At 48.0% G+C, this 142,111-nt stretch overlaps 3 protein-coding genes across 4 annotated transcripts in view; all 3 read left to right on the top strand.

Annotated features, from left to right (window-relative positions):
• The window catches only part of FA2H (fatty acid 2-hydroxylase), a 69,500-nt gene extending 62,240 nt beyond the window's left edge, over window positions 1-7,260 (top strand). The window contains exon 7 of the mRNA XM_034788748.1: window positions 3,723-7,260. Coding sequence (XP_034644639.1) covers window positions 3,723-3,802 — 80 coding nt within the window. The 3' untranslated portion in view covers window positions 3,803-7,260. The remainder of the gene's footprint in view (window positions 1-3,722) is intronic.
• A 34,322-nt stretch (window positions 7,261-41,582) lies between these two features.
• MLKL (mixed lineage kinase domain like pseudokinase) lies at window positions 41,583-68,020 on the top strand. The gene is made up of 11 exons (XM_034788666.1): window positions 41,583-41,686; window positions 44,088-44,546; window positions 46,648-46,764; window positions 49,908-50,100; window positions 51,810-51,907; window positions 57,022-57,157; window positions 58,566-58,650; window positions 62,265-62,413; window positions 63,115-63,164; window positions 63,719-63,859; window positions 66,836-68,020. Exons 2-11 carry the CDS (start codon window positions 44,090-44,092, stop codon window positions 66,886-66,888), a joined length of 1,479 nt encoding a protein of 492 aa, XP_034644557.1. The 5' UTR covers window positions 41,583-41,686; window positions 44,088-44,089; the 3' UTR covers window positions 66,889-68,020.
• A 10,130-nt stretch (window positions 68,021-78,150) lies between these two features.
• RFWD3 (ring finger and WD repeat domain 3) lies at window positions 78,151-141,765 on the top strand. Of its 2 annotated transcripts, none has more exons than XM_034788455.1 (13): window positions 78,151-78,287; window positions 83,722-84,112; window positions 85,599-85,819; window positions 88,062-88,108; window positions 88,188-88,385; window positions 91,576-91,667; window positions 96,969-97,083; window positions 107,636-107,864; window positions 117,143-117,293; window positions 119,568-119,744; window positions 135,290-135,504; window positions 136,024-136,241; window positions 140,100-141,765. In XM_034788455.1, the coding sequence occupies exons 2-13, from the start codon at window positions 83,724-83,726 to the stop codon at window positions 140,241-140,243; spliced, it is 2,196 nt and encodes a 731-aa protein (XP_034644346.1). In that variant the 5' UTR covers window positions 78,151-78,287; window positions 83,722-83,723; the 3' UTR covers window positions 140,244-141,765. The 2 variants fall into 2 exon arrangements, with proteins under 2 accessions (XP_034644346.1, XP_034644345.1); XM_034788454.1 differs by having other exon boundaries at window positions 88,011-88,108.
• Window positions 141,766-142,111: the final 346 nt, after the last annotated feature.

The following is a 142,111-nucleotide window of genomic DNA, read 5'->3' as shown; positions in this document are numbered from 1 at the left end:
CCGGCTCCCCGCCCGGCGCTCGGCTCCCCGGCTCCCGGCTCCCCGCCCGGCTCCCGGCTCCCCGCCCGGCTCCCCGGCTCCCCGCCCGGCTCCCGGCTCCCCGCGGGCTCAGCTCCCCGGCTCCCCGCGGGCTCGGCTCCCCGGCTCCCCGGCCGGCTCCCGGCTCCCCGCGGGCTCGGCTCCCTGGTTCCTGGCTCCCCGCGGGCTCGGCTCCCCGGCTTCCCGCCCCGCGGGCTCGGCTCCCCGGCTGACCGGCTCCCCGGACCCGCGCCCGACCCGGCACTGTGACCCTGGCCCGGCACTGCCCCACTGGTTCCCGGCCCGGCACCATGCTCCCGGCCCCCCACCGGCCCCGGCCGAGCACCACCGAGCCCTCCTGATTTTCCCGGACATGCCCGGCTTTTGGGGATTTCCCCCCGGATGGGGATTTGAACCCCCAAAAGCCGGACATGTCCGGGAAAATCCGGACGTATGGTAACCCTACGCTAGTGGCACCACCACCTTTGCAGGGCTCCTGCCCCCCAGCACCGCACCAACTCCTCCATGGCTGGGGCTCACCGCCCCCGCAATCTGACGCTCTGGCTCTCCAGTGCCTCCGGAAGGCGGCTTCTCCCTGCGAAGCCACGGTACCGCTTTTTGGCACCCCCAAGGTCGCCCTTAGGATTTATTTCAGAGTAGCAGCCGTGTTAGTCTGTATCGGCTAAAAGAACAGGAGTACTTGTGGCACCTTAGAGACTAACAAATTTATTAGCGCATAAGCTTTCGTGGGCTACAACATCCGAAGAAGTGGGCTTCTTAGGATTTATGGGGCCCTATGCAGTATTATTAAACTGGTGCCCTATGCCAGATGGCAGCCTGAGCTTGCAGCCTGGCGGGGGTGGGGGCGGAGGGACAAGACAGAAGGAATAACAAGATGCCCGGCCCGCCTCATGGTGGCTGAGAGTCACAGTTCCCCAAGGAGAGACCCCTGTATCCTCTCCCTCGTGCAGAATGGACATGCAGAAGGTACCTAATTAAAAGCACTAAACTTGGGAATAAAAAATGTCAGTCACAGGTTTTTTGATATGCCCTGAAGTTTGTCAGACATTTATTTGCAAAAACTTTGTAGTAAGGGCGAGTCAGCTGTCTTGCTGAATAAACATTAAATATTATGGAATCCATGATGCAGCTCTTCTCTGTTTTACATTTTCTTAATCAGTATTTCTAAGCTGATTTTATATTTTAAATTTACTCTTAAACCTTCATAAAGTTATCATTCCAGATTACTACATCTCACTGAAACAGACATTATTTTAAATTAATCAGTCAGAGGTTCAGTGTGTTCATAACAATGTTCATTGCTTTTAAAAAAAGGGAACAGTCATTTACTGTGTGTGATCTCCAGAACAATACACATGTTTATGAAATTTCACCAACTTTAAAAAATATGTTTCCAAAGATTTTAGGCATAACAAAGGATTTTATATCTTACTAAGGTACTGATTTGGCTTAAAACTAGTTAATCAGATAGTCCGAAGTAAAGAAAGGGAAACTTTGTCCAGCTATCTGGAAGCAAAGGGCTGTTGCTTCCTTCAATGGGCGGTGGGGGGGGGGGGGGGGGGGGGGGGGGAGAAATGGTGGACAGAAAGACTTTGGAAGTAAGGTTTTTGTTTGTTTGTTTTGGTTTGGTTTGGTTTTTTTTCTATAGTAATTAAAATGTGCATTTTTAGATAAGGCTGGTCTTTTGAAGAATTTATTTAAAAAACCATATGTCTGAAGCATTTAAGCTAAAGATGATTGTGCATCTAAAAATCTATGCAAGGTTTTTTTAGAGATGTCATTTTATAATCTTCACCAACTCTCTAATGAAATATTTTTAAAGCAAATTTTAAACTAAGACTGATGTGTTCTGAGTAAAAATTTTATTGAAGTGAATGTTTAAAATGAAATATACACGAGTTAAGAGGCAAGGTACTGTACATCTGGGGTCAGGCTTGGGTTATGGGGGGTTACAGGTTTTGTTTGCAAGGATGTAAAGATACATACATATCGCATAACCTGCATAGACCCAGAATGGGGTGCAAGGGTTTTTAAAGTGTCAGTGGATAAGTGGGCTCGGGTACGCCACCCACGGACTGAATAAGGAGTCTGTCAGTATCGGTGTAGCGGATAAGTACATGGGTGGGGTACCCTTGGTCTGTCAGGGAAGGAAGTGGGTTATTTCCCTGGTCGGCAGTCTCGGTTACTCAGTGTGGTATTGACGGTGTCCTGTGATGTGTTCCGTATAAATGTCTCCGGACCATCTGATGGTGTCAGACACCATGAGCTGTCTCATGAGCCGGGCGTAGCGTCGACCAACTCCGCACACTCTCAGACCCGGCTCGTTGTGGGGGTCCCAGGAGCCCAGGGCTCCCACGATCAGGGCGTGTATCTGGACCTCGTAGCCCTAGGCTCTCAGGGTCTCAGCCAGCGGGGTGTACTTCACAACTGTTTTTGTGTCAGTACATTCAGAAACTGACAGGAGATACCTGGGGGTTGGCAAATGCCTGTTAAATGTCTTCATTACGCCTTGAATGGCTCTTTAACAGTTTCAGGGTTGTGCTAATGGGTCTGGCAGGCTGGAGACTTTCTCTTTTAACTACTAGATCCCCTTCCCAGGAAGACTCAGAGCCTGCAGGAAGGGTCAGAACAGGGATAGGAAAACCAGTAGGATGGACACTAAGACCCAGTGCCCTACGCAGCTGCCTATGCCTGAGGATGGCCCTCGGCGCCCCCAACCACTTGCCACCCTAGGCAGCTGCCTAGTTCGCCTAGCGGTTGCACCAGCCCTGGCCCAGGGACCTGGCACCAGCTCTCCCCTTGCTCTTGGGACTTGGCAGTGTGAGGGAAATTTCCCAAATCCGCTGTGCAGGGGCGGCTCGATGTTTTTTGCCGTCCCAAGCACGGCAGTCAGGCGGCCTTTGGCAGCACGCCTGTGGGAGGTCCGCTGGTCATGCGGATTCGGCGGCATGTTTGCAGGTGATGTGCCGGTCCCTGCCACCGAATTGCCGCCGAAGCCATGGGACCGTCAGACCTCCCGCAGGCATGCCGCTGAAGGCTGCCTGACTGCCGCCCTCACGGCGACCGGCAGGCTGCCCCCTGCGGCTTGCCGCCCCAGGCACGCGCTTGCTGCACTGGTGCCTGGAGCCGCCCCTGGCACTGTGTCAGAGAAGTCTCAGGCTGACAGCTGCTCCTGGGCGGCTCCCACTCGGGGGCTGAGGCGTGTAGGCCCGAATCTCCTCCCATCGCCTTGGCAGCCCAGCGCTTCAGTTGTTACTTGCCTCAGAATCCGCTGGTGGCTGAAGTTAGTCTAAATTCACCTCTGGGGAGCAGCAGTGTTCCACCCAGAATGCAGCTGGTGTGGAGTCACAGTATACTGACCTGGCTGTCTGTGCCCCCTGGGCGTCTCCGCTCTCACTGACTGAGGCGGGAGGAAAGGGGTGGGGGTCTAATGGGCAGGACGCCGGACTGGGCCAATTCCCAGTTCAGCCCCAGTGGGACCTTGGGCAAGTTCCTAACTCTATCCTGTGGCTCCCCGGCTGTAGAATGGGGACCCTTCCCCATTCGGGCTCCATTAATGACGGTGAGGTGCTCAGACAGGAAATGATGAGGGCCATATAAGACAGATCAGGTGACCATTTTTTTTAATGCCAATTCACACAGTCTTTCTCTCTTCTCTCCCCTCTCCCCCCCACCTTCCCAAGGCTTTGGCATCACCAGCCGATTTTGGGACCGTCCATTTAAAACACTAATCCCAGAGGAAACCTTTGAGAAAGAGGATTAACATCCGTGGCTCCCCTGCTTGGCATCTGGCTCCCGTGTCCCTGGTGCGTCATGCTGCCACCTCCCTTTCCACCAGCTGCAGGACGTTGAGGGGGGCGTCCACCTTTGCAGAACTGAATGACTGGGGTTTAAAGCCCCTTGACCACAGAGGGAGAACTCTGCTTTGTGTTGCTGGCTTTTGTCACTCTGATCTCACGGCGCTCTGCCTGGCTCCTGGGAGGCGGCGTCGCCTATGAGTTAAAGGCAGGTATTTCTCCCGAGAGGGATCTGCACAGCATTCTCTAATGATGCTTTAAAGGTTGTCATGCCACTCAGTGTGGAGCAGTAACTTTGCGCATTTGCAGCGAGTCCGCCAGGAGAAGAGGTGGCTGCTATGTAAATGCTCTGGGTTTCTTTGCTCTGAGCTCATCAGCAAGAAGGGAGGGAGGAGTGGGGACAAGAACTAATGGCGAAGCCATGAGCTGCATCTAAACCATCTTTGCAACCTGCGTTGTAAACACCAGAGCAGACTGCAGCCAGCTCCATAGGGGAGCTGCAGCTCAGGGAGACTTCAGATCCCATGATGCACTAAATTCTGCATCAGACTGTCCTGGCCCAGTGCTGAACTAGTTGCTCTGGTCAAGAGGAAGCATTGCATGCTGGGACCTGTATTCTCTATGGGCGGCATCTCCTCATTAAAGGTGGGAAAGGGCTGTCTGGGCCTTAGGGGAAGACTTGGCAGGCAGCTACACGCAGCCCAGCTGTTGGCGCTGGCGTGAGGGGATGGATGCTTCAGCTCTCCAAATGCCAGGGGCTGGCCCCACCCCCAAGTGCTTGTTAATTCCATGGCAGTACACTGAGGAGGAGGGGCTGCTGCTCTGTTGGACACTGGCTTCACGTCCTGCTCGGCAATCAGGACCCTGTGGGAGGTGAGGACCCTGGGCTGCTATTTGTCCCCCAGTGCATTAGCCGTGCAGTCAGAATCCTGCCCACCCAGCACGCACACACCGTTGGGTACAAAGCTTTTGGCTTTGGTGCCACATGGCAAAATCGTGCCTGCGACACCGTCCCCCCTTGGAACCAGCCTGTCCATCATGGCCCCTGCTCTGTGTGCTGGAGAAGGTGCATGGGCGGCAGCACCAAAACCCAGCAGATCGCAACCCCTTCGGAGGGCAGAGTATCCCGGCTCGCTGCATTCAGTCTGATGCATCTCCTGCTTTGGTGTCTGAGCGGACAGGAGGCTGTGGCTGAAGGGAGTTCTCTGGGCTCGGCGGGCAGAGGGAGAGGAATTGCAGCAATGATACTCCGGCTTCTGCCCCTACTCAGGCCCCTTCCCTCTGTCTAATGGGTTTGTTAGGGGTGGGGGTAGGATGTCTGTTCTCCCTGTCCCAACTCAAATTCTTGTAACAGCCAAAGCGAAGGACACTGCCTGTCCAGGCCAGACCCACTGGAAGCTAGGAGTCCCTGAGCCCAGGGGAGGAGGAGGGTGCTGCAGTGAATGGCCGCCTTAGGGCCTGCTGGGAGCAGAACCCCCTCCTTTCCCGTCTGATCTCCCCAGTTGTGGGGCCATGGGCTTTCCTCTGGGGCTCCAGAATGGCCGTGTCCTTCCTGGCTAGGTGGGGTATTTTGAATATGGATGCTGGTGACTCCAGGAGCCACTGAGGGCCCCTCTGAGCCAGGTTGAGCTCTTGGGCCACGGCACGGCCTGCGGAGCCGGAACTGCCCTTCCAGCTCTGTCGGGGATGGGCAACATCCACTGTCTCCTGCCTCCATTGGCCCTGCCCATTCTGCCCGGCATGTGGCACTGGTGGCTGAGTGCAGACACAGAGAGCGCAACCCATGGGTGGGGCACTGGGACTCCCGGATGGGCGCTCTGTGCTGTGGCACACCTCTGGGCCTGTTGGCTCCCTCATAGAAGAGGAAAACGGTGCTGCTGTCTTTAATTTTCCTCTCCTCTTTCCCCTTGGCTCTCAGTTCCATGCCTTTACCTGCCCCCTCAGGTAAGGTGGGAGGAGAGGGATGAGGGAAATGAGAAGGGGCTTGTTTGGCTCAGTCATCTGGCCACAAAGCAAGTGATGGAGCAGCAGCCTTTGCCAGGGCTCTCCTGGGTCCTCCTACCCTTGCTTTGCGACTGCTGCTCAGAATAGTTCCCTGTGCTGCCGACAGGTTCAGAAGCACCTGGCTCACACCCTGCTCCTTGTGGGACCCAGGTGTTACAGTAGCAGAGGTGCCATCTGCTTTCTCTGTGCGTGCCACTCCTGCCCAGTCCCATCTTGGAGAGAGACGCCAGCTGGGCAAGTGCTCAGAGTTCCAGGAGAAGTCTCGCTCCCCTTAGAACTAGCTTAACATCTGGTGCTGCTATGCCCTAGGTTTGGGGCCAGTGGGGTAGGGGGCTCTGAGAACTCTGCCCTTCTCAGGGTGGGCCAGATTGTCCACAGATGACTTGCCAAGGTAGGGAATTCTTGGATCCCCAGTCTTTCCTTCCCCTCCCGAGTGGTGGGCCACTGATAGACGGGTGGAATCTGCTGCACAGCAGGCCCTGATAGATGAAGTCGCAAACGTGCCCCCACCCCACGCTTCCTGCCCTCCCCTTCCTGGGGCTGCTGCAGGCATTCCCACTCTTTCTGCTCCTCCTCGGCTGGCCGTGTTCTCTAGCTCTCTCTCTCTGCCTTGCCAGCCCAGCAGTCTCCTGCGGTCCCCTTGCCATGTGTCTCCTTCCCAAATTCAGCACCTTGCTCCACAGCTCGGGGAAAGAGCATCCAAAGTGTAGCTAGCTGCCTCCAAAGTGTCCCCACCCCCACGAGACGGCACTGACTGCTCCCTTGAGGAGACAGTGTTCATATGGGGTCCAGTCCCCCCCTCCCCTCCCAAACAATGGGAGGAATGTGGGCCGTTCTTGTTAAGCATCGTGCAGTGTTCATGACATTGATGTTAAATAAGCTCCTAGAGTCTGGAAGCTGCTGCTAACATGCTTGCCACAAACCTTCAGCTGACTAACCCCTGGATATATGACAGCTCCTGTATTGCAAACTAGGCCGTGCCCTGGTACTACCTTCCCCACCCCAAGATCTGAGGCATGTAGCACTTGTAACATTGACCAGATCACTTCAGAGGGAGCTTTTTTCAAGTCACCCCCCCTAAGCTGGGAGCTGGGGGGGGAGGGGGAGATGTTGCTTGGGGAGCCCAGCTGAGCCAGGGGTAAGGGTCTTGCAGTTTTGTGTCTTGCCTTCTTCTAACCCAGTGTACAATATCTTTTTTGCCAGATTTTTCCTGTTAATGTATTTTGTAGAAATTGGCTACTTGAAACTTAAACTCCAATAAACATAATTGCTAAGAGGCCTCTTATTTTTGATGATCCTATGATTTGTTTTTCCCTAATGTCTACTGCTGACATTTAAAGGTTTGAAATAAAGTTATCCATAAAACTGTAGACGTGACATAATTGTAAATAAACTGTATATTTTGAAAAAATTGTTTAAACAGTGTGTGGATGTTACTTCTTGGGATGCTCTCGGCCCGGAGGGGGGGCAACTAGACTGGTTTACCTTAACAAGAGACCACACCCAAGCCTGAAGCCCCATGATGTCCCATCTACCTGTGGTTCCTAGGTCCCAGTGCTGGCGCATGGTTTCAGATGCCTCCAGTCAGGCAGTTCTAGAAGGAATTTCCCTGGAATCCTTCCCTGCTTCACCATCTTCCATCTCCGCCCCTGAGACAAGGCCGAGTGCTCAGCCATGGCTTTGCCAGAGCAGCAGCTCTTAGCAAAGCTGGGGGAACTGACTGTCCTGCAGACTTCTGGGCATCTCCATTGGCCATGAATTGGTGGGAGGATGTAGCTTTTCCCTGGCCTTGTGCCAGTCACTGGGGGAGGGGGACAGCTGCACTGGAGCTGAACTTTCAGACTGCGTAGACAGACCCATGCTAGCGCTAAGAATGAAGGGTTGCGGTGCAGCGTGAGCACCAGGAGGGTGAACCGCCCCGAGTACGATCCTGTCTGAAACCCTGGCTCCATCTGTGGGGAATCTCACCCATGGAATTGCTGACCACAGGCCAGCAAACGGGCTGGCAGGTGCTACCTGCATTGCAGCGTGGTGGTGGATTTGGGGTTGGGGTTGGAGTGGGAGCTTGAAGGGGGAATTACTGGTTCAGCCTCTAGCGTTCAGCACAGCTGGTGGTGGCTATAATGTCTCATAATAGCCACCAGAGGCAGCCCACAGTGGTTAACAGGATGGCCCAAGGGCAAGGGAGTGCTGCTGTCTAACTAGGGCAGAGGGATGAAATGGAAGCAAACCCATCCCCATGGTGAGGCGTGTGGGGCAACAGCCCATGGCCCCTCGCTCGTGCAATGAGTTCAGCAGCTCACCTGCTCAGAGCTCAGCCCTCTCCTTCCTGCACACCCTGTGCAGTGTGTCTGTGCCAGGGCTGGCTCCAGGCACCAGCTTAACAAGCAGGTGGTTGGGGCAGTGTGACGAACTGGGACTGTTGTTGCTGTGGTCTGTGAATGCTGACAGGGGATTGTGGCTAGGATAGTCTGCATTGGGGGATGGGAGACTGACCGGAGAATACCTGAGCATGTAACATGAGAACCCAGGAAGGGGTTAGAGGCCAGGTGACACCTTTGCCCGGGAAACTGAACAAAGGCTGTGGGAGGGGTCGCTGAAGGGAGAGTTTCAGGAGCTGGCTGGTGGAATGGCTGGGAGGCAGACAGGGCTCTGACCTCCCAAGGGGGCTGGGGTGCCCGAGGACCCCAAGATGGACCTAACTGAGGGGGTCCTGTTTTCTGTGCCTGCGGGACCTGTCTTGAACTGTGTCCCTGTCGTCTAAATAAACCACCTGCTCTACTGGCTGGCTGAGAGTCATGGTGAATTGCAGGAAGCCGGGGGTGCAGGGCCTGAGTCCCCCACACTCCGTGACAGGCGGCCAAGGGAGAGGGGCGGCACCTGCGGCAATTCGGGGGCGGCAGGTCCCTCATTCCCTCTAGGAGCGAAGGACCTGCCGCTGAGCCGCCGCCAATGGCGATTGCGGCTTTTTGTTGCTTGGGGCGGCAGCTTTTTTCTCACCTTGGACCCAGGGCTCTTGTGTGCTGGAGATAGGGGTAGCTGTGGATTCTCCATCCCGTGGGGCCTTCGCAGCAAGGCCTTGCTAAAGGGTACACTCTGCTTTGATCCCAGGAGACGGGGCTGGATGCAGTAATTACTGCGTGAGTGAGGGAGAGATGCTGCAGGATGGACCTGCCCTTCTGACCTGGAAATCTACCAACCCAAGCAGCAGAAGGTGGGGATAGTGGCACAACAGTGGGGGGTGTGGTGGGGGCAGCTCCTATTATTTAAAGAGTCTGGAAAACTAGTGAGAGGGGAAGAGCGAGAAGGGGCAGGAAAAGCCACGGCAAGGTTCTGTTTTGTTTTATTCACACTTGGTACCATCCAGGGGCCAGACATGCGCTGAGCAGTAGGAATCTAACAGAAAGGGGAGTTGGTAGCTCTGGAGTGCAGCAACTGTGCCATGGCTCAGCGCCGGCGTGGAGTCAATAGGTCAGTGCCAGAGCCAGCACTAGAACCCAGAGGTCCTGATGGCCCATCTCTCCTTCTCTAGCCATTAGACAGCATTGCACTCACAGGTCCCAGTCTCAACCACTAGCTCATTCTCCTGGGTCGGTGCTGAGTGTTAACTTAGACACGAGTGTGCCTCTAAACCCTCGCAGGAGAGGTATTTACATCACACGCTAAAGGGATAAATCCTAGAACCAGGGCAAGCCGCATTGATTCTGTAACGGGGCCACAGGGCTGACCTGTTTTGACATGGAAAGCCAGAGGGTGCTGGGAGAGTGGGGAAAAACCATCATCAAGCTCACCCATTAATGGCAATACACACTGACAGACCTGCTGCCACATAGGGCAGAGGGACCCAAAGGCTGGTCCCTCTCGGAGTCCCCATGCAGTTCAGGGGTTAGCAGTGGCACTTGGTCCCTGCTCAGTCTCTCACCACGGCAGGCTGCAGTGACTGAGCAGAACTTCCCCGGGGTTTAGCCCTGCAAGTTTCTGCTCCGCCCCACCCACCCCTGGGCCGGGTGCTGTTGTACTTAAAGTACTGCACAGGATCTTTTCAGGGGGAATAAGACAAAACGCCACATTTATTAGTAATACACTTATTCATTAACACTGTATTATATGCATATAATATATATTACACTTACACTCACACACACACACAAATCCACTCCATCTTCTTGTTACCAATTAGTTGCTCCCCTTAACTTCACTGGCCAGGTGAGTTAGATGGGGGAGGGGGTGGAGCCGGGCTTCTGCCGATCCGGATCGATGCTCCCATGTTGACAAGACGAGACCCGGGGTCCTCTGCAAGACACCTCACTTTTATAGCAGCTTTTCTCTTATGCAAATCTAGACCAGATTCAAACTCTGTGTCTGTGTCCATTGGTCCTTTGTGCTGCTTTCTTTTGAGTGTTGTCCCAATGCTGCAAAGAGGGTGTTTCCAAAAGAAGGTGCTTGCTTCTAACCCCCGAGGCCATCGGTATGTCTGCTTGTCTTTAATGAGCCCACTTGACACGTTTTATTGTCCTTGGGTCTGGCTCCCAGCCCCTCTCCAACAGTTGAGGCTGTCTGGAGGTGCTGCCTTCCATGCCTTGCTCATCCACACCTCATTCATTCAACAGGGCAATTGATTAAGAGTGGGGGGGGTGGGGGAGAGCTCTTGTTCTACTGCTAGCAAAAAGAAAATTTTCTTCTATCTTATTCTATCCTTAGGGGCTATAATATTATACCAAGGGCAATGCAAAGTTTCTAAATGAGGCTTTGATACAAAGTTCCATGAAAACCGAGGTCACACATGGGTAGACCCACCACAAGGTTATATGAAGAGGCACAATGTAAAGTCATATGAAAATTATCAGAGATTGATCTACAGTGCTCCCTGGTGCCCACGCTTTGCCCCATCCCAGGCCCAGCTCCCCTTGCCTCCCATGTGCTGCCCCACCCAGGGTCGAAGCCCCTCACCTCCCATGCGCCACCCCTGCATTAGACCCCGTGACTCCTACCTGCCTCGTTCTGCCCCCCCCCCCTTGGGCCTAGGCACCTCTCTGATGGCCTACCTTGGTCCCAGCACCCACATTCTACCCTTCCCTTGAGCTCTGGACCCTCTCGGCACAAGCCCAGCATCCCCAGCTTGCCCCACCCCATTTCCTTCAATATGTTTAATGCTGTTTGGTTTTTAGTAAGGGTTTCCTTTCACTTCCTGCCCAAGAGGGAACCTCCTCCCCAGCGCTGGCTGGTGGGTGGGTGACCCCAATTCCCACAGTGCCCCCAGCAGCAGGTGCCTCAGATAAGGTGACCAAGTATCCAGTTTTGGACCAGAACACCCAGTCAAAAAGGGATCCTGGTGGTTCCGGTCAGCACCGCTGCTTGGCTGGGTCCCGAGGCCAATGGGAGCTGTGGGGGTGGCGCTTGCAGACAGGGCAGCATGCAGAGCTGCCTGGCCGCACCTCCACCTAGGAGCCGGCGGGGAGGACAAACCACTGCTTCCAGGAGCTACCTGAGATAAGCGCAGCCCGGAGCCTGCACCCCGACCCCTTCCCGGGCCCCAACCCTTGCCCCAGCCTTGATCCCCCTCCCACCCTCTGAACCTCTTGATCCCAGTCCAAAGCACCCTCTTGCACCCCAAACCCCTCATTCCCAGTGCCCACATCCTCAGATGGAGCCTTCACACTCCCCCCCCCGCCACAGCTCTAATCCCCCTCCTGCCCGCTGAACCCCGCAATCTCAGCCCAGAGCAGCCTCCTGCACCTCAAACTCCTCATCGCCTGCCCCAGCCCTGATCCTGATCCCTCAGCCCCAGCTCAGAGCTCCCCTCCTGCACCCCAAATCCCTCATCTCTTACCCCACATCAGAGCCCATGCCCCCAGCCAGACCCCTCACACGCACCCCTGCCCCAACCCAGAGCCCTCTCCCATATTCCGAACGTCTCAGCCCAAGCCTGGAGACCCCTCCTACACCCCAAATCACCAATCCCCAGCCCCCTGAACTCCCCATTTCTTGCCCCACTCCAGATCCCTCACCCACTCCAACACCCCAGCCCCCTGAGCCAGCCGGGTGAAAATGAGCGAGTGAGAGAGGGAGGGGAGTATGGAGTGAGCAGGGGCAGGGCCTCTGAGAAGGGGCATGGCATGGCAGTCTCGGAGGAGGGCAGGGCAAGGGTGTTTGGTTTTTTGCGAGTAGAAAGTTGGCAGCCCTAGCCTCAGAACAGGGCAGCTGTGCGCACTCAACCTCCCCCCTACCCCCGCCCCCCGGGGCTTCCACTGGCCTGTTTGGAGCCTCAGCTACTCCTGGGGGGGACTCCCACTCTCATAGCCCCACCAGTGCCACCCCCATGTGCAGGGCTGCCTGGGGCTGGGGGCAAGTGGGGCAATTTACCCTGGGCCCCGCAGGGGCCCCCATGAGAGTTTTCGGCAGGTCTTCAGCAGCAGGTCCTTCAGTGCCGCCAAACACACCCGGAGCGAGTGAAGGACCCGCTGCCAAAGACCCGGAGCTTCTTCCGCTCTGGGTATTCAGCGTCAGGGGGTCCTTCCGCTCCGGGTCTTTGCCGGCAGCATTTCGGCGGTGGGTCCTTCACTCGCTCTGGGACCCGCCGTTGAAGTGCCCCAAAGACACAGAGCGGAAGGACTCCTGCCGCCGAAGACCCCAGCCCCCCTGAATCCTCTGGGTGGCCCGGCCCACGCGGCTGGGATCATGTTCTCCATGGGTAGCCCCATGCCCTGGAACACTCACCAGCAGAGTAACGACTGCAGTGGTTAGCCCAAGTGAAGATGCCCCAGGCCTGGTGCCTCAGGGAGCCAGAGCCCAGGGCAGGCAGCACCATCTGGGCAGGGCATAGAGGATGGCAGGGGGATCAGGGTTGGGGACTGGCAGTGGAGCAGGCCCCTGCAGCATAGCCCCGCCAAGCAGCAAACCAGAGGCTTATGGGAGGCGAGTAGCAGCTGACAGGATGGTGTGGTTGGAGACGCATGCTCGGCCCCCCGGCCCCACTCATACTGGGGAGCTCCCTCTGCGAAGTACGCTGCTCCCTGTGGGCTGGCCCTGGCTCTTTGCTCCATTCACAACTCGGGTATCTTGGTCACCAGCTAACAGCTGGCCTTGCTGCGGGGATGCAGGGTCACCCTGCTACATACGCGCCCCTCAGCCTACCCCTCCTGCCCTGTGCGGCTGTGGACAAGGATGAGGGAGCTGTAGGGACAGTAAAAACCATCTGCCTCCCGATGGCAAAGGCTGGATGAGCTAAGCCAGGGGCCCCACCCCCAGCTATACCATCAGGTTTGGGCAGCACAGCTGGGAGCTCTGGACTAGCCATGTGGTGCTGGGGCCTGCGCTGTATCCTGCCCAGTGCAGCTGTGCACCTTGGCCCTCCCCTCAGAGCCGCCTGAATGTCTCTAGGACCGAACACAGATAACAATGGCCCAGCAGCTGCTGACCAGCAACTGAAAGATGGGCCAATCCCATTACTCTGCCATGGCCCCAGGAGACCGTGGCCCACCAGCATGTGGCCAAGGATGGCCCAGAGCCAGGCCACGGCCACGTTAGTCTGCAGCAGTGGGAAGGTGTTTTGAGTGACTGGGTGATTTGCAGCTCATCCATTCCTGTCAACCAGGCTCTCTGCCCCGCAAAGCCCAGCCTCTCACCGACACAGCCCCAACCCTGTTGGTGCCTCACAGCCTCCCTCCCGTCACGGCTCCATGGGCACCTCCCACGGACAACAGCCACCATAGCCGCATGAGCCTCCCATCACTGCGGGGCATAGGGACCAGCATGGAGACTCGGGTCAAGAGCCCAATGCCCTGGCTCAGAGGTGCATGCTGGCTCTCACCATCCCCTAGGTGCTGACTGGCTCTTGGTCTGTAGTCACCGTATTTATTTATGGGTGTTAACGAGGGTGTTCACCCCCTCCCAGTGTAGCATAGCCCCTCACAAAGAGCCACCAGTTCACCTCACAACAGCCCTGGCAGCGTGTAATGATGCTGGTTCTGGTGGTACCCAATTGAGAGTGCCAATTCAGGACAAATTGCTTAGAGCAGGGCAGTTACAGGCCGAGGCTGGGGTTTCTTTGCACACCAAGGCAAACCAAACCAGCCAAACAGAGAAAACTTTGGTTTTACCACATGTCACACAAGCAATTCCCTTAGACATTCCAGTTTCCCAGGATCACCACCAGTGCCACTTGTTATGGGGACAAATGGTTATGAAAACCCCAGTAAAAGAAAAAAAAGGTTCTCTCGAGCCCAAAGGACCAAGCCCCAGACCCAGGTCAATATACAAATCAGATCTTGCCCACAAATCATGCTGTTGCCAATCCTTTAGAATTTAGATTCTAAAGGTTTATTCATAAAAGGAAAAAGATATACATGAGAACTAGAACTGGTTAAATGGAATCAATGACATCCAGTAATGGCAAAGTTCTAAGCTGCAGGTTCAAGTCTCTGGAGCACATCCCCAGCTGGGATGGGTCCTCAGTCCTTTGTGTAGAGCTTCCGTTTGTAGCACAGTCCCTCCAGGGGTCAGAAGCAGGATTGAAGACAAGATGGAGGAGCTGCAGCAGCTTTTTATAGTCTCTTGCCATGCAGCCCGTGCTTTCTTGTCCCAAAGACGAGCTGTCCATCACATGGGATGGAAAAACTTCAGAGTTCTGTCCAGAGGCAGGTCCCTGCCTTGCTGAGTCACAAGGTGTGTCTGCCTTCTCTCAATGGGGCAGGTGTATAGCTGATGGTCCTTAACAGGCCATCAAGCAGGCTAGGCAGAGCTGACACCAACTTGTCTGGGGTGTCACCCAGCAGCATAGCATAAGTTTCAAATACAAACAGCATAGAGCCAATATTCATAATTTCAACTACAAAAATGATACACATAGCATAATTATAACCAGCCAATCATAACCTGGCCATAGATACCTCACACGACAACCTTTGTACAATATTTGCTGCAAATATATCACAGTGGTTGCAACAGTGATCTATACGGTTACAGCTTCTGTCAATAACATCACATGGGGGTAAATATTAGCCCTGTTTTGCAGCTGGGGAAACTGAGGCATGGAGTGGCTAAGAGTTTGCAGCTGTGCTGAGCACACAGAACTGCACCTGAAGTCAGCAGGGAGTGGAGCTGCTCAGTGTAACGACACCCCTGCAGGGACTAAACCTGGCTCTAAAAGCACAAGGCTCTAAAGTCAGATCTATCAACTTTGCTTCAGTAACGGACTCACAAACGTCATTACATGGGTCAATTGGAGGGGGACAAAGAACCACAGTGGGGGCTGATGTGGGTTAGACCATACTCAGCGTCTCTTGTTATTTATAGGTAGGTGGGCTCAGGTCTGTAGTGGGCGGAACTCTAGCTCCACCCCACTACTTCCTGGTATAAATTGGATTTGCAACATGTCCCTACCCACAGCCACCACCAGCCACAGACTGAGCTGCCTCCAGGCCTTGCTGGACCAATGGGTTTGCCCCATCTGAGGAGAGCAACGCAAGTGACTTTAGAATTAAGCTTTGTCCTAGTCCAACCATCTGATGTGCTAGGATGGTGAGGCTTTGGGCCCCTCTAGCAGCAGGGGGTAAATGAGGCAGGGGATTTCAGGAAGAGAAAGGCGCATCTCATGGTTAAAGCAGGTGAATGCTGACCTGGAGAGCTAGATTATATTCCTCTCTCTGCCACAGAGTTCCTATGGGATGCTGGGTAGGTCACTTAAACCCAACTTTTCACAGGTGTCCATGGATTTAATCGTGTGTTCCTCATTTTCTGGGTGCCCGACTTGAGACTGTGACAGAGTGCATGAACTGTCACATGGGTGGGAAAGAAAGGAAAAAAAACAGAGCAGCTGTAGGCAGTGGAACCCCAGCAGATGAGAACTAGGGTGTGGTCCAGCTGGTGCTCATCAACCACCACACCCCACAGAGGTGAGTGAGAGGAGTATATAACACGGTAAAGCAGTGCTCCGGGCGGGGGACTGTGCACTCCGGTGGATCAAAGCAAGTTCAATATAACAGTTTCACCTATAATGCGGTAAGATTTTTTGGCTCTTGAGGACAGCGTTATATCGAGGTAGAGATGTAGTTTTAATTAAGATACATTATATCTCATCGTGGAATAAGGATTATAAATTCTAATTCTATAGTATGAGACAATATATTCATGTAATGTTTAAAAAAAGTTTTGTAAATGAGTTCTAATAGTTCATGGATTAGGGACCCAATTTTATGGGGTTCCACAGGCTTTGGTATAGATTATTTAGCTTAATCTTTCTATCTACCCAATAGGACTCAGTGCTCAGTCTAGAAGAAACCTTCAGAGATGATTAGTTTTGCAGTTCTCAAACAGTGGATTTGTGTCTCCAGAGGTAACATGCTTGTTAACAGCAAAAATGTTTTAAATAAATAAATAAATAATATATTGAGGTGAGAAATAACAGACCTCAACTCTATTGTCCCTCTGCACATTTGTGTACACAGAGTCCCTCTCTTTAAAAGTGAAAAGTTTCAAAAAGTTCAATGAATAGAAGATTGTTGGGGCGGAATAGATCTGAACAAGGACAAGAAGTCTGGAGATAAATGTGAGAAGCGAGGGACATATGCTTTTTTGTTAAAAGATTATGTTTGCTGTTGAAGGAAAAAATCCAGAATACTTAATGTTGTTGTTTTAGTTAAATAAAACAATTAAATGTCTGTGTGGTGATGTTCTCCTCCTAATACAGCCCAGCAAGAAAATCCCCCCAAATATTAATGATTAACCTGTTGAACTGGAGAATGTTGAACATTCACCTCCCAATGACTTCATAAATATCTGCTTCAATTATCTTTGGTAAATGAAATAACCAAACAATCATTCATTTTCTGATATAACTGTAAAACTCATCTGAAAAGTTTTCAAAATAAATCACAGTTTAAAAATGTATAGTGTGTACTTTCTAAAAATGAAACCTACATCTATCTCCGAGTTGTGAAGAATGTGTATTAAGATTATAACAACCAACAAGAATGCACTTTTATATAGAAAACCATGATTAAATCGAGTTTTCCTGACTAGTGATTTAAATCAAATCCATCCTGCCCACTGTGCTCTTGCCCCTGGCCCCTTCATTCCCCATGGTGGCCCACAAATATGTTAGGCACCGGGCCCACAAAAAGTTAATCCGGCCCTGCCTCAGACTGCAGCTTGCTAGCAACAAGGACTCACAAACTGGAGGCTTCAACCTTCCACCACTGCTGAGCATCCACTTCTTGTTCTTGTGTTACTGCTGCTCCTGGAGTACTTCAGGAGAGCGGTTGCTGTCCTGCCCCTGTCACCTTGGGCATCTCCAAAAGATGCCTCTTGCACTGATCTGCTCTGGCAACATGTTTTTGACATGTGTGTGCTTTACCAGACTGTGGAATTTATCAGTGTCCTCTTTGGCACCTCAAGTATAAATGCTTTCAGAGATTTCCTTAGCAAAATCACACAGGCCGAATCATGACCTCCGACCCACCCAGGCTTCTCTGCAGGGACTGGGGAGATGGACTCCTCGCTCAGGCTGAGGAGCTGCTCCACAGATGTGCCTGCCGCCCACAGAGAGGGGAGCGTCTCCAGCTCTCTGTTCTTCCCGTGGACCCCTTCCTGTTCTTGGCGTATTCTCTCAGTGGACATGACTTTTAGGAAATATCATCACTCCTTTCCTGCAGCCCCTGCTTGTGGAGGAGTCTCTTTCTCCCTGAAGGGGTGGTACAGCAGCTTTCAGGGGCTATATGGAACATAGATGCTCAGGCAGGGTATAATAGAAGTGGCTCAGGGCAGTGTAGCAAACAGATGCTTCCCCTGATGCTTTCTGTCATGTTCCAGAATCTGTTTTCATGTCAAAAAAAGTTCTAAGTGTCTCTAGCTGTGAAAGATATGGTCTTTTGCAGTGGTTTTCAAACTTTTTTTTTCTGGGGACCCAGTTGAAGAAAATTGTTGATGCCCGTGACCCAATAGAGCTGAGGATGAGGGGTTTGGGGTGTGGGATGGGTTCTGGGCTGGGGGTGCAGACTCTGGGGTGGGGATAAGGGGTTTGGGGTATAGGAGGGAACTCTGGGTTTGGGGGGGCTCAGGGCTGGGGCAGGGCATTGGGGCACGGGCTTACCTCGGGCAGCTCCCTCTCTGGGGCTGCACTGGCCAAGGACAGCAACTTTGAGTTGGGTGCAGAGAAGGGACGAGCATGTTAAAGGGACTTTTGGGTTGCTGGACTTAAGACCCTGAAGGGAAAAGGACACTGCCCAACTTACTTGGGGGTGGGTCTTTTGCTCATGGTTTATGTTTATGAACCCTAGTTGAAGTGTTTTCCCAAATTAATGCTGTTATTTTCCTCCTTTTATTAAAAACTTTTGCTACATTCAGACTCTGCTTGCGAGAAGGGAAGTATGGTGTCTTAGAGGTGTCCTGGGAGTGGTGTGTAATTGTCCCAGGTCACTGGGTGGGGCGCTCGAGCAGGTTTTGTGCTATATTGTTGAAAAGGAACCCCTAGATACTGAACCCGGCCCTCGTTGCTACTGGCTTCACCTGGCAGAAGGGTTAAATAAGAAAATAATATTACGCTGAAATCTTCCAGCAAAAGCATTTTATTTTGATGTAATTTCTGTGTTCTGTGAAATATAACCATTAGGTTGGGGAAAAAACATTCAAAATGTTGAACCAAGCATAAACCAATGTAGAGATCCGCCTGAGTCAGCAGACCTGACACAATAGCTCTGAGAGAGGTCAACTGCCCCCATCTCCATGAGATGTTGACTCTGAAGTTTAATGAAGACCATATAATCATTAATTATTTCCTTGTTGGTCAGACACAAAGACATTAATCATTAACTATCTACTAGGAGTGACGTCATAGCAACTGAAGTGGGTAGGACCTGGCAACGTCAGTACTTCCCTCCCCTCCCCATCATCACACTAGGATAAAGCAGCACATTTTCACAGCACAAGTAAATGTTGTTGGTCTGCCGCACAATAGTGAAAATTAAAAATGTCAGCTGTAAAGCAGCAGCAGCAAGTGGCTCAAAGCCAATCGTCCCAGTGGGAGGGCACAGCTCTGGCTAGGGCTTGAGGGGAAAAGGAAGTAAGCCGAGTTTAGTAACCAGTGCCAGTGAAGCTGAGTTCACCATGTGACTTACAAATAACTTAGGCCAGTATTCTTCTTAGTAGCATTACAGCAGCACCTAGAGGCCTGAACTGAGATTGTTAGGCACAAATACGTAGTCAGAGGACTGCCCTCAATTGACTCCCCATCTAGAACAGGGGTTCTCAAACTGGGGGTCATGACCCCTCAGGGGGTTGCGAGGTTATTACACAGGAGGGTTGTGAGTCACGGGCAGCACCAGACTCTTCCTAGTGAGGGAGCTGAAGTGGAACCAGTGGTGTGCAAACTGGAAGGTGTGCCAGAGGTTCTCGGGGGGGGGGGAGGGGAAGGGCAGGATATGAAGAAACTTTGTCAATATCACTTTTCACAGCAGACTTAGCATCCCATTGCTACTCTTACTTCTGCGCTGCTGCTGGCGGCGGCACTGCTGTCAGAGCTGTGAGGCTGTGAATGCAATTCTGCGCTGGCTACTGGCAGGGTGGAAAGGGGTGGCCAATACAAAAGTTTGAGAACCACTGATCTAGACAGACAAGACATGCATAAAAAAAAGGGCAGGAACAGAGGGGAGGAAGGGACGTGCTCAGGGTCACACAGCTAGCCTGAAATAAAACATAGGTTGCCTGTCTCCCAATCCAGTGCCGTATCCACTGTGACTGGGCCATAACGTCTCACTGAGATGCAAGACGTTATCTTAAATATGTATAGACCCAGTTAATTCCATCAAATGCTGCCTTATCATGGATTTCTGCTAGCACTGGACAGTCAGCTAGGCTGTCATTGTGAAAGCAGAGAGAGATCTTTAGCCTCCTTTTCATAGCACCAGAGCCTTGTCGGCCCACAATAAATCCTGCTGATTCCAGGAGATCAAAATTGCTACAAGCAATTCTGATGAATGATCCTTTATATCACAAAAAGAGCAACACAAGCCACATGGGGGAAAGGCTTTAGTGAGCTAATAAGCCAAGATTCAGGTAGTTCAGTTTTTTTTCCAGTACATGCTCAGCAGAGGTGTAAATCTTACTCCTGGGGGAATTCTGCAACAAAAAATCAAAAATTCTGCACACAATATTTTAAAATTCTGTATATTTTATTTGTCAAAATAATGCAAAATAATCACTCTGTTTTAAATTATTTTAGTAATTTTATTTAAACTATAATACAGTGGATGTAGAATAGGAGTGGGGGGCATTGGAGGAAATCCCCCACCCCCCTTGCCTAATAGTAATGTAGCTAGGTTTGACCCTTTATTTCTAGTTATTAGTCAACAAATATATGCAGCCATATGCTCAGTGTTACATCATAGGCGACCAAAGAGCAAATGAGGGCTGGAGACTCTAACTAACAATTTATATTGGCTACTGACCATCTCCAGAAAGGTCAGTAGCAAACAATTCATGGAGTACATTTTGATAGGAAATTTTTTCAGTACAAAAATTTAGACCAGTTCTAATCACGAAAACACTGTAAGCATTTATAAGGCTATACTGTCCTTAATACCCCTCTGGCAATTTGAAGGAGCCTTAAAACTTTCACAAAGACAATGGGAACAATTCACTAAGCAGTCAGACTGCTACATTCTGTCATCTTTGAGACTAACAGAAGTATTGGGAGCATAAGCTTTCGTGGGTAAGAACCTCACTTCTTCAGATGCAAGAAGTGAGGTTCTTATCCACGAAAGCTTATGCTCCCAATACTTCTGTTAGTCTCAAAGGTGCCACAGGACCCTCTGTTGCTTTTTACAGATTCAGACTAACACGGCTACCCCTCTGATACTTGCTACATTCTGCTCTGCCTGAGGGGACAGAGCCTGCCCCATGCCTCCCTCCTCAGAAACACCCTGAAGTCTCTCTCTCTCTCTCTCGCTCTCACTCGCAGGACTGCCCCCCAACGGTGATTTACGTCTCTACTGGCTGCTCCAGGCACCTGAGCCAACCTGCCTGTGCTGCTGGGGAGGGGCGCATAACTGCTCTTGCAGCTTCCCTTTGCTTTCCCATCAGAAGTCATTTTTTTGCAGGGAAGCAAAGAAATCTGCAGGGGACATGAATTCTGCACATGTGCAGTGATGCAGAATTCCCCCAGGAGTAAAATTTGCCAAACAATCTCGAGACCTTTGCTCCAAGCTCATCTGGGCCTGGTACTCTGTCATCCTCCTCCTGGGAATGAATTACTTCACCAAATTCCTCCACTGTAACAAAGCCAAGGCTTGAACCTTTGAGATCACTGGGAGATCTAAGGCTCTTCAGAAGCTCCATTATTAAAAGTCTTCTGCTGCAGCATTTTGTTTGCTGTATAACTTGTAAATAGTAGCAAATTCCCCAGCCATTCCAAGTAGATTGGGTTCATTAAAGGTTCTCTTTTGTAACCTGGCTGTGTGTGCTAGTCCTCTTGTAACATCCATCATCCCTACGGAGCTGTTCCTTTTATGACTAACTGCATGCCAGACTTGGCGGGGATTCCATTAGCACCCCATGTATGACAGGTTTTAGAATGGGGGTGGGGGGGCAGGGAGGCATGTGGCAGGAGATTCAAACCATGATGCAAGCCGGGAGCTGTTTGAAATTCCTCTGGAGTTAAGCCTGCTCCACCAGGTGAAAGCAGATGAGCCGGCTGATGAAGGGAAAGGGAGCTGGGTAAGCTTGTGCCTGAATTAATCCTTATAGTAACTTCCCCTCATTTTTGTTTGCCTGAAATCTCACTTCCCTCCTCCTCCCCACTCCCCGCACTGCCCTTCACCATCCTATCTGCAGCTTTAGAGAACAAAGGCACTCACTTTTTAACTGACTCACTTACTTGTGTGTGTGACGCTATGAGTATAATATAATACCTCACTGAAAAGTGACAGGGCCAGAAAGAGTTAATTAACTCACAGACTGACCTGTCCCATGGCTGAATTGTAGAGACTGGTTAGGAAGATAGGTAAATGAATAGAGCTTTGAAATGTAAGTCTGTATTGTTAGAGGTAAAAGGGTAGATGTTTGCTCAGGGCTTGTGATGTAAGCAAACAAGTCTTGTCTATTGCAATAGCTTTAATTCAAAGATCAAAGAAGGAATATTAACATTTATGATGATACTTGAGTGAAATAGTATTACTATCTAAATGTCTCTTTGAAGGTTGTGGTAACCTGTATCTGAACTGTTTAATGGATAAATGATCCTGTGCTAATTGCCATGATATTTAGAAGAAGGAGAGTTAGGCCTATTTTCTCAGGCCAAAAGGCTTCTGGAAATGTATAAAAACCTTGGGACACGATCCTGCTGCATCTCAGATCTGCTTTGGGTTTCAAGAGGGGGAAACCTTAAGCCATAAGGATTGAGATCCCCAGTCTTTGACTGGAGTCACTCTGAATATGGATATTGGACTATAACCTATGGACTTTAAGTCTGAAAGGACTTTTTGTCAACTACAAGCTCACCTGTGCTATGTATCTGAACCTCAAGAATTGAATTCAAGTCTGTCTGTATATTGCTCTTTTAACCAACTCTCTCTCTCTTTTCTTTTCTTTTTTTTAAATAAAATTTAGCTTAGTTAATAAGAATTGGCTATAAGCGTGAATTTTGGGTAAGATCTAAGTTATAATTTAACCTGGGTATGTGGCTGATCCTTTCGGATTGGAAGAACCTTTTCTTTTATATGATGAGATAAGATTTTCAGTAATCATCATCATATCTGACGTGTGTGTCTGGACGGAGGCCTGAGGCTGGGTACTTTAAGGGAACTGCATTGTTTGGACTTTTGAGTAACCAGTGAGGTATTATAAAAGCTGTTCTGTGCTGGTTTGGTAAACTAAGTATTGGAATATCCACCAGCTTCTGGGGTTTGTCTGCCCCGTTTTGTTTGCAGTTCACCCTGATTGGGTGACCTCAGCTGGCTCCCACGGGCAGCACCGTCACAGTGTTTTAGAAATTAAAATTTTTAAAGAACCATAGAATTGTAGGACTGGAAGGGATCTTGAGAGATCTCTAGTCTAGTCACCTGCACTCCTGGCAGGACTAAGTATTATCTAGACCATCCCTGACAGGTGTTTGTCTAACCTGCTCTTAAAAATCTCCAGGGATGTCAGGATTCCTTCCCCACTCTGAACTCTAGGGTACAGATGTGAGGACCTGCATGAAGACCCCCTAAGCTTATTTTTTTCCAGCTGTCATAACTATAAAGGGAAGGGTAACAGCTGTCCTGTGTACAGTACTATAAAATCCTTCCTGGCCAGAGACTCCAAAATCCTTTTCCCTGTAAAGGGTTAAGAAGCTCAGGTAACCTGGCTGGCATCTGACCCAAAGGACCAATAAGGGGACAAGATACTTTCAAATCTTGCGGGGGGGAAGGCTTGTGTTTGTGCTCTTTGTTTGGGAGTTCGTTCGCTCTTGGGACTGAGAGGGACCAGACATCAATCCAGGTTCTCCACATCTTTCTAAACAAGTCTCTCATATTTCAAACTTGTAAGTAAACAGCCAGGCAAGGCGTGTTAGTTTTACTTTGTTTTCTCAACTTGTAAATGTACCTTTTACTAGAGTGTTTATCTCTGTTTGCTGTACTTTGAACCTGAGGCTAGAGGGGGGTCCTCTGAGCTCTTTAAGTTTGATTACCCTGTAAAGTTATTTTCCATACTGATTTTACAGAGATGATTTTTACCTTTTTTCTTTAATTAAAAGTCTTCTTTTTAAGAACCTGATTGATTTTTTCCTTGTTTTAAGATCCAAGGGGTTTGGATCTGTATTCACCAGGGAATTGGTGAAGAGTTTCTCAAGGCTTCCCAGGGAAGGGAATCCACTTGGGAATGGTGGCCGCGGACCAGATCTAAGCTGGTAGTTAAGCTTAGAAGTTTTCATGCAGGCCCCCACATTTGTACCCTAAAGTTCAGAGTGGGGAAGCAGCCTTGACACCAGCTTAGGTTAAAAACTTCCCAAGGCACAATTTCCCTCTTATGTCTTAGATTAAGTAACACTGCTACCACCAAGTGATTTAAACAAACATTTAGGGAGAGCCACTTGGAGCTCTACCTTCCCCAAATAATCCCCCAAACCCCTACACCCCTCTTCCTGGGAAGGCTTGAGAATATATCCTCACCAATTAGTCCTGGTGAATACAGACCCAAACCCTTGGATCTTAAAACAATGAAAAATTAATCAGGTTCTTAAAGAAGAATTTTAATTAAAGAAAAAGAGTGAAAGAATTTAGAACATAAAAGATCTCTCCTCTAGGCAAACTTTAACGTTACGACTCAGGAACAGCCTCCCTCTTCTTGCAAAGGAAATCACAAACAAAAATAAAAGTAACCTAACGCATTTCTTCTGTTATTACTTACTAATTCAAGGGAGTTAGATGGCTACCTCCTGGATCTTCTCCGGCAAAAGCACACACACACAACAACAACAAAGACTTTCCCCCCCCTCCCAGATTTGAAAGTATCTTGTCCCCTTATTGGTCCCTCTGGTCAGGTGTCAGCTAGGTTATGTGAGCTTCTTAACCCTTTACAGGTAAAAGAGGAATTAACCCTTAACTGTATATTTATGACAGATGGAGATTCCAGAACCTCCCTAGGCAACCTAGAATCCATTCCAAAAGATAGCAGGCAATCCAGTTATACACCCACATTGGTTAGTATCTTGTGCTTGGACAGATAGAAGAAACAGATGGTTGGTGTCCGCTTCTCAATTCTTTGGCTTGTTGGGCTGGGCAGTGACAAGCCATGTAGAGTCCACTGATCACGTGAAGAGGGACATCTCTTTTGTCTTTTTGAGGGAGACAGCTGGAACTTTTATGGAAATACTCTGAAATTCTCTCCCTCTGAAATGTCTTCCCCCCGATAGACTTTCCCATGCCATTCTGCAATGCATTCAGCTGGCACCCCTGCAATGGGGGGCTAGCAAGCATAGGGGCTAGGGCAGCTTCAGGACCCCAGTGGCAGCTGGGTTCTCTGTGCCTTTGTCACCCTCGGCCAAGATCACCACTATATGTGACAATTCAGTATTCACTGCAGTTGCCCTATACTCAGCTTCTGAAGGTTCCATGCAAGAGAACCCCTCCCGCCCCCCCCCGGTAGACGAGGCCATATTGCTATGGCTTGAGCTGGGAGCGGTGCTGTATCAAAGCACTCCAAACTAAAGTGACCGTGAGCCTAGCCTAGTAAAAGCTGTCTATAGGATTCATGCAAGGGCCTTTGAGACCTGACTTCCCTCTCTTGGTCTGTAAAACTAATGCTGTGTCTGTCTCAATCAGTAGCCTTTGGTGTGGTGGCCTTGATAGGCGTCCCTCCCTACCCGCAGAATGGAGAAAGAAGACCAGAAAGGATATGGTCAGCCAACTCCTCCAATCCTCTACAGCTTCAGACTGGGAACACAGGGCTTGGAGAGGCCACAGGACTGAGACCATGGGGAAGGACTGAGAATGGAGGAATCGACTGTTGCAGGAGAAGGAAAAGGACTGAAAGGCTCATTGGGAAATGCATCAAGCCATCAAACATGAATGTTGCAGAGCATTGACCGACATGCCCAAAGAGCACTGCCACAACAGTCTTTCCAGGTCTTAGAGACTCCATTGTCACCCCTCCATAAACCCCCAACACGTCAGGTGCTATCACAGGCACAGTCACTCCACGACGGAGGGAAAATAAGAACCACAGCTACACGGACATGTGAAAACCACAGGATCAGACAACACTTGTTTCATTCCATTTTGTAGATGGGGATGTAGGGGGGGCATGTGTGTCAAGTGTTCCCCTCCCCCCCAAGATTTCTGCTTGGCTGGTAGCGGGAAGGGAGAGGGGCACTGTCCTTCTCCCACTTCACCTGTCCTCCGGCACATTTGGCCCCTGTTCCTGGCACCCAGGCCTGGGCGGGGAGCTGAAAAGGTGGGGCCAGCTGCTTCTCACGCCAGCTGCTCCGGATCGCTGCTCTGTGCAGTGCAGTGGCTCCCTGCAAGAGCCTGGCTGGGGAGGTGGCGACGACAGCCCACCCCCGGCCTGGCCTGGCTGCTGGGGACAGGGGCCAAGTGAGCCCCCTACATGTTTCTGACTCACTCGGCCCCTGTCCTCAGCAGCCAGGCCTGGGCGCTGGGTGGCCCATCACTACCACCTCCCCAGCCAGGCTCTCCCAGGCAGCTGCTGTGCTGCACAGAGCATCGACCCGGAGTGGCCAGCTTCAGTCCGTGAGAAGCCAGTCCACCTTGTTCCTCCACAGTGGTGGCACCTTACCCACCCCCCCCCCGCCCCACTCCTTGCCTCACAACTACTGTGCAGGACATGACATACAGTGATAACAATGGCCTTTCTGAGATCCTATTAACTGAGCAAACATCACCAGTGACCCTTCAAGCTACTACAAGCATATTCAGCCTGAACCTGAGGAGACCACAGGTGAATCTTTCCTTGGCACTGTTGAGTGGGCCAGTGCAGGGCTTCATGAACAAGGGCTAGTCTGGGTCCCCACCAATGCCATTTCATCATTGCCAGTATGAATGTGCCAGCTGGGGAAGAATGTTGCTGCTTGCAGCTTTCTGAACAATCTCACACCCTTAAAGGTGCAAGGATCATGTACCTTCCACAAGCCATATCCATGAAGCATCCCTGGTGAGCACCAGCGCTTGGACTACCATGGAAAAGTCTCCCTTTCTGTTGATGTACTCTGGGGCAAGGTGGCATGGTGCCAGAATAAGGAGATATATGCCATCTATTATCCCACTGCAATTCAACAATCATAGATTCATAGAATATCAGGGTTGGAAGGGACCTCAGGAGATCATCTAGTCCAACCCCCTGCTCAAAGCAGGACCAGTTCCCAACTAAATCATCCCAGCCAGGGCTTTGTCAAGCCAGGCCATAAAAACCTCCAAGGAAGGAGATTCCACCACCACCCTAGGTAACGCATTCCAGTGCTTCACCAACCACCTAGTCAAATAGTGTTTCCTAATAGCCAACCTAGACCTCCCCCACTGCAACTTGAGACCATTGCTCCTTGTTCTGTCATCTGTCACCACTGAGAACAGCCGAGCTCCATCCTCTTTAGAACCCCCCTTCAGGTAGTTGAAAGCAGCTATCAAATCCCCCCGATTCTTCTCTTCTGGAGACTAAACAATCCCAGTTCCCTCAGCCTCTCCTCATAAGTCATGTGCTCCAGACCCCTAATCATTTTTGTTGCCCTCCGCTGGACTCTTTCCAATTTTTCCACATCCTTCTTGTAGTGTGAGGACCAAAACTGGACACAGTATTCCAGATGAGGCCTCACCAATGTCGAATAAAGGGGAACGATCACGTTCCTCAATCTGCTGGCAATGCCCCTACTTATACAGCCCCAAATGCCGTTAGCCTTCTTGGCAAGAAGAGCACACTGTTGACTCATATCCAGCTTCTCGTCCACTGTGACCCCTAGGTCCTTTTCTGCAGAACTGCTACCTAGCCATTCGGTCCCTAGTCTGTAGCAGTGCATGGGATTCTTCCGTCCTAAGTGCAGGACTCTGCACTTGTCCTTGTTGAACCTCATCAGGTTTTTTTCTGCCCAATCCTCTAATTTGTCTAGGTCCCTCTGTATCCGATCCCTACCCTCTAGTGTATCTACCACGCCTCCTAGTTTAGTGTCATCTGCAAACTTGCTGAGAGTGCAGTCCACACCATCCTCCAGATCATTAATAAAGATATTAAACAAAACCGGCCCCAGGATCGACCCTTGGGGCACTCCGCTTGAAACCGGCTGCCAACTAGACATGGAACCATTGATCACTACCCGTTGAGCCCGACGATCTAGCCAGCTTTCTATCCACCTTACAGTCCATTCATCCAGCCCATACTTCTTTAACTTGGTGGCAAGAATACTGTGGGAGACCGTATCAAAAGCTTTGCTAAAGTCAAGAAATAACACATCCACTGCTTTCCCCTCATCCACAGAGCCAGTTATCTCATCATAGAAGGCAATTAGGTTAGTCAGGCACGACTTCCCCTTCGTGAATCCATGCTGACTGTTCTTGATCACTTTCCTCTCCTCTAAATGTTTCATAATTGATTCCTTGAGGACCTGCTCCATGATTTTTCCAGGGACTGAGGTGAGGCTGACTGGCCTGTAGTTCCCCGGATCCTCCTTCTTCCCTTTTTTAAAGATGGGCACTACATTAGCCTTTTTCCAGTCATCTGGGACCTCCCCCGATCGCCATGAGTTTTCAAAAATAATGGCTAATGGCTCTGCAATCTCACCCGCCAACTCCTTTAGCACCCTCGGATGCAGCGCATCCGGCCCCATGGACACCCATGTGCACGTCCAGTTTTTCTAAATAGTCCCGAACCACTTCTTTCTCCACAGAGGGTTGGTCACCTTCTCCCCATGCTGTACTGCCCAGTGCAGCAATCTGGGAGCTGACCTTGTGCGTGAAGACAGAGGCAAAAAAATCATTGAGTACATTAGCTTTTTCCACATCCTCTGTCACTAGGTTGCCTCCCTCATTCAGTAAGGGGCCCACACTTTCCTTGATTTTCTTCTTGTTGCTAACATACCTGAAGAAACCCTTCTTGTTACTCTTAACATCTCTTGCTAACTGCAACTCCAAGTGTGATTTGGCCTTCCTGATTTCACTCCTGCACGCCTGAGCAATATTTTTATACTCCTCCCTGGTCATTTGTCCAATCTTCCACTTCTTATAAGCCTCTTTTTTGCATTTAAGATCAGCAAGGATTTCACTGTTTAGCCAAGCTGGTCGCCTGCCATATTTACTATTCTTTCTACACATTGGGATGGTTTGTTCCTGCAACCTTAATAAGGATTCTTTAAAATACAGCCAGCTCTCCTGGACCCCTTTGCCCTTCATGTTATTCTCCCAGGGGATCCTGCCCATCTGTTCCCTGAGGGAGTCAAAGTCTGCTTTTCTGAAGTCCAGGGTCCGTATTCTGCTGCTCTCCTTTCTTCCTTGTGTCAGGATCCTGAACTCGACCATCTCATGGTCACTGCCCCCCAGGTTCCCATCCACTTTTGCTTCCCCTACTAGTTCTTCCCTGTTTGTGAGTAGCAGGTCAAGAAAAGCTCTGCCCCTAGTTGGTTCCTCCAGCACTTGCACCAGGAAATTGTCCCCTACACTTTCCAAAAATTTCCTGGATTGCCTGTGCACCGCTGTATTGCTCTCCCAGCAGATATCAGGGTGATTAAAGTCTCCCATGAGAACCAGGGCCTGCGATCTAGCAACTTCTGCTAGTTGCCAGAAGAAAGCCTCGTCCACCTCATCCCCCTGGTCTGCTGGTCTATAGCAGACTCCAACCACGACATCACCCTTGTTGCTCACACTTCTCAACTTTATCCAGAGACTCTCAGGTTTTTCTGCAGTTTCATACCGGAGCTCTGAGCAGTCATACTCCTCTCTTACATACAACGCAGCTCCCCCACCTGTTCTGCCCTGCCTGTCCTTCCTGAACAGTTTATATCCATCCATGACAGTACTCCAGTCATGTGAGTTATCCCACCAAGTTTCTGTTATTCCAATCACATCATAGTTCCCTGACTGTGCCAGGACTTCCAGTTCTCCCTGCTTGTTTCCCAGGCTTCTTGCATTTGTGTATAGGCACTTAAGATAACTCAATGATCGTCCCTCTTTCTCAGCATGAGACAGGAGTCCTCCCCTCTTGCGCGCTCCTGCTTGTGCTTCCTCCCAGGATCCCATTTCCCCACTTACCTCAGGGCTTTGGTCTCCTTCCCCCGGTGAACCTAGTTTAAAGCCCTCCTCACTAGGTTAGCCAGCCTGCTGGCGAAGATGCTCTTCCCTCTCTTCGTTAGGTGGAGCCCGTCTCTGCCTAGCACTCCTTCTTCTTGGAACACCATCCCATGGTCGAAGAATCCAAAGCCTTCTCTCCGACACCACCTGCGTAGCCATTCGTTGACTTCCACGATTGGACGGTCTCTACCCCGGCCTTTTCCTTGCACAGGGAGGATGGACGAGAACACCACTTGCGCCTCAAACTCCTTTATCCTTCTTCCCAGAGCCACGTAGTCTGCAGTGATCCGCTCAAGGTCATTCTTGGCAGTATCATTGGTGCCCACGTGGAGAAGCAGGAAGGGGTAGCGATCCGAGGGCTTGATGAGTCTCGGCAGTCTCTCCGTCACATCGTGTATCCTAGCTCCTGGCAAGCAGCAGACCTCTCGGTTTTCCCGGTTGGGGCGGCAGATAGATGACTCAATCCCCCTGAGGAGGGAGTCCCCGACCACCACCACCCTCCTCCTCCTCTTGGGAGTGGTGGTCGTGGAACCCCCATCCCTAGGACAGTGCATCTTTTGCCTTCCAATCGCTGGAGTCTCCGTCTGCTCCCTTCCCTCAGATGGGTCATCTAGTCCACTCTCCGCATTAGTACCTGTAGAAAGAACATGGAAACGATTGCTCACCTGTATCTCCATTGCTGGTGCATGGACGCTCCTCTTTCTCCTTCTGGAAGTCACATGCACCAGCAATGGAGATACAGGTGAGCAATCGTTTCCATGTTCTTTCTACAGGTACTAATGCGGAGAGTGGACTAGATGACCCATCTGAGGGAAGGGAGCAGACGGAGACTCCAGCGATTGGAAGGCAAAAGATGCACTGTCCTAGGGATGGGGGTTCCACGACCACCACTCCCAAGAGGAGGAGGAGGGTGGTGGTGGTCGGGGACTCCCTCCTCAGGGGGATTGAGTCATCTATCTGCCGCCCCAACCGGGAAAACCGAGAGGTCTGCTGCTTGCCAGGAGCTAGGATACACGATGTGACGGAGAGACTGCCGAGACTCATCAAGCCCTCGGATCGCTACCCCTTCCTGCTTCTCCACGTGGGCACCAATGATACTGCCAAGAATGACCTTGAGCGGATCACTGCAGACTACGTGGCTCTGGGAAGAAGGATAAAGGAGTTTGAGGCGCAAGTGGTGTTCTCGTCCATCCTCCCTGTGCAAGGAAAAGGCCGGGGTAGAGACCGTCCAATCGTGGAAGTCAACGAATGGCTACGCAGGTGGTGTCGGAGAGAAGGCTTTGGATTCTTCGACCATGGGATGGTGTTCCAAGAAGAAGGAGTGCTAGGCAGAGACGGGCTCCACCTAACGAAGAGAGGGAAGAGCATCTTCGCCAGCAGGCTGGCTAACCTAGTGAGGAGGGCTTTAAACTAGGTTCACCGGGGGAAGGAGACCAAAGCCCTGAGGTAAGTGGGGAAATGGGATCCTGGGAGGAAGCACAAGCAGGAGAGCGCAAGAGGGGAGGACTCCTGTCTCATGCTGAGAAAGAGGGACGATCATTGAGTTATCTTAAGTGCCTATACACAAATGCAAGAAGCCTGGGAAACAAGCAGGGAGAACTGGAAGTCCTGGCACAGTCAGGGAACTATGATGTGATTGGAATAACAGAAACTTGGTGGGATAACTCACATGACTGGAGTACTGTCATGGATGGATATAAACTGTTCAGGAAGGACAGGCAGGGCAGAACAGGTGGGGGAGCTGCGTTGTATGTAAGAGAGGAGTATGACTGCTCAGAGCTCCGGTATGAAACTGCAGAAAAACCTGAGAGTCTCTGGATAAAGTTGAGAAGTGTGAGCAACAAGGGTGATGTCGTGGTTGGAGTCTGCTATAGACCAGCAGACCAGGGGGATGAGGTGGACGAGGCTTTCTTCTGGCAACTAGCAGAAGTTGCTAGATCGCAGGCCCTGGTTCTCATGGGAGACTTTAATCACCCTGATATCTGCTGGGAGAGCAATACAGCGGTGCACAGGCAATCCAGGAAATTTTTGGAAAGTGTAGGGGACAATTTCCTGGTGCAAGTGCTGGAGGAACCAACTAGGGGCAGAGCTTTTCTTGACCTGCTACTCACAAACAGGGAAGAACTAGTAGGGGAAGCAAAAGTGGATGGGAACCTGGGGGGCAGTGACCATGAGATGGTCGAGTTCAGGATCCTGACACAAGGAAGAAAGGAGAGCAGCAGAATACGGACCCTGGACTTCAGAAAAGCAGACTTTGACTCCCTCAGGGAACAGATGGGCAGGATCCCCTGGGAGAATAACATGAAGGGCAAAGGGGTCCAGGAGAGCTGGCTGTATTTTAAAGAATCCTTATTAAGGTTGCAGGAACAAACCATCCCAATGTGTAGAAAGAATAGTAAATATGGCAGGCGACCAGCTTGGCTAAACAGTGAAATCCTTGCTGATCTTAAATGCAAAAAAGAGGCTTATAAGAAGTGGAAGATTGGACAAATGACCAGGGAGGAGTATAAAAATATTGCTCAGGCGTGCAGGAGTGAAATCAGGAAGGCCAAATCACACTTGGAGTTGCAGTTAGCAAGAGATGTTAAGAGTAACAAGAAGGGTTTCTTCAGGTATGTTAGCAACAAGAAGAAAATCAAGGAAAGTGTGGGCCCCTTACTGAATGAGGGAGGCAACCTAGTGACAGAGGATGTGGAAAAAGCTAATGTACTCAATGATTTTTTTGCCTCTGTCTTCACGCACAAGGTCAGCTCCCAGATTGCTGCACTGGGCAGTACAGCATGGGGAGAAGGTGACCAACCCTCTGTGGAGAAAGAAGTGGTTCGGGACTATTTAGAAAAACTGGACGTGCACATGGGTGTCCATGGGGCCGGATGCGCTGCATCCGAGGGTGCTAAAGGAGTTGGCGGGTGAGATTGCAGAGCCATTAGCCATTATTTTTGAAAACTCATGGCGATCGGGGGAGGTCCCAGATGACTGGAAAAAGGCTAATGTAGTGCCCATCTTTAAAAAAGGGAAGAAGGAGGATCCGGGGAACTACAGGCCAGTCAGCCTCACCTCAGTCCCTGGAAAAATCATGGAGCAGGTCCTCAAGGAATCAATTATGAAACATTTAGAGGAGAGGAAAGTGATCAAGAACAGTCAGCATGGATTCACGAAGGGGAAGTCGTGCCTGACTAACCTAATTGCCTTCTATGATGAGATAACTGGCTCTGTGGATGAGGGGAAAGCAGTGGATGTGTTATTTCTTGACTTTAGCAAAGCTTTTGATACGGTCTCCCACAGTATTCTTGCCACCAAGTTAAAGAAGTATGGGCTGGATGAATGGACTGTAAGGTGGATAGAAAGCTGGCTAGATCGTCGGGCTCAACGGGTAGTGATCAATGGTTCCATGTCTAGTTGGCAGCCGGTTTCAAGCGGAGTGCCCCAAGGGTCAGTCCTGGGGCCGGTTTTGTTTAATATCTTTATTAATGATCTGGAGGATGGTGTGGACTGCACTCTCAGCAAGTTTGCAGATGACACTAAACTAGGAGGTGTGGTAGATACACTAGAGGGTAGGGATCGGATACAGAGGGACCTAGACAAATTAGAGGATTGGGCCGAAAAAAACCTGATGAGGTTCAACAAGGACAAGTGCAGAGTCCTGCACTTAGGACGGAAGAATCCCATGCACTGCTACAGACTAGGGACCGAATGGCTAGGTAGCAGTTCTGCAGAAAAGGACCTAGGGGTCACAGTGGACGAGAAGCTGGATATGAGTCAACAGTGTGCTCTTGTTGCCAAGAAGGCTAACGGCATTTGGGGCTGTATAAGTAGGGGCATTGCCAGCAGATCGAGGAACGTGATCGTTCCCCTTTATTCGACATTGGTGAGGCCTCATCTGGAATACTGTGTCCAGTTTTGGTCCTCACACTACAAGAAGGATGTGGAAAAATTGGAAAGAGTCCAGCGGAGGGCAACAAAAATGATTAGGGGTCTGGAGCACATGACTTATGAGGAGAGGCTGAGGGAACTGGGATTGTTTAGTCTCCAGAAGAGAAGAATGAGGGGGGATTTGATAGCAGCCTTCAACTACCTGAGGGGGGGTTCCAAAGAGGATGGCGCTCGGCTGTTCTCAGTGGTAGCAGATGACAGAACAAGGAGCAATAGTCTCAAGTTGCAGTGGGGGAGGTCCAGGTTGGATATCAGGAAAAACTATTTCACTAGGAGGGTGGTGAAACACTGGAATGCGTTACCTAGGGCGATGGTGGAGTCTCCTTCCTTGGAGGTTTTTAAGGCCCGGCTTGACAAAGCCCTGGCTGGGATGATTTAGCTGGGAATTGGTCCTGCTTTGAGCAGGGGGTTGGACTAGATGACCTCTTGAGGTCCCTTCCAACTCTGATATTCTATGATTCTATGACATGACATGAATTGACTGAATGTTGTAGTGCAGCCATTGCCTTTAACACAAGAAACAACTTCGCTGGTGAAAGCTGGGCTTGGAGAGGATTAACCAGACTTATTGATACTATATCTGGGTACATACATCAGCATTTTAAATAATAATCAGCCGGTCCCATGGAGCAATGGAGCTCCAGGAGTATACATCAGTAATGAGGTCGGACCTCTTCGATCCACCCCAGAAGGCTAGTGGAGTCTTTTTCCTAATGATGCTTATCCGCATGGCCTTCCAACAGGTGCCACCCCTCCCCACTGCACAGAACCTGGCCAGTTAGCCCACAGGCTGTTCTCCAATACACTCCAATAGCCATACTGTTTATAACCTAGCAGAGCCTCAGAATCCAACATCTGGCCTCCTACCAGGGAATGATTAACTACCTATCTCAGACTCGCCTTGGGCTCTGCCAGCCTTATATAGGCCTGCTCCTGGAAAGCCCTGAAACATGTGCTCAAGTCCACCCCTTTTCAGGACAGCAACTAAGCACAAGCTCATAGCCCTTAAGGTTCCCTCAGTTGGGAACCACAGTTCCCCAGGCAGGTTAATGGACAGGATCTCCACAGACAGCAGCAGTGTGTGTGTTGCACAGAGAATGACTAGGTTTTGTTTCTTTGTTTTTAATAATTTGCTCATTACATCTTTAACCACTGCATCATACAGCACATGCAGACGAGGACCAGACAGCTCAGGGTATGTCTACACTACGAAATTAGGTCAAATATATAGACGCCGGTTTTATAGAAATCTGTTGTATACAGCCGATTGTGTGTCCCCCCACATAAAATGCTCTAAGTGCATGAAGTCGGCGGACCGCGTCCACAGTACCGAGGCTAATGTCGACTTCCGGAGCGTTGCACTATGGGTAGCTATCCCACAGTTCCCGCAGTCTCCGCCGCCCATTGGAATTCTGGGTTGAGATCCCAATGCCTGAGTGATGCAAAACAGTGTCGCGGGGGGTTCTGGGTATGTCGTCAGGCACCTCCCCCTCCATCAGAGCAACGGCAGACAATCGATTCGCGCCTTTTTACCTGGGTTACCTGGGCAGACAACATACCACGCCAAGCATGGAGCCCGCTCAGCTCAGCTCACCGTCACCATATGTCATCTGGGTGCTGGCAGACGTGGTACTGCATTGCTACACAGCAGCAGCTAATTGCCTTTTGGCAGTAGACAGTGCAGTATGACTGGTAGCCTTCATCAGCGATCTGGTGCTGGCAGATGTGGGGCTGGCAGACGTGGGGCTGCATTGCACACAACAGCAGCCCCTTGCCTTTTAGTAGAAGATGGTATATTACAACTGGTATCGGTCATCATTGTACTGCAGTGACTGTCAATCATGGGCACCTGGGCAGTCTCGACGATGATGGCTATCAGTCGTAGTATGCTATTTTCTGCCAAGCGCCCAGTATTTTCTGCCAAGCACCCAGAAGATGCCGAGGACTATCAGTCATGCTGCACCGTCGTCTGCCAGCTTAAGATGTAAAAAATAGATTTGTTCTGTATTCATTTGCTTCCCCCTCCCTCTGTGAAATCAACGGCCTGCTAAACCCAGGGTTTTGAGTTTAATCTTTGGTGGGGGGGGCATTCTGTGTGACAGTTGTTTGTGTTTCTCCCTGATGCACAGCCACCTTTGTTGATTTTAATTCCCTGTACCTGTACGCCATGTCGTCACTCGCCCCTCCCTCCCTCCATCCGTCAGATACTAGTTTCGCGCCTTTTTTCAGACCAGACGCCATAGCACTGGGATCATGGAGCCCGCTCAGATCACCGCGGCAATTATGAGCACTATGAACACCACGCGTATTGTCCTGGAATATATGCAGAGCCAGGACATGCCAAAGCAAAACCAGGACCAGCCGAGGAGGTGATTGCAGCGTGGCGACGAGAGTGATGAGGAAATTGATATGGACACAAAGTATAGGCCCCAGCAATGTGCAAATCATGGTGTTACTGGGGCAGGTTCATGCCATGGAACGCCGATTCTGGGCCCGGGAAACAAGCACAGACTGGTGGGACCGCATCGTGCTGCAGGTGTGGGACGATTCCCAGTGGCTGTGAAACTTTCTCATGCGTAAGGGCACTTTCATGGAACTTTGTGACTTGCTTTCTCCTGCCCTGAAGCACCAGAATACCAGGATGAGAGCAGCCCTCACAGTTGAGAAGCGAGTGGCGATAGCACTGTGGAAGCTTGCAATGCCAGACAGCTACCGGTCAGTCGGGAATCAATTTGGAGTGGGCAAATCTACTGTGGGGGCTGCTGTGATCCAAGTTGCCAGGGCAATGAAAGACCTGGTGATATCAAGGGTAGTGACTCTGGGAAACGTGCAGGCCATAGTGGATGGTTTTGCTGAAATGGGATTCCCAAACTGTGGTGGGGCGATAGACGGAACCCATATCCCTATCTTGGCACCAGAGCACCAAGCCGCAAGGGGTACATTTCAATGCTGCTGCAAGCCCTTGTGGATCACAAGGGACGTTTCACCAACATCAACGTGGGATGGCCGGGAAAGGTACATGATGCTCACGTCTTCAGGAACTCTGGTCTGTTTCGAAAGCTGGAGGAAGGGACTTTCTTCCCGGACCAGAAAATAACCTTTGGGGATGTTGAAATGCCTATCGTTATCCTTGGGGACCCAGCCTACCCCTTAATGCCATGGCTCATGAAGCCATACACAGGCAGCCTGGACAGTAGTCAGGACCTGTTCAACTACAGGCTGAGCAAGTGCCGAATGGTGATGGAATGTGCATTTGGACGTTTAAAAGCGCGCTGGCGCAGCTTACTGACTCGCTCAGACCTCAGCGAAAAGAATATCCCCATTGTTATTGCTGCTTGCTGTGCGCTCCACAATATCTGTGAGAGTAAGGGGGAGACATTTATGGCGAGGTGGAAGGTTGAGGCACATCGCCTGGCCGCTGATTATGAGCCAGACACCAGGGCGGTTAGAAAAGCACAGCAGGGCATGGTGCGCATCAGAGAAGCTTTGAAAACGAGTTTTGTGATTGGCCAGGCTACGGTGTGAGACTTCTGTTTGTTTCTCCTTGATGAACCCTCCGCCCCCCCCCCGGTTCACTCTACTTCCCTGTAAACTAAACTCCCTCCCTTCCCCCCTCCTTTCGAGCAGCACTTGCAGAGGCAATAAAGTCATTGTTACTTCACATTCATGCATTCTTTATTAATTCATCACACAACTAGGGGGATAATTGCCAAGGTAGCCCGGGATGAGTGGGGGAGGAGGGAAGGAAAAGGACACACTGCAGTTTAAAACTTTAACTCTTATTGAAGGTCAGCCTTCTGATGCTCAGGCAATCATCTGGGGTTGAGTGACTGGGTGGCCGGAGGCCCCCCCACCGTGTTCTTGGGCATCTGGGTGAGGAGGCTATGGAACTTGGGGAGGAGGGCTGTTGGTTACACAGGGGCAGTAGCGGCGGTCTCTGCTCCTGCTGCCTTTCCTGCAGCTCAACCATACGCTGGAGCATATCAGTTTGATGTTTCAGCAGCCGGAGCATCGACTCTTGCCTTCCGTCTGCAAGCTGATGCCACCTATCATCTTCAGCCCACCACTTGCTCTGTTCATCCCGCGATTCAGCTCACCCCCCCTCCCCTTGTTCATACTGTGCTTTTCTGTAGTCTGACATTGACTGCCTCCACTCATTCTGCTGTGCTCTTTCAGCCTGGGAGGACATCTGGAGCTCCGTGAACATGTCATCCCGAGTCCGCCGTTTTCTCCTTCTAATCTTCACTAGCCTCTGTGAAGGAGAAACATTTGCAGCTGGTGGAGGAGAAGGGAGAGGTGGTTAAAAAAAAGACACATTTTAGAGAACAATGGGTACACTCTTTCATGTTAAATTTTGCTGTTCACATTACACAGCACATGTGCTTTTGTTACAAGGTCGCATTTTTCCTCTTATAGTGAGGGCCTGCCTGTTTGGTGTGCGAGATCACTCACGCAGTACCAGGCAACAGATTTCGGCTTGCAGGCAGCCATGGTAAGCCACAGTCTTTTGGCTTTTTTCACCTTCTTAACATGTGGGAATGGTTTCAAACAGTAGCGCCCTCATTTCCCATACCAAGCACCCGTTGGGTTGGCCATTTAAAATGGGTTTGCAATGTAAAAGGAGGGGCTGCAGTTCCCGGGTTAACATGCAGCACAAACCCAACTAAACCCCCTCCCCCCCGCCAACACCCAATTCTCTGGGATGATCACTTCACCCCTCCCGCCACCGCGTGGCTAACAGCGGGGAACATTTCTGGTCAGCCGAGCAGGAACGGGCACCTCTGAATGTCCCCTTAATAAAATCACTCCATTTCAACCAGGTGACTGTGAATGATATCACTCTCCTGAGGATAACAAAGAGCGATAAGGAATGGATGTTGTCTGCATGTCAGCAAACACCGGAACCATACGCTACAATGCTTTGTTATGCAATGATTCCAGACTACGTGCTACTGGCCTGGCGTGGTAAAGTGTCCTACCATGGCGGACGGGATAAGGCAGCCCTCCCCAGAAACCTTTTGCAAAGGCTTTGGGAGTACGTGAAGGAGAGCGTTCTGGAGATGTCCCTGGAGGATTTCCGCTCCATCCCCATACACGTTAACAGACTTTTCCAGTAGCTGTACTGGCCGCAATTGCCAGGGCAAATTAATCATTAAACACTCTTGCTTTTAAACCATGTGTAATGTTTACAAAGGTACACTCACCAGAGGTCTCCTGTGTGCCCTCAGGGTCTTGGGTGAGTTCGGGGGTTACTGGTTCAAGGTCCAGGGTGATAAACATATCCTGGCTGTTGGGGAAACCGGTTTCTCCGCTTCCTTGCTGCTGTGAGCTATCCACATTATCTTCATCCTCCTCTTCCTCGTACCCCGAACCCTCTTCCCTGTGTGTTTCTCCAGTGAAGGAGTCATAGCACACGGTTGGAGTAGTGGTGGCTGCACCCCCTAGCATGGCATGCAGCTCCGCTTAGAAGCGGCATGTTTGCGGCTGTGCCCCGGACCTTCCGTTTGCCTCTCTGGCTTTGTGGTAGGCTTGCCTTAGCTCCTTAATTTTCACGCAGCACTGCTGTGCATCCCTGTTATGGCCTCTGTCCTTCATGGCCTTGGAGACCTTTTCTAATATTTTGCCATTTCTTTTACTGCTGCGGAGTTCAGCTAGCACTGATTCATCTCCCCATATGGCGAGCAGATCCCGTACCTCCCGTTCGGTCCATGCTGGAGCTCTTTTGCGATCCTGGGACTCCATCACGGTTACCTGTGCTGATGAGCTCTGCGTGGTCACCTGTGCTCTCCACGCTGGGCAAACAGGAAATGAAATTCAAACATTCGCGGGGCTTTTCCTGTCTACCTGGTCAGTGCGTCTGAGTTGAGAGTGCTGTCCAGAACGGTCACAATGAAGCACTGTGGGATAGCTCCCGGAGGCCAATAACGTTGAATTCCGTCCACACTACCCCAATTCCGACCCACTAATGCCGATTTTATTGCTAATCCCCTTGTTGGAGGTGGAGTAAAGAAACTGGTTTAAAGGACCCCTTAAGTTGAAAGAAAGGGCTTCGTCGTGTGAACGTGTCCAGGCTTAATTCGATTTAACGCTGCTAAAGTTGACCTAAACTCATAGTGTAGACCAAGCCTCAGTGATCACCGATGGAGGCTGCTACTGTAGCTGGGATTCACTTTTGCACTCAACTGTAGCATTTCACAACTCGGGGCCTAGAATCAGGGCCTGCAGCAGAGTCAGTCTCTGAACAACCTAATGAGTGCAGCTGGCCTGTAGGCATCTGCCTGATTGGTTGGATGAGTCAGCAGACTGGCTCTTATGCACAGCAGCAGCAGCAATTCAGTGGCTGCTCAAAGCATTTACTCATGTCTGTGAGAGTGCCTGAGCTTGCTTGTTCCCGGCCTTGCTTCTGCCTCAACCTTAGCCCTGCCTCGCCTCACTCCAGGTAACCCAGGCCTGAGCCTCAGCTTTGATTCCTGACTTCCAACTTTGGCTCTGACCCTTGGCTCCGACTCCTGCTATGTGCTTTGACCACTGAACATGAAATTCTGCACTGTCACCCATGATCCCTTTCAAAGGGATGAGCTCGGGTCACATGTGTCAGGAAGGCAGCAATTGCTCCCTGCTGGGAACTGGGTTCCTGGTTCAACCAGTAAAGGCATGTTTATTGGTTCTGTAGGAGCAATCTCTTTCTTATGCACTAGCTACAACAAGCACAAGAGTTGGGTCTAGCAAGTTTCCTGACTGGAGGGTTGCCCGGTATTCAGCCTACTTCTTGGCAGGGCTAAGCAACAGAGTTGTGGGCAACTCGGCACTTCTGAAAGTTACGCTGTGTAGCTGGGTGCCCAAATATGGACGAAGTTGCATGAACAATAAGGCTTCCAAGTTCGACCTCTTGGGCCTGGGATTACCGGCTGAGACACTAGGGGATGGGGGAAGACAGAGGCGGGGGGAGCCTCTAACATACTTGTGGGGGCCTCTGTAGGGCCGAGGGCCTGGGGCAAATTGCCCCACTTGCCCACCCCCCCCCGGGCGGCCCTGGCTCTGGGAGGGAGTTTGGGGATGGGAAGGGGTGTGGAGGGAGGGGTGCAGGCTCTGGGAGGGAGTTTGGGGGCAGTGTGTGTGGGAAAGGGGTGGGGGTGCAGGCTCTGGGAAGAGGTGGGCGGGTGCAGCGCTTACCTAGGGCTCCTAGGCAGGGCGGGCTGGTGGGCCTCCATCAGTTGCTACCCCCAGGCACTGCCCCCGCAGCTTCCTACTGGCTGCAGGGGCACTTGCAGCGGGACACAGACACCCCCCCCCCCCCCGCCCCCAGGCTGCAGGGAGGGGCCGGCAGCCACCTGGAGCGAGCAGGAAGCTGCATTGCCAGTGGTGGGTGGGGGTCTTGGGCTGTTTTAAATCGCCCAGGGGATGCGCGGGGGAAGTGCCCGGGAGCAGAAGGTGGGGCCGAGGGAGAGACCCGGCCTCAAACAGTGCTGGAGCGGGGCCCCAGACCAGTAATATTCCTGGTGCCCAGGCACCACGGGCCCATAGAACTCGCCGCCCATGAACAGGCATACAACAGAGCAGCCCAAAGTCTGCTCTAATTAATACTAGAAACTGACCCAGTGTCTAGAAGCTCTGAAACTGGAGAGGCACTGAGGTGACTTAAAAATCAATCTTTGCCCAACCGCCCAGGACTTGCATCTGCTGCTCCTTGACTGATCTGGTGAATCCTGCCCCCTAGTGTTTAAAGAAGTTTAAAATGACATGCTATAGCTCATAGAGAGGGGCTGATCTCTCCAGAGAGTTCTGGTCTCTAACTAGGTCCTTGTTAAATTAGCTTTTCCTCCTGCATTATTTCTTACCACACACTTTTATTTAAAAACAGCAACAACAAATGAGTGATGCGATCTGCCCTGTCCCTTTTTTCTTGAGGGCCAGAGCGAGAAGAGCCACAGACAACTTCCTGCATGAAAAGAAAAGCCACTAGATTCCGCCCATTGATGGCTGTAAAAGAGGAAACAGATTTGCAGAATTGCATAATCCTAAGCTTTCGTCAGGGAGGAGGGGCCAAACTGGGAGAGAGACAAGCAGAGGGACTTTCTCGAAAGTTTACTATGATACTCGGTAGGTCTCTCAAGAGACGGGATCAAGGACAGAAATAGCTTGGCAGGGGATCAGGTAAGTTTGGCTGTTTGATTGCTACGTTAAAGAGAGGAAGGAGCTTTGAACTGGGAAGTGCCAGACTAATCTCTGAGGGAAAGAGAAACTGGTTACAATTTTCACTGTTAAGCCAAGCTGGTTGCCTGACATATTTACTAATCTTTCTACACGTCCGGATGGTTTGTTCCTGCAACCGCAATAAGGATTCTTTAAAATACAGCCAATTTTACAGTTACAATTTTAAAATGCTTCTGTTCAACCTCTGCCCTGACCGCGGCACAAAGTACGGAGTTATTAGAGCCAGGCAGGCTCCTGGGATGGGCTACGGCTGCTTCCAGCCAGCTCTCTCTTTCCTGTGCCACTTTGGAGGAGTCTCTTCTGGCTGTAACCCCTTTGGTTAGCATCAAAAGTGAAAGAGAAGGCAGATGGTCAACAGAAGGGAAAGCAGCCAGAAAGGCTGCCTGGGATTCTGGTGAGCCGGTCCCTGGGGGTGGGCTCCTAACATGCAAATAATGGCTGAGAAAAGGGGTGGCTAAGCAGGGGCATACTGTGCCCTCAGAGGGCCAGCGTGGAGCAAAGCATTACTCAGTTGTGACTGTATGGCCTGCTAGCGACAGGCTTCACAGGGAATACCCCTCACCCAGTGCACATTTGTCTGGGAGGAAGGGTGGGCGGATGGCAGCAAAGCAGGCCCCCTGATAAAAGGGCACATGTGGTCTATTCGTTTTGATGATGGGCCAGTCCCTGAGGTCCTTATTCTGTACTGACTTGGGCTAAACACCCACTGACTCTGCGGTGAGTTTCACCTGATTACAAAAATGAGTGGGGAGTGCTTAGAGGGGCAAATCAGACCAGCTAGTGTAAATCAGTGTAATTTCATTGAAAACAATAATGATTTACACCAGCTGAGGATCTGGCCCCTGGAGGCTATTACTGCTTTGAACAATGAAAGATAAAGTCATCCTATAGCAAGTCACACAGCAAGCAGGGTGTGCAGCCTCCTGGAGGGAATGTCTAAGGCACAGCAAACGTGTTTGTTTTGAGAATCAAGTATCAGAGGGGTAGCCGTGTTAGTCTGAATCTGTAAAAAGCAACAGAGGGTCCTAGGGCACCTTTAAGACTAACAGAAGTATTGGGAGCATAAACTTTTGTGGGTAAGAACCTCACTTCTTCAGATGCAAGACTTGCATCTGAAGAAGTGAGGTTCTTACCCACGAAAGCTTATGCTCCAATACTTCTGTTAGTCTTAAAGGTGCCCTAGGACCCTCTTTTGTCTTGAGAATGTAACTCAGTAACCTTGACACTGCATTGGTGTAGCATAGTGTCAGCTATAGAGTACAGTGCATTCATGTGTCAATTAACAGCCTTCCTACGCAGAGCATATTTCCTAGCAGCAGTGCAAAACATGGTGAGACATGATAGAATATAGTACATGATATCTAAAACGCAACTGTGAAGACGTATGGTAAATAAAGTAAAGTGCTCTGTTATAAGAATAAGGGAGGGAGGGAGAGATATAAAACACATGCTAGGCAAAGGTATTTTCAGAGTCTGTCTGGAAAAGTCTATGAGGAATGGGCAGATTGGTCTGGGAAAACATAAATATCAGAAACCCTTTCACCCCCTCTAATCTCTGAGGCCTGATTTTTAGAATTGTGCTTGCAAAAAGTGTGTGTGTTTAAAATGTAGACATGCCAATGTGGTAAGTGAACAGGATGCCCAATCCTGGCCCTTGTCCAGTTCTACAGCTAAGGTTTTGAAATATTTGGACACATCTTTGGCCCTTGCAGTTCCTGCCTTGGTTGGTGCATAGGGCTTCCACTACCAGCCTCAAAAGGGTTGGGTGGCTCAGACTAAATCGGCAGAAGAAGCTGGCTGCTAACAGGCTCATCCAAAATGAACCCCAACTGCAAACCTGGGGTGAAAGCCTGCACAAGCCCATGGCACCCTGAGGACTTAGGTTGGGCTTAAGCAGAACACTGGGGCTCATGCTAGCCCTCTGCATAGGCCTGAATTTCAGCTCCCTGGGAGGTTCAGGTGTCACTAGTCAGTGAGGCACAGGTACAGGGAGGCTGTTCCACACGGCAGGGATTGCAGAGGAGAAGGCACTTGCACCTAAAGGTAAGAAGGAACTGAGAGGGGATTTATCTAATATAAATCCTATCACTTCAAACAAAAGCATTAAAGGAAAATAACATCCTCTTTCCATGTCAAAGGGGTGGGGGATTTGCCATCACTGGCCATTTTTAAGTCAAGGTTGGATGGATGCTCTATCTCAAACAGCAGTTATTAGGAGGTAGGCCTGTGTGATACAGCAGGTTATAGTAGATGTCATAATGGTCCCTTCTGGTCTTGGGAGCTAGGAATCCCCAGCACAGGGAATGGCAAGTTATTGATGGATGAATCCCATTCCTTTCAGATATGGAGGTAGTAGAGAAGGTCCTGAATGTGGCCCACATCATCTACGCCCAGTGCGAACAAGTGAAGTGCTGTAAACACCAGTGCCGCCGTCTTGTGTACCGCGTTCGCATCCTGCTGAGGCCTGTGGAGGTCCTCAGGGCACAGCCTCCAAAACAAATCTCCTCCCAGGTAGAAGAGACGCTGCAGCAGCTGCTGGAGACTTTGGAGAAGGCCCAGGAGCTGGTGAAGAAGTACAGCCAGACGAACTGGCTGCAGAAGTTCCTGAAAGCCAGCGATGTCATGGAAGAGTTTGCACGGGTGAACGAGCGCCTTGGGGATGCTGCTCAAGGGCTCTCACTCCTGCTTCAGGCTGAGCATAAACAGTCCTTCCTCGAGACCTTTCAGCGAGACACCCGCAGCAGGGAGGACAGCCAGGACACCAAGGATGACAAAGCCCTCTGGGAGGAGCTGCTCACAAGTGAATAGGCATTTTTAAGACTCTCACGTACCTTACAGTTGGGAATTAGCTGGGATGGCTGGAGCCAGCGTGTCCAGCTCCACTTCCCCTGGCTGCTGCAAGTTTCAGCTTTGGCCTGAGGGTTGCACATTCAAACAGGAACAGGTTAAGACTACAAGGGACCCAGATCAATGATGTGCCATTTGTGTCACATTATTGTGATGTTGGTGATGCGGTTCTACCACTTCTGTGAGCCCTTCAAGAGCACAGGACCCAGAGCTATTCCTCTACCCTTGGTCCAACTGTACCAGCAGATCTATTGACAGGCTAGAGGGCACTGGCACCTACTACACATGGCACTGGTGTGACCACTGCTGGAATCTTGTGTCCAGTTCTAGTGCCAAACAACTGAAGAAGGATGTTGATAAATTGCAGAGGGGTCAGAGAAGAGCCACAAGAATGATTAAAGGATTAGAAAACCTGCCTGATAGTGATAGACTCAGGGAGCTCAATCTGTGTATTTTATCAAAGAGAAAGTTAATGACTTGATTACCATCTATAAGGACCTAGATGGGGAACAAATATTTAATAACAGGCTCTTCAGTCTAGCAGAGAAAGCTCTAACACGATCCAATGGTTGGGAGTTGAAGCCAGACAAATTCAAATGGAAATAAGGAGTTAATTAAGCAAGATTAATTAACCATTGGAACAATTTACCTGGGGTCATGGTGGATTCTCCATCAGACAATTTTAAAACCAAGATGGCATATTTCCCTAAAAGATCTGCCCTAGGGAGTATTGTGGGGCAGGTCTCTGGCCTGTGCTCTACAGAGAATCAGACTAGATGATCACAATGGTCCCTTCTGGCCTTGGAATCTCTGAATCTAAGAGAAACCTCAGGACTCTGGCTTCTCTGAAGTGATACACTCCAGGTCCAGAAGGGGCTGGGGTTGGACTGGGGTGGTGGGAAGCACAGCGCTAAGCTGTGACCTTGCAGCTGCAGATTCAGGTTTTAAAGTAGCAAAATAATGGCCCACAAGGAGGAGATGTTTGTCAGATGTGAACCAGGAAGTGACTGGTGCTGGAGGGTGGGATTTTCACAAAAGTCTATGTAACCTAGGAGATCCAAGTCCCATTGACTTTCAGTGGTCTCCTAAGTTACAAAAGTGCTATTAAAAATGCCACCCTCAAACATTCCAAAAGATATTGGGGGCTGGCAGCTTTCTAAGACCTGGCACAGTGATGGAGGGGGCAATAGCTGCCTTGTATAGCACAGTTCTACTCTGAAAAGCCATGATGAAAAAATGGCCCCTTCACATTCAGCAGATCTGCTGCCTCTGTGTATCGGAGCCAGATTATTATGCTGACAATGATACGTTCTTTTGCTTTTTACTTCTGCGTTGGCCCTGCTGAATCAACACAGCTATGGGAGAAGGAGCTGGAGTTGATTCCTTCTTCTGCATCAGTGCTTAGGTACCATGGTGAGAGGTGTCTGAGAAAATGGATAGATTGGCTGCATTATTTACTATGTTCCAGTCAGTTACACTGAAGACAATTGGGCTGGGACAGGTGTTGCTGAGATCCTAATTTGGCTGGCAGGACTTTGAGTCTCAGTGTTGACATGTTTCAGAGTAGCGGCTGTGTTAGTCTGTATCCGCAAAAAGAACAGGAGTACTTGTGGCACCTTAGAGACTAACAAATTTATTTGAGCATAAGCTTTCGTGGGCTACAGCCCACTTCTCATGGAAGTGTTGACATGGAAGAAGGGAAGAGCCTAGCGTGATTCTCAGATCCAAGTTTGCAAGGCAGATATTTTCCCCTTCTACACTAAGCACACTGGCTCTGGAGTTGCTAAGAGAAAATAAACAAGGAGCCCAGCAGGGCCATTCTCATGGAGTCACTTTTCAGAGCAGAACTGCACTTTAAGCTGGGTGAAAATTTAACAGCGCGAAAGGCCAGTCCCACTAAACCTCTCTGGTAGCCCACACAGCCCAGTCTGAGGGCACACCCAGTCAGTCCCCTGGTGCCCAGACCATGTGGAAGGGTCATATGCCATGCAACAAGCATCCGTCCCACAAGTTCCTTTAACGACCTTGACTTTCTGCTTCTTCCTTTCCCCTAGGAAGTACAGTGACCAAAGATGCAGTGGATAACGTCCACAATGATGTCAGACATGTGGGAACAAAGGTGGAGGATGTGGGAAGCAGGGTGGAAGAAGTTCGCCAAATGATGCAAAAGTGTAAGTTACCAGCAGGCCTCTCTCCCCTTGGGCACACCCCTCCCAGGGAAAGGGTGGGTTGTGAACTGTTGACAATGAACTGCAGATTCATCCTCCAGGCTCAGGGGCAGCACATTCACTGGAGGGATTTGCAGTCCTGATAGATCAGTTTAAGAATAGGTGGAGTACTTGATGCCTCCGTGGGCACCTTCCAAACTCAGCTCTGCTCCCCATGCTGGATGGCTCCTTATTTACCTTGTCAAGCCTGCAAAACCCCACACAACATCCATCCAAGGTCATCATCCTCCCCACAGCAGAAGCCTTCCCCAGTGTGGGTACCATGATGGGGAATGTGATGGGACGAATCATTAAAGGCTAGATCTCTCCACTGTGACAAAGCATCTGTGCTGCCTTTGCATCCCTCCCCCCACCCCTTCCAGGAGGGCAGGGCTGAACCACCTTCAAGGAGTTTCAGTACTGCTCCCTGCTGGCCACCCTGAGTCGTCAATGATGTGACTTCAGTTTGCTCCTTTATGTCTTGTCAGTGCTAAGAGCCAGACACAAGCAGACTCAGCAGTTCCCACCTGGCAGGGCACAGCATCACCCCCAGCCTACTAAGCTAGCTCCTGAGACCCAGCTCCTGCAATATAGTTCTGGTACCTTCTTGATATTGGGCATTAGTGACTTATGATAGGAGAGAAAGCAGGAATAGATGTGCTTTTAATGATAGCAGGAGTAATAGAAATGGGAGGAAATTTGATAGTCCAAAGTGCAAGCTCATGCACTTACGGACTAACTACTTGAATTATTGCTATAAGCTGGGGACATATCAGATGGAAGTGACAGAGGTGGAGAAAGACCTGGGTGTATGGATTGATCACAGGGTGACTATAAGCTGCCAATGTGATGTGCTGTGAAAAAGGCTAAATCAATCCTAGGATGCAGCAGGCGAGATATTGCCAGTAGAGACAGGGAAGTGTTATTGCCATTATACAAAGCACTGGTGAGACCTCACCTGGAATACTGTGTGCAGTTCTGGTCTCCCATGCTTAAGAAAGATGAATTCAAACTGAAAAAGGAGCAGAGAAGGGTACTAGGATGATCTGAGGAATGGAAAACCTAACTTAAGAGAGGAGACTCAAGGAGCTTGGCTTCTTCAGCCTAACAAAACAAAGGCAGAGAGGAGATATAATTGCTGTCTATAAATACATCAGCTAGATAAATACTAGGGAGGGAGAGAAGTTGTTTAACTTAAGGGTCAGAGTTGGCACAAGAACAAATGGCTATAAACTGGCCATCAACAAGTTTAGGCTTGAAATTAGACAAAGGTTTGTTACCATCAGAAGAGTGAGGTTCTGGAACAGCCTCCCAAGGGAACACTGGGGGCCAAGAACTTAGCTTGTTTCAAGGCTGAGCGTGTTAAGTTTATAGAGATGATAGTATGATGAGATTGCCTACAATGTGGCATATGGCCCATTCACTACTGCTGTTAGCAAATCTCCAATAGTAGGAGATGGGACACTAGATGGGGCAGGCTCTGAGTTACTACAGCGAATTTTTTCCACAGGTGTCTGGCTGGTGAGTCTCGCCAACATGCTCAGGGTCTAACTGATTGCTATAAGTGAGGTTGAGAAGGTATTTTCCCCATAGTCAGATTGGCAGGGACCCTGGAGTGTTTTCACTTTCCTCTGCAGCATGGGGCATGGGTCACTTGCTGGTTCGAACTAGAGTAAATGGTGGATTCTCTGTAACATGAAGTCTTTAAATCAAGATTTGTGGACTTCAGTCACTCAGCCAGAGGTTATGGGCCTGCGATGTGCAGGAGGTCAGACTAGATCACAGAATCATAGAAGATTAGGGTTGGAAGAGATCTCAGGAGGTCATCTAGTCCAACCCCCTGCTCAAAGCAGGACCAACACCAACTAAATCATCCCAGCCAGGGCTCTGTCAAGCAGGGCCTTAAAAACCTCTAAGGATGGAGATTCCACCACCCCCTAGGCAACCCATTCCAGTGCTTCACCACCCTCCTAGTGAAACAGTGTTTCCTAATAGCCAACCTAGACCTCCCCCACTGCAACTTGAGACCATTGCTCCTTGTTCTGTCGTCTGCCACCGCTGAGAACTGCCAAGCTTGATCCTTTTTGGAACCCTCCCTTTAGGTAGTTGAAGGCTGCTATCAAATCCCCCCCTCACTCTTCTCTTCTGCAGACTAAACAAGCCCAGTTCCCTCAGCCTATCCTCATAAGTCATGTGCCCCAGCCCCCTGATCATTTTTGTTGCCCTCCGCTGGACTCTTTCCAATTTCTTCACATCCTTTCTGTAGTGAGGGGCCCAAAACTGGACGCAATACTCCAGATGTGGCCTCACCCGTGCCGAATAGAGGGGAATAATCACTTCCCTTGATCTGCTGGCAATGCTCCTACTAATGCAGCCTAATATGCCGTTAGCCTTCTTGGCAACAAGGGCACACTGCTGACTCATAATGGTCCCTTCTGGCCTTAAAGTCTCAGTCTAGGAGAAAAAGCCCTGAAATTTCACTGCGTAGGTCTTGGTCTCCATTATGGCACAGTTGCAACTGCATATAGCAGCTTTATAGGACATGTGGAGCTCTCTCCACCCCACGTTCGTTTATCCAGAGACAAATCATGACAGGCCATTGTGTCTCCAAACTAGGGACATATGTGGGAAGATGCCATTGAATTATTACATCTGGATGCTGTGATGAGCACAGTATAAAAACTCATTGGCTAGATTAGATCAAGAGTCTTCATCCATACAACAAATTATGAACTAAGCAAGTTGTTTCTCCTACAGGCTGGGAAGGCAGAGAGAGGCTTGGTCTGCACTTGAAAGTTATATCAGCATAGCTACATCAGTCAGGGATGTGAGGGGGAAAACCTCACCCTGACCGACACAGCTATGCTGACAAAAACCCCAGTATAGACACAGCTATGCTGATGAAAGCTGTTGACATAGTTAATGTCATTTGGGGAGATGGTATTTCTACACCAGCAGAAAAACTCCTTCTGTCATTGTACACTGCATCAGCAAAAGGGCTCTGTGCTGGCATGGACCCCATAGTGTAGCTGTAGACAGACAGAGGAAGAGATTTCTTATCAAAAACATCATCTAACACTCCCTCTCTTTGTTTCCCTTTGTCCCAGTGCAGGATGCAGTCATGAAAAAGGACAATGCTATTCCAAGAGAGGAAATCACTGAGATTAGGATGGAGGATCTCACTAAAACCTCATGGACCTTCCTGATGGACTCCAAAAGCCACACGCTCTACAAAGGAGAATTCTACAAGTACCCTGTTGCCATCAAAGTCTTCAAAAACCCTGTGATCACCTCCACCGAGTGAGTTATTCAGCGAAGGTCCCAACAAGAATGTAACTACTGAGGAGGGGATTGCTGTCATCCTCTCCCTCAATCATTGAGAAATGCCTTGATACTGAAGAAAGGGAGCTCTTCAGCTGGGAGACAACCTGGCCACTGACAAAGTAGCTTTGCTTCCTCCCTGCTAAAGTTGATAGCAAAACACTGCTACTCTCTGTGTGAGCCTGTCTGGCGTTATGCAACACTGCACGTATCCCAGAGCCCTTTATATAGCAGGGAGGGTGGAGTAAGAACCACAAAGATGAAGAAAGCCAAAAGCAGCAATCTAACTATAATAACTCAAACCAGGGGAGAGCAAACTACAGCCCAGGGGCTACATCTGGCCCTTCGGACGTTTTAATCTAGCCCTCCAGCTCCAGCCAGGGAGCAGGGTCGGGGGCTTGCCCCGCTTCGTGCATGCTGTGGCTCTGCACGGCTCCTGGAAACAGCAGCTTGTCCTGTCTCCAGCTCCTATGCATAGGGGCAGCCAGGGGGTTCCGCTCAACATGCTGCCCCTGCCCCAAGTACCACCCCCACAGTTCCCATTGGCTGGGAACTGTGGCCAATGGGAGCTGCAGGGGTGGTGCCTGCGGACATGCAGCGCTGCCTGGCCGTGCCTCTGTGTAGGAGCCAGAGGGGGGGACATGCCGCTGCTTCTGGGAGCTGCTTGAGGTAAGCGCTGCCCAGACCCTGCACCCCTGACCCCTTCCCGTGCCCCAACACCCTGCCCAAGCCCTGATTCCCCCTAGCTGGAGTTCTCACCCTCTCCTGCACCCCAACCCCCAATTTTGTGAGCATTCATGGCCCGCCATACAATTTCCATATCCAGACGTGGCCCTTTGCCAAAAGGTTTGCCCACCCCTGACTCAAACACTAGAACTTGTCCTGTGGGGAGAGAGCATGTCAGGCAGGATCCTGAGGTTGTCACCTAGTCTGCCTGGAAAATGCAATGGGATCTGATTTCCAAAAACTGCAGCTCCAGGAAATGGATCCAAGGGACTTCATTGGAATTTACACACAAACAGAACATCCTTGTTGGATGCAGAAGGCCCACGTTGATAGGCTGTGGGAGAATTTAAGCCCATTACTCCTTTTAACTTAGTTTTCCTTCCCCAAAGATCAGGCCCCAAGTACTCACCAGCTGACACATCCCAGCATTCCTTCTGCTGGTGCCATCACATCTGCCATTCATCTTCGGACATGGCGTCTGCTATGGAGGGGGATGTGGGAGAGAGTTGTTTGCTTTCTTCCTCCCAATATTCAGAGGTTCTCTGCAGTTTTCAAGGAACCCTGGTGGGTGAAGGGTATTGAAAAGAAAATGCCAGGGGAATGGATGTGCATTACTCCTCACAAGCATGGACACTGGGCTCCAGTGCCAATGAGTGATGGCTGCCACATCACTAGCAAGGTGCATGCTGGGAAGTCTCACAGAGCAGGAAACCAGTGATCTCCTTAGGTGGCTACTGTTTAGAGAACTAGAAAGATAGCAAAATGCAGTTAAAGGGGGATATGTGTGTTTGCTCTCTGCTATACTTCAGCCTTGGGGAGGAAGCCTGGAGTGGGGTTGGAGGCCATGTCACCGGGATTAGCCCCACCTTTGGACTGTATTGGAGGAGGGGGTTGTCCCTGCCTCACCAGCTCCCACAGACCTGCTCTGCCCAGAGGCCTGATTGCTCTACTGCCTGTTGCAGGAAGGTGAGGGAGATTTTCAGGAAGGAGATTGAAACCATGAAGAAGTTTGAGTCTCCGAACATCCTTCGTATGTACGGTATCTGCATCGACGAGAGAGGTAAGGAACCCCGGGGTGGTGGGATCTCAGTCACTGACTCTCCACCGCATGCTCCCATTTCACCTCTTTGCACCCATCTCCTAGCACAGCATTTGTCACCCCTGCTGCTGCACAAGTGGAGGGGCCTGTGTGACAAAGCGGGAATGTTCTTAATGTTTTCTCCGAATACTGTGTGGGTGCCTCAGTTTCCCCTATGCATGTCTTAAGTATCAAGTATCTAGGTGGTGGGATAAGGGTGTGTGATTGTTGCAGAGCCCTAGAGGGCCAGTATGATGCTGTCTGCACAGAGAATGGCCAACACCCTGTCTCCTGGCAACTGATGTCCTGGGCCCCTCCCCTGCAAAGGTACCAACTGAATGTGTTGGAGAACAAAGATCAGGTGGCCTCCTGGCCCGGGAAAGAGACAAAGGCCAGAGGAGGGGCTGGAGAGTTTCAGTTTGGAGTTGGCTGGGGAAAGAGAGGGAGGCCCAGACCCCCAGGGTCTGGCTTCCCTGCCCCCAAGATGGACCTGACTTAGGGGTCTGGTTTCTGTACCTACAAGCTCGGTTTTGAACTGTGTTCCTGTCGTCTAATAAACCTTCTGTTTTACTGGCTAGCTGAGAGTCATGTCTGACTGCGGAATTGGGGTGTGGGGCCCTCTGGCTTCCCCAGGAGGCCCGCCCGGGCAGACTCACTGTGGGAATCACACGGTGTTGAAGGGGATGCTGAATGCTCCGAGGTCAGACCCAGGAAGGTAGAAGCTGCATAAGCTTCTTGCCCTGGAGACAGTCTGCTCAAAGAGAGGAGGCTCCCCCAGAGTCCTGACTGGCTTCGTATGGAGTAGTTCCAGAGCACCGCCCGGTGACTCCGTGACAGCCTGAATTTATGAGTCCAGACATCAGGCCACACTGGTCACATCAAACGTGATACAGCCACGGTCCAGATGGGTGTGATGAGATATGGCCAAAGCCAGCCAACAGGGATGGAAGGCCCATGATGTAATACCACAGCTGGCATGGCCAAGAAAATACCTGAAGGAATAGGGCCCTGCTCTGGCCACCCCTCTCCACAGGAATTCATGACTCCAATAGTACATATCCAGCAAAGTGGGTCACCTTGGAGCTGAGCTGTGTCTGCTTTTCATTCCCCAAAGTGACATGGGGCCAGCCTGTGGCTGAACCTTGCTCAGACTCCACAAGAAGGAAGGTACTGGGAGCTGTCTCCTACAGGAACAATGCAATGTTATTTTAAGTAATGTGACAAAGTTCCTCCTCTACCTTGGTGGGTCCTGCACTTATTGGCAGATTTGCTAGCGTCACAGATTCACCCTGTGGGTCAGGAAACAGTCCAGAGACCCTCCCCTCTGGTAGAAGCTATAGTCTATATAGCTCTATATAGCTATAGAGTTAATTAGAGAGGCTTAATTGCCTCACCTGACTCTTAGCAGGTTAATTGGAATCAGGTGATCTATTAGCCTGGAGCAGCCTCTGCTCTGGTCACTTAGGGAACAGAAAACTACTTATCCAGTGGCCAGTATATCTCCCTTCTGCTACTCTGCTGTTACCAACTGGGCTGGGTCTATCAGTAACTAAACTATAGAATGGGCTAATGAATTATCTTTAATGATTTTACCTTTTTCCCCTATGTAGATTACTTTGTCTGCACTGAAGTTTTGAGACACAAACCAGTTCAGTGTATCTCTTATGAATGCACTAAAAGATTAAGCAAGTAGTTGGTGAACAAATATCAGTTTAAGCAACATATGTCACTGCTTAATTTAACTTCTAATTGAACTAACCTAATTTACAATGGTCAAATTAAGGTTGTAATTGAAATAACGCACTGGTTCAATTTATTTGGTTCGCCAATTACTACAATTAGTAATGAATTCATATTGAACAAGTTTAGAAAACAATTCTTAAGGTTTTAGAGGAAAGTTACGGGGAGAAGCCATTCCCTTTTATTTAAGCCAGTTAGCTCAGAGCCTGTTACTTGCCTTTTAAGGAAGTGCGGCTCTTAAACGGATTTGCTGGTAACTTCCTTCTCGAGCTGCTGTCTTCCAGTAACTTCACTCTTCACAGAAATTACATCAAACTTTGGTTTATCTAGTCCAGCAGTGCTCAAACTGTGGGTCAGGACCCCAAAGTGGGCCTACATTAGACTTGCTGGGACCCAGGCAGAAGCTGAAGCCCGAACTCCACCCTGACCTGTCGCGTGAGGCTCGGGCTATGGGCCCCTCTCCCCCACACCCAGGGAGGCAGGGCTCGGGCTCCACTCCCTTCCGCTCCCCAGGGTCATGTAGTAACTTTGTTGTCAGAATGAAGTTTGAGAACCCCTGATCTAGTCTATTTCCCCTCCCCATTTTAACACAATTGCCTGCATCTTTCTGACAGCCTGGCACAGACACAGGATGATTGATAGAGTCCCACGCGGCTTTAGAACAACCCTGGTTTGGAGATCTCTTACTGTTTAAAGAACAGCCTTAGGAATTTAGTGTTTACTTTGGGGGACAGCTAAGTGATCTGCAAAGAGATACACACATACTCTAAGTGTTGAAGTGATTCAAGCCTCCCTGAATTGCTCTACAATGGTTTTCGCAACTTCTACTTCTCAAACTCTTTAGCTCACGTGATTGGTCTTAGTTTGGAACAAAGCTGATTTTTACCAGTGGCTTTATCGATGATAAGATGTAACTTGGAGCTCTTTCACATGCAGTGGGGCAAGTTTGGTCTTTTCTCTCTCTGAGTTGTACTTCAGGCTTGGAATCTTTCACTTCCCCTTTTCTAGATGGCCAGTACTAGGAAGAGAGCAGGATACAACTCCAAATGTCATTAGTGGTACAAGAGACATCCTCCCCCACTTCTCTCTGCATAGTTAGCATTAGGTTTTGTGGGGATCACTGAATCGCCTACTCTGCTGCATGGGACACTCGTGTCCAATCAGAGATTCCAGCATGTCAGCTGTAGCTCATCATGGACCAATAATTCAGTATCTTGATCTGAGATCATAGTAGAAGATTCCAGTCTGAGGTGGACATTTTCTGGCAAAACCTGTTGGTGTTCACAAGCAGATGTCCTCTTTGTAAGCAGGACATGTGAGAGCCCAAAGTGAGAAGGAGTTGGAAACAGACCTCCATTTAATGGAATAAGGCTAAGTAAAATTATATATAATATAATACTTTGCTAAATATAATTAAAGGTTCATCATCAATTACTCTTTCATGCATTTCCACTCATTCCTTGTGACCATAAGCATGCCAAGGGAAAAGGGACACTGGGGGACCAAGCCTAGAGTGAGTGCATGGACCATAGCAGTGCCCTGTCACCTAAAATAAAAGCTGCTTTAGCATTCTTTATACTAAACATCATTTAGCATTTGACCCAATAAAGTTGTATGAATATAGATGGAATATATGCGCCAATCATTGTCCAGCATTAAACAGGGTTAGACAAGATTTGAGATACAGAGACCTCAGCCTGCTTAATACCATGGCACACACACCATTAAAAATCCCTTGAACCTTTTTCTTACTGATACAGAAAAGAAGGAAAAACAGTTAAAGCCTTTGAAAAGCATTAAATAAGGGTTGTGTTGTAACAACATCCCTTGTTCCCTTTCCCTTTAGCTGGAGAGAGAAGGAAAAGCCCCGTGTTTGACAAGCTCTTAGAAGGTATCAAAGGTGGTAATAACTGTCCTGTTGGGGAGAAGAGAAGCAGTTAGCTGCATTGGTCTGGAGCTGTTGTTGTTACGGTCTGATCCTGTCATCCCGGGAGGTGGTTGGGATTCAGCTGGAGCCGGTAGGGTGGCGATTTCCTCTGGGCCCGTCCGGGCAGGACATGGCTCAGGATCAGGATGCCAAAGGCTCCAGGGCCCAGCGGGAGTGGCAGCCATGGCAGTGAAGCTCACTCCAATAGCCAAGTAGTGAACTCAGTTCTGGCCCGTGGTCACTACGCTCCTTCACCTCAGTGCTCCTTCCTGGTGGGCCAGTCACAGCTGCAGTCTCCGAGCTCTACTGAGCAGAGAGGCTGCTCCCTGACAGCTCCCTGTGGGGCTCAAGCCACCCCACAAGGGCCAGGGAAGAGGCAGCGCAATAGTTTCGCTCTTATCCCCCTGCACCAGCCCATGAAGCTGGCTAGCCGTGGAAGGGATCATGCGCTGTACCTGCCTGGTGGAAAGTTCAGGAGGCACTGCTTCCCTGAGCACACCGCCTCCTTGTGCTCCCACTGGGGCGGGGCAGCTCCGTACCACCCCTACTCACAGCTATAAGGCACAGTCGAGCCCCAGGTAAATATGGATAATAGGTAAATTAAGGGGACAGCTCAGCCCGTGTGGACTGTGCAGTGTGAATGGAGGTGGCAGAATCAGGCCCTTGATAAGTTGGGGACGGGGAATTAAATGGCAGCAGAAGAGATTAAAAAGGTGTGTTTTCTGGTTTTTACACCTGTGCTCAGTCCCAAGGCCCTGGCACATCATGTTTACTGGGGTCCCACCCTCTCCCATTTCACTTTATTTTTACACAGATGTTACAGATGTTTTGGGAGCCCCCCGAGCTCGGGTTTCCGATACCATTGTGCCCCCTTTCCTCCCTCCTCTCAGCCTGGCCTGAGCAATCAATAATTTGTGGAGGCTTTTTAGTGATAGCAATATTAACCTCCTTCATTAGCTGCCTGGGGCATTTCTGACTGCTTGTCAGGTGGCCATGTGTAAACCTTATGAAAAATTCTTCCCAGTTACATCTGAGCAACTCCAGGGAAGTCACTGGGGTTGCATGGGTACAGGAGTCAGGTCTGGTCTCTTGGGAGTGGACAACAGGGGATGGATCACTTGGTGATTGCTTGTTCTGCTCATTCCCTCTGAAGCACCTGGTGTTGGCGACTGTTGGAAGACAGCATGCTGAGCAAGATGAACCATTAATCTGACCAGTATGGCCATTCTTATGTTTCTTATTTCCCACAATATGGGCATGTCAAAGGGCCATGAGAACTATCACTCTTGAATTTCCTGACAATGCTTGATTTGAACTGTGCAGAGTTAAAGTTGTGTTAATCCAGGATTCTGCATTTCTAATGGAGAATGAAGTAAACACGAGTTGTCTCAGCTCAGGTCACCATTCACTGGGCTTCTGTTCTGATCAGATTCGAGCCCTTGTTTCTCCATTGTCATGGAGTACTGTGAAAAGGGGACCCTGCGGGATGTGCTGACAAGAAAACCCCACCTCCCCTGGGAGACTCGCATTCGGATGGCACTAGATGCGGCCAGAGGCCTATACAGGTATGTCATGGGGCCAGTGGCCCTTCAGGAGAATTAGAGCCCAACTGGCCCAAGATCAGGGCCGGCACCAGGCACCAGCGTACCGAGCAGGTGCTTGGAGTGGCCACTTCGGAGAGGGGCAGCACGTCCAGCTGTTCGGCAGCAATTCGGCGGACAGTCCCTCACTCCTGCTCGAAGCGAAGGACCTCCTGCCGAATTGCTGCCGCAGATCGCGATCGCGGCTTTTTTTTGTTTGTTTGTTTGGCTGCTCGGGGCGGCCAAAACCCTGGAGCCGGCCCTGCCCATGATGACCCTGTGGGCTGCACCTGGGAGCAATCAGGTGCTCCTGGGAGTGCCCTTTAGTTAATTAGAATTGAAACAGCTGAATTAGCAGGGGGCTATGACAGTATAAAAAGGAAGTTGCCTGAGGGAAAGGAAGCCATCCCTGGCAGTCTGCACCTGGCTCTGGGAAGGGAGTGGGAAGGCTGAAGGATATGCTGTAAAATGAAAGAGACCCCCTAGAGTGAAGCTAGTCACTGAGAAGTTAGTGCTCTGAGGAACAGTAGCTAAACCCCAGCATGGGCAGGACCAGAGCAATGGAATCTGAGAGACAAGAGGGGCTTTTTGGCAACTGACTGGTCAGAAGAAGCAAGAGACTCTGATAAGGAAGAAACAAAGCTTTGGACAATTCTCTGATGTTGGCTCAGTGGTTGTGGGTAAATGAAGATTCCCCTGAATAAGGGAGAGGCAAAGACTGAGTCAAGATATATTTAATATGATAAAAAGGGGAAACTGAGGCATAGCATGGCATCTGGGTCTGTGACAAGGTACCAAGCATGACTGAAGACAAGTGAATTCATTTTCTGATGTCCCGCTATATGCCTGAATTGGTTTCATCTATAGGAGAGCAAAGGTGGATGGGGTGTGGATACTGTGGGTAAAGTCACCCTCACCATCCACAAAGCCCATGACAGGCAGTTGGAGAAGTGATGGGAGGATGGGTTTAAATAAGAAAGTGCCCAGATTCTCAGATGCCTTTGGCTTGCGAATCTGGCCTGAAGCCTGGTAGGAAAAGCCTTTCTCCTGAGATACCTGGTGCTGCTGCTTCCAGAAGTACCTTATAGAGCATCATTAGGACTACTGCCCAGTAACAGACTGGTTACTGCCCACTGGTCCTAGGCTGCTCTGACAATGGCATTCGCTGGTTTGCCACTTTACAGGCAAAAAATTATTGTCTTGTAGTCATTGGAAAGGTCTGATTTGTGGTTGTTGTCCCAGAATAACTAGGCACACCAGGAATGTGGCTTCTGAATTCTCAGTAGTGTCCAAAGGTCCATCCTTGTGGGTGTTATGGGTGGGAGCAGAGGAAGGGAAGGTAGCAATGGATCCATTGCTAATATTTTCTGCTCTTGGTTCTGACTGACCGTAGGTTGCACCAGACGGGGGAGAAGTCTAAATTGCATGGATGCATCAATAGTACCAAGTTCCTAGTTGCTAAAGGTTACTGTGTGAAGGTAAGAGCAGTCTTTTGAGAAGACTTTTTGAGAGGTTTGAAAGCTTTTGTGGCTATCTATTCCATCTCTCCTTTCCTCCCTCCCGTAACACCTCAAGCATCTATTGTTTCAGTGCTAATTTACTATGCAGATGGGACACCTGAATTATATGGCCAACCCCCCTACTACGCAGTCTTCTCCCATCCCCCCAAACCCTCTTCCCCTTTCCAGCCCTCCTCCCAGGACAGTATGAGCAGCACAGGAGTCTTTTTGTTTATTTAGATGTTAACTTCAGGCTGTTCTACACAGTCCCCAAATTTTTAACATGCAGCTGTTTTTTTTATATTGAAAATGCACTGCTGCATTGCAGACTCTGATGGGGAATTCCCTCTTGACTTTAATGGGAATACTGGATGAACATCATCTCTGAAAAGCAGGCTATGTTGTTGTTTATTATTTGGTATTACTGTAGTGCACAGGAGCCCTCCTTGTGGATCAGGACCCCTTGTGCCAAGTGATGTACAAACACAGAACAAAAGGATGGCCCCATCTCCATGCGTATTTAGCTACCTAAATATGGATGTGTGTCAGTGTGTGCCTAGCTTTAATTCCCCAGGTTTGCAAATATGGGCCTCAGTGAAAACGTTTCCATCAGCTCTTCATGCAGGGATAGCAGCTGATTATTGAGATTGCAGGAACAAACCATCCCGATGTGTAGAAAGAATAGTAAATATGGCAGGCGACCAGCTTGGCTAAACAGTGAAATCCTTGCTGATCTTAAACGCAAAAAAGAAGCTTACAAGAAGTGGAAGATTGNAGTGTGCTCTTGTTGCCAAGAAGGCTAACGGCATTTGGGGCTGTATAAGTAGGGGCATTGCCAGCAGATCGAGGAACGTGATCGTTCCCCTTTATTCGACATTGGTGAGGCCTCATCTGGAATACTGTGTCCAGTTTTGGGCCCCACACTACAAGAAGGATGTGGAAAAATTGGAAAGAGTCCAGCGGAGGGCAACAAAAATGATTAGGGGTCTGGAGCACATGACTTATGAGGAGAGGCTGAGGGAACTGGGATTGTTTAGTCTCCAGAAGAGAAGAATGAGGGGGGATTTGATAGCAGCCTTCAACTACCTGAAGGGGGGTTCCAAAGAGGATGGAGCTCAGCTGTTCTCAGTGGTGGCAGATGACAGAACAAGGAGCAATGGTCTCAAGTTGCAGTGGGGGAGGTCCAGGTTGGATATCAGTAAAAACTATTTCACTAGGAGGGTGGTGAAACACTGGAATGCGTTACCTAGGGAGGTGGTGGAGTCTCCTTCCTTGGAGGTTTTTAAGGCCCGGCTTGACAAAGCCCTGGCTGGGATGATTTAGCTGGGAATTGGTCCTGCTTTGAGCAGGGGGTTGGACTAGATGACCTCTTGAGGTCCCTTCCAACTCTAATAGTCTATGATTCTATAAGACAAGCTGCCACAAGCCAGGTGAGGAGGCATGGCATGAGGAAGAGGAGAAGCAGAACTGAGGAATGACTGAGTATTGTAATAACAAAATTGGATCTTCACTTCAAACAAACACCACAGCAGCGCGTTTCTGAGCCCAGGTCTGCAGACTCGGGCTCGCACTACGGCACAACACGTGGCTGGATCGTCATTCTGGATCCAGCTGGAGCTCAGGCTCTGAAGCTTCGGGAGGGAGATGAGCTTCAGAGTCCAAGTTCCAGCCTGAGCCTGAGCGTTTACATGGCTATCTTTAGCGCTGCAGCATGAGCCCGAAACCGTAGGCCTTACTCTGGGACTCGCTGCAGTGGGATGTTTTTATTTTTTCAGTGCAGACGTACCCTAAAAGCCCCATCCCTGGTACCAAGCATATACCCTCTTCATGGTTCGGGAAGGACATATCAAGTGGGGTGTTGTGGGGATCTGTCCTGGGTCTGGTTCTATTCAGTATCTTAGAAACAATTTGGACAGTGGCATAGAAAGTGAAAAGTTTGTGGCCGATACCAAGCTGGGCGGGGTTGCAAGTGCTTTGAAGGACAGGATTAGAATTCAAAATGATCTCGACAAATGAGAGAAATAGTCTGAAATAAATAGGATGAAATAAAATAAGGACAAATGCAAAGTACTACAATAAGGAAGGAATAATCAGTCCCACTAATACAAAGTGGGAAATCACTGCCTAGGAAGGAGTGCTACAGAAAAGGATCTGGGGGTTATAGTGGATCACAAACTAAATGAGTCAATGTGATACTGTTGCAAAAAAAGAAAACCTCATTCTGGAATATATTAGTAGGACATGTAAGCATGACACAAGGAGTAATTCTTCCACTGTACTCAGCACTGATAAGGCTTCAACTGGAGTATTGTGTCTAGTTTTGGGTATCACACTTTGGGAAAGATGTGGCAATGGTCCAGAGGAGAGCAACAAAAATGATTAAAGGTCTAGAAAGGGGGATAGCTCAGTGGTTTGAGCATTGGCCTGCTAAACCCAGGGTTGTGAGCTCAATCCTTGAGGGGGCCATTTAGGGATCTGGGACAAAAACCAGTCTGGGGACTGGTCCTGCTTTGTGCAGGGGGTTGGACTAGATGACCTCCTGAGGTCCTTTCCAACCCTGATATTCTATGAAAACATGATCTATGAGGAAAGATGGGGGGGAATGGGTATGTTTAGTCTGGAGAAGAGAGGACTGAGGTGGGAACACAACAGTCTTCAAGTACATAAAAGGCTGTCCTAAAGAGGAGGGTGATAAATTGTTCACCTCAACCACTGAGGACAGGAGAAGTTAAATTGCAACAAGGGAGATAAACGTTAGTAAAAATGTCCTATCAGGGTAGCTAAGCATGGGAATAAATTACCTAAGGAGGTCACAGAATCTCCTTTATAAGAGGTTGGACAGAGACCTGTCAGGGATGGCCTAGACAGTGCAGGGGATTGGATGAGATCAGTGGTTTTCAAACTTTTTAAGCTGCGAATCACTTTACAAATAATGTAATCTGCTGCATGCCCCCATCTGAGATAGGGTCATAATATACCTATGATTAGATAGCTCACTTTATTTAGAAAATTGGCAGTCTGCCATTACAGGAGTTTTCTCGTGAAGCCCCTGACGAGAGTATGAGGACCCCACTTTGAAAACCACTAGACTAGATGATCTGTCAAGGTCTCTTCCAGTCTTACATTTCTATGTTTTATCTGCATCCTTGAGGATCTCTGCTTCTAGCCCCTTTTTAATCTTATCCATATTGTGTCCATTATATCTCCATACAAGGCTTAGATGAGACCGCTTCTTTCCATCACTTGGCCAGAGGGGATCATGGTGGTGCACCAGGAAACACTGCCTCTCCCTTGTTTCTTCCTTCTCAATATGGAGCCAAGCACATCATCCTTACATTTATAAGACCCAGGAGTGGGAATCAAACCCATGACCTCCTGCATGGCAAAGCAAGAGCACTCTGCAGAACAGGCAGATGCTGCAACATGTTCTTGCAGTGGTCTGCTTGGTCTCATGGCAATGAAAAGGCCACCATATAACCCAAAGGAAATCAGCTCGTTAACCTTGACCAGTTATGCAATCATTGCTGCATGTCCCTGATTGCATGAAGCTCATGCTGCTCCTCCCTTTGTCTTTCTCTCCTTCCCTCAATCAGCTGTCAGGATTTGAACTGAGTAAAACTGAGTCATCCATTAAGAGGAGCTGCAAGAAGAAAGTGACAGATGTCCCTGCTTCGGCTTACATCTCTCCCCTGGGCCTAGCTTCCCTGTGCCACAAGTATGACATGCCCAGTGAAATATACAGGTACATCTCCATGGGGATGCTGGACTATAATACATAAGGGATGGATGCTCTGCTGTAGACAGAGTTTCCTACAGAAGCCAGATTATTAGACAGGTTCTGTAGGTGACTTGCTTGGCATGAGATGATGGGAGCCAAGAGTCTTGAGTTCTATTCCTGACTCTACTGCTATCTTAACCTCTCTCTCCATTAGCTTTCCCTTCTGTTAAAAGGGAACAGTGTTACTTAGACACCCTACACGGAGGGGGCAGAGCTTGATTAACGTTTGTATAGGGCTTCGTGGATGAAGGCTGCTACTAAAGTACAAATTAATACCACATAGGAAATGGAAGAGCTTTTTACATTTCACTTGCCAAGTTCTCCTCACGAAGGGATTGGGCACATGGGTAGGGAGAAGTCAATATTAACTTAGATGGACTCTACAGAATAATCACAGGAGCCAGCCCGCTGGGGCTGGAGTGGAAGAGGAATCTGCTGTGTGGGAGAGCAGCTCATGAATCAGCCTGGCATGCTGATTCCTAAACCAGGAAGGAGGGAGTGCTCAGATGACGTGCTTGTTAGGTGGCTGAGGGTGTGGTTCACCCTCCTTCTCTCCTCAACAGTTTATCCAGCAAGCAGCACAGCTGATGAGCATAGGAGGAGGGATCAGAGGGAGGCTGAGGAGGCTTTGTTGATGCTCAGCAGGCCTATTTGTGTCCTTTCAGCTTCGGGATCGTCCTGTGGGAGATTGCGACCAGCAAAATTCCATTTGAAGGTGGGCAACCAGAGCTTGTTTTCTGTCATACTGCAAGCACCAGGGTAAAGGCAGGGTGATATTTGGGATCAAATGCACCACTTGGCAAATGTTCCCTATTGCTACCTAGTGCTCAGGAGCTTCAGACCCCAGAGGGGCTATGAAAAGACTGACTGTCCTTGGACCTGCTTGGATCAGGGAGCAAAGTAGCTTTAACTCTAGAATCTTTCCTGGAATTTAGGCTTCAACTCAGCAAAGCACTTAGACACATTTAATTGTAAGCACATAAGTAATCCCATCTGTATTCAACAAAGCTCTTAAACATGTGCTTCGCTACTACTGAAGTTAAGAGCTCTGCTGAATTGGGGCCTTAAGGCAGGGCTCATAGCAGATAAGGTTTTTCAAGGACTCAGCATAATGAAGATTTCAATCCTGGCTCTTCCCTGCTGTGGGCTTGGCAGGCTGCATAAGGCTCTATTTAAATGCTTGCATCAGGTTCCCTCTCCAGCACCTTCTTGTGGAATCTGAAACAAGTCAGTGCCTCCTGATGTCCCAATTTGTGTGTGTTGTGTTAGGCTGCAGCTCCCAAGAGATCTATCAGAAAGTTTATGAGCAACGTTACCAGGCTCCTGTTGGGGAAGATTGCCCCTCCCACCTGCGGGATGTCATCAACCAGTGCCGGGCCTTTGAGCCTTCGCAACGTCCTTCTGCAGAAGGTAGGATGGAATACCAGGTTTGCTTCCCTTTACTCTACAGAAATACTAGCTACCAGGTGGTGGCTGCTGGACCCCGGTCATACCTGCTGAGGAAATCCCAAGGAGGAGCGGAGGGACTGCAAGCCTAAACCCCCAGTCTGGAGGGAGAGGGATGGGGGTCTCTACCTGAGAGAGGAGATGGCTAGGAAAACTGAAACCTTTAAGTGGGTGCCCTTGAGGAAAACCGAGGGGTAGGTGAGGGGTCAAGTGCAGTTTAATTCTGAAACTGCCAGTGATGATCCAATCTGACCTCCTGCATAACAAAGGCCAGAGAACTTCACCAGTAATTCCTGCATCAGGCATAACTACTAGTGGTTGATCTTTTCGCAAGACGGTCTTGCTTGATGGATTTCAAGTAATGGCAAATCCCCCACACCCCTGGTAAATTGTTCCAGTGGGAAATGACTAAGGCTACATTTTAGTCATGGGTATTTTTAGTAAAAGTCACAGGCAGTAAACAAAAATTCACTGCCCATGACCTGTCCGTGACTTTTACTTTATACCCCTGACTAAAACTTGGGGGGACCTGGGGGAGGGCAGCCCAGGTATTGGGGGGACAGGAGGTGGTACGCAGACCAGGACCCCCACTGGGGCACTGGGTGTTGGTGGGGCCAGCAGGCTCCCTACCTGGCTCTGTGCTGCCCCTCCCCCAGCAGCAGCAGGCATGGGACGGGGTGAGATGGGCTCTGGGCGGTGCTTTCCTGCGGGACTCTCCGAAAGCAGTGACATCCCCCTCGCTCAGACGCTAGGCAGAAGCACAGCCAGGCAGCTCTGCATGCCGCTTCTGCCTGCAGGCACCGCCCCCACAGCTCCCATTGACTGTGTGAAGCCAGCGCTCTGGATGGAGGCAGTATGCAGAGCTGCCTGGCCATGCCTCTGAAGCAGCAGCCTGTGCAACTGGTGCAGGGGCTGCCCGAGTTGCCTCTGAGCCAGGCGCACCAGCCACTGCAGATGTCACGGAATCCATGACCTCAGTGACAAACTCACAGCCTTAGTAATGACCCCCCCACTGTTACAAATGTGCACTGTTTCCAGTTTGAATTTGTCAAGCTTCATCTTCTGGGAGAGTGAAGGTATAGGGAGAGAAAAGGAGCTAGAACAGGGGTCCTTCTGACAACAAAATTGTTACATGACCCTGGGAGGGAGGCGCAGCCCGAGCCCCGCTTCCCCAGGTGAGGTGGAGAGGGGGCCACAGCCTTAGCCTGCCCCTTCCCCCCCAGGTGGGGCTGGAGCTAGTGCTTCAGCCCTGGGTCCCAGCAAGTCTAATTCTGGCCCTGGCAACACCATTAAAATTAGGTCATGGCCCACTTTGGGATCCCGACCCACAGTTTGAGAACAGCTGAGCTAGAAGAAATGGAGAATTAAAGGAAGTAGAGAGCAATGAAAGAGCAAGGGATGAAGTGAGAGAATGAGGAAGGACTAGACAAGAGGAAAACTGCAGGAGAAGGGAAAGGAAGGTGTAATGTTTAATAATCAGCCAGAAAGCAAGCAGGCTTTTCAGGAGAGAGGACACAGCACTTCTGTTAACTACGCAAACCTCCAGCTCACATCAAGGTGACACTGGGCTTAACATGAGTGTTAGCACAGTCACACCTATCCTCCCATTAAATCCATTCATTTGCATAGTCAATGCCATACTCAGAGCTGGGGGAAAACCTTAGCTTAACACACTGGTTTTCTGAGATTAACAGCATCAAAAATACTGTGCTCTGATGAGAGTAGCTCTTTGGTGCTGTGGAATCTGGGGCTCAGCCTTTCACTCTGAGCAATCAACTGCAGTATATGAGAACATCAGAACAGCCATACGGGCCAAACCAAAGGTCCATCTAGCCCAGTATCCTGTCTTCTGACAGTGGCCAATGCCAGGTGCCCCAGAAAGAATGAACAGAACAGGGAATCATCAAGTGATCCATCCCATCACCCATTCCCAGCTTCTGGCAAACAGAGGCTAGGGACACTATCCCTGCCCATCCTGGCTAATAGCCTCCATGAACTTATCTAGTTCTTGTTTGAACCCTGTTATAGTCTTGGTCTTCACAACATCCTCTGGCAAAGAGGTCCAGGGGTTGACTGCGTTGTGTGAAGAAATACTTTCTTTTGTTTGTTTTAAACTTGCTGCTTATTAATTTCATGTGGTGGTCCCTACTAACAGGAGCTGTTCTGTCTTTGGGAATGTCTTACTGCTGTTGCTTTTAGCACATACAAAAATAAATGACTGATCCTTCTTATATTTGACAGCAGCAGCACAAAAGGGAGTGGGGACCTGCTGTTGTCCATGAAGGCTGGTGTGATGGAGAGGTTGTCCCCTCTTGCCACTTGGTATATCAGGCAGGAGGCAACTTTCTTTAAATCACTCACATCCCACCATATGGGGCATACACGCTAGAATTTCAATAGTCCTTTTTTGTAAGGAAAGAGTGAGACCTTGAGGTTTGCCATTAGGAATCCATCATGCTCTCCAAAGGCGCACAGATTTTTGGTAGCATAATCGACCAGGGAATGTCCTGTGCTGAGAACTATAATGAGAGCTGCCACTAGAGGGCACTCAAAGATCAAATTTGTCAGCCCCTTCTGGCATTTTGCCCAAGGTACTTCGTATTCTACATTACCCATCCCTGTCTTCTCGATAGCTCCATCATGCTGCCTTTATTTAATTAATTTATTTATTTATTTTTAAATAATGGGTCTGCAGCCTCTCCCAATCACTTCTTCGTGTGGGGCTGTCTCTGCTGTACATGCTTGTTCCTCTTTTGCTGCTCCTGCACAGTATTAAAGCAGTCAGTTTTCATTTTTTCCGATAACCTTCTGTTCTGTTGAGCCTGTCATGAAATGATTCAGTGTCCTATATACTATTACTGAGTACGTATCAATCATCTTGCCAGGAAAAAAAAATCTGAGTATTCTAATCTGAAAACAAATTCTGTTTGCCTTCTGCAGAGATTGTGGACTCGCTGATAGCCATCTATGGCCAGATAAATACAGCAAGCTAGCTGCAAGACACAAACACAAGGAGCCCCGTGAAGAAAGCAGCCAAGTGCGGTTAGGAGCAAAGCATGGGCTGCTCCATCCCTGTCTACCATGACTCTCTAGCATGAAGGTTGTCACACTTCTCCAGCTCTGTAGACTCTGCTTTTTTTAAACAGCATTTTGACCTGCCCTCCAACTTCGAGGGTGCAACTCTGAGCCTTTAAAGTCGTGCCTGCAATTTTGCATCTGCAATTTACTGTGGACACGGTTTATAGCACTTAGATGTCTCCCTTCCTGAGCATGCTGCCACGATTAGAAAGCCATTTCTATTTCATGTAGGGGGACCAGCCTATCATCCTGAAGGGAAGCTCCCTTAGCACTGTCAACAGGGTGGGGGGAGTCAAGGTGAGGCTGTGATAGCTTGGGTGCTGGCTTTAGGTGGGGAACTAATACTTATGAGCAGGGGGTTGGACTAGATGACCTCTTGAGGTCCCTTCCAACTCTGATATTCTATGATTCTATGTGGAAAATTGAGAGAGTTTGGCAAATGGTGGTAGGTATCAAGGTGCAGGTGCTTGTCCCTAGCACTGCAGGGGGTTTTGTAGCTGGGGTAAGGAGCAGGCTAGGTAGGGGGGTCAGTTTAAAGCAGGGGTCTCAAACACATGGCCCACAGGCCTATTTCCTGCGGCCTACATCCAGGCCAGGGGTGGGCAAACGACACCCACAGGATTGTCCCCTCAAGCCCCACGCTGGCTGGCATCACGTCCCTGCATCCGGGGGGGGGGGGAAGGGAGAAGCAGAGGGCTCCGTCCCTGTGTTGCCCTGGCTTCCAGGCATGCCACCCCCCATCCCCTCCCCCGCAGCTCCCATTGGCCAGGAACGGGGAACCACGGCCAATGGGAGTTTGGGGGGAGGTACCTGGAGGAGCGGCAAGCAGCGTGCGCAGCCCTGCGTCCTCCCTCCCCCAGGGGCCGCAGGGACATGGTTCCAGCTACTTCCCAGAGCCGAGCATAGCGGGGCTGGAGCTGGCAGCCTGCCCTTGGCCCGGCGTGTGCTGATGCCACCCCAGAGCCCTCCTGGACCCTGCCCCCCAACCCCCTGCCCTGGGCCCCCTGCCGCATCACACACCTCTCCTGCACCCCAACCCCCTACCCTGAGCCCCCTGATACACCTTGCACCCCCTGCCCTGAGCCTCCTGCTTCATCCCACACCCCTTCTGCACTCTGAGCCCTCTGCTGCACCTCAACTTCCTGCCCTGAGCCCCCGCCTCATCCCTCTGGGGGCAAGGAGTGGGTGGAGTTGGGGTGGGGACTTCAGGGAAGGGGTTGGAATGGGGACAGAGAAGGGGTGGGAAAAGGCGGGGCCTCATGGAAGAGGTGGAGTGGGGGCGGGGTCAGGGGCAGCGAGGGCTGTGTTTCTCAGTGATGCGGCCCTCGGGCCAATGAACTAGCCCTCATGTGGCCCTCGTGGTCATTTGAGTTTGAGACCCCTGGTTTAAAGGCATTTGTTACTGGAGGGAGTTATCACGTGATCTTCTCCTACCCTTCCCCTGACACCCAAATTACTTTCTAGCCTCTTTCCCTCAAAGGATTCCTGACCTCTATCCCTTCCCCTGCACTGCCCCCTCCCTTCATTAACCTTTAGTATACTCCTCCTCAGTGTCCTGCAGTACCTCTCCTCCCCCAAACAAAGTGAGGCACAGTATCCCAGCAACTTTCCCCAAAGCTTAGGCAGTTGTCAGCCCCAGCTAGTTTCCTAAGCGGTAGAAATTAATGTGGGGCCCAGCTACTTCTGTGTTAAACTCCAGCACAATGCCTCCTCCTTGTGAGCCCTGACACGCCATAGAGCCTGTAATATTCCAAATTGTAGACTTGTAAGATGAACCCAGCATCAGATCTTGGCATGCCCCATATTCCGCTGTCACTCAAAGCATGCACAGTTCAATGGGGAAGTGGGTATCTGGGACCCAAGTCCACCTCTGAGCCAAAGAGGGGCAGCACTACAACAGAAAGAGGACTGCAGCAGAAACCTGCATGACCAGAGACACAGTGGCTCACACGTCAGACTAGGCATCCTTCATACTAGTGAAGATCAGGGGGAGGATTCTATAATGATCCCTTCCCTAGTAGTCCCCCACCCCACACTCAACTGTCTATCTCCCTAGTGCAGGCAGGCAATCATCTTCCTCTCCCCCTACAGAGGGATGAGACCCTCATTGCCCCATGTTAAAAGTTGGCCTTTGCTAGATCCGCTGCAACAGACACCTCTGCTCCGAAGGGATGGAGGAGTGTTTAGCTAATTATCTCTATCTTTGCCTGGTTGGACGCAACTAAATATTTGAGCCCAGGCAAGAAAACAAAACATTTAATAGCTATACTGTCAGCACCCCAGGTAGCCTAGGTCAATCTGCCTTTGGGAATTATAACCCCTGGGTGGTAGGAAGGTTAGTGGCAGTAGAGTTTGGACAAAACACCCATGTGAATATGAGCTCAGAAATCAGGTCATTCTTGAAAAATCAAGACACAGGCTGTCCAGTTCTCTATTCCAAATGCAGGAGGTGATTTAGGAATTTGCAAACCGCTGTGTATGTTAACACTGCTATTGAAGTGTGTGTTTTAAATAATAAATGTTCTTTATTTGAGAAACTTGTAGCTACTTGTCAGACACCACCAACTGTCAGTGCTAGCCAAGACTGTCTGTAGAATTTGAAACAGAACAGTGTATAAAACAGAGGTTTTAACACATTGGTGGCACTCCTGGGACTCTTTTGTTGTCACTTTACTGCTAATCATGATCACTCAGAACTTCATGGTGGCAACAGGGTTAAAACTCTGATGGACTTGATCCAAAAACACCATCTCATAACACCTGAGCTGTAGGAGAATCTCTGTTAACATTATAGGGCCTAGGACACAGAGAAGTTCTAACTTCACACAGCCAGCCAGCTCTTTACAGTATTATTTCCTTCTCTGGCCATCCCCAAAACAGTGCCAATAGTTTTAGGGTAACTCAGAGTAGTGCAGCATGGACACACAGGCCAGGGCAGCAGCCACTTGATGGTGGCAGCATGTCGGTAACACTACAGGCATTTAAGGAATATGTAAATTTAATTTCCTGTGCAGGGTTATCCACAGTACAGAAGCCTTGAGGAGGTTGAGTAATTAGCAAATTAATCTATTTTAAATTACTTTTGCTCTCCGCTCTGTTCTTCCTCAGTTAGGCCTGGTCTACACTATGACTTTAATTCAGATTTAGCAGCGTTAAATCGAATTAACCCTGCACCCGTCCACACAACGAAGCCGTTTATTTCGAAATAAAGGGCTCTTAAAATCAATTTCTGTACTCCAACCCGACGAACGGAGTAGCGCCAAAATCGATATTGTCATTTCGAATTAGGGTTAGTGTGGCCGCAATTCGATGGTATTGGCCTCCGGGAGCTATCCCACAGTGCACCATTGTGACTGCTCTGGACAGCAATCTGAACTTGGATGCACTGGCCAGGTAGACAGGAAAAGCCCCACGAACATTTGAATTTTATTTCCTGTTTGCCCAGCGTGGAGAGCACAGGTGACCACAGATAGCTCATCAGTACAGGTAACCATGCAGGTCGATAATCGAAAAAGAGCACCAGCATGGACTGTACGGGAGGTACTGGATCTGATCGCTATATGGGAAGAGGATTCAGTGCTAGTAGAACTTCGTTCGAAAAGACGAAATGCCAAAACTTTTGAAAAAATCTCCAAGGGCATGATGGAGAGAGGCCACAATAGGGACTCAGATCAGTGCCGCGTGAAAGTCAACGAGCTCAGACAAGCCTATCAAAAAACAAAGGAGGCAAACGGTCACTCCCGGTCAGAGCTGCAGACATGCCGCTTCTACGCCAAGCTGCATGCAGTTCTGGGGGGGCCGCCACCACTACCCCACCTCTGACCGTGGATTCCGAGGCGGGGGTAATCTCATCAGATACACCTGAGGATTCTGCGGACGGGGAAAGAGGAGGAGGAGGAGGACGAGCTTGCGGAGAACACACAGCACTCCGTTCTCCCCAACAGCCACGATTTTTTTCTCAGCCTGACTGAAGTACCCTCCCAAGCCAGTATCCAAGACCATGATCCCATGGAAGGGACCGCAGGTGAGTTTACCTTTTAAAATATAAAACTTGTTTTAAAAACAAGCATTTTTTAATGATTACTTTGCCCTGAGGACTTGGGATGCATTCGCGGCCAGTACAGCTACTGGAAAAGTCTGTTAACGTGTCTGGGGATGGTGCAGAAATCCTCCAGGGACATCTCCATGAAGCTCTCCTGGAGGTACTCCAAAAGCCTTCCCACAAGGTTTCTGGCAGTGCAGCCTTATTCCGTCCTCCATGGTAGGACACTTGACCACGCCATGCTAGTAGCAAGTAATCTGGTATCATTGCATGACAAAGCCTGGCAGTGTATGGTCCCGATGTTTGCTGGCATTCAAGCAACATCCGTTCTTTATCTCGCTGTGTAATCCTCAAGAGAGTGATATCGCTCATGGTAACCTGGTTGAAATACGGGAATTTAATTAAGGGGACAGAGGTGGCCGTTCCTACTGAGCTGTTTGCCGGTGGCTGAAAAGAAATCCTTCCCTGCAGTTAGCCAAGCACAGGGGTGGGGGGCGGAAATTGGCCCTGAGCTTTTCACATTTGTCTAGGAGGGATCTTCCCTGATACCAGCCACGCGGTGGGGGGAGGGATAAAGCAATCATCCAGAGAATTGCATGGGGGGGGTTAGTTTGTTTTCTGCTGCTGAAGGTAAACAGGAAAACTGCAGCACTCAACTGTCTTTGCTTGGTATGTGGGAAAGGAGGGCGCAGAAGCCGAAAGACAATGGCTTACCATGGCCGCATGCAAGACGAATTCTGTTGCCCGGACCCGCGTCTGTGATTTCTAGCAGCAAAGCCACAGGCACTTAATATTAAGAGGCAAAATGTGACCTTGCACAGAAATCACATGTGCTATGTAATGTGAATAGTGTTGGTCACTGTGAAAGAGTATAAGCATTGTTCTGTAAAATGTATCTTTTTAAAAAATTCTCTCCTTTTTTTCCTCCCTCCAGCAGCTGCAAATTTTTCAAGCCTCTCTCCTCCGTCCTGAAGGCTATCTCAGATAAGGTGTCGGAAAAAGAAGACACGAGACGAGATGTTCGCGGAAATCATGGAATCCACCCGCAGTGAAAGAGCTCATCTGAATGAGGGGAAGGACATGGTTTCAAAGTATAGGAAAGATGCCAGTGAACATGAGGACATGAGGGACCAACGTGAGGACAGGAGAGACGCTCGAGATGAGAGGTGGCGGCAGGAAGATCAGAGGAGGCAGGATGCAACGCTGGGGCTGCTGCGTGAGCAAACAGACATGCTCCGGCGTCTGGTGGAGCTTCAGGAACGGCAGCAGGATAACAGAGTGCCGCTACAGCCCCTGTATAACCCCCCTCCCCATGTTCCATAGCCTCCTCACCCAGACGTGTAAGAACGCGGGGCGGGGGGGGAGGGAGGGAGGCTCCGTACACCCTCCCATTCCACCTCAGTAGACAACCCAAGCAAAAGGCTGTCATTTTTTAAACCTTTTTTTAGTGGCCTTTTCCTTCCCACCGATCCTCCTCCCAAACCCCACCCGAGTTCTCTCCCTCTTTTTATAATCAATTAATAAAGAATAAATGATTTTTAAATGATAGTGACTTTATTTCCTTTGAAAGCAAGCTGGGAGAAGGGGGAGGGTGGGTTCCTTACAGAGAATGAGTCAATAAAGGGGGTGGGTTTTCATGAAGGAGAAACAAACAGAAATTTCACACTGTAGCCTGGCCAGTCATGAAACTGGTTTTCAAAGCTTCTCTGATGCACAGCGCTTCCTGGTGTGCTCTTCTAACCGCCCTGGTGTCTGTCTGCGCGTAATCAGCAGGCAGGCGATTTGCCTCAGCCTCCCACCCCGCCATAAAGGTCTCCCCCTTACTTTCACAGAGATTGTGGAGTGCACAGCAAGCAACAATAACAATGGGGATATTAGTTTGGCTGAGTGAGTCAGTAATGATCGCCAGTGACCTTTTAAATGGCCAAATGGACATTCTACCACCCTTCTGCACTTGCTCAGTTGAACAGCTCCTGACTCCTGTCCAGGCTGCCTGTGTATGGCTTCATGAGCCATGGCATTAAGGGGTAGGCTGGGTCTCCAAGAATAACTATTGGCATTTCAACATCCCCAACGGTTATTTTCTGGTCTGGGAAGTAAGTCCCTTGCTGCAACCGTTTAAACAGATTAGTGTTCCTGAAGATGCGAGCATCATGAACCCTTCCCGGCCAGCCCACATTGATGTTGGTGAAACGTCCCTTGTGATCCACAAGTGCTTGCAGCACCATTGAAAAGTACCCCTTGCGGTTTATGTACTAGGTACCCTGGTGCTCCGGTACCAAAATAGGGATATGGGTTCCATCTATCGCCCCACCACAGTTAGGGAATCTGTCATAACTATAGAGGGAAGGGTAACAGCCCTCCTGGCTACAATACTATAAAATCCCTCCTGGCCAGAGACTCCAAAATCCTTTTACCTGTAAAAGGTTAAGAAGCTCAGGTAACTTGGCTGACACCTGACCCAAAGGACCAATAAGGGGACAAGATATTTTCAAATCTTGGTGGTGGAAAGGCTTTTGTTTGTGATCTTTGTTTTGGGGGTTGTTCACTCTTGGGACTAAGAGGGACCAGACATCAATCCATGCTCTCCAAATCTTTCTGAACAAGTCTCTCATATTTCAAACTTGTAAGTAAACAGCCCAGCAAGGCGTGTTAGTTTTATCTTTGTTTTCTCAACTTGTAAATGTACCTTACTCTGTTTGCTGTAACTTTGAACCTAAGGCTAGAGGGGGGTCCTCTGGGCTCTTTAAGTTTGATTACCCTGTAAAGTTATTTCCCATCCTGATTTTACAGAGATGATTTTTACCTTTTTCTTTAATTAAAAGCCTTCTTTTTAAGAACCTGATTGATTTTTCCTTGTTTTTAGATCCAAGGGGGTTGGATATTGATCCACCAGGAGTTGATGGGAGAAAGGACAGGGGATGGTTAATTTCTCCTTGTTTTAAGATCCAAGGGGTTTGGATCTGTATTCACCAGGGAATTTGTGAAGAGTCTGTCAAGGCTACCCTATAATTAGCACATTGGGAGTGGTGGCAGCGGACCAGATCTAAGCTGGTAGTTAAGCTTAGAAGTTTTCATGCAGGCCCCCACATCTGTACCCTAAAGTTCAGAGTGGGGAAGTAGCCTTGACAGAATCCCATTGCAGCAAAGCCATCCACTATGACCTGCACATTTCCCAGAGTCACTACCTTTCGTAGCAGCAGCTCAGTGATTGCTTTGGCTACTTGGATCACAGCAGCCCCCACAGTAGATTTGCCCACTCCAAATTGATTCCTGACTGACCGGTAGCTGTCTGGCATTGCAAGCTTCCACAGGGCTATCGCCACTCACTTCTCAACTGTGAGGGCTGCTCTCATCTTGGTATTCTGGCGTGTCATGGCAGGGGAAAGCAAGTCACAAAATTCCATGAAAGTGCCCTTACGCATGTGAAAGTTTCGCAGCCACTGGGAATCGTCCCACACCTGCAACACTATGCGGTCCCACCAGTCTGTGCTTGTTTCCCAGGCCCAGAATTGGCGTTCCACGGATAGAACCTGCCCCATTAACAACATGATCTCCAAAGCACTGGGGCCCGTGGTTTGAGAGAATTCTGTGTCCATGTCCATGTCCTCATCACTCTTGTTGCTGCGCTGCCGTCGCCGCCGCCTCCTCTCCTCGTTTTTCTGGTCCTGGTTCAGCATAAACTGCACGAGAACGCGCGAGGTGTTTACAATGTTCATGACTGCTGTCTTGAGCTGAGCGGGCTCCATGCTTGCCGTGGTGTGGAGTCTGCAGTGTTCACCTAGGAAAAAAGGCGCGAAATGGTTGTCTGCCGTTGCTTTCATGGAAGGAGGGGTGAGGCTGTACCCAGAACCACCTGCGACAATGTTTTTTGCCCCATCAGGCACTGGGAGTGACGTTGTGCAGTCTATATGGTTTTATAAAAACGTGATAATAAGTGAATATAATATAACTGGGATAGTTTTCTAAAGATTTGATAATAAGTGAATATAATGCAACTGGGATATGCTTCGTGCAAAAGGTCTCTTGTAAGGTATCATTACAAAGCTCATAATCTACTGAGTGTGATCATCCTGTTTGTAGAAATGTACCACTCTTGTATCTAAAATTAGAAATATAAAACATAACTCTGAGGGCCTTTTGTAATTATGTGAAGTGTGGGCCATTAATGATGGTTTGGAATCTTGATGACTCCCATTAACCAGGACCATTGTCTGCAGATGGCTGTGTTTACCTGTTAATCTTCCTGTATATGTGTGTGCTGGCAAGTGGGCAATGAAGTCTTGCAGTAACATGTGATCATGTCACCTGAACTGGAATCCATCTTTAACCTGGTGCTTTTCCAGTGAGGGGGGGTGGAAACCCAGAGGGACAAGGGGTTCCCACTTTATGCAAAAGATATATAAAGGGGTGGAAGAGAACAAAGGGGGAGAGGAGCCATCATGAAGAATCCCCTAGCTATCACCTGAGCTGGAACAATAACTGTACCAGGGGAAAGAATTGTGCCCAGGCCTGGAAGGTGTCCAGTCTGAGAAAAACTTACTGAAGCATCTCTGAGGGTGAGATTATCTGTATGTAGTTTGATTAGACATAGATTTGCACATTTTATTTTATTGCTTGGTGACTTACTTTGTTCTGTCTGTTACTACTTGGAACCACTTAAATCCCACTTTCTGTATTTAATAAAATCACTTTTTATTTAGTAATTTACTGAGAGTATGTATTAATACCTGGGGGAGCAAACAACTGTGCAAATCTCTCTATCAGTGTTATAGAGGGCGAACAATTTATGAGTTTACTCTGCATAAGCTTTATGCAGGGTAAAATGGATTTATCTGGGTTTAGACCCCATTGGGAGTTGGGCATCTGAGTGCTAAAGACAAGCACACTTCTGTGAGCTGGTTTCAGGTAAACTTCCAGCTCTGGGACAAGTGATTCAGATCCTGGGTCTGTGTTGGAGCAGATGGGAGTGTCTGGCTCAGCAAGACAGGGTGCTGGAATCCTGAGCTGGCAGAGAAAACAGGAGCAGAGGTAGTCTTTGCACATCAGGTGGCAGCTCCCAAGGGGGTTTCTGTGATCCAACCCGTCACACTGGGATCTCAACCCAGAATTCCAGTGGGTGGGGGAGACTGCGGGAACATGGGATAACTACCCACAGTGCAACGCTCCGGAAATCGACGCTAGCCCCGGTACATGGACGCACACCACCGAATTAATGTGCTTAGTGTGGCATACATTCAACTTTATACAATCTGTTTCCAAAATTCGAATTCTGTAAATTCGGATTAATCCCGTAGTGTAGACATACCCTTACTGTTGTTTCAGTCCAACTAAACATAGTTCCAAGCTAAAACCAATGATGGCTCCTGCTGTGACCCATGGAAAAAAAAAAAGATTCTGCCTCTGGCTCACTGTGCAAAGGAGTTGATGTCACAAGCACTTGGTGGGAATACTGGACTGGTGGGGACTGACAGTATTTATTTATAAGGTGCCAATCATTAGGGAATCTAAATTCAGGTCCTGTAAAGTCCTGAAAATGTTTTCCTCAAAGCTTATCATCAAACACATCTGTGGGCCCTCCTAAACAAATTATTTTAACTTGTCAAATAGCCGTGTTAGTCTGTATCCACAAAAACTACAAGGAGTCTGGTAGCACCTTAAAGACTAACATGCATCTGAAGAAGTGAGGTTTTTTTACCCACAAAAGCTTATGCCCAAATAAGTCTGTTAGTCTTTAAGGTGCCACCAAACTCCTTGTTGTTTCTCTCAATTTGGGAGTCCCTTGACAGATACCACCTTACAGACTCTCCCTGATGGGGCTGACCTTGCAATAGGATGACTCCAACAAAGAAAGAGTAGAGTTGTGCCTCAATTTTAAGTAAAAACAACAAGGAGTCTGGTGGCACCTTAAAGACTTGTTGTTTTTGTAGATACAGACTAACACGGCTACCCCCTGAGAAAAGTTGGAACTTTTTTATATTTGGAAAGTCCACTATTGTGTGTTACAGGCTTCTCAATAAATAATAAAAGTAATTAGCTTCTACATACTGCTTTACATCCATAGGTCTCAAACCACTTTAAAACGTAAGGTGGTAGCCCCAAGCTGTAACAATTTAGCTGAGAGTTTAGAACGAGTGATATTTCAAACGTTTCACTGAAGGAAAAAAAAAAAACACACAGCAAAACCCCTTCATCATCATAACAGCAAGCTACCAAGGCACAGAGGCCCACGTTTTCCTCAAGGCAGGCCACGGTGGGTACGGGCTGGGAATCTGATAGCTGCATCTACCTGGCACGAAATAGAGAAGATCAACTTATGAACCAGCAAAACCAGAAACTAGAAAGTTACTCGGCTCCCACTTATAAGGCCTGGCAGTTCAGCCGCACGCGAGCAGCTCCATCTCACTGAACCACTTGGACAAAGGAATTTAACCTTTTCTCTACCCACATTGCCCCCAAAGGGAGACCGGAAGGGGCGGCGCGGGCTGTGGCCGGATTCACGGGCACGTAGGCGCTGCCCCACTGGATGAACCAGCGGGGTGCGGAAGGGTTAGTACCGCTCCAAGCCAGGGGGTGCAGCGACGGGCCCAGCACCTGCCTGTCTCCCGGGCCGCGTTGCTAGAAGGTGGCAACTCGGTCCTCGGGCGCTTGTTGCGCTAAGCGACCAGCCGCGGGCTGCGCTGGGGCTGGGGTGGAGCAGTGCATGCCGGGAGAGGCTCTCTCAGGGCGGCGTGACGTCATATGTTGGTGGCTAGCAGCAAATCGCTACCTCCTTTCCCCTCGGCCCTGGGGGCGGGACTAGGTTGGGGTTTTAGCCCCTCCTCCCCGGTGCCTTTTCTACCTGCAACAACATTCGAACTTGCTCCGTTCCCCGCCCTTTTTGATTGACAGGCAGCTCGTTCCTCCAGTCAAAAGGTGCTTTCTGGGGGCTTTTCCTCTGATCGACAGGCCGATCATCTAGTCACAAAGGGACACAGGCGGAGTTCTCCCACTCCAGGTGATTGACAGACATCCGGCCAATAAAAATGGAGCGCCTGCGTCTTCTCGTCCTCCTCTGGCTAAACTGGCAGCCAACGTGTCCAGTAAGAGCCGGCAACGTAAAATCACACCGCCCAATAGAAGTAGGGTTTTCGTCAGTGAGGAAGGCGGCCACCCAATGAGGCCGCGGGGCTGGGTATCAAGCGCCGGCGGGGAGCTTGAGCTGAGCGGGAGGCTATGGCGCCTCTGTAGGAGCGGTTGGTAACTCAACCCCTCTCCCTCCCGCGGCCGGAGGTGAGTGCGGCCCCCCGGGCCCGGCCCCGGCCCCGAGCCGAAGCAGTGTGCCCCGTGCGGGCGGAGCCTGCGCTAGAGCGGGGGGGACCCCGGACTCCTGAGTTCTTTCCTGGACTCCGGGCCGGCCCCCGCCCTCGCAGCGCCCCGGCCAGTAACGCTCGCGGGGCCGTCGCCGAGCAGTGGGCTGTGTGAGGCACCTATCAGCGGTGCCATCGGGCGCGGCTCTGCGGCCCCCGGATCCCGGGCGCTGGGGACCTGGGTGTCAACCGGCGGCGCCGCGGCTGCTCGCCCTCTGCTGGCCGGTGGGGTTTTAGCAGGAGCCTGGCTGCCTCCGGGGCTGCGAGCGCTGTCGGTGTCTGACCGGGGCTCCGAGGCGCTGCTGCAGCACAAATAACCAGAGTCGGCAATCCTGCTCTGTGGGCTGGAGTAAAGCCCTCCAGTCTGGCACCACCCTTCCTGCTGACCCTGAGGCGATATCCAGCTGTCCCTCGCCTCCTGCTCTGCCACGCAGGCCAGCCTTCACTGCCTGGTGCTTTCCCCTCTGCTACCCTTTGGGGGAGCTCCCTCGCAAGCAAAGGGTGGCGGTTTGACTGTAGTGTTGGACTGGGACTCAGGTGATTCAAATCCTGGCTTCTGCAGGCTCCCTTCATGAGCTTGGGCAAGTCATGTGATCATGCTGTCTTAGTTCGCTTCTGTAGAAAGGTTATAATGATGATGAGGGTGGGAGTATTTTTCTTATCATCATCATCATTTGTCTCTCTTGCCTGTTTAGACATCAGGCTCTTGGGGCTAGCCTGTCTTAACAATGTGTCTACAGTTCCATTGTGCAAGACACCATATAATCTCAGCAGCGGCCTCTAAGCCCTACTGCAATATAAATAACCATAACATTATCTTCCTTCAGATCCCTCCTTAAAATTCATCTCTGCTGTGATGCCTGCAAAATGGTTAACAATGGCTGATACTGCTGCTTATTATACCTTATCCATTCCCATATCTTAGAATTATAGAATATCAGGGTTGGAAGGGACCTCAGGAGGTCATCTAGTCCAACCCCCTGCTCAAAGCAGGACCAAGCGCCAGACAGATTTTTGCCCCAGATCCCTAAATAGCCTCCTCAAGGATTGAACTCACAACCTTTTTTCTCTACTTGTCCCTTGTAATATGTTTAGATTATAAGCTCTTTGGGGCAGGGACTACCTTTTAATGATGTGTGTACAGTGTTTAATAGAATGGGTGACTGGGCCTCTAGGTACTCTCACAATATGAATAAATAATAAAAACCCAACTTGTAAGAAAGCACTCAGATTATCTATCCCCCTTAGAATCCATCGGTTATTCATGTAAGTAACCACTGTTGGCTAATTTCCCACTTTGAGGGAACAGCCAAGACTCTGTTGCAACTATTGGTGTGCATATATGATGGGAATTTAGGGCTTGTCTTCAGACAGTTTTTGTACTGCTTTAATTTTTGCCATTTAAAGAAGGGTATAGGTAAAGCTGTACAGAATAGTGTAAATAAGACTGTATTCTCTCTAGAGCTGAAAGTGATTGTAGAAACTAGTTTTGCTATTGCATCAAATCAGATTTTTAAGGTAATTGTTGAGGTGCCTGTGATGGGGTCGGTCACAGAGACTCCCTTGGGACTGTCACCTGATGTGCTGAAACTACCTTTGAGCCTGTTTTCCCTGTCTCGTTGAGCCAGACACGCTAGCCCGCTACAACACAGACCCAGGGTCGGAACCACATCCCCAAAGCTGCAGTCTTTAACTGAAAACCACTCAGCAAGTATTGGTGTCTCTAGCACCCGGACACCCAGCTCCCAATGGGATCCAAATAAATCCATTTTACTCTGTGTAAAGCTTATACAGGGTAAACTCATAAATTGTCCGCCCTCTATGACACTGATAGAGATGCACAGCTGTTTGCTTGTCCAGGTATTAATCACTTACTCTGAGTTCAATAATAAACAAAAGTGATTTTATTAAGAATAAAAAGTAGGATTTAAGTGGTTTCAAGTAATAACAGACAGAATAAAGTAAGTCACCAAGTAAAATAAAGCAAAAACACACAAGTCTAAGCCTAATACATTAAGAAACTGAATACAGGTAAATCTCACCCTCAGAGATGTTCCAATACGCTTCTTTCACAGACTAGACCCCTCCTTAGTCTGGGCCCATCCTTTCCCCCGGTACAGTTCTTGTTCGTTCCAGCTCAAGTGGTAACTAGGGGATTTCTCGTGACTGCAGCCCCCTTTGTTCTGTTCCACCCCCTTTTATAGCTTCGGCACAAGGTGGGAATCCTTTGTGTCTCTCTCTGGGTTCCCACCCTTCCTTCTAAATGGAAAAGCACCAGGTTTAAGATAGATTTCAGTACTAAGTGACATGGTCACGTGTCCCTGTAAGACCTCATTCTCCATTCTTTCAGGGTTAGCCTGCCAGGAAGGTTTGAGGGTAAACAGAGCCATTTACAACCAATTGTCCTGGTTAATGGGAGCCATCAAGATTCCAAGCCATTATTAATGGTTTACACTTTGCATAGTTACAATAGGACTTTAGAGTAATACTTCATATTTCTAGCTTTAGATATAAGAATGATACGTACATACAAATAGGATGAACACACTCAGTAGATACCTTACAAGAGACCTTTTGCATGAAGCATATTCCAGTTACATTGTATTCATGATCATTAGCATATTTCTGTAAAACATGGAGTGCAGCGTCACAGTGCCAAAGTAACTTTGTTGAAGTATTTCAGTGCTAGCTGGTTGTGCTGAAATATCTATTAGACAGATGATAAACAACTGATGTGTGGTGCTCCATTATCCCTTTCTAAAGGTAGCTAAAATTACATATCATGGTCAGTGGAAAATATAGGGAATTTTCCCTATTGTTTGTATTCTATCTGCCTGTTCTTACATGCAGTTACTTAGCTACAATCAGCTTCTGTGATAGTAATGACTTTTAAAGTGACATGGAGTTAGCTCTGCCAGGCCTTCTGTGTTTTCATTGTACAGGCTCTTCACAACAGGTTGGTAGGCTTAACTTTAAGATGAAATTAATTTCTAGGTTGGTGGTCTAATCTAGTCATGTTTTGTAGGATACAGCAAAGGCCATGGAATTTGTATTTTAACATAGTATCTCTTCTCCACTGGTCAAGCTGGTAACTTCCTCTTACTGAAGAGGACTTTAAAATATTTACAACACTGAGTGTTTCAAAGTCCTATTGAGGCAGTGTTTGGATAGCATTAAAGAAAATAACAAGCATCATAAAAGATATGCCTCATCTAACAAGTTTTATATTTTCCCTCTATTTAAGACAACTTGTTTAAAATATTGTTTGAATTTCACTATAGAATCCTTTATTCTAAAATGGAATCATCAGTATTATATAGCTGAAATTATATCCTATAGAAGAGGATTCCAGCCTATTCCTCTACATACACTTTTATGAATTGAGACTGTTTAATTCAGTTGAATTAACTGTAAAGGTAAAGTTTTTTTGTTGAATAAGTTAAGGTTGCAGGCATGTATATGTAGAGTTAATGCATATTACCTTTCAAGAACCTTAGTATTAAAACAAACAAGCCATAAGAAACACAGGACATGCAATGTTGCACTTCTCAAACAAAGACCCAAACTGCCATATCTTTCTATCCTTTTGTAGAAATACGAGCCTCCCATCTTCTCTTCTTTGCATGGAGAGTATCTCAAATGTGAAACATAGAGCATTGATCTTCTAGTTCGTATGAGAGATGTTTGTGTAAAACAAAGCGTGCTATGCTGTCGCGGTGCTAATCTTTGCTTTCTCCCTGTAAGTCCTTTAATTTCATGATCCTGGGTAGCATGTATGTAGTGTGTAAAGAGCTGTCTAATGATATTTGGGTAATTGGCTGACATCTGGGATCACTGAGCTTGATCAGAGAGGTTCTGAGTACCTCCAGAAAGGTGCAGAGTGCCCTCAGTATCCTACAGAATTGGGGCCCTTAATAAATTGTCTTAAGTATGTTATTTGTCTAACCAGGAATTTGTAAAATTCTTTTGTTTGTGCTCTCTATGACCATGAAGAAATCCATAATTAACATTACCATATTGTGACTAAGGCATTCTAGTTTTTGTGGGCACTAATATAATGAAACTGAAGAATCATAGAAGATTAGGGTTGGAAGGGACCTCAGGAGATCATCTAGTCCAACCCCCTGCTCAAAGCAGGAGCAACTCCAACTAAATCAAAACCCTAACCCTCTGTGTAAGCTCAAAAACTTGTCTCTCTCACCATCGGAAGTTGGTCTAATGAAAGATATTCCCTTACCTACCTTTTCTCTATAAATAAAATAGAATGAGTTCCTTTATTTATTTATTTGTTTTTTTAAACCATAGCTATGGGAACATAGTTAAAGTAGTCTGAATGCTTGTTCTTAGAGGCAATCAGAAATCTGCATTTCTTGAGTTTCTAATATGATTGTTTTTAACTAACATTCCTGTCTTCAAAAAACCCTACGTTGATTTATATGAAATTTTGCAATGAAATTACATATGACATATAAATGGGCTGATAATATCAACAGTGTCATGACTGGGGGTATTGCTAGAGTATACTACGTAGGCTTATACAATACTAGTAAACATAAGGCGGTGTATGCACAATAGATGGCGCAGCCAGGTAAGATTCATGGTGAACTTGTTGTCTTAACCGAATTTCATTCATTTACTAGGAAACTCCATTTTTGGGATAGGTTTGTTTTGTTTTTAAATAAACATTGAGTCCTCTGCCGTGTGTATGTGTGGTGCTCTATTAATATTTATTTACAGGCATTTCTGTGATGATGTTCACATTGAGATGCTCAGATACAAGATCCTTTGAGATCATAGATTAAAGGTACTAAGTGCCATATACTATTGTTTGTTTGTTAAGCACTGTAGACTGATGTAGCTCTCTCTTTTTGGGGGGTGGAGGAGGAATTTAAGTACATAACATCTGCCAAAATCTCTACCCCAAAATACAAAAATAATCTATAAATACATATTAGCTAGCAAAGACAACAGGAAGAACTCCCCAACTCACCTACTCCAATGAAAAGGCTAACTTGAATAGACAGGCCTTGCAATGTGTCCACGAGGCTAGAAAACGCAGGCTCTGTTGGGTTAGAGACTTCCAGAGTCGAGGACTCTGAAAATGCTTTGTCAAGCCCTCAGCCAACTGATATATAAATCCAAGGACTGTTAAACTGGAATTCTCAAATCATCTCAGCTGCCAGAGAAATAGTCTCTAAGAAGCACTGGATCTCAATCCTAAAGGATATTGCAGTCAGCAGGTGTCTTTATGCTGGCATGAGTCAAATATATTTGTACCTTACTTGAGGTGTGGACTTGTGTACAAGTGTTTGCACTAACCCCACATCTTTGTTTGCTCCATCCCATGCCTTTCTCAGAAATGGCACAGGAAGAAATGGAAGTGGATCTTCAGCCAGCAGTTACTTATTCTGTGGAGCACCATGAGGCATTTCCCTCAGAGACCTCTGGTCATGCTCTACTGTCACTTCCATCCAACTCTCCAGTGCCCAGTGAAGAGGCAGAAGGCATTGTGGTTCCTCCTGCTGACGAAGAAGTCATTGTGGTCTCCGGTGCTGATGAAGCAGTGACAGTTGCTGAGTCTGACCCCCAGTTGCATGCTGCCCCTAGCCTGGATGGACTGCAAAGGCTGCATGGGGTATTGGAGCTGTTTCGACTACAGGCTGCACAACAGATCACACGACAGCCACCAACAAGGAGAACTCGCCGGCGACAAAGAGGTGGTGGATCCCAGAGGACAATCAGTACCAGGTAAAACTGAAATGGAGTCAAGTCTGAGCTTTCCCCCAGCCTAATGATTTCACTTTATAATCTGTCATGCTTCCTATGTTATGCTGAACTCTAGAAAGCCCAGTCCAGCCCACCTGAATGAAGTAGGCCAATTTCTATGCATCCCAAGTTTTCAATAACCCTAGTAGGTAGTAGTATGATCTTCTCCTCTGCTCTTTAGACTCTCTTCTTGGAATCATGCTTTTTGGCAAGACTCTTCACTCATTGCTTAGATACTGTGGTGATAAGTGTTCCAGAAATGCTTACAGACATAGCTTCATGCTTGTAAAGCACAGTTTTCCACAGTATTCAGTGTCCCCTTCAGCGAACAGGAAGTTTTGTGAGCAAAAAAACAAATTTGAAAAAGTTTAAAGCTTAATTCTATGCTGAGTGCCACCTGTGCCTTAGGTTCAGGGGGGACCCATCAGCAGAGACTTTTATGTTTAACTGTCTTTACATTTTGGCTGTGCAGATCCACTCTAAATACTGTGGGTTAAATCCTGGCTCTATTCAAGTCAGTGGAAGTTTGGCCATTGATTTCACTAGGGACAGGATCTCACCCCAAGTGACTAAACACAGCTGTACAGTCTGCCCTGGGCTCTCCTGTAGATGTAATTCACTTCCACATACACAGGCCATTGGGCCAGTAAGCAGTCTTGCAAAATTCTACTTGCAACTGAAGAACAATTTGTTGTTGTTGTTGGATTGGCAAGTAAAATAGCATAAGCTTTCTTCAGTCTAATCATTATTGTAAAGTAGTTTGGTACATATTTTTGCCATGGCATAATCTTGCAAAGCTGATTAAAGAAAAAACGGGTTTTTGTGAGGGGCATAAACTAATTTAAGGGATGGGAGTCTGATAAAAGCAACCAGTTTGTTTCTAAAGTGACTGCATCTGGGGACCAGGTGATGAGTTCATTTGATAAATCAAAAAAAGCAAAGTCTAGTGGTGAGAAATCAGATGAGGTGGCTCTGCTGGGTAATAACTCATGTACCATACTTCCCGCCTTTAAAGTCACTTCATCTCTCGGTGCCTTGTTTTCCCCATTTGTAAAATGGGGGTAATGATACTGACCTCCTTTGTAAAGCGCTCTAAGATCTGCTAATAAGAGCTAAATGATGACACAAACAGGGTCAAGTGCACCACATCTTGTTTTCCTCTTTCCATCCCTGGAAAAACAATATTCCTTCTAAGTAGAGGCAGATCAGGCATCTGCATTTTCTAGACCTAAGCAGTGAAGCACTATCACAGCTGCATGTTGTGTATGCTTCTTAGAGGAGTTAATTCACTGCCTTGCCTGGGGATTGGTGCTGTTCCGGGTGAGACATTTCTTGGTCAGTTTGTTTATATCCCTGCAAACAGGCTCGGGGTTGTGGCAAACAAATGAGGATCTAATTTTCTCCTGTACATTTTACCTGCAATAATTAATATGAAGAAACACTGTAGCTTTTACTCCTTGCTTTTCAGGCCCAGGGCACCACTAGATAGTTATTTCATGGTCAACAGGACCCAAGGGTCAACAACAGCAGCATTTCCACCACTGGAGACTTTGCATCTTCCAGTTGGCAACAGCGGTCACAGCTCAGATGAGACCTTGGAGCTGAGCGACTCTGACAGCAGCAGCTCCACTGAGGAGGAGGATGTGGCAGTACCCCAAGAGGAGGCACCCATAGCTGCCAGTTTGGGAGGTTTGTGCTGGTTTCACATCACTGGGAGTTCTGAAATGCCAGAAATTCCTTACTTCATTTCCACTGTCAGACAGGACAACACTTCATAGAGAATCTTTTCAAGCTTTACAGCAGAGCTTCAAAGGTCTAAGATCAGTATGCTCATAGCTGACATGGATGGGTTGCTGCCATAATGTAGCAATGGATGAATATTAAAATAGTTCTGAGCAATATATTTTTTTTTTAGCTGTTTACATATCCACTGATGCCTCCTGGAAATCTTCAAAATAACTAATGTAGAGATTATTCTATTTTCTACTTTCTGCAGTTCTCCTTCCTCCCCTGATCATTATTATCAAGGATCGTCTCCAAAACAGAGGGCCTCAATTAATTATTGTAAATCAATGTAAACTAGCTAGGCCAATTTACAGTGGAGGATCTGGCCCAGGATTTTTTATTGCTGAGGAATTCATCTGCTTCAAGAGTTATTCCTTGCTTAATGTAACTTCCCTCCCCTGAGCTGCTTAGGGGATAGTGGCTCACTTAGTGGATCACTCAGTATTTTTGAACCTTTTCAGGTTGGTGTTCCTTATTCAAAGTCAAAAATGTTCATGAACCCCTTAGCTTTCTTTTCTTATTTTTTATTATAAAAATACTTGATCTTGAAAAGTAAGCGGATGTGGGCAGTAGGGGAATGAGATTCTTAAATTTCATTACATTATAAAGCAAACACCTTGCAATTAGTTGTCTCCTGGGAGATTTTACAAGGTATCAAGGGATAGCTGCATCATTTTGCCCCTCCCCCCTTCTTTTGCTCTCTATTGTTCTCCCTTCCTGAGCCTTTTTTGTTTTGTTTGTTTGTTGTTGCTATCCTCTTATTTAATCTTCAGGTACCCACATAATGTCCCTACTCTACCGCCAAATTCCAGAATGAACACTTAGGATCAGTAAAAATAAGAACAGTGGTTGGCTATCAAACTCTGTGTGTGTGGAGGGGGGTGTGTGTATGTTGTGAGGTCCTGCAGGAGTCAATCTTGAGTCTAGTACTAGTCAACATTTTCACTAATGACTTGGATAGTGGAGTGGAGAGTGTGCTTATAAGACTTTTGGGTGACTCTACACTGGGGTAGTAAGCCCTTTGGAGCACAGGATTAGAATTCAAAATGACCTCAACAAATTAAAGAAGTCTGAAATCAGCAAGATTCAATTAAATAAATAGAAGTGCAAAGTACTACTCTTAAAAGTAAAAATAAAATCCACAACTACAAAATGGGGAGTAACTGAGGTGATAGTACTGCTGAAAAGGATCCGGGGGCTTTAGTGGATCACAAATTGAACGAGTTAACAGTGTGTTGTGATTGTGAAAAAGATTAATATCGTTCTGGAGGGTAGGTAAGACACCGGAATGTAATTGTTCCAATCTACACAGGTCTGATGAGGCCTCAGCTGGAGTGCTGTTTCCAGTTCTGAGTGCCACACTTTAGGAAATATGTGGATAAATTGGAGAGAGTCCAGAAGAGGGCAGGAAAAATGATGCCAGGTTTAGAAAACCTGGCCAGTGGGAAAAGATTTAAAAACCTGGGCACATTTAGATTTGAGAAAAGACTCGGGGGGGGGGGAAACCTGGTACTTTTCCTCAGATATGTTAAGAACTGTTATAAAGAGGCTGGTGATCAATTGCTCTCCATGTCCACTGAAGGTAGGACAAGAAGTAATGGGCTTAATCTGTAGCAAAGGAGAGGTAGGTTAGATATTAAGAAAAACTTTCTAATTCTAAGGGTAGTTAAATTCTGGAATAGGCTTCCAGTGTTTAGTTATGGAATCCCCATCATTGGAGGTTTAAAAACAGGTTGGACAAATACCTTTCAGGGATGTTCTAGGTTTACTTGGTCTTGCCTCAGTACAGAGGGCTGGACTAGATGACCTCTCAATGTCCTTTCTAACCTTACATTTCAATGATTTATGAAGGTGTTACAAAATTACTTTAATTGTGCTAATTAGTTATCTTTTTGCTTCATTACATTATATCATTAATTAATCTAGTATGTTGAGTAAAGTTTTTGTTTGCAATCCGCATTGGTTACTGCACCAATGCTTGTTCTGATGTTCTAGAATACTAAAGTTACAAAAGACAATTCAGACTAGAACCCAAGGAAGAGAGTCCTTGCACCAATTCAAATAAATTATTCTTTTTTTCCTGTCTGCTCTGAAGTTTCTGATCAGGTCCAACCAGAACCCCCTCAGCCTGTGCTTTCCTCTGCAGAGCATGAAGGTCGTGATGCTGAAGAAGCTGAAGTCCAGCACAAACAGGTAAAGTGAACAAACAGTCCTTGGACAGAGAATAAAGATGGCAAATGTTGTGTTTGTCTGATCTTTGTTGTTGTTTCAGAGAACTCCACTAAAGAAACCTGATGTGACAGTTCCCACTGTACCGTTGGATGAGGAAGAAGGAGACACCTGTGCCATCTGCTTTGAGCAATGGACTAATGCTGGGGAGCACCGGCTCTCAGCGTTGCGGTGTGGACACCTGTTTGGATACACTTGCATTGTAAGGTGGCTCAAGGGACAGGCAGGGAAATGCCCTCAGGTAAAGTGCACCCTTTTGTGTTGGAACAGATTTGTTCTCAGGCAGCCTCTGGTCCAAATGTGACCATCATTAAGAGGGTTATTATTCAGAAGGGAATGAAGTCAGGGTTTTAAATACTGTACAAAAAGTCCACCATTTCAGCCTGTCAAAAGTAACAAAATCCCCACTGCTTTGAAGTGATTTTCACCAGGATGAGCTCGCACTGTTCATCTGAAGGAGAACTTAAATTCTTCACCTAATTCAGCACAGTTTTGCTGAAATTAATTAGAGTATTAGTGTTCCTCAGTGGGTAGCAACATCACATGTGGGACAAAAGGAAGAGTTCAAGTCCTGTTCCACAACTTGGTGTCATGACACTACAGTGCAGTACTGGAGGGGACTGCACAGATTGGTGCCATTTGTCAGATAAGATGATTAATGACACTTAATGGAAGTGTCTGGCAGTATTTTAAATTAATGGCTGAGCGCTCTGGTTTCCTGGTCAGGCATCTAAAAGAGGTTCTAAGGTTCAAGCTGTGTGAGAACCACTGCTAAATTCAGGATTGCTGCTGCATTTGTCTACTGTTGCTGCACTCCAATATCTCACTGCTTCAAAGGGTAAAAAGTACTTTAGTCAACCTAATTTTAAGTAAAAAAACAAATCACCTCAGCTTTTGTTCCCTTAGAAATGGGGTGTGTCAAATGTTATCAAATATATGTGGCTATCAGATACCATCTCTGGTTAAAACATAATAATCAACTTCTTAAACTATTAATGTCTTGTGATTGGATGCTTGTATATTAACAATTAAGGGATTCAACCTGTTCCCTACTAGTCACATAGCCTTTCACTCATTCATTCCTTATAATGTCTCCCCACCTGTTTGAGAGATCATTTCCAATATATGCTAATTTATTTTGATCTTAGCGTATATTTTTCCAGATTTTAATAGGGCAGTATTAAGTTTGGGCAGGATTAAGTGAGGTGCGATTTAGACCTGGTCTACACTAGAAATTTACATCGGTATAGCTATATCTCAGGGGTGTGAAAAATGCACACCCCATGAGATGTAGCTATACTGACCTAATCCCTGGTGTAGACATTGGTAGACAGATTCTTCCATCAACCTACCTACCGCCTGTTTGGGAGGTGGATTACCTACACCACCCCTCCCATCAGCGTAGGTCGTGTCTATGCTGAAGCACTGCAGCTGCACTGCTATAGTGTTTTAAGTGTAGGCATAACCTAAGGGTATTTCTGTGCTGCAATAAAAAAAAAAACCCTGTGGCTGGCCCATGCCAGCTGATTTGGGCTCGTAGGATTCAGGCTGAGGGGCTGTCTAATTGTGGTGTAAAAATTCAGGGTTGTATTGCAGTCTGAGCTCTGGAACCCTCCCACCTTGCATGGTCCTAGAGCCCAGGCTGCAGCCCAAGCACAAACATCTACACCACAATTAAACAGCCCCTTAGCCTGAGTCAGCTAGCGTGGTTCAGCGGCAGGTTTTTAGTTGTACTGTAGACATACCCTAAGTGAGTGAAGTTATGTGGCATTGGGAAACGGGCTTGGCCAATTTAACTGTTTATTTCTGGTCCTCCTAATGTTTTGAGGTTTTAAAAAGCTGTAAAATTGGCTGGGTTTTTCTTGTTATGTTTTTGCAGAGTGTAATGTTGCCTCAGTGTTAGCTGCACTCCTCTGAAACATAGTTTCATGCCTAACTCTTTGTTAAAACTATTTTTTTAGATCAAGAATAGTGTTCAATTTACAACACAAAGAGACAATTGTCATTTCCCAGCCTTCTTACCTGAGGGCCCAAGGTTTCAGTAGCTCTCAAATGAAAAAGCCATTGTATAGTTTTTCTTGCTTTTGAGTGGGATTCCTGCTGAAATAGTCTGGTGTTTTACGCTGTAGTTAAACAAAAGGATTCATTTTTCAGATCTGCCTCTGGCTTCTCATCCTTGTCATATCTGTGTAACTTTTTTCAGAACAAAATCCTCAGCGGGCATTCTTCAGACTTGGAGTTCTGTTCTTAAACTTCTGTGATTTCTCATTCTTGCTATCACTTACTTCTCTTTCAAAGGGTGGAGGGGAGATGCTCCAGGAAACACAGTAGTTGATATCCTGAGTGATCAGACTTTTAGTGTCTATTACATCTTCCTGCTAAACATTCTAATAGTACATTATGTATTTTTGTGTGGTGATCTTAAGGATGCCTAAGGCTGGTTGGTGTGTGTCTTCTAGTGACATAGCAACCTGAGAAGTGTCTGAGATGGGCTTGTAAAAAGCGACAAGGAGTCCTGTGGCACCTTATAGACTAACAGACGTATGGGCTTGTCGCTCTAAAGAAAAGACGAGCTAGCCCTAGGTTTTTTTTCTCTTCATTTCCAGTTGCTTATTCTTGAACTGATTTGCACATTGTTGCTGTGCATGTGGCTTTGTAGAAAAGGTGGTTTGAGTGCAAGTTACTGTTATAGTTTCACATTCTAGATTCTACTAGTGACCGCTGTTGGGTGCTAAGGAAGCAATCGTAAGCATTTACTACTCTACACACACACAATCTTTTGCCAGACATGGAAACAGTGACAATGATGTATGTCTTTATACTACTAAACAGTAGATATACCTGCATTTAAGACATGAACTAATGTGGGATTCCCCAAAGGCTGCTTGATATGGTCTGTCTGTAGTCCCTTTCATCAGATGCCTACAAAGCATTTTCTAAACACTAAGTCTTGCAGTCCCCCCATCAGGGCGGTATTAATTCAGTTTTACAGATGGGGAAACTGAAGTACAGAGAGGTTAAGTGACTTTGCCAACACCACATAGCACGTACATGGTAGAGTTGTGAATAGATTCAAGTAGTACCTGATTCTTGCTGCTCTCAGAGTAGAGGTGGGGACTGTATGTTTGCATGAGCATTTGAATTGCTCACAGGATTTATCTGGCTGTCCTGGTTACTTGGTGATTTTGAAACACAAGACCAGAGGCGGCAGAGGGATGTTTTCTGAAAGGTGAATGCAGCACTAGAAAATCTGATCTAAAATTTCAAAATAGCAGTCCTGATTAAGGCTGTAATGACCACATGGATAGCAACGTTTGAAGGGGAATTTCAAAATATTTAACATCTGGATTTAACAGAGTAGGAATATTTAATTTGGGTTCAAATTGAATGTTAATTTCCTAGGGATAAACTGAACCTACTTTTTATTTTAGTGCAATAAGAAGGCAAAGCGTTCTGACGTAGTGGTCCTGTATGCCCGTACTTTGAAAGCACTGGACACCAGTGAACAGGAGCGCATGAAAAGGTATGGAGCATGCACCTCAGATGTATCGTCTCTGTCCCACATGTACATGCATAATCAAGAAAACTGATTTAATGCAGCCTGACTCTTACCTAGACCTTTTTTCAGCTATGCTCCCTGAAACTGGGTATGCACTGTCTTAACTGCAAGTGCCAGTATTATGGATTGCCTTAAATATGGAGATCATGCTGTATTCAGCATGTGTTATCTGGAATGAAGGGTTTTGTGTCCTTGCACATTGCACTGAGAGCTGACTAAAGCAAGCTTAGGTGGTATACGTTAAAACTCCACAGCTGAAGAATGAGCCAAGAAAGTGCCAAGTCCTTCCAAAAAAATCCCAAACAAACAAACTAATTCATCTTTACATGAGAAATGAAACACCTTGTCCAGAAATGCAGTGAGGGTGAACAGTAGACTTTAACTTTGCTATCTCTTTACGTATGCATTAAAAAGTGGTCTCATCTCATTGTCAAAAATGTAATATGATATGGAAATTATTTTGTAGTCAGTCTGAATACATCTAAGCTGAACATTTAGAATTCATTATAAACCAAAAACCAGGATAATAATAATATATGGAGATATACCTATCTCATGAAACTGGAAGGGACCCTGAAAGGTCATTGAGTCCAGCCCCCTGCCTTCACTAGCAGGACCAAGTACTGATTTTTGTCCCAGATCCCTAGGTGGCTCCCTCAAGGATTGAACTCTCAACCCTGGGTTTAGCAAGCTAATGCTCAAACCACTGAGCTATCCCCTCCCCCTTTATACTTGAAATTTCTATGGTATAACTTCATGTACAGTGTAAAATTTTCTGTTATACGCAACTACAAATAGTATAATAAAATCCAATAAAGGTTAAAGGTTGCAGAATCCCAGGTCCTTCCTAAATCTTAGTATTGCTGAGCAAAACATCATTTCAGCTTCCTTAGATTGTTTCTCCTTTCAGGAAACTGTTTCAAACTTTTTTCAACTCAGTACTTACTTAAAATACCACTACCATGGTGAAACTTCCAAGTGACCTCATTATCTCCTAATATAGCTGTCCTATGTTATCCTAAGTGCTAATCAGAAATGGGTGAGGAAGAAATTTTCAGCAGCGAAAATAAATATTTTAACTGGCATTCTGTGATCGGGGTCCTGGGAGGGCCACACTGAGGTTACTCAATTAGAGCAAATTGCAAAGAATGGGGCAGCCAATCTCCAAAGCTGGTGGATAGTCCAATACTTAGGTTTACCAAGCCAACACAAAACAGCTTCTATAATACCTGACTTGTTTCACAGAAGCCAAAACACAGTTCCCTTATAGCAACGCAGCCTTGGGCTTCTACCCAGACACCGAAATCGGTGAGGATGAGGATTACTGAAAATCTTATTCATCATATAAAAAAGTTCTACCAATCCCAAAGGATTGGACATATTACTTCCCAAGTTAATGAATACACCTCTATCCCAATATAATGCGACCCGATATAACACGAATTCGGATATAACGCAGTAAAGCAGCGGTCCGGGGGAGCGGGGCTGCGCACTCTGGTGGATCAAAGCAAGTTCGATATAACGCGGTAAGATTTTTTGGCTCCCGAGGACAGCATTATATTGGGATAGAGGTGTTTTTCAATCTTATCCAAATGCATGCTACAGCCAATTCTTATTAACTAAACTAAAATTTATTAAAAAAGAAATGAGTGAGTATTGGTTACAAGATCAGTATACAGACAGACATGAGTACAGTTCTGAGATTAGTTTCATAGTGGAAATGGTGAATTTTGTAGTTGCAACGAGTTCTTTCAGAATTAGTCAATAGGTTATAGTCCAGTGTTTATATCAGGGTGATCCAGGTGGGACTGGAGATCTTAGTCTTATAACTCAAGCTTCCCCTGCATAAAGCATCAAGCAAATCTGACATAAAAAAGATCAGGACCCAAGAGACCTTTATACAATTCCAGACCTTCTCTTGACAGCACAGAGTCCTTAGGCGAACAATAAGCAATCATTGAGATTTTGAAGTAGACCGATTTCCTAAGCATCACTGGTAATTAGCTACATGAATTAACATAAAGCAATTGCCTTTTTTCCACCATTCGCAGGTGATTTGCTATACGTTTCAAAGAGAGATCAATACAGGATATCGCATAGACAGGAACTGTTACATTGTTAACCTCTAACAATATATTATGTAAAAACACAAACATTATTTACCAATATGTCCCTAAAAGTTGAATTTAGGTAATTTATCCTGCAGGATGCTTATCCCTTTCTGGCCATGTGTCACACATGCCATTGCATGATGCTGTGTCTTTGATCCTTGTAATGTTATAATTCATTGTGAACAGTGGATGTGATGTTGCAAAACATGGTAGGGGGGAGATTTTAAATAAAACAAATAACTATCAGGCTTCTAACTCCCACTGAAAGACTAACTGTGTCTTCGAAAATCTTCCCTATAGGCTGTACCTTTCCTGCTTCTGCCACCCTCTTCCACTGACCATTCACGTCTCCTCTTCCCCCCTACTTCACTGGTGCCTTCCTTTCAGTGTAATTGCAATCCATCCAAGATATCTGAATTCCTCTTTCGTTAGGCTCAGAGTGCCAGGGTAGGAACATAGAAGTTAAGATAGAATACACATCCTTAACTCTGCCCCCTTGCACATATGTGCTGTTGGTCTTATGTTTATGTTCATATTTGATTTCTCAAATTGAGTAAAGCTGTTCTTCGACCTCTAGATACATATCCATGTATCTAAAAGCCATTATCTTTGAAAACTCGTGGGGATCGGGGAAGGTTCCAGACGATTGGAAAAGGCAAACATAGTGCCTATCTTTAAAAAAGGGAAGAAGGAGCATCTGGGGAACTACAGACTGGTCAGCCTCACCTCAGTCCCTGGAAAAATCATGGAGCAGGTCCTCAAGGAATCCATTTTGAAGCACTTGGAGGAGAGGAAGGTGATCAGGAACGGTCAACATGGATTCACCAAGGGCAAGTCACGCCTGACCAACCTGATTGCCTTCTATGATGAGATAACTGGCTCTGTGGATATGGGGAAAGCGGTGGATGTGATATACCTTGACTTTAGCAAAGCTTTTGGTACTGTCTCCCACAGTATTCTTGCCAGCAAGTTAAAAAAAAAATTGGATTGGATGAATGGTCTATAAGGTGGCTAGAAAGCTAGCTAGATCGTCAGGTGCAACGGGTAGCGATCAACAGCTCGATGTCTAGTTGGCAGCCGGTATCAAGCAGAGTGCCCCAGAGGTCGGTCCTGGGGACAGTTTTGTTCAACATCTTTATTAATGATCTGGAGGATGGAATGGATTGCACCCTCAGCAAGTTTGCAGATTACACTAAGCTGGGGAGAGAGGTAGATAAAATGGAGGGTAGGGATAGGGTCCAGAGGGACGTAGACAAATTGGCGGATTGGGCCAAAAGAAATCTAATGAGGTTCAACAAAGACAAGTGCAGAGTCCTGCACTTAGGACGGAAGAATCCCATGCACTGCTACAGGCTGGGGACTGACTGGCTAAGCAGCAGTTCTGCAGAAAAGGACCTGGGGATTACAGTGGACGAGAAGCTGGATATGAGTCAACAGTGTGCCCTTGTTGCCAAGAAACCTATACCAGCATATTGGGCTGCATTATTAGGAGTGTTGCCAGCAGATTGAGGGAAGTGATTATTCCCCTCTATTTGGCACTGGTGAGGCCACATCTGAAGTATTGCGTCCAGTTTTGGGCCCCCCATTACAGAAAGGATGTGGACAACTTGGAGAGAGTCCAGCAGAGGGCAAAGAAAATGATTAGAGGGCTGGGGCACATGACTTGTAAGGAGAGGCTGAGGGAACTGGGATTATTTAGTTTGCAGAAGAGAAGAGTGAGGGGGAATTTGATGGCAGTCTTCAACTACCTGAAGGGGGGTTCCAAAGAGGATGGAGTTCGGCTCTTCTCAGGGGTGGCAGATGACAACAAGAAGCAATTGTCTCAAGTTGCAGTGGGGGAGGTCTAGGCTGGCTATTAGGAAACACTATTTCACTAGGAGGGTGGTGAAGCGCTGGAATGGGTTACCTAGGGAGGTGGTGGAATCTTCATCCTTAGAGGTTGTTAAGGCCCCGCTTGACAGAGCCCTCGCTGGGATGATTTAGTTGGGGTTGGTCCTGCTTTGAGCAGGGGGTGGGACTAGATGACCTCCTGAGGTCTCTTCCATCTCTAATCTTCTGTGATTCTATGATATGTAACTCATATCATCAATATAGATATTCGCTACAGATGTTTGTAATGGAAACTTCCTTAATATCAGCCCCGATACTAAAACAAACGCAGTTGTATTTTGCTTTTTACACAACAAAAATCATATGACACAACCACGGGGTGCAGTTAGGTCCCACATAATTGTGTTTACTAAACAGATGCAAACATGCAAGCCTATGTTTGCATATACTGCTGCTCTGACTAGTTTGTAGCAGCTTCTGAAACCGAACACAGCAGCACTAAAAACTCCCAAATTATTTAAAGGGATACTACTCTATTCCTATATGCTACATACTTGCTCCCCCTTTATGTAAAGGACACTTAAAAGAAAAGTTACAAATGTGTTACTGTCAAAACTTCTATCACTAAATATACAACATGGCATAGATTAGTCTGAGAGGTGGTTTATGACTTCTCTGGAGAAGGTCTTAGGCATCACAACAGTATCTGTATTTTCTGATGTAGCTGTATTAGTAACATCTTCCTGCTGTGTAGTATTAGAGTCACTTGTAATTAAAAAACAGGACCTGAGGCTCATGGTATTATTACAAGTCAGTGTCTGGCTGTATTGTAGCCTTGTTAATATTCAGTACCTGTTGAATTCTTACATAAGGAATGTACAGAATGGTTTTTTCCTCCATATTAGCTTTTTTATTTTGTGGTTGATGGAAAGGGCTCATCTGTCTTTAAAAAAGTAATAGAACAGTCCTTGTGAACCACTAGATAAAAGGTCACAGTTGCTGTTATGCATAACTGAGAGCATAACTAAGGCCCCTCTGCTATTCACCTCCAATAAATCATTAGGAGGGGAACTCGGATGAGAAAGCTGTTTTAAAAAAAAAACAAAAAACAACAACCCACAATAACTGGCTACCTGCTAATGGCCGGGAGACAAAGCAAGGCGATAAAGGGTGCAAGACCACTAAGTGGGTTTTTCTGAAAGTGTTGTTAAGTTTACCTGAGCATGGCTGTGTTTTAACCTACACTGGTGATAGAGCCGCAGCCCAGAGGAACATCCTAAGTTGAGTCCAGTCATGATCATTTCTTCTTTTCTCCTCTATTTAGCTCTTTAGAAAAGGAGCAGATGTTGCGGAGACAGGCGGAATTGGAATCTGCACAGAGCCGCCTTCAGCTGCAGGTCTTGACAGATGAATGCAGTAAACTTCGCAAGCAAATTCAGGTAAGTTCAGCTGTTGCCCATTGGTGATGGGCTCTTCATTGCCTCCTTCTCTTCAGCCGCTGTCTCATGATGTGCCTTCCTTCCATGTTTAGTCTGAGCGAGCTTGTGTGTGTTCTTCCAAGCAAGATAAAATATCTTGTCAACACAAACACACAGCTTCCAATTTCATCACTGTTCATTATTCATTAATGTTTAAGGTTTTCTGCAAGTATAATTCCTCACTAATTATAGTTGAGCATTTAATTCTGAACTCGCATGCTATTACTCATATAACCATTAAAGTGAATGTTTACGGTGAACATTTTACTTTTCTGACATAACTTTCTAGTGTGATTTTGGTAATGGGTTTTAATAGTTCAGATTTCTTTTGGACTGTGTCCTATAGGTTCTTCCATCTTTGCTGAAACCAGGTCAGGAGTCAGCACTGTCTCTTCTGGTATAATCACAATATGACCAGTTTATTACTGCAGGCTGCTTGCTGCGGGAAGAGCTGTTTAGAGACATCACTGTCTCCTCGTATTTACAGATTGCAGAATTAGTGAGAACAAACTCTAGGCTGCAGAGATGCCTGGTGATCTGTTCCTTTCCAGGTTTAGTCTAAAATTATATAACATTCTGATATCTTATCACCTGCAGCAATTGCTGTTGCTGAAAAGGCTGTACTGGTTTCCTGTAGAGCAGAGGTGGGCAAACTACAGCCCGGGGGCCACATCTGGCCCTCCAGATGTTTTAATCTTGCCCTTGAGCTCCCATCAGGAAATAGGGCTAGCCCTGCTCCAGCTGGGGAGCAGGGTCAGGGTCTTGCCCCACTCTGCCTGGATCCCAGAAGCAGCGACATGTCCCCACTCCAGCTCCTACGCGTAGGGGCAGCCAGGGGGCACCGCACGCTGCTCCCACCCCAAGCACCACCCTCGCAGCTCCCATTGGCCGGCGCCTATGCACAGGGCAGCGCACAGAGCTGCCTGGCCGCACCTCCGTATAGGAGCCGGAGGGGGGACATGCCACTGTTTCTGGGAGCTGCTTGAGGTAAGCGCCACCTGGATCCTTCCCCCCCAACACCCTCCCATGCCCCAACCCCCTGCACAAGCCCTGATCCCCCTCCCACCCTCGAACCCCTTGGTCCCAGACCGGAGCATCCTCCTGCACCCCCAACTCCTCAACCCCAGCCCCACCCCAGAGCCTGCACCCCCAGCCAGAGCGCTCTGCCCTCCTGCAACCCAACCCCCAATTTCGTGAGCATTCATGGCCCGCCATACAATTTCGATACCCAGATATGGCCCTCAGGCCAAAAGGTTTGCCCACCCCTGCTGTAGAGAATGGGAAGGTTCATTGAGACTTTCAGCTGTTGTGCTATTTGGCATCTTTCACCAGTGCTGTATCCTTGTTACTAGGCTTGGCAGAATTTCATTTTTATTTTGTTAAAAATAAACATTGATATCAGCTGAAATTATAAAGCATTGTTTTTGATTTTTGTCTGTTTACATTGTCACAGTTGTGGGAAATTGAGGATCGAACAATATTTAATGACAGACCTTGAGATTCAAAAACTTCTAAAATCCAGATTGTCCACACCACATGTCATAATATATAAAGTAAATATTCTTAAATCAATGAGTTCTCAAGTAGCATTTTTCTTAGTTTACTTATCTGTATATTTTGATTATCGATGGAAATATTTTGTCAGTTGGCGTGTACAGTGAAATCAACATTTACTAACACTGATCGTTTTAAAAATCAAATCCTTCCAGGCCTGCTTATAACCTGTTCCATTGTCAACCCATTTCTTGCTGTATCAAGGGATACAAGTATTTTATTCAACCTTCCACTTAGTTTCACTTTTGTTTTTGTTCTTTGCTTTTTGAATTTCTCCTGTTTTATACTCTCCTTAGAATCATAGAATATCAGGGTTGGAAGGGACCTCAGGAGGTCATCTAGGCCAACCCCCTGCTCAAAGCAGGACCAATTCCCAACTAAATCATCCCAGCCAGGGCTTTGACAAGCCTGACCTTAAAAACCTCTAAGGAGGGAGATTCCACCACCTCCCTAGGTAACCTATTCCAGTGCTTCACCACCCTCCTAGTGAAAAAGTTTTTCCTAATATTCAACCTAAACCTCCCCAACTGTAACTTGAGACCATTACTCCTTGTTCTGTCATCAGGTACCACTGAAAACAGTCTAGATCTATCCTCTTTGGAGCCCCCTTTCAGGTAGTTGAAAGCAGCTATCAAATCCCCCCTCAGCCTCTCCTCTTAAGTCATGTGCTCCAGCCCCCTAATCATTTTTGTTGCCCTCCACTGGACTCTTTCCAATTTTTCCACATCCTTCTTGTAGTGTGGGGCCCAAAACTGGACACTCCAGATGAGGCCTCACCAATGTTGAATAGAGGGGAATGATCATGTCCCTCGATCTGCTGGCAGTGCCCCTACTTATACAGCGCAAAATGCCGTTAGCCTTTTTGGCAACCAGAGCACACTGTCGACTCATATCCAGCTTCTCGTCCATGGTGACCCCTAGGCCCTTTTCTGCAGAACTGCTTCCTAGCCGTTCGGTCCCTAGTCTGTAACAGTGCATGGGATTCTTCCGTCCTAAGTGCAGGACTCTGCACTTGTCCTTGTTGAACCTCATCAGGTTTCTTTTGGCCCAATCCTCTAATTTGTCTAGGTCCCTCTGTATCCTGTCCCTACCCTCCAGCATATCTACCACTCCTCCCAGTTTAGTGTCATCTGCAAACTTGCTGAGAGTGCAGTCCACGCAATCCTCCGGATCATTAATGAAGATATTGAACAAAACCGGCCCCACGACCGACCCTTGGGGCACTCCACTTGAAACTGGATGCCAGCTAGACATGGAGCCGTTGATCACTACCCGTTGAGCCCGACGATCTAGCCAGCTTTCTATCCACCTTATAGTCCATTCATCCAGCCCATACTTCTTTAACTTGGTGGCAAGAATACTGTGGGAGACCGTATCAAAAGCTTTGCTAAAGTCAAGGAATAATACATCCACTATTTTCCCCTCATCCACAGAGTCAGTTATGTCCTCATAGAAGGCAATTAGGTTAGTCAGGCATATCTGTGGGATTAGGTGGCACCTGCGGTGCTACAGTCTGCCAACATGACCATGACACAAGGCTTCACAAATTAATTGGCTGAATTCCTATGTCAGATTGCATGTCACATATGAGCTAATGAGAGGATCTGGTTCAACATGGACACTGTCTTTCTGCAGTTCTGTTGAGTTTTTACATTGACGAAGCATACAGACTAAAGCGCCAATAGGATAAGTGTCAGAAATACTATACAGATTAATTACCACACATACTCAAGCCATATCTTAGTATTTATACTACATTCTTCACTGTGGCATCAAAGTGTCTAAAATTACACACCAACATTAAAGTGCAGTAAATATTTATCCTTCACTTCATTCATTTGGCGGAAAGTTCAGAATGGGAGTCCTATGTGATTTGTGTAGCCTTATACTATGAGTATATGGAATAAGACTGGGAGGGATAGCTCAGTGATTTGAGCATTGGCCTGCTAAACCCAGGGTTGTGGGGCCATTTAGGGATCTTGGGTAAAAATCTTTCTGGGGATTGAGCAGGGGGTTGGACTAGGTGACCTCCTGAGGTCCCTTTCAACCCTGATATTCTCTGAAGAGTGCTATATGTTTAATTTGAGATTATGTAGTGAAATATGCAACTTGTATTTTAATAAGAATAGTGTTACTGAACACTTGGACGTATCTAAATGGCATAAAAAGCTATGATGTAATTAAGCTTATAAAAATTAAGTATAATGTAAACACAGAAGCTCTTATTATGAATCTATTTAAAAATATAAAGAATATATTCAATAATAGAAAATTCTCTAACTGCATGGAAGTTTCTTGGGGAAATATAGTTGGTACAAAACCAGTAGATATAGGACAATGTCATATACTTATAGGAATCTTAATGGAAACTAATATAAATTTCCCCTTTTTAAAGTTACTGTATAAGCTACTTTTTTGTTGCTGATATCCATCATTTTAAACTGGATTATCAAAATCAGTGTTGAAACCCTTTACAGTAATAGATTAGATTTGGTATTAGAATTTTCTAAGATTAAAGTGAGAGTACTATTTAAATAGAAATTCTTAAGCATTTCAGTTTTTATAAAGTCATACTTCTGGTGTTAAAATCGAGTTCCTGAGTGCATATGTGCACTCATCTTGACTTTTATTGTAGTTTAACCACTGTATATAATAACATTTTGTGAAGTTCTAATTAAAAGTATTAGCTGCTTGTGCATTTACAGTAAGAAAAGGCTACCTTAATTGCATAGCCCCTTGTTCACCGTGGCAAGCTGAAACTTAATTCTTTAGCAAGATTCCTGGATTCTGTGGCAGACTGAAAATTGTGCAGCAGTCTAATTTGTAAATCAGAAAATATGTATGTGGGAGTGTGGAATTAAGCATGCCATCTGGATATTTTGTGCTAAAATATCAGCACTTAAATAACACTGCTCTTCAGCCAAAATGCTTCTGAAATAAATGTAGTCAAACTTTACTAATTCTGGGTCACTGAGAACGAAAATGATGCTTAAAATTGTTGATTGGCTCTAGTTTTCAAGATATGCGATGGGGTCAGTATATACGACCCTTGACTTGGGAATGGCGGAGGATAAGTGAGTTATAAAGGGAAAGGATCTCAATTTAAACCAGAAATGACTAAAATACATCTTTGACTGGATCTATGAATAAATCTATGACTGGGTTTGGACAGTACTTGCTTTTTAGGCAGAACAATGAATGATGCAATCTGAAGCTGGTATTGTGTCGTACATGATATGAATTGCATCATGTTATTCCTAGAAGTCATGAGTGATGCAATCATAACAAAGCTTACATCACTCTGCTGAACAAATTGCCCTATATCAGCTCTAGAAATCGTACAGTGTTGTGCTCTCTTATTTGTCAGTGTTTGATTTTGCAAAGGGACACATTTCTGTTTAGCCAAAGTGAGCAGAGATGCCTCGTACTTGTGTGAACAGTGCAGATAACTTCTGCTGTGTTTGTGGAGAAGTGACTTTTGCATCACAAAAGTGCAATATAACCACTATGGTTAAGAAAGCCTATCACCTTTATTTTGGCTGCAAAATTGGAGATCAGGACAAGAGGTGGGCCTCACACATATGCTGCAACACTTGTGCAACAAATATTCACCAGTGGTTGAACAGGAAAAGGAAATCTATGCCTTTTGCAGTGCCAATGATTTGGAGAGAGCCAACAGATCATGTTACTTCGGCATGGTGCCTCCAGTTGGGAAAGGTGTGTCAAAGAAGTAAAAGGGGACTGTGCATTATCCAAACATTCCATCAGCTATACGCCCAGTATCCCACAGAGAAGGTCTGCCGGTTCCTGATGCACCAGAATCATTCTCACTTGAGTCAGACGAGGAAGAGGATGAAACTTCTGGTCCTGAACCATCAATGTCACAGGACCCACATTTTCTCCCATCCTCCTCCTCTGAACCACACCTCATAACACAAGGTGAACTGAATGGCCTTGTCAGGGATTTAGAACTACCCAAGAGTAAGGCAGAGCTGTTGGGCTCCAGACTACAGCAGTGGAATCTCCTAGCAGGTGATGTTAGGGTTTCCATGTTCCGTGACCATCAAAAGGATCTTGTCCCATTCTTCTTCATGGAAGGAGATCTTGTAGCCTGCAACAACGTCGATGGTGTGATGGCAGCCCTCAACATCGTTCACGATCCAGATGAGTGGAGACTGTTCGTTGATTCATCGAAGACGAGTCTTAAAGCCATTTTACTGCATAATGGCAATGTTTTACCATCAATTCCAGTTGGTCATGCAGTCCATATGAAGGAAACCTATGACAACATGAAATAACTTTTGAGGAGCATAAACTATGACCAACATCAGTGGCAGCTTTGTGGCGATTTGAAGGTTGTTGCTCTCTTGCTTGGTCTGCAGACTGGATACACAAAGTACTGCTGTTTTCTCTGCAAATGGGATAGTCGTGCAAGAGATTCCCACTACATCAAGAAAGATTGGCCACTCCGACAGTCATTGGATCCTGGGAGGAAAAGTGTTCAGCATCCACCACTTGTTGAATCAAGGAAGATTTTGTTACCACCCTTACACATCAAGCTGGGTCTGATGAAGAACTTTGTCATGGCCATTGACAAAACACAAGCAGCTTTCAAGTACCTCCGTGGAAAATTTCCAAGGTTAAGTGAAGCTAAGATAAAGGAAGGTATCTTTGTTGGTCCTCAGATTCGTGAACTTCTTCGAGATGATGCATTTAACCATGCACTGCGTGGCAAGGAAAAGACGGCATGGAAAGCCTTCCAGTTAGTGGCAATAAAGTTTCTCGGAAACAACAAGGCAGACAACCTCCTCAAGGCATACAAAAGCCTTGGTTGCGACATGTCACTAAAGATACATTTTTTGCACTCTCATCTAGATTTTTTTCCCCACCAAACTGCGGAGCAGTGAGCGATGAGCAGGGTGAGCGATTTCACCAGGACATTGCAACAATGGAGAAACGCTATCAGGGCAAATGGAGCCCATCAATGCTTGCAGACTATTGCTGGACAGTGACAAGAGATGCTCCATTTAATGAATACAAGAGACAAGCCAAGAAGCACCGAGTAGACACTGAATAGGACTAAACTATGTACATAATAGTTTTTTGCCTTTTGTTTCATAATAAATTTTATTTATATAACCCTATTGCTGATTTTTAAAGTGTTACATAAACAGGACAGGTGAAATATTATCTTGTAAAGCAACCATAAACACATGAAAAGACTTAGGTTTACAATTTACAATTTATGATTAAAACTCTACTATCTACACAATATACATAGACATAAAATGTAAATTCTTAAATATCTTAGAAACAGTAGCCAATCAGTTGTTTTAATTGTCATATTTGAATTCAGCACATCAAAATACATAATAAATAGCACATTTTATCTCTGAAGCAGACGACTTCTCAAATATTGTAGACCAGTGTAATTAGTGTTAACACTTTAAATTGTCATCACAAGATTTCAGAGCTTTCAGTCCTTTGAGATGAATGGGGCAGCTCACACTTCCCAAGCTATTGTTTCAGACTCAAAACGATGACCTTGCTTCATTTATATTTTCAGAGTTACTGTCATAACTGTAAGGGCTTGAAATGTGTGGAGGTTTTTAATGAAAATTTAAATTGTGGAGTACAGTTCTGTAGCAAGGAGTAGATTCTACAAACAATGCACAAGACACGGAATATACAGCACCTTGCTTATGTACATCTAAAACAGTGGTGTCAAATGCCAACCCTCTGGGTATATATATTGTGCCCCACAATATTGAGATTTGAATTTTTAAAATATTCTGCTGAAAGTTTCTAGACATCCTGGTGGTGGGGAGGGGGAAAAAATCTTCCAGCAGGGAACCAAATATGAACTGATGCAGTGCTGTCTTCCTGAGTCTGAAAACAGAGACTGCCACAATAGCTCTTAAGAGGTGTGAATTCTGTCCCCTATTTATCACATTGATCTGTTAATGCTAAGCTCAATGATGACATTTTAACACCATAGTCTCCAGCCTTTTTATGCCCAAGATAACTTTTTGAATTTAAGGGCAGCCCAGGATGTACCCCGCCCCTTCCCTGAAGCCCTGCCTTACTCACTCCATCCCCCCCTCCCTCCGTCGCTCGCTCTCCTCCACCCTCACTCACTTTCACCGGGCTGAGGCAGGGGGTTGGAGTTTGGGAGGGGGTGCAGGCTCTGGGCTGGGGCCAAGGGGTTTGCAGTGTGGAAGGGGGCTCTGGGCTGAACCTGGGGCAGGGGGTTGGGGTGCAGGAGGGGGTGCGGGCTCTGGGAGGGATTTTGGGTGTAGGAGGGGGCTCCGGGCTGGGGCAGAGTGTTGGGATGCAGGAGGAGGTACAGGGTGCTGCCTCTGGGAAGGGGGTCAGTGCTGACGCAGGGGGTATGGAGTGAAAGAGTGGGCATGGGGTGCTGGCTCTAGGAAGGGGCTCAGGGCTGGGGCAGGGGCTTGGGATGTAGGAGGGAGTAAGGGGGCTGGCTCTGGGAGGCTGCAGGTTGAGTGGTGGAAGAGAAATGCTGGGCCTGCTGTATTCATGCTACTCCTGGTCTTAATGCTGCAGAGCCATTCAGAACCTGCCCATTGAAGGGGGCGACACTTACCTTGGGCAGCTCCGGCCCCATGCTGCTCCCGGAAGGGGCCAACATGCCCCTGCGGGGGCACATGGCTCTGTGCACTGCCCCCCTGCACAGGCACCACCCCCACAGCTCCCATTGGCCACAGTTCCCCATTCCCAGCCAATGGGAGCTGCGGGGGCAGTGTTTGCAGGCAGGAGCAACACATGGAAACCCCTGTCCTCCCCTTCCCCTCCCCCTGGGGCCACTTCTGGGAGTAGAGTGGGGCCGGGATAGGCAGGGACCCTGGCTTAGCGGCAGCGGGCAGTCTAATTACACCACCAGAAATAGTGATCGACTGGGAGAATCTCCAGGATCGACCAGTCGATCGTGATCAACCGGTTGGTGACCACTGCTTTAATATATCAACTATTTGATGGAACATTTCCCAGTCACTTTATTGTTTCTGCTCAACTAAATTTTCTCTCTCTGAATGGCTCAACTCAGGTGACAGGAAGGGTTAGGTATCTTTTTATTGTGGGAAATCTGGTTAATCCCCTCTCCTCCCTAGTTTCCTTATCTTCCTGGCTTTAAAAATAATTAACTGGTGAGCTTTTGAATAAAATCTTTAATGTGGTGAAAACTTGTCACTTCTGTTTTTTTTTGTTTTTTTAATTACCTGCATCTTTCTCTGAAAGACACCGCTCTCTCTAGTTAAAGATGAAATTAAACTTTCCATTAACATCATTATGGCCTCCTTCCCCTCCCCAAATCTTCCTGTCTTTGCCTGTTGCTACTCCAATCCTCCTGAAATGTCACATGTTTGGTCTTATGCTGGGGTAGAATCTGGAAAGTTTTTGAGGCAAATCAGAGAAGGCTTCTGGAAGATGTGAAGTGAAACCTATTTTTAAGCTCTCAAACACTTTTAGGAAAAAGGTTTTTTTGGCTTGAGATAATTATAAATTAGTTTGACCTTGAAAATCCTATTTTCTTTTAATGTTTGTCTTTTTAGAACTGTTTGCTGTTGACTAGTTCTGGTTTGAGCGAAATTAGTTGGTGCAATTATTAAAGCTACGTTAATGCATACGTTAGGAGCTTGGAGATTTTTAAATCTATAATCTCATTTCTATGGTGCTTAATTGTTTTGCAGACAGTATACTGTATTTGGAGTATATCTTAAGTTATCCAAGCTGTGGAAAGCAGGCCCCATCTCTCTTTATCTGTCTGCTTTAGGTATTTGTAAATATCTATGTAATAGTATAGCATCATGGGATTAGTGCTGGTGGTCATGACCTTGGGTTGGGTTATAACCATTTGGGCAGCATTCTTGTCAGTTATAATGTTCAAAATGGCCATACCCTCACACTTCCTGTGGATGATCTTTGTGAGGAGGAAAATTATCCAGTGAACATCTATTATATTAACACACTGTCTGAGGCTTTGCATTTCAGTAGTGTGAAAGTGGCTCTTCCTTTGTTGGATTAAAGGTCACTCTTTTGAGAGCTACTGTACTGAACGTTTTGAAGCATAGTTCTTTGGTTTTGGAGAAAGTGAACAAGTTTTGGGTTCTTACAAAATTCATTCATTCCTGGAATCTCTGCTGGCTAGGATTATAAAGACCAGGGTGTAGTGCAGATTGAAGGAACTGACCTATTTTCATGGTGGGAAATTCCTGGACACTTCTAACATTGAAACCAAGGATTTTCATTCCTTTTGGGATGCTCTCTTGAAACTGGTTCTAATTGGTTGTTTTTTTAATTGTAATTCTGCTCTGAGTTTAGTACTAGGTGACTCATTCTTTTCTAAACATTGTTGACCTGGTGGTGATTGGATTTTATGTGTGCCCATGGGTCTCCTTTTCTTACTGGGTTCTAATACACATAATATTAAGAGATTTTGGCTAAAGATTTCAACAGAGCTTGCTGGAGTAGTCTGCAGGTTTCTATTGTACTTACAGTCAGAGTAAACTGGAAATCTAGCACTCCAGTAGTAGCATGGAAATGGAGTACAGTAGTGTTCCCATATCCCTGCCTGTGAGGCGTATCAGACTCCTGGATCTGCAAGCAGAAATGAAGGCCAGGTCTACACTACCACTAACTTGTGTTGCTCGAGTGTGAATAAGCCACCCCCCTGAGTGAAGTAAATTACACCGACCTACGCATCAGTGTGGATAGCGCTATGTCGGCGGGAGTCCTTCTCCCACTGACATAGCTATTGCCTCTTGTGGAGGTGGATTTATTATGCCAACGAGAGAGCTCTCTCCCATCAGCATAGAGCTTCTTCACTGGACGCGCTACAGCGGTACAGCTGCAGCACTTCTAGTGTAGATTAGCCCTAATACACAGCACACTGAGTTACAACTGCAGTGGAGTAGTAAAGCTCTGTCCCCTTTCTTTTCAGGAGCTGAAAGCACTGATGGCCCAGCACACCACTAGCGCCTCTCAGCAACCTGGCAGCTCCCGTTCCTGTTTCCCAGGCGGTCTCTCCTCCAGTCAGAGCCAGCACAAATACCACTTTGAGAAGGCCTTCCTGGTTTCTCAGTCAGGGAGCTGCCGGGTTATGGCTTACTGTGACTCACTGAGCTGTCTTGTGGTGTCACAGCCCTCTCCGCAGGCTACACTTATTCCTGGTAAGTCAGCAAGTAATTAAAGACTCTCTGGCTTACAAAAGTTAAATGTTCTCTGCTCTTTCTTCCTATTCCTCAGCCCCACCCATACAGCCCCCTTGTGGATTGGGGACATTCCCTCACTAATATGACTGTCACATTCCACCTGACCCCAACTCAGCTTTTTCCCAGTAGTGTAATTTACCTCCCCATTGGCAGCTGGTAATTGTACTCGCCCAGTAATTGATCTTTACAGCTCTGCCTCTTCTTTCTGAAACACCACCTCCTTGGGGGTGCAGAAAGACCTGTATGATGCTTCTCACAGAGAGGATTCCCTTGCAAGAGCTGGAGACATGCACCTATGGGAATCAGGAAAAAGCTTTAAATGCAATTTCTCATCCAGAAAACATCAGATTCAGAAGCATGGATTGGCCAGTAAATGTGGGAACAGATGTTCAAATATTGTTTTTGAATACATTTGTAACTAAGTGCGTATATGTACAGAGGCAGTATTACCCTGTGGGTGAAGAGGACTGGGAACCCCTTTGTGTTGTAGTCATAACTCTGCTTCTGACTTGCTGTGTGACCTTGGGCAAGTTGCTTGTCTTCTCTGAGCAATTTCTTGTCTGTAAAATAGGTACACAGTCATACCGGCTTTCATTGCAAAGAGCTTTGACATTCTCTGAATGACATTTGAAGTACAAATTATTTTATAAAGTGACAGAGTCCTGTGGCACCTTATAGATGAATGTACATTCATCTGACGAAGTGGGTATTCACCCATGAAAGCTTAGCTCCAATACATCTGTTAGTGTATAAGCTGCCACAGGACTCTTTGTCATTTTTTACAGATCCAGACTAACATGGCTACCCCTCTGATAAATTATTTTATGTGGTTAATGATTTGGGATCTTAGACTTCTCCTTCGAGAGATGTCCCTGTGGGTGCTCCTCTTCAGGTCAAGGTGCGTCCCTGTGCCTTCGATCAGAGATGTTTGCAGCAGTTCCTGTACGGTTCGCGCATGCGCGGTGCCTACCTTGCACGCTCTCAGTGCTTGAACAGTGTGTGCACGGCCCAGGCTCCTCAGTTCCTTCTCTACCATCCCCAGCCAGAGACAGAGTTTAGCAGGGGGAAGGGATAGCTCAGTGGTTTGAGCATTGGCCTGCTAAACCAGGGTTGTGAGTTCAGTCCCTGAGGGGGCCACTTAGGGATCTAGGGCAAAATCAGTACTTTGTCCTGCTAGTGAAGGGAGGGGGCTGGACTTGATGACCTTTCAGGGTCCCTTCCAGTTCTATGAGATAGGTATCTCTCTCTCTATATATATATATATAGTTTCACTCTTATAGCCATTATTTAAATACAGTTTTAGTAGTTAATTAGTTTTTGTTACTTATCTAAATAAGTTTGTTATTCCCTCCTATAAAAAAAAAAAATTATTTACCTCAGAGTTAGTGACTCCCGATATGCCTGGTTCACCAGGCTTCAAGAGATGCATAACCTGCAGAGACTCCATCCCCATTTCTGATGGCCATTCTCAGTGCGTACAATGTTTGGGGGAATCCTATGTACCCCAAAAATGCATACACTGTAGTAAACTTAAAGTCTGGCCCCACAAGGACAGAGACCTCAGACTGAAGCTCATCCTCCTGGAAAAGTCCCTCAGACAAGCATTGGATCTGGGCCAGCAGTTTTCCTCCCAACAGAATTCACCACCGAAATCCTCACAGGATAAAAAAAATGGCAAAGAAATGATTGGCTTCCTCCCCTCTCAGGGGGCACACATCTTCCAAGCAATCGCTGATAACTTCAGCTCTGTCAGTGCTGGCTGCTCCATGGCTCAGCACATACACTTCTCCTGGCATCTTCGGCACTGACTGTGCGTCGGCGGCTGCAGACTTCGGTGCCAAGGCTCAAGGCTTTGAGTTGCCTGCCTCCAATGTGGCACAGTCAGTCACCAACAAGAACCCAGTACTGTCATAACTATAAAGGGAAGGGTAACAGCCCTCTTGTGAACAATACTATAAAATCCCTCCTGGCCAGAGACTCCAAAATCCTTTTACCTGTAAAGGGTTAAGAAGCTCAGGTAACCTGGCTGACTCCTGACCCAAAGGACCAATAAGGGGACAAGATACTTTCAAATCCTTTGTTTGTGCTCTTTGTTTTGGTGATTGTTCGCTCTTGGGACTCGAGGGACCAGACATCAATCCATGCTCTCCAAATCTTTCTGAACAAGTCTCTCATATTTCAAACTTACAAGTAAACAGCCAAGCAAGGTGTGTTAGTTTTATCTTTGTTTTCTCAACTTGTAAATGTACCTTTTACTAGGGCGTTTACCTCTGTTTGCTGTAATTTTGAACCTAAGGCTAGAGGAGGTTCCTCTGGGCTCTTTAAGTTTGATTACCCTGTAAAGTTATTTTCCATCCTGATTTTACAGAGATGTTTTTTACCTTTTTCTTTAATTAAAAGCCTTCTTTTTAAGAACGTGATTGATTTTTCCTTGTTTTTAGAGCCAAGGGGGATGGATCTTGATCCACCAGGAGTTGGTGGGAGAAAGGAGGGGGGATGGTTAATTTTTCCTTGTTTTAAGATCCAAGGGGTTTGGATCTGTATTCACCAGGGAACTGGTGAAGAGTCTCCCAAGGCTACCCAGGGAAGGGAATTAGCACATTGGGAGTGGTGGCAGCGGACCAGATCTAAGCTGGTAGTTAAGCTTAGAGGTTTTCATGCAGGCCCCCACATCTGTACCCTAAAGTTCAGAGTGGGAAAGGAGCCTTGACAGTATGGAAGACCTCATTTGTTTTTGCTGCAAATAGCTTCTCACCATTGAAAGGGAGATCTTCGACAGTGTTTTGTATCTCCTGTGGGAAGGAGGAGCCGAACCATGAGGCTCGCTGCATGACGACGGCTGTGGCGGTGGATCTGGCGGCTGTGTCAGCAGTATCAAGGGCAGCCTGAAGAGCCATACAGGATATCATCTGTCCTAAATTGTTGTCGCTTGGCCTCAGGAATGTCATTAATAAATTCCATGAATTTAATGTAGTTCCTGTGCTCATACTTTAACAGAGCTGCATAGTTCGCCACCCTAAATTGTACGGTGGAAGATGAATACACTTTGTGGCCAAATAAGTCCATCCTCTTGCTATCCTTATCAGATGAGAGAGACCGGAAATGTTGCTGTTTATTTTTCTGGTTGGCCGCCTCAACCACCAACGAATTGGGCGAAGGGTGTGTAAAGAGAAACTCAGAACCTTTGGAGGGGATGTAATATTTGCAGTCCGCTCTCCTGCAGCTTGGGGGTATAGGGGCTGCCATATGATTTTAGCTGGTTCCATGATAGCCCCATTTTGGAAGAGGTGGCGGGTTATAAAATGTCAGTAACCTGTGTTGGTGTAATCTTTAGCTCATTGGCAACTCTTTTAAACAAGTCCTGGAAGTGTGTGAAATCGTCAGCTGTTGGTGGTGGCAGAGGCCTAATAGCCTCCTTGGGCAAGACAGATGAGCGTTTATTAGCTGGAGAGGTGTCAGGTGCGACATCCTCTGCTGGCTGCGCTGTTGGTTCATCTCGTAGCTTGGCATCATTGTTTGTGGTTGGGGGAGGAGTTCTAAGATCCTCTCTGAAGGAGGTAGGATTAGTGCTATAATGTCTCTTATAAGATTCCCAGGGATTCCAGTATTGCCATTGGCTGGGGAAGGGTATGAGCGGTCCCATCCAAGGGTGGCCATACCAGGGTGGCAATTCCCTGGAATATGAGGAGCGGGATCTAAGATGTCCGCCAGTCACAGGTGTCTTAACAAGGGAAGAATAGCATGGAGAAATGTCATTGTTGTCATCCTGCTCACTCGAGAGGTGTGAGGGAGCAGGGGATATTTGTAAGTAAGGTGCCGACAATCCCAGTGAGAGGTCAGTGCCTAGTAGAGGAGATTCTATGGTGGGAGAGATAGCCAGGTCTCTATGGTGGAGAAACTTGGACAGTGCGGCGGCTGACAGTGCTGAATGGTGAGGCACTATAGGCATGTAAGGCACCGTGTATTGAGACGGTGCCGATGCAGGAGGCGCAATCTGTACCGGTGGCACTGTGTGCTGTGCTGATATAGGTGCCTTAGGCAGTATCTGCACCATAGACGCCGCATGCTGAGCTGGTGCTGATGATGTAGGTGCTATAGACTAAGGGGGTGTCGCGCGTGAGGTTGGTGTCAAGAAGTATGGCATGGGAAGCACGGGCAGCGGAGCTTGTAGCATCGGTGCCAAATTCAGATGCATTGGCACCGCAGCAATAGTTTGTGATATTAGTGCCGTCTGACTAGTCGGTACCTGTCAAGGCTCCTTCCCCACTCTGAACTTTAGGGTACAGATGTGGGGGCCTGCATGAAAACTTCTAAGCTTAACTACCAGCTTAGATCTGGTCCGCTGCCACCACTCCCAATGTGCTAATTCCATTCCCTGGGTAGCCTTGAGAGACTCTTCACCAATTCCCTGGTGAATACAGATCCAAACCCCTTGGATCTTAAAACAAGGAAAAATTAACCATCCCCCCTCCTTTCTCCCACCAACTCCTGGTGGATCAAGATCCATCCCCCTTGGCTCTAAAAACAAGGAAAAATCAATCATGTTCTTAAAAAGAAGGCTTTTAATTAAAGAAAAAGGTAAAAATCATCTCTGTAAAATCAGGATGGAAAATAACTTTACAGGGTAATCAAACTTAGAGCCCAGAGGACCCCCCTCTAGCCTTTGGTTCCAAGTTACAGCAAACAGAGGTAAACGCCCTAGTAAAAGGTACATTTACAAGTTGAGAAAACAAAGATAAAACTAACACGCCTTGCTTGGCTGTTTACTTACAAGTTTGAAATATGAGAGACTTATTCAGAAAGATTTGGAGAGCCTGGATTGATGTCTGGTCCCTCTTAGTTCCAAGAGCGAACTCTCCCCAAAACAAAGAGCACAAACAAAAGGTTTGAAAGTATCTTGTCCCCTTATTGGTCCTTTGGGTCAGGTGTCAGCCAGGTTACCTGAGCTTCTTAACCCTTTACAGGTAAAAGGATTTTGGAGTCTCTGGCCAGGAGGGATTTTATAGTATTGTACACAGGAGAGCTGTTACCCTTCCCTTTATAGTTATGACACATACCATGAAGGACTCGCGTGCCACACTAAGGTGGCAGGTGTATGAATGCCGAGGGACAAGGATGAGAGAAGACAGATATCAACCTTACCAACGCCCACGATATCCCTCCTACACCGAACAACAGCAAAGACATTACAATCCACAACAGCAACGCCATAGACCTAGAACCCAATGACGCCGCCTCCACCATCTGCAGCACCTCAACCCCCTCCATCAAACAAGCAGATTTGAAGCTTTGGTCGAGGGTATAGAAGATCTCCCACCCACTCCAGCGCCTACTGCAATCATCCATCCTTTTGGAAACAGTCTGCTCCCATTCCTTACCAATTGTGAAGCTATCATTATGGACAAATGGGTCCTAGAAATCATCCAATCGGGTTATACTATCCCCTTCCTCTCCATGCCCCCACCCCGCCTCCCCGTCGCTCTTCAGGGACCCCTCTCACGAACACTAGCTCTGTCAAGAGGTGCACCATCTTCTACAACCAGGAGCAGTGAAGCAGGTATCCACTCCACACCCTGGGAAGGGATTTTATTCCCACTATTTCTTGACCGAAAAGAAAAGTGGGGGATGGTGACCTATTCTCGATTTTTGACAACTAAACAGGTTAGTCAAGAAACAAAAATTCAGGATGGTTACCCTGTCAACAATCATTCCGGCATTGGAGCAGGGAGATTGGTTTTTAGCCTTCGACCTGCAGGATGCGTATTTTCATGTCTCTATACACCCTGCCCACAGATGCTTTCTCAGATTAGTGTTGGGCTCAGATCACTTCAAAGCATGGCTACTCAATGGCTCTCTAATGAGAAACAAGCATGCTTAGAGCAAGTCCGGGCAGTTTGATTACATGGCAGGACACACTCCACACTTACTACCTATCTGCAGAAATTGAAATGGTTCACCACTTGGTGTTCTGCCAAACACACCGCTCTGGCTTCCGCCCCTCTGATACTAGACTACCTTCTAGAACTCAAAATAACCGGGCTTTCTCTTAGCTTGGTAAAGGTTCACCTAGCGGCAATCACAACATTCCACCACGAGGTAAATAACGCTGCTGTTTTTGCCCATCCTGTCACAAAAAGATTTCTCAAAGGTATCCAAACGCTCTACCCGGTGTGACAGACCCAGACCAGTGGGGTACAGGAGTCTGGTAGAGGGCAAATATACTGGTCACTGGATGAGTAGTTTTCTGTTCCCTGAGTGACCAGAGCAGGGGCTGCACTAGAGTAATCAGGAACCTGCTAAAACCAGTTCAGGCAGGCAGGCTAATTAGGACACCTGGAGCCAATTAAGAAGCTGCTAGAATCAATTAAGGCAGGCTAATCGGCACCTGGGTTTTAAAGGAGCTCACTTCAGTTTGTAGGGTGAGAGTGTGAGGAGCTGGAAGCAAGAGGCGCAAGGAGCTGAGAGTGAGGGGTGTGCTGCTGGAGGACTGAGGAGCACAAGCGTTATCAGCCACCAGGAGGAAGGTCCTGTGGTGAGAATAAGGAAGGTTTTTGGAGGAGGCCATGGGGAAGTAGCCCAGGGAGTTGTAGCTGTCATGCAGCTGTTACAGGAGCCACTATAGACAGCTGCAGTCCACAGGGCCCTGGGCTGGAACCCGGAGTAGAGGGCGGGCTCAGGTTCCCTCCAAACCTCCCAATTGACCTGGACTGTGGGTTCTTCCAGAGGGGAAGGTCTCTGGGCTGTTCCCCAACCCACATGGTGAATCTCTGAGGCAAGAAAATCCGCCAATAAGTGCAGGACCCACCAAGATAGAGGAGGAACTTTGTCACACTGGACATAAGACTACCAGCTGAGCCATGGGATCTACACCTGGTCCTCACAGCTTTGATATACAAACCCTTTGACCCTTGGCTACCTGCTCCTTTCTACACCTATCCATGAAAACCGCTTTCTTCGTAGAAATTACCTCTGCCAGACACATGGGAGAATTCTGCGCGCTGATGGCCAAACCTCCTTATACTACCTTCTTCAGAGACAAAGTTACGCTTCGTACACATCCTAAATTCCTTCCTAAGGTGCATTCATCCTTTCACCTATATGAACCTATTCACCTACCAACATTCTTCCCAAAACCACATGCTAATGCATTTGAGGTAGCAATGCACATACTTGATGTTCATAGAACGTTATCCTTCTATCGCGATAGAACGAAGCCATTTAGACAGACCCTTAAGCTCTTTGTATCTATCGCTCAACAATCTCGGGGCAAAGCGATCTCCACCCAGAGACTATTCAAATGGATATCAGACTGCATACGTCTGTTACCAATTGAAACAAGTCCAACCTCCTATGGCAATTAAGGCACACTTTACTACAGTGGTTTTCAAACTGCGGGTTGCAACCCAGTACTGGGTCGCGGAATGTAGGGCACTGGGTTGCAGCGGCTCTGGTCAGCACTACCAACCGGGCCATTAAAAGTCCCGTTGGCAGTGCTGCCCGGCTAAGGCAGGCTAGTCCCTAACTGTTCTGACAGTGCACTGTGCCCCGGAAGTGGCCAGCAGCAGGTCTGGCTCCTGGGGGGACGGGCATGGGGCTCCAGGCACTACCGCCACCCCAAGCACTGGCTCCTGGCCAATGGGAGCTGGGGGGTGGGGTGGGCAGCTGTGCCTGTAGCCGAGAGCTGGGCAGAGCCGCTTTCGGGGTGCAGTGTGGTGCACGGTTCCAGGACAGGCAGGAAGTATGCCTTAGCACCCCTGCTGACCAGGAGCTACCTGTGCCCCAATCCTCAGCCCTGAGCCCCCTCCAAACCCAGAGCCCCTTCCTGCACCCCAAACCCCTCATCCCCGGCCCCACCCCAGAGCCTGCATCCCCAGCCCAGAGCCCTGACCCGCTCCTGCACCCCAACCCTGAGCCCCCAAACCCCTTATTCCCAGCCCCATCCCTAGCCCTCACTCTTGCACCCCAACCCTCTGCCCCAGCCCTGAGCCCCTCCCACACCCCAAAACCCTCATCCCCAACTCCGTTGGGTCGCAGGCATCAACAATTTTCTTCAACTGGATCACCAGGAAAAAAGTTTGAAAACCACTGCTCTACTAGATCCATGTCCACTTCCGTAGCATTTCTCAGCAATGTCCCGCTTTCCGACATATGTAAGGCGGCCACTTGGGCGTCGGACCTTGTGTTTGCTAAACATTACGCTCTCATGCAGGGTCCTTCATCGGACACCTGACTAGGTCGAGCTGTCTTATCTTACCTTATCTTTCTTACCAGATCCGAAATCCTGACCATCCTAAGAGATACCGCTTTTCAGTCACCTGGAGTGGAGCACCCACAGGGACATCTCTCGAAGGAGAAGAGGAGGTTGCTCACCTTGTGCAGTAATTGATGCTCTTCGAGATGAGTGTCCCTGTGGGTGCTCAACTACTCATCCTCTTCCCCTCTACTTTGGAGTTTGGAGCAGGCTCCGTTGTAGAAAGGAACTGAGGAGTCAGGGCTGTGCGCATGCTGTTCAAGCACTGGCAGCGCACGAGGCCCGTACGGGAACTGCTGCAAAAATCTCTGATCAAAGATGCAGGGATGCACCTTGACCTGGAGTGGAGCACCCACAGGGACACTCACCTCGAAGAACGTCAGTTACTGCATGAAGTGAGTGACTTCCTCTTCTTTCTAAAAAAAGAAGAACAGGAGTACTTGTGGCACCTTAGAGACTAACAAATTTCTTTTCTTCTTTCTGAACAGCTTCTCAATTCACCTTAGTCATCTTAGCTTCTATATAGTGACAGCTCTCTGGCTCAGTAATATCTGAATACAACTCCTGTATAGTGACATTTTTAGAGTACAGGTGAACAGTTTACTGGTAATTATTCTTTGAAAGTTCATTATCATCCTGTATAGAGCTCCAGCCACACTGAGCATTGGGATTTGTTTAATTTGGCTAGAATGTCTAGGACCTGAGTCGAGAGCAACTGACAGATCATGTTACTAATGCTGAAATTCTCATGAGTTCTGTCGCACTGACCAGAACGCCTGGAGGAGCAGAATAAGGAGTTCCGTAGTGATTGATCTCCAGAACAAGATACCTACCCTTCCTGTGCACGTTGCTCCCCACAAGTTCAGCATAGATACTGTAGCTCTGAAGTGAGACCATGGATTAAAGCCAGACACCCCAATAATTTGATGTAGTCACCAGCATACACAGTATCTGACTGATCAGCTTTGTCCTTTCTTCATGACAGGTTGTGGCGTTAAGATGATGAGTGCTGCCAACCTGAAGAGCAGTCAGTACATTCCCATCCACAGTAAGCAGATCCGGGGACTGGCCTTCAGTAATCGAACAGATGGCTTGCTGCTGTCTGCTGCTTTGGACCACACACTCAAACTTACCAGGTGTGCTGCTGCTGAACAGGGGCAGTCCACCCCATCTGCCCTTCACATTTTCCAGGGTTTGGCTTTATCTCTAGCTCACCTCTGTGTGCGCTTTGGAGCACCCATTTTTTCTTTCTTGCAGGGAGTTGAGAACAGATCTCAGTTTGAGCTTCATCCGTCTTCTGGAATGTGGGCATTAACCTGATGAATTGTTCTCACTTCTTAGTCCCTTGAATGCGGAAGGGACTATGGCCCTACCTTTTCCTGGTCCCTCCTCCCAGTGGCATCTCTGGGTACAGCTTTGAAAGTAAGACAGCACAGATCAGCTGTATCTTGTGGTACAGATGTAACGTTATCTGCTAGTGTGACTTTTACTTCCTGCTTGATTCTCTTTGATCTAGGATCAGGGTTTTTACTATTTTCCTCTGTCTGTTCCCTACTCCTCAGAAGGTTGCTCTGATTTGAAACTTCTAATCAAGGCTGAGCTGCACACACTTGAAGCACATGGACAGAGCACCAAGCAGCACTTCTGAAAACTGCTGTCCCAATAATGTAGGAACAATACATCTCTACAGCTGGGCTGGTAGACTTAAAAGAACATGCTGGGGTAGAGGAATCCCACAGGATAGGTGGGATGTATTCCTCCAGTACTGGTAGTCTGTAGCAGATGCCCATTGAGTATTGTGATGTTGGGGTATTTTGTCTCCTTACTCCATACTATCTATATCAGTATTTCTCACTGACTGACTAAACATCTTGAGATCCAGTGCTACTCGACTTAACATTTCTCTTTTCAGTTATGACAGGCTACAGTTATGCCCTCTAGGGTGTGAGGTCAACGTCTCTTCCAGTTCTTCATGCTCTTGGCATACATGTATACACAGTTAAGAAAGTTTTTTCCCATTCCTATTGTCTATATGGTGGAATATGTCAGATACTTTTGAGTTAAACAAGTTCCCCCTTCCTGCCTACTTCAAACCCAGTGTGTAAGTTCTGAGCCTGTAAGGTTGGTACTCTTGCATAATTGGAAACAGTTTAATGCAAGTAGTTGCCACTCATCACAGAATTTATACCAGTGCTTGATACCCAAACCTTCCTCTTTACACTACTGATACGTCCATCAGTTGGTCTCCAACAAGTTGTATCCAGTCTTCACTTTTGCTTGATACCAGAATGTTCTCTCAGAAGATTGCCTGCTTCAACCTACTCTTCGCTTTCCCTTCATTGGTCCCTCAGGTTGCTTGACTGTGTCAACCTCCCTTCTCTAATCACTTGTTGCCATTTGCATACACCTAATAAGAATTCTCCAGGATGTGCTTTGTGATTTTTGTTACATCTCCTGTTCTGGTACGTGGAAGAAAACATAACACGTTGTTCTCTACATAACTCACTGCTGTCTGGTTCCCAACTATTGGAATCTTCATCAGGGCCCCCCGCCTCTCCCCCCCCCCCCCCCCCCCCCCCCCCCGGTGGTTCCTTCTGTGCAGAATATCTGTTTTGGGTGAATGACTCTACAGATTCTCTTTTTTTGATATCCTCTTTATCTTTCACCCCTACTAGATCTCAATTTGCCACATGTCTCTGATACATCCCTCCATGCAAAATCCACTTTACTTTCCAGTTTCTTCAGTGACTCCAGCCTCAGCTGTTGTTTCAGCTCCTCTACCTTCTCCCAAACACAGCATACACTCCCCCACTGGCAGTGTTCTTCAAACTATTAAGAATTTTTTGACATTCATATTTGTGTGTGTGTACTTGTACTGTTTTGTTTACCCTATTCACTCTCTAACACTTGCTTAAATCAGTTGCTTTATGTGTTAAATGCTGTTTCTCAGAACTTGAGCCCTCTCCAATAAACAGGCAGAAGAGAATCACTAAGCAAGGTGAGGAATCCTAATGAATGAGGCTCCCAATTTCTGGGATATACAGTATTCTGGGACCACAGTGCAATGCCTTCTCCTCCTATTTCCAGACAAGTAATTTAACCCTGCTCTCCCAACAAAGCAGTTAGGATCTGTCTGAAACTCCTATCCCTGCAGCCAATATAAAGTGATTTGTATATGCTTTGGTGGAATGCTAAATCTTTATACTTTTTGACAGTTTGACAGTGATATACTAGCTATATTCAGATTCTTTTCTGGAGTATGGGGATTAAAATCTGTAGTGGGGAACAGCCTACTATTCAGTTCCTTAGGCAGAGTTTTATTCTAGATTTGTTGGCTGGGTGTGTTACTCTGAGTCTTCTCATCCCACAGTATAAGTTTGCATTGTCAACATATTCCTTTGCCTCCACAGTTTGACAACAAATACTGTGGTCCAGTCATACAATGCCGGCCGCCCTGTGTGGAGCTGCTGCTGGTGCCTTGATGATACCAATTATATCTATGCTGGGCTTGTCAATGGCTCTATCCTGGTGTATGATCTAAGGGACACAAGCTCTCATGTCCAGGAACTAGCTCCTCAGAAGTCCAGGTATGGTTTCACACTCTCTATCCCAGAATTTCACAAGTGCACTGCAAGTTAAATGTAGCATCTTACACAGGTGAGTATAATCGCCTGATTAAACAGCATCTTTTGTGCACATTGACGGTAAGCTGTAAAAATATTGGCTCATAACTTAACCAGGGCAGATTCAGAACCAGGAGCAGGGATGGAACAATCTGAGATACTGTCATCTCTGCAATTCTGCACCTGAGAATTAAACATTAGTACAAATTTCTGGTCAGGATTTCCTGGGAGCTGTGTGGTATTGTTTGAACACTAAAACGGGCTATGCTTGCCAATGTCTGGAGCATGCTGAGAAGTCTTATACCAGGCAACTTGAGTTTGAGCCTCTGAGTACTATTAGATTCTCTTCACAACATGGCGCTTCTATTGGTATAAGGTATTAGACTCTGGGAAGGGCATAGGATTAATGTGACTAATTACGTTCTGCCTCCCTACTGTCCTCTTTCATAGGTAGCAGGGACAAGTTGTTTGATGATTGGTTCCTAAACACGTTAAGAGACGTTCTGAGTATATATGTGTAGTGGCATACAAAAGGTTTTCCCAGGGAGAGCCAGTGCCCAGCTTACAGGAATAGTGACAAGATACAAATAGTTTTCTTCAGGGTTCCCTTAGTGTTTTGGCTCTGATGCTTCCGTAATGTTGCAAGGTGGAGCAGGTCCTTTAAAGTGTTTGCAAGTGCTTCTTTGGGCATTGCAGCCTTTTGACTTGTGGTCACCTCTTACAGGATTAGGAAATTGTTACCCACAGTCCTGGAACATGGCATGTCTACATGCCCATCATTATGGGTAGGGTCCTACCAAATTCATGGTTCACTTTGGTCAATTTCACAGCCTCAGGGTCTTAAAATTGGTCAGTTTCACAATTTCAGATGTTTACATCTGAAATTTCAGGGTGTTATAACCGTGGGGTCCTGATCTAAAAAGGGATTGTGGGAGGGGGTCCCAAAGCTGTTGTAGGGGGGTTACAGGATTGCTATACTCACTTCTGTGCTGCCTTCAGAGCTCAGTTCTGAAGGCAGCAGCTGCAGAGGCTCCCAGAGGTGGAGGTAGGTCAGCTATCCCCAGCGCTGCTGGGAGCACCCCAACTAAGGGCTCCTACCTGCTAGTTGGGGCCAGTACTGGATTAACACATTGGTCCATGGGGCCCATGCCCAGTGCCTTGGACAATTTGAAAAATGGGTGCCACAGCCCTGGCAGGAGCCACAAGGTGGAAGCCCCGAACCCCAGCAGGTGCTGAAGGCCCAAGCCTGGGCAGGAGCCAGGAGTGAGGATAGAAGCCCTGAACCTGGGTGGCTCAGAGTCGGGGCAGGAGCTGTGGGGGGCAAAAGCCCCGAGTCCTGGGTGGCAGCCCCCAGCTCAGGTTGCTGAGCCCGGGCGGGAGCCACTGGGGGAGGGAGCAGAAGCCCCGGAGCTTGAGCACCAAGAGCCCGGGCAGGAGCCATGGGGGAGGGGGATGGGGACAAACGGCAGCAGCAGCGCTGGAGCTCGGACAGGAGTCGGGGGGTGAGGGGGAGCCCTGAGCTTGGCTGGAACTGCAGGGGGTGGCAGCCCCCAGCCCAGGTCCCTGATCCTGGGCAAGAGACACAGGGGAGAGGGAGCAGAAGCCCCAGAGCTCAAGCATCCAGAGCCCAGGCAGGATCTGCGGGGGCTGGAGCTGTGGGGGGTGGCAGCCCCCAGCCCAGGTCTCTGAGCCCAGGCAGGAGCCATAGGGGTGGAAGCCCCGAGTCCCAGCTGAAGCCCAAGCAGCCCCCAGCCCTGACCAGAGCCATGGGGGGTAGAAGCCTGGAGCCCACTCTCACTTCTACGCTGCCTATGGTGGTGCGTCTGATCTCCCTCCGATAACTTGCAGGGGAAGGACAAGTCCTGTCCCTACTCAATGCAGCTGATTTTGGGGAGATCAGATTTCACGGGGAAAGGCTTATTTCACGGTCCGTGACATGTTTTTCACGGCTATAAAATTGGTAGGGCCCTGATTATGGGACTACATTTTTTTGTTTTGATAGAGGAAAGTTGGGACATAAGCCCCTGAAACACTAAGATCATTACCTCTCTGGATTTTATTTCACCCTTGCTAGTTCAGATATGGGGAAGTAGTGGAATCTTAGCCAAAATTATTGTTGGGTAACAGAGAAAGGTTGAGTAGTATTGTGTAAATGACTTCCAAAGGCTGCTATTCTTGTGCTTAGGCCTTGGGGATTAGCGCTGTGATCAATGCCAAGTATCTCACTTCATCAGGAGCTGACTGAGGAGATAGCTGAGCCGTTAGTGATTATCTTATCTTCGAAAACTCATGAAGACAGGAGAGATTCCAGAGGACCTGAAAAGGGCAAAGTAGTACCCATCTATAAAAAGGGGAATAAGGACAACTCAGGGAATTACATACCACTCAGCTTAACTTCAGTACCTGGAAAGATAATGGAGCAAATAATTAAGCAATCAATTTGCAAACACCTACAAGATAATAAGGTGATAAGTAACAGTCAGCATGTCAAACCAACCTTATAGCTTTCTTTGACAGGGTAATAAGGCTTGTGGATGGGGGGAAGCGGTAGATGGGGGGGGGAGGGGTAGCTCAGTGGTTTGAGCATTGCCCTGCTAAACCCAGGGTTGTTTGTTCAGTCCTTGAGGGGACCATTTAGGGATCTGGGGTAAAAATCTGTCTGGGGATTGGCCCTGCTTTGAGCAGGGGGTTGGTCCCTTCCAACCCTGATATTCTATGATTCTATGTGGTATATCTTGCCTCTAGCAAGGATTTTGATACTGTCTCTCATAACCTTCTCATAAACAAACTAGGAAAATACAACTTAAATGGAGCTACTATAAGGTGGGTACATAACTTGTTGGAAAATGTTCCCAGTTTTGAGGATATTGATATAATAAGCATCACAGAAACCTGGTGGACTGAGAGCAATCAATGGGACACAATCATTCCGGGGTACAAAATATATCGGAAGGACAGAACAGGTCGTGCGGGGGGGCAAGTGGCACTATATGTGAAAGAAAATGTACAATCAAATGAAGTAAAAACCTTAAGCAAATCCGCATGTTCCATAGAATCTCTATGGATACAAATTTCATGCTGTAATAAGAATATAACATTAGGGATCTATTATCGACCACCTGACCAGGACGGTGATAGTGATGATGAAATGCTAAGGGAAATTAGAGAGGCTATCAAAATTAAGAACTCAATAATAGTGGGGGATTTCAATTATCCCCATATTGACTGGGAACATTTCACTTCAGGACGAAATGCAGAGATAAAATTTCTTGATACTTTAAATGACTGCTTCATGGAGCAGCTGGTACGGGAACCCACAAGGGGAGAGGCAACTCTAGATTTAGTCCTGAGTGGAGCGCAGGAGCTGGTCCAAGAGGTAACTATAGCAGGACCGCTTAGAAATAGTGACCATAATACAATAGCGTTCAACATCCCTGTGGTGGGAAGAACGTCTCAACAACCCAACACTGTGGCATTTAATTTCAAAAGGGGGAACTATGCAAAAATGAGGGGGTTAGTAAAACAGAAGTTAAAAGGTACAGTGACTAAAGTGAAATCCCTGCAAGCTGCATGGGCGCTTTTTAAAGACATCATAATAGAGGCCCAACTTCAATGTATACCCCAAATTAAGAAACACAGTAAAAGAACTAAAAAAGAGCCACCGTGGCTTAACAACCATGTAAAAGAAGCAGTGAGAGATAAAAAGACTTCCTTTAAAAAGTGGAAGTCAGATCCTAGTGAGGCAAATAGAAAGGAGCATAAACGCTGCCAAATTAAGTGCAAGAATGTAATAAGAAAAGCCAAAGAGGAGTTTGAAGAACGGCTAGCCAAAATCTCCAAAGGTAATATCAAAATGTTTTTTAAATACATCAGAAGCAGGAAGCCTGCTAAACAACCAGTGGGGCCCCTTGATGATCGAGATACAAAAGGAGCGCTTAAAGATGATAAAGTCATTGCGGAGAAACTAAATGGATTCTTTGCTTCAGTCTTCACGGCTGAGGATGTTAGGGAGATTCCCAAACCTGAGCTGGCTTTTGTAGGTGACAAATCTGAGGAACTGTCATGGATTGAAGTGTCATGAGAGGAGGTTTTGGAATTAATTGATAAATTTAACATTAACAAGTCACCAGGACCAGATGGCATTCACCCAAGAGTTCTGAAAGAACTCAAATGTGAAGTTGTGGCACCTTAGAGACTAACAAATTTATTAGAGCATAAGCTTTCGTGGACTACAGCCCACTTCTTCGGATGCATATAGAATGGAACATATATTGAGGAGATATATATACACACATACAGAGAGCATAAACAGGTGGGAGTTGTCTTACCAACTCTGAGAGGCCAATTAATTAAGAGAAAAAAAACTTTTGAAGTGATAATCAAGCTAGCCCAGTACAGACAGTTAAGAAGTGTGAGAATACTTACAAGGGGAGATAGATTCAATGTTTGTAATGGCTCAGCCATTCCCAGTCCTTATTCAAACCGGAGTTGATTGTGTCTAGTTTGCATATCAATTCTAGCTCAGCAGTCTCTCGTTGGAGTCTAGACACAATCAACTCTGGGCTGTAGTCCACGAAAGCTTATGCTCTAATAAATTTGTTAGTCTCTAAGGCGCCACAAGTACTCCTGTTCTTCTTTTTGCGGATACAGACTAACACGGCTGCTACTCTGAAATGTGAAGTTGCGGAACTGTTAACTAAGGTTTGTAACCTGTCCTTTAAATCGGTTTCTGTACCCAATGAGTGGAAGTTAGCTAACGTAACTCCAATATTTAAAAAGGGCTCTAGAGGTGATCCCGGCAATTACAGACCGGTAAGTCTAACGTCTGTACCGGGCAAATTAGTTGAAACAATAGTTCTTCTTCGAGTGATTGTTCACGTCCATTACACATTAGGTGTACGCGCGCCGCGTGCACGGACGTCGGAAACTTTTTCCCTTAGCGGCTCCCGTCGGGCGGGCGGGGCCCCCTCCTTCCCGCCAGAGCGGCGCCCCGCTCCAGGGTATATATATCCCTGCCGACCCGACCCCTCCAGTTCCTTCTTACCGTCCGTGGCGGTGTTGGAACAGCTCTGTCTCTCGTCTGAGAGTGTCCCTTAGCAATAGTCATTAGTGTTATCTAGCAGTTATCAGTTAGTTTGTAGTAGTGTTTAGCCAGTAGTTAACAGCTCATTAGGGTACTTAAAGTTCCTGCCGGGGTTGTTTGTTCAGCACCGGCCCTGGGCGGCGGGGTATGCCACACGCCCAAGGCTTCAAGGCTTGTGCCACATGCCGCAGGCCTATGCCATTGAGCGACCCCCACGCTTCGTGTCTCCGTTGCCTGGGGAGGCTCACCAGAAGGAGCGCTGCAAGATCTGCAAGGCCTTTAAGCCCAGAACTAAAAAAGAGAGGGACTTTCGCCTTAAGCAGCTGCTCATGGAGACGGCGTTACAGCCCTCCACTTCGACGGCACCGTCTGCCTCCGTGCGGAGCGCCCCGGCATCGGTGCGGGAACCAGCGCCGGCGGGTCACCCGAAGCCCGCGGCACCGACCCAGCGGGGAAATACACGACGCCGATCGTCTTCGCCGGCGAAAGCGAAGGGCCAACCTAAGGCCCGAGGACGCTCCCCGCACAAGAGGGTGGTACCGGTAAAGACCTCGAGTGCCCCTAAGGCCGATACGGCCCCAACACGGACCCCGGTAGTGGCTCCGGCGCCGAAAGGCCCGTCGAGCCCCGGGATGGGCGCGTCGAGCGAGGATGAAGGGCTGGTGGAGCTCGTGGAACAGCCCTCCACTCCGGACACGTTTGAGGCAGCTAAGGACCTCATTGCTTTGTCCGTTGAGGCCCCGGCACGTGCTGAGGGCGCGCTGCCGCGCAGAGGCAAGCCGGCGATGGTGCGCCCATCACGGTCACCGTCTCGACACCGCTCCAGGAACCGGTCCCGGTCAAGCTCCGCCTCGGTGGACTCCCGGTTGCCCTCGGCGCAGGAAGCACCGCAGCAGTCGGGCTTCAGCAAGCGGTCGGCACCGACTCAGCAACCGAGCACTAGTCGGCACCGCGAAGCGTCGGCGGTTCGTTACCCAAGGCCGACCAGCTGTAGCCGTTCCCGGTCCCGTGATCACCGGTACCGTTCCAGGTCCAGGTCGGCGAGGCGCTATTCCAGGTCCTGGTCGCGGAGGCACTACTCCCCAAAACCGGACCGGCACCATCCTACGGCTCCACCGTGGCCTTCCAGGTCACCGTCCGTGGTCTCGGGGACTGACTCAGACCGGTACGGCGGGTATGCCCATAGGTCACAGGCCAGCAGGGACTACGGTCAGTCCCAATGGGGCCAACTGAGCCAATGGCCATTCTGGACACCCTGGGCCTATCACCCGCAAGGGCCCCCATCGAGGGCCTCGAGATCCGGGCCATCCGGGTACCGATCCCGCTCCCCGCGGCACCGTCCGCCATCGTATAGGGAGGCAACGGTCTCTAGACCACCGGAGCGGGAAGGAGTGGACTCGGCACCGAGTACGGTGCCGTCCCAATCCCACGCTGCGGGTCAGGCCGCAGAGGAACAATTGGCTGATGCCGGATTGCAGGACAATGAGGATGGGCAGAAGGCCCCGACCTCTTCCTCCTCGCCAGACGAGGCGGTAGCGGGCACACTGGTGTCCGGTCCTCCCCCGATTGACCATCGGGCACACCAAGACCTGCTTCGCCGGGTAGCCCTCAATCTGGGCATGCAAGCGGAGGAGACTGTAGAGCAGGACGACCCTATGGTCGATATCCTGAGCCCAGAGGGCCCCTCCAGAGTCGCTCTCCCGATTATACGGACAGTACAGTCCAACTATAAGACGGTGTGGCAAACACCGGCCTCCAGTACGCCAACTGCAAAAGGCGTGGAGAGGAAATACTTTGCCCCATCTAGAGGGTTTGACTTCCTCTTTCTACATCCGTCCCCCTGTTCGCTGGTGGTCTCGGCGGTCAACGAAAAGGAGCGGCATGGCCAGCAAGCTCCTGCCCCCAAGGGCAAGGAAGCTAAGAGATTGGACTTATTCGGGAGGAAAGTCTATTCATCTGGGGGCCTTCAACTGAGGATCGCCAATCAGCAGGCGATTCTAAACAGGCACAATTTTAACTCTTGGGCATCAGTTGCCAAGTTTAAGGACTCCCTCCCACCTGACGCGCATCAGGAGTTCACGGCCCTGGTGGATGAGGGAATGGCAGTGGCCAAGACCTCATTACAGGCCGCACTAGACTCAGCCGACGCTGCGGCTAGAACAATTGCGTCGGGAGTCGTGATGAGGCGTTCGGCGTGGTTGCAGGCTTCAGGTCTCCCGCCAGAGGTGCAGACCACGCTGCAGGACCTCCCGTTTGAAGGTTCGGGCTTGTTTTCCGACCAGACGGACGCCAGGCTACATAGCCTTAAGGACTCACGAGCGACCCTTAAGTCGTTGGGTATGCACACTCCGGTAACGCAGCATAAGCCCTTTAAACCCCAGCCGCCGCAAAGGCAATACCACCCTCGCCCCCGACACGAGCCGTACCGCCGTCGAGGCAGGGATAACAGGCGGAGACGTAACAATACGCCTAACCAGGGCCAGAGTCACGGCCAGGGCAAGCCACAGCCAGGGAATAAACCAGGCTTTTGAAGCTACGCCCGAGGACAGCGTACCATATTCCATACCGGATCCTCCTCTGTTTTTCAAAGACCGCCTGTCCCATTTCTACCGGGCATGGTCGCGCATAACATCGGATCAATGGGTCCTGCGCACAGTGAAGGCGGGCTATACCCTCCAGTTTTCCTCGCCCCCCTCCCTGCCTTCCCCGTCCCTCTTCAGGGACCCTTCTCACGAGCAACTTCTCACGCAGGAGGTTCAGACCCTTCTCGCTGCTGGAGCAGTAGAAGAGGTCCCAACAGACCTGAGGGGAAAAGGATTCTACTCCAGATACTTCCTGATCCCCAAGGCAAAAGGAGGCCTCCGTCCTATTTTGGACCTGCGCGATCTAAACAAGTTTCTGATCAAAGCTCGCTTCCGTATGGTCTCCCTGGGAACTATTATCCCATCCCGGGATTGGTATGCTGCCCTCGATATGAAAGATGCCTATTTTCACATCGCAATCAATCCGACTCACAGGCGATTCCTGCGCTTCATTGTCGACCAGCGCCATTTCCAATTTACGGTCCTGCCCTTCGGCCTGGCGTCAGCACCACGAGTGTTCACGAAATGCATGTCTGTGGTAGCAGCCTTCCTTCGAAAGAGAAGGATGCGTGTGTTTCCGTACCTGGACGATTGGCTACTCGTGGGCAGGTCGGAGGCCGAGGTCCGATCTCACGTGACGCTGGCCTTGCAGACGTTCGACAAGCTCGGCCTCCGGGTCAATGTGCCCAAGTCCACGTTAGTCCCCACACAGAGGCTGGACTTCATAGGTGCAACCCTGGACTCGGTAACCGCACAAGCGAGCCTACCAGAGGCACGGTTCATGTCAATTCACAGAGCCGTAAGCTCGGTCCAAAAGTTCCCCACGACAATGGCAAGGTGTTGCATGCAGCTTCTGGGGCATATGGCAGCTTGCACACACGTGGTCAGACATGCCCGCCCCTCCGGCCTTTACAGTTGTGGTTCGCCCACACGCATTGCCCCAACAGAGACCCATTGGATCAAGTAGTCACGATCCCAAACCAGGTGCTCGGCTCGCTACGCTGGTGGCTCGATCGCCAACAGGTATGCGAAGGGATCCCCTTCGCTGCCCCACAGCCCACTCTGACGTTGGTAACAGATGCATCGGACCTGGGTTGGGGGGCGCACCTGGGCGAACTGCGGACCCAAGGGCTGTGGTCCAGAGAAGACAAGCTGCTTCACATCAATCTGAAGGAGCTAAGAGCGGTTCGCCTCGCCTGTCAGACCTTCCGCGCCACCTTAAAAGGTCACAGCGTGGCAGTCCTGACGGACAACACTACCGCCATGTTCTATATAAACAAGCAGGGCGGGTCCCGGTCTTCTCCCCTCTGTTGCGAGGCACTCCAATTATGGAACTTCTGTATAGCCCATGCGATACACCTCATCGCGACGTATCTTCCGGGGATTCAAAACGGCTTAGCAGACCGCCTCAGCCGATCCTACCGAATGCACGAATGGACATTGAGGCGAGACGTCCTGCATTCGATCTTCCAGAGGTGGGGCTTTCCCCGGGTGGATCTATTCGCCACCAGGGACAACAGCCAATGCCCTCAGTTCTGCTCGTTCCAGAACCTCAGCTGGGGATCATTAGCAGATGCTTTCATGATCCCATGGGGAGGGAGCCTGAGATATGCCTTCCCTCCGTTCCCACTCATACACAAGGTTCTCCTCAAGACCCGCAGGGACAGGGCGACGATCATACTTATCGCCCCGGCCTGGCCACGCCAGCATTGGTTCACGTCCCTGCTGGAACTGTCCATAGCCGATCCAATCATCCTCCCCCTCCATCGCGACCTAGTCACGCAAGACAAAGGTCGCCTACTCCACCCGAACCTGTCTTCGCTACATCTCACGGCATGGTATCTCTCTGGCTGAATGATGCAGAACACAGGTGCTCTCACCAAGTCCAGCAAATCCTCCTTAATAGTAGGAAGCCCTCTACAAGAGCAACCTACCTGGCAAAATGGAAAAGGTTCTCCCACTGGTGTGAGCCTCAACGCATACAGCCTTTACAAGCCTCAGTTCCGTCGATCCTGGACTACCTACTGCACCTGAAGAATCAAGGGCTTGCGCCCGCCTCAATTAGAATGCATTTAGCCGCCATTTCGGCTTTCCATCCGGGAGAGTTGGGAGTATCAGTGTTCTCCAACCCCACAGTGGCCCGATTCCTCAAGGGGCTGGAAAGGGTGTTTCCCTACTCGCGCCCGCCTGTCCCGGCGTGGAGTCTGAACCTAGTCCTAACAAGACTCATGAGTCCCCCCCTTTGAGCCCCTAGCCACTTGCTCCCTCATGCACCTCTCGTGGAAGGTGGCGTTTCTCGTGGCCATCACATCGGCCAGAAGGGTATCGGAATTGAGAGCCCTCTCTTCGGAACCACCCTATACAGTGTTCCATAAGGATAAGGTACAACTGAGACCGCACCCCAAATTCCTCCCAAAGGTGGTATCACAGTTTCACATGGGGCAGGACATTTGCCTACCGGTGTTTTTTCCTAAACCCCATACGGGCCCTCACCACCGCAGCCTACATACCCTGGATGTCCGAAGGGCGTTGGCATTTTACCTGGAACGGACCAGGCCGTTCCGCAGAACACCCCAGCTGTTCATTGCTATTGCGGAACGTATGAAAGGCTTGCCTATCTCGACACAGCGCTTGTCGGCATGGATTGTGCATTGTATACGCACTTGTTATGAGCTCGCCAATGTTCCGGCCCCGGAGATCCGGGCCCACTCGACTAGAGCCCAAGCGTCCTCAACGGCCTTCTTGGCGCAGGTCCCTATCCAGGAGATCTGTAAGGCAGCCACCTGGTCGTCCGTACATACGTTCACAGCCCACTACGCGATCCATCATCAGACCAGAGAGGACGCGATGGTCGGTCGGGCTGTGCTACAGTCAGTTGTACCTTGACTCCTACCCACCTCCAATGGTAAGCTTGGGAATCACCTAATGTGTAATGGACGTGAACAATCACTCGAAGAAGAAAGAACGGTTACTTACCTTCTGTAACTGTTGTTCTTGGAGATGTGTTGTTCACGTCCATTACACTTCCCACCCTCCTTCCCCTCTGTCGGAGTCTCCGGCAAGAAGGAACCGGAGTGGTCGGGTCGGCAGGGATATATATACCCTGGAGCGGGGCGCCGCTCTGGCGGGAAGGAGGGGGCCCCGCCGGGAGCCGCTAAGGGAAAAAGTTTCCGACGTCCGTGCACGCGGCGTGCGTACACCTAATGTGTAATGGACGTGAACAACACATCTCAAAGAACAACAGTTACAGAAGGTAAGTAACCGTTCTTTAAGAATAAAATTGTCCGACACACAGAAAAACATAAACTGTTGAACAATAGTCAACATGGTTTCTGTAAAGGGAAATCGTGTCTTACTAATCTATTAGAGTTCTTTGAAGGGGTCAACAAACATGTGGACAAGGGGGATCCAGTGGACATAGTGTACTTAGATTTCCAGAAAGCCTTTGACAAGGTCCCTCACCAAAGGCTCTCATGTAAATTAAGCTGCCATGGGATAAAAGGGAAGGTCCTTTCATGGATTGAGAACTGGTTAAAAGACAGGGAACAAAGGGTAGGAATAAATGGTAAATTCTCAGAATGGAGAGGGGTAACTAGTGGTGTTCCCCAAGGGTCAGTCCTCCGACCGATCCTATTCAACTTATTCCTAAATGATCTGGAGAAAGGGGTAAACAGTGAGGTGGCAAAGTTTGCAGATGATACTAAACTGCTAAAGATAATTAAGTCCAAAGCAGACTGTGAAGAACTTCAAAAAGATCTCACAAAACTAAGTGATTGGGCAACAAAATGGCAAATGAAATTTAATGTGGATAAATGTAAAGTAATGCACATTGGAAAAAATAACCCCAACTATACATACAATATGATGGGGGCTAATTTAGCTACAACAAGATCTTGGAGTCATCGTGGATAGTTCTCTGAAAATGTCCACGCAGTGTGCAGAGGCAGTCAAAAAAGCAAACAGGCTGTTATGAATCATTAAAAAGTGGATAGAGAATAAGACTGAGACTATATTATTGCCCTTATATAAATCGATGGTACGTCCTCATCTCGAATACTGCGTACAGATGTGGTCTCCTCGTCTCAAAAAAGACATACTGGCACTAGAAAAGGTTCAGAAAAGGGCAACTAAAATGATTAAGGGTTTGGAACGGGTCCCATATGAGGAGATTAAAGAGGCTAGGACTCTTCAGCTTGGAAAAGAGGAGACTAAGGGGGGATATGATAGAGGTATATAAAATCATGAGTGATGTGGAGAAAGTGGATAAGGGAAAAGTTATTTACTTATTCCCATAATACAAGAACTAGGGGTCATCAAATGAAATTAATAGGCAGCAGGTTTAAAACAAATAAAAGGAAGTTCTTCTTCACGCAGCGCACAGTCAACTTGTGGAACTCCTTACCTGACGAGGTTGTGAAGGCTAGGACTATAACAGAGTTTAAAAGAGAACTGGATAAATTCATGGTAGTTAAGTCCATTAATGGCTATTAGCCAGGACGGGTAAGAAATGGTGTCCCTAGTCTCTGTCTGTCAGAGGATGGAGATGGATGGCAGGAGAGAGATCACTTGATCATTGCCTGTTAGGTTCACTCCCTCTGGGACACCTGGTATTGGCCACTGTCGGTAGACAGGATTCTGGGCTAGATGGACCTTTGGTCTGACCTGGTACGGCCTTTCTTATGTTCAGAGAGTAGTATCAGTGGTTTAGTCAAGCTGGTAGGGCATATCAAGTGGTGTCCCGCATGGATCAGTTCTGTGTCTGGTTCTGTTCAATATCTTCATTGGTGATTTAGATGTTACAGAGAGTACACTTATAAAGATAGTGGATGATACCAAGCTATGAGGGGTTGCAAGTGATTTGGAGGATAGGATAAAAATTCAAAATGATCTGGACAAACTGGAGAAATTGTCTGAAGTAAATAGGATGAAATTCAATAAGGACAAATGCAAAGTACTCCATTTAGGAAGGAACAATCAGGTGCACACATACAAAACTGGAAATTACTGCCTAGGAAGGAGTACTGCAAAAAGGGATCTGGGGATCATAGTGGACCACAAGCTAGATATGAGTCAACAGTATAACACTGTTGCAAAAAAAGCAAACATCATTCTGGGATGTATTAGCAGGAGTGTTATAAACAAGACACAAGAAGTAATTCTTCTGCTCTACTCTGCATTGATTAGGCCTCAACTGAAGTACTGTGTCCAGTTCTGGGCGCCACATTTCAGGTAAGATGTAGATAAATTGGAGAAGGTCCAGAGAAGAGTGACACAAATGTTTAAAGGTCTAGAAAACATAATCTACGAGGGAAGATTGAAAAAATTGGGTTTGTTTACTATGGAAAAGAGAAGACTGAGAGGGGACATAAGTTTTCAAGTACAAAGGATGTTACAGGGAGGAGGGAGAAAGATTGTTCTCTTTAACCTCTCAGGTTAGGACAAGAAGCTTAAATTGCAGCAGGTGAGGTTTAGGTTGGACATTAGGGAAATTTTCTTAACTGTCAGGGTAGTTAATCCCTGGAATAAATTGTAGGGCTGTCAAGCGATTAAAAAAATTAATCACGATGTTAAACAATAGAATACCATTTATTTTAAATATTTTTGGATGTTTACTACATTTTCCAAATATATTCATTTCAGTTACAACACAGAATACAAAGTGGACAGTGCTCACTTTATATTTATTTTTGATTACAAATATTTGCACTGTAAAAAACAAAATTGTATTTTGCAATTCACCTCGTACAAGTACTGTAGTGCGATCTCTTTACCATGAAAGTTGAACTTACAAATGTAGAATTATGTGTTATTTTTTTTTTAAAAACAACCTGCATTCAAAAATAAAACAATGTTAAAACTTTAGAGCCCACAAGTGCACTCAGTCCTCCTTCTTGGTCACCAATCACTCAGATAAAGTTGATTACAATTTGCAGGTGATAATGCTGCCTGCTTCTTGTTTACAATGTCACCTGAAAGTGAGAACAGGCATTCACATGGCATGTTTTATCTGGCATTGCAAGATATTTACGTGTCAGATGCGCTAAAGATTCATATGTCCCTTTATGGTTCAACCATCATTCCAGAGGACATGCTTCCATGCTGATGATGGATTTTGCTTGATAACGATCCAAAGCAGAGCGGACCGACACATGTTCATTTTCATCATGAGAGTCAGATGCCACCAGCAGAAGATTGATTTTCTTTTTTGGTGATTTGGGTTCTGTAGTTTTCGCATTAGAGTATTGCTCTTTTAAGACTTCTAAAAGTAAGCTCCACACCTTGTCCCTCTCAGATTTTGGACAACACTTCTGATTCTTACTCAGACCTTGGGTTGTGTGCTGTAGCTATTTTTAGAAATCTCACATTGGTACCTTCGCTGCGTTTTGTCAAATCTTCTGTGAAAGTGTTCTTAAAACTAACATGTGCTGGGTTATCATCCGAGACTGCTATAATATGAAATGTATGCAGAATGCGGGTAAAACAGAGCAGGAGATGTACAATTCTCCCCCAAAGGGTACAGTCACAAATCTAATTAATGCATTATTTTTTTAATGAGCAATCTTAACATGGAAGCGTGTCCTCTGGAATGGTGTCCGAAGCATGAAGGGGCATGCTAATGTATAGCATATCTGGCATGTAAATACCTTGCAGTGCTGGCTACAAAAGTGCCATGACAATGCCTGTTCTCACTTTCAGGTGACATTGTAAATAAGAAGCAGGCAGCAGTATCTCCCGTAAATGTAAACAAACTTGTTTGTCTTGGCGATTGGCAGAATGAGAAGTAGGACTGAGTGGACTTGTAGGCTCTGAAGTTTTACACTGTTTTGTTTTTTAGTGCAGTTATGTAACCAAAAATAAATCTGCACCTGTAAGTTATACTTTAAAGAGATTGCAATTCAGTACTTGTATGAGGTGAATTGAAAAATACTATTTCTTTTGTTTATCATTTTACATGCATATATTTGTAATAAAAATAATATAGTGAGCACTGTGCACTTTGTATTTTGTGTTGTAATTGAAATCAATATTGAAAATATAGAAACATATCCAAAAATATTTAATAAATTTCAATTGGTATTCCATTGTTATAAGTGCGATTAATCGCGATTAATTGTTTTGAATTAATCATGTGAGTTAACTGTGATTAATTGACAGCCCTAATAAATTGCCTAGGGAGGTTGTGGAATCTCCATAACTGGAGATTTTTAAGAGCAGATTAGACGAACACCTGTCAGGGATGGTCTAGATCAGGGGTTCTCAAACTGAGGGTCATGATTCCTCAGGGAGTCACAAGGTGGTTACATGGGGGCTTGAGCTGTCAGGTCTGTGGGACTGATAGCCCTAAGCCCCCATTAAACTACAATTTCTCCCCCCCCCTCCTCCCCACCCAGTTTTTTAATTTATAAGGGGGTGATCACACTCAGAGGCTTGCTGTGTGAAAGGGGTCACCAGTACAAAAAGTTTGAAAACCACTGGTCGAGATAATACTTAGTCCTGCCATGAGAGCAGGGAACTGGACTAGATGACCTCACTAGGTCCCTTCCAGACCTACGATTCTATGATTCTGTGTTTAATTTCATGCTATCATCCTCACGTGCTTGCTAAATCCAATTGGTGTTTCTTTCAAGGGGACATTTTATAGCTATAGTTGTTGCTTAATTCTTGTCCAAAAGCTTCTAATCACTTATGTAAATGCTCAAGGATGAAGAGGGCTAATTATCAGAAACTTGGCTGTGAACCCCCCTTGAAAAGTGCAACTGGGAGAAATCAAGACTCTGGGAAGGGGCTTGGAAGTGTTAAAGCTGAATGCTTGTGTTACAGGCTCTCGCAAATTCTCTTTTCAGGTGTCCTGTGGTGTCCCTGTCCTACCTGCCCCGAATGGCCTCCACCACACTGCCATACGGTGGAGTAGTAGCTGGGACCTTAGAAGGAGGCTGCTTTTGGGAACAGAAGGCCAGCAACTCCTACCGGCCTCACCATCTACCTCTAGAGCCCGGAGGCTGCATTGATATTCAGACTGAAATCAGCACTCGGCACTGCCTTGCAACTTACAGGCCTAGTAAGTAATTGTGTGCAAGTACAGCACCCTCTATGCATCGCTTTTATCAGTTTGCCATAATTCTGCCCTGCCACATAAGACACTGCGAGGTGCCAGGATTTGGTGGCAGCTTTGGAAGGCTGGCATCTCAGCCGTGGGGAGCTGAGAGCATAGCAGAAATGATGCTTTTACTTTTCAGAGGCGAAGGCCTGGATAGCACACTAGTACCATGTCTCCCCTTGGACACAGTAAAGCTTTTTGTGCAGCTGCACCTGTACAGAAGAGAAGCTGCTGAAATGGGGTTGGGAGGAGAAGCCTGGTATGCCTGGCTACAAATGGACTGTTTCTTTTGCCCAGCAATGCCTCTTGCCTAGGGCTTCCTTCCCTGTGGTGACCCTGAGTGGGTTTGTATTAGGATTCTCGTCTCTTTGTAGCTTAGTTCTGGCCTTTTCCTGGAGAGACTACTGTACACTGGGGAAAATTGTATTTGGCAAGTGACTCAGCTTGTCAGTGGTGCTACCCTTTGTCTACATCCCACAGATAAGAGCAACAATTGCCTGCATTGTGTGGTGATGGAACTGTCCTGTAGCCAACTGATGGATGCATCTGTCGACATGGTCTGCTCCTGTCACCCAGTTCAGACATTCAGTGCTGGGCCCACCTGCAAACTGCTGACCAAAAATGCCATCTTTCAGAGTCCAGAGGAGGATGGCAGCATCTTGGTGTGCGCTGGCGATGAGGCCTCAAACTCTGCTATGGTATTTCCTTCTTCCTTTCATTTTCACCGGGCAGTGTTTTATTGCAGTGCTTAGGAGGGAAACCTTATCTGTCCCAACGTTGTTAAATCCAGTCTGATGGAACTTGCATTGTGGGTAACAGAGGTAGGGGTGTGTGTGTGTGGGTGTGTACGTACGTATGTACATACGTACATTAACTTTCCATACTTGTGGGACTGGCTAACTCCCTGGCAATTTGGAGATACAGCTTTAGTCTGTAAACCAGCAATGCACAAAACTAAATGCTGTGTCCTTAAGTTCATTTAAATATAGGCAGGTTGCCCCTGTAGTAAACTTGTCACTGCTTCCTACTGGAGGAATGTAGGTAGGCAGAATGTAATTAGCCATGATAGACTCTGGCAATGGCCTAGGAATTAACACCTTCCTTCAAAGAAAATGTCATGTTGTACAAATGGTACCCCTGCCGGTAGAATGCCACTTACAGTAGCAGCATGCTGGCACACTACCTCAATACCAACTCACAGGGAAGAGTTTCAAGCCTGCTGAGTTGCAACATCACTTCTTACATATGGTCTGTGGCAGCCCAGGGACTGAACTTCCCGCCTAGAGATGGTCCCATCAGGTTAGGGTTGAGACAGGTTGGCAGGGGACAGTGGAGGAAGACTTGTACTGCTGCCATCTGTGTGGTGTTTGTTCTGAGGTTGAAGGAGGACTTCAGCCTCCAAGGTAAGAGTGTACCTTGGCATTTAGATACGTTTAAAATGCTATGGCTACAGCCCTAAAGCAAACCTCTTGCTTACATAAGGGGTGTGGTAGACAATTGGTCCATCCAGCCTTCCTTGGGAGCAATAAAATATTGGGGAAAAGTGCTAGCTTAACAGCTGTTGGAGACTGATGTAATTGTTCTGTGGTTAGAGAACAGCACAAGAAATTATAGTGCTTCATCCACATTGCCCTGTCAATGTGACTAAACACTGACTTGCAGGGACCATCTCTAGGAGTGAAGATGGTTCATTCTCCATGTCTTCTCTGAAACAAACAACGAGGGTTCTTGTAGATCCTGACTAGATGGAGAAATTGTTTACGTCTCAATCCATTATCTCCCATAGCTGAAGAGCTGCTAGTTGGTAGCTCATAGTCACAGTAAACCCAGGCTGGAATTGAAGAAGTCACAGAAGTGAGAGGCTCCATATCCTATTATTAAAGCCGGGGGCGGGGGAGGGGGTTTGTAGGAAAAATCAGTTTTAATCCCCTCCCCTTGCAAAATCTGTGCACAAGCTTTTTTTTTTTTTATGCATTAAATAGTATTACTAAAATTCTTTCCAGTAAGAGTAACCATAACACACACATGCTATTGATAAATAGAGGTCTTGTCTTGATGAAGCATGTAATATTCCTAAATTACATGGGTTTATAGATCTTCTGTTAACTGTACACATAATCACATATCAAAGAACAGGAATACTCTGTGGAAGCACAGTTTTTTGGGTAGGACTTAGGCCAGGGGTGGGCAAACTACGGGCCGGGTCCAGCCTATCAGGACTTTGGATCTGGCCCACGGGATTACCACCCCTGTGGCAGCGCGGGCCCCGCACCGCTCCCAGAAGCAGCCGGCACCATGTCCCTTCAGCCCCTGGGGGCAGAAGGCTCTGTGTGTTGCCCTCGCCTGCAGGCACCACCCCCCGCAGCTCCCATGGGCCGGGAACAGGAAACCACAGCCAGTGGGAGCTTCGGGTGAGGTATGCGGAGCCCTCTGCTCCCCCTCATTCCCCCAGGGGCCGCAGGGACATGGTGCTGGCTGCTTCTGGGAGTGGTGCGGGGCCAGGGCAGGCAGGGGGCCTGCCTGAGCCCCACTGTGCGCAACTGCCACTCCGGAGCTGCTCTGGGTAAGTTAGGGTTACCATATTTTGTGCCTCCAAAAGGAGGACACTCCACGGGGCCCCGCCCCCAGCCCCGCCGCCCCTTCCCCAAAGTCTCCGTCCCCTCCCCTGCTTCCCGCGAACATTTGATTCACGGGAAGCCTTCACGGGAAGCCTGAAGCAGGTAAGGGGGAGTGTGGGGGGAGTAGGCGCGGCCCAGGCTAGCCCCCCCGGCGTTTCCAGCCTGGGTCAGCTCGGGCCCTGGGGTGCCGGCCCCGGGCCCGGCCCCCGGCCGACCACCCCCGGCCCGCCCAGCACTGCTGGCCCCCGGCTGAGCACCCCCGGCCCGCCCAGCACTGCCGGTCCCCAGCCCCTGGCCGAGCACCCCGGGCCCCCGGCCGAGCACCCCCAGCACTGCCGGCCCCCGGCGGCCCAGCGCGCACCCCCTGGCGGCCTGGCGCACCCCCCGGCTCCCGACCCCGGGTCCCGGCTCCTGGCCCGGCCCCGCGACTCTGGACCCCGGCCCGGACTGGCGACCCCGGACCGGCTCCCGGCCCCCTGGCTCCTGGCCCGGCACCGCGCCCCCGGCTCCTGGCCCGGCCTGGTTCTCGGCCCGGCACCGCGCGCCCGGCTCCTGGACCCCGGCCCGGCACCGCGCGCCCGGCACCATGCCCCCAACCCCGGCCCGGCCCCGCACCGCTAACCCCAGCCAAAGAGGCCCCGTCCAAGCACCACCGAGCCCTCCCTCCCTCCCGATTTTCCCGGACATGCCCGACTTTTGGGGATTTCCCCCCGGACGGGGATTTGAGCCCCTAAAAGCCGGACACGTCCGGGAAAATCCGGACGTATGGTAACCCTAGGTAAGTGATGCCAGGCCAGAGCCCACACCCAGAACCCCTCCTGCACTCTGCACCCCTGCCCTGAGCCCCTTTTCCACACTCCGCACCCCCTCCTGGACCCCAACCCCCTTCCCCGATCCCCCTTGTACACCCCACACCCCTCCTCTGTCCCAACCCCTTGCCCTGAGCCCCTTCCTGCACACTGCACCCCCTCCCACATCCTGCACTCCCTCACCTTGCCCCAGCCCTACATTCATTGACTTTCGCAGAAGTAAGTGTTGAATTTTTTGTGGGAAATGCAAGCTAAAGGAACTTTGTACAGGATTACTGAACCATGGGTCATGTTTTAAGAAAAACTTTAAAAAGCAAAAATCAGACTGCCTCATCACAAATGACCAGCCTTTGCCCACTTTCTATTTTCCCTGAGTTAGCACAGGCTACTAAGAACACAGAAGTGAGTGATTGTTTGACTCCAAACGTGCCTTCTGCTTTGTATGTTGACTTTCCTGTGGCTCTGTCTGAGACCTATAGCCCCTAGTGCAAAGTAGCTTGCAGGATCAGGGCATTAATGCCCACCAGACTAACTCTTGACCTGCTTTTATATCCTGCTTACACTGCCTGACCTGCACGTCCAAGCTAAGACTGGAGAGGAAAACATCAAGCTTTTTCAAATAGTCTAGTCTTACGGTTGTCCTGAGGGTTGTCTTATCATTGTCAGTGTGACAGTGAAGGAACTTGTTTTCATTTTTATTTCTCATCTTTGATCACACTTGGCATTGCTGGCCCTGCTGCTTCTGCACCAGCCCATTTTTACAATGAAGTGTTTCCTGGATCAAGTTGTTTGTGTATTCCTAAACCTTGCACTTTCTGTTCATGGCATCTTGAAACCACTTCTGGGTGGATTGGTTTTATGAGAATTGTTTTGAATGGCAGCACCTTGCACAGCCACATTCAGGAGGCACCTCTAAACTCATGTCTCTGATTATCTGACCTGCCAGAGAGGAGGCTAATGGCAAGCTTATTGGCTCAAAAGTGAGTCTCTGCAGGCTGGGGAAGCTGTTGGAAATGGCTAAGCTATCTGGGATGTTTCTCTGAAGAGGGGGCTGCTTCCCACCAGCAACATTAGAAATAAGGCTGAGTGGGAGGTGAGAACTGTGGTGACTGACCTTTGTACTTCACAGGTATGGGATGCTGGAAGTGGCTCCTTACTGCAGAAGCTACAAACTGACCTACCTGTGCTGGACATCTGCCCCTTCACGGTGAACCGCAATAACTTCCTGGCCACTCTCACTGAGAAGATGGTGAAGTTCTACAAGTGGGAGTGAAAAAGGCTTTGTAAGCCTTCTGCAGAGAGGAGCTTCCAAAACGTGCTGCTAAACTACAAATTCCAACAAATTCCCTGCTGTCCCACCACAGCAGCATGGCCCCAGGCTCGGCTTCCTGCATGTGTTGCTCACGGGACAGGAACTGCCACGGCACCTCTCATGTTGGTGCATTCAGGACCTGGGACACAATGGTGCCTGGAGCACTGGTGTTTTGTCTTTTCTCCCCTACTGTAATTTTTAATCTGTCTTTATTCCTTCAGTTGATCCCGAGGTCAGTTTTCTCTATTCTCAGGCAAACTGGCAGCCTGCCTCAATGTAGTGCTCACACTTGGCCTGTCTCCAGCTGCGCAGTGTTATAACTCCCCCTCCCCTGACTCCCCCTCCCCCCTTGCTGGGACTTGCAAACCCCTTCAGAGAATGACCCAAAGGAAAGGAACTTCTGAGATGCCCCCTGTACTTTGCAGTCCTACTGGCCTTGCTGCATGATGAAGGGGGCTTTAAGTAGCAGTTTGGCTGCAACCTTGTACTTAGATGGGCATTTTCCCAGGAATGTTGTGGACATGTCCTGTAAAGGACTTACTCAGCTGTTCCTATCCTCTTTTTGAGGCTTCTGGGCAAAGCAAGCTTGGTGAGGCTTTTCCATCAATCAGGTATAGCCAACTCTGTGCCATTAGTCTTTGCCATGGAGAAGATAGTTGTGGGACTGGAGTGAGAACACTTTTCTTCTGCATTTTCATATGCATATAGTATGAACCTTGCCTCCTCTTTAGGCGCAGCCCAGTCCAAATGTCATAGAACTGTCTTTTGTCTGGAGAAAGTTGGCAATAGGGTGGGGTGGGGAGACTTTTTTGTGCCTTTTGATGGTAGTTGCAATTCATGTTAACCTTGCCTAAGGCTCAGATGGCTGAACAGAATTGAAAAACAAGAAAGAGAAAATGTTGTCTGCTTTGTTCCAAATTGATTTTCACCAGAGGGTCACAGAATGGTCCCAGTCATCCGTGTCTGTGGCACAATTCTGCACATCTTAGAGGTGAGTCTGAACCAGAATTCCCCATAAAGAGTTGGTGGGGTGGGGGGTGAGCCAAGGGGTTTGAGTGCCAAGTTTGCAGACTGATTCTCAGCCCACGTGTTCCTGTGAGTAAGGACATTTCATTTTCTGACTTGGGGATGAACAGGATTTACATTTCATATTTGTATTTGCCAAAGGCAAACTATCAAGAATGTTACACAAGTTGCAAGACAGTTTCTCTGTATGGGGAACCTGTCCCCGGGCACTGTTCCTTGTGTCAGTCTGTGTAAACGGCATCTTTCATGTTACCAGATCCAGTGTGTTGCTATTTAAATCCACAGAATAACTTTCCTTTCTAAAACTTGCAGGGATATGAATTTCCTTTGTGCATCTCTTCTTTAAAAATAAGATTATGTAAAATATACACATCTCCATTTAATTATCTATCTTTCTGTGTGATATTTTGTTCCTCTATTTTTATGTGATGTGAAAAATAAAGCATTTATCATTATAGAACCTGCTTCTGCTGATGTAACTGTCTGACCCTGTGAAATGTGCGCTTTAGAGATGTGCTTCCATCTAGATGAATTATAAACAAGGCTCCGTGTACTCTGGCAAGGATCCATACATTTGATAGGACTTCCAGATTGGATGTGGGAGTTTCAGGTATATTTACTAATAGAGGCTTCTAGTGAATGTAATGTGAAAATTGAATCCCCTGTGGTGGTTTCCATATCAAAATCAACAGGAGTACTTGTGGCACCTGAGAGACTAACAAATTTATTTGAGCATAAGCTTTCGTGGGCTACAGCCCACTTCATCAGTGGAATGGAACATATAGTAAAAAGATATATATACA

Source organism: Trachemys scripta, chromosome 13, assembly GCF_013100865.1.
Source record: "Trachemys scripta elegans isolate TJP31775 chromosome 13, CAS_Tse_1.0, whole genome shotgun sequence".
NCBI classification, from domain to species: Eukaryota; Metazoa; Chordata; order Testudines; family Emydidae; genus Trachemys; species Trachemys scripta.
Note: the sequence above shows the minus strand (reverse complement) of the source record. Positions and strands in the feature narration are given on the sequence as shown.

Coding starts and splice junctions, on each gene's coding strand:
- MLKL (XM_034788666.1), top strand. CDS start 44,090: ATGGAGGTAGTAGAGAAGGTCCTGAATGTGGCCCACATCATCTACGCC. Junction 46,765..49,907: donor TCGCCAAATGATGCAAAAGT/GTAAGTTACCAG, acceptor CCTTTGTCCCAG/TGCAGGATGCAGTCATGAAA. Junction 51,908..57,021: donor TATCTGCATCGACGAGAGAG/GTAAGGAACCCC, acceptor TGTTCTGATCAG/ATTCGAGCCCTTGTTTCTCC.
- RFWD3 (XM_034788454.1), top strand. CDS start 83,724: ATGGCACAGGAAGAAATGGAAGTGGATCTTCAGCCAGCAGTTACTTAT. Junction 97,084..107,635: donor AACTTCGCAAGCAAATTCAG/GTAAGTTCAGCT, acceptor CTTTCTTTTCAG/GAGCTGAAAGCACTGATGGC. Junction 117,294..119,567: donor CACACACTCAAACTTACCAG/GTGTGCTGCTGC, acceptor TTGCCTCCACAG/TTTGACAACAAATACTGTGG.